The sequence below is a fragment of the Xenopus laevis genome, chromosome 2S (assembly GCF_017654675.1).
Source record: "Xenopus laevis strain J_2021 chromosome 2S, Xenopus_laevis_v10.1, whole genome shotgun sequence".
NCBI lineage: Eukaryota > Metazoa > Chordata > Amphibia > Anura > Pipidae > Xenopus > Xenopus laevis.
The window spans coordinates 152917342-153044841 of record NC_054374.1 but is presented as its reverse complement, the minus strand read 5'-3'; the positions used below and the strand labels follow the sequence as shown (position 1 = coordinate 153044841).

Here is a 127500-nt window from a genome sequence, read left to right as displayed (position 1 = left end):
AAAAAATGTTGACACCAGAGCCCCCCATAAAAGGTTTTTTAAAAACATTGGCGCCAGGGCAACCCCCTTACAAGTTAAAAAGAAACTTTTGAGAATTTTTTTTAAAAACAAGTTGGTGGCAGGGGCCTATAGAGTATTAAAATAATACATTGGTGTCTAAGGGTTTTATAAAATGAACTCGTGGCATCAGGACTTCAACTTCAGCTCCTTAAGTGATTTCAGGTCTTTTTTTTGCAGCATCAGGACTTCAATTTCGGCTCCTTCTGTGGCTATGGTCTTTTCGCAGCTTCGGCTGTTCTGGACTTTGGTGGTTAGGGACTACGGAAGATGCGGCATGGCTTCACCGCTGTCAAGGGGGGCCAGCTATTTCGAAAGGTGCAGCACAGCTGGGCTCCCCTTTAGGCACGGTACCCGCTGTGCCCAACTGATGGCGACCCTGTGTGAGCTTATCAACTTGTACAGGGTGGAGAGTTTGCATTCAGCCTATGTCTATAGTAGACAGCCTTTGTGTAATCCATAGCTTTCTGGATAACGAGTTTCTGGATAACAGATCCCATACCTGTACTGGGAAATGGAGCACCCCTTACAGACGTATTAGACCTACCTGTTATAAAAATCTGAGCCAGACCCCAGCATGAAGAGAGCACTGAGAGTGACAAGGTGCTGAGCATAAGATACTGAAGAGTAACTTGGTTATTTCATAAACGGTACAGAATTTTTAATTGATTCTATCGAGAAAGTGCCTTATTTTAGCGAAATGTAGGCAATATAAAATTTTCACTGTTGCACAAAATTTTTCAGGCCTCCTTGCCTGCCTGCTCCCACCAACTTTCAGAACCAGGGAGGAATGTTTTGGGGGTAAAGAGGACTCTGCAGGACTAACCCGTTGGGAGTGAACCTGGTACTTTTCAAATAAGTTGATTATTTTATAAACGGTATAGAATTTTTAATTGATCATATTTAGAAAGTGTCTTGTATCAGTGAGATGTAACCTATATTACATTTTTAAGTTTTCCATTGAACAAAACTTTTCAAGTCTCCTGCCTGCCTGCCGCCACCAACTTTCAGAAGGGGGATGGAATGTTTTGGAGAAAGGGGGGCTACGCAGAACAGACCCATTGGGAGTGAACCAGCAGGCTTCCCACAAAAGCACTGTGGACCTGGCAGTCCATATGGAGAGTGATCTCCAGGGAAGTCACAACTCCTTGCACACCTGATTGTTGCCAACTACAGTATGTCCATCTGGCAGCCTGTATTGTGGACTTTTAGCCACAAGGGGGAAGCAAGATTTACAAGTTCTTAAGGAAGCAAGGCCAATAGATGCATCAATAAGCTAGTAGTGCAGCAGACTCGTGGCAGCTGCTTAGGAATAATAGTCTAAGACATTTCCCTGAATAATTTTTGAAGAAGCATCGTAGGAAACAAGGGTTAACTTACCTAAATAACGGGGGGGGGGGGTGTTCAGCTTGGGGAGGCAATTAATATGCTTTATATGCAGTAGTAGGCTGGCACAAACCGGACTTCACTCCAATGCTTGATGCAATTAATTGGTCTTCTCTTATGTAAATATAACTATATGTTCAAAAGGTCGTTAGCCTATGACTAATTGGCCACAAGGCACCAAACGCATAAGGCTTTATATTTAGATGTTTTTCTGCTAAAAACTATTTTTTATCTGCATCAAGCATTGGAGTGAAGTCCAGTTTGTGCCAGCCTACTACCAGGGCAGCCATCAGGGGGGGGGAGAGTTGTAGGGGGCCCCGAGGGTAAGGGGGGCCCAATCACGCCACACTTACTTGAATAGCCGGGCCCCCCATCTTTCTGATTGGTGCTGACTTCGGGAAGGCATGGACGTTTAAGGGGCCCTGGCCACCAATTTTCTCATAATGTGGGGGGGGGGCTGGCAACCAATTTTTCTTTTCTCATGTGGGGTCCTAGCCACCAATATTTTTTAATGGGAGGGCCCTGGCCACAAATGTTTTTTTATGGGGGGCCCTTACCACCAATATCTTTTTATTTTTTATTAACATGTGGGAACCCTAGCCACCAATATTTTTTTGTTTTTTTTACTGTGTGGTGGGGGGTGGACCTGTGGGGGTGGGGAGGGCAGACCTGTAGGTGGGGCTTGCGGTGGGTGCAGCCCAGGGGGCCCAGGAAATTTTGTCGTATGGGGCCCTGCGATTTCTGATGGCGGTCCTGCCTACTACTACATATGGGACGTTTCTCTACACAGAGACTTTATACTAACAAAGCCTGTCTGTAGCTAAGGGACTAAACACCATAAACACCCCCCCTCCCCACTATATGAGTTATCCCCAACCAGTGGCTTTTGAGAAACAGTTTAGATATTGCTCCCAGTGGTCTTAAAGTTGGGGCTTCTATTTGAATTCCTGGCTTAAAAGCAAGCGTATTTGCGTAAAATCATGTGTACTGACAAACAGAGCCTTCTATACTCTGCCAGTCCACATAGGGCTACCAAATAGCCAATCACAGACCATATTTGGTACCCCAGGAACTTCTCTCATGCTTATGTTGCTCTCCAACTTTTTGTACATTTGAATGTGGCTCATGGGTAAAAAAGTTTGAGGATTCCTGCACTATACAATTCCGGAACCTCAGTACAAATTATCCCTTTTCTTGCTCTTTAACAGGAGACCAATAAATGCAACCCACTAATTGGATGGAATTGGTTTTTTTGAATTGTCATCCCACAAAACTAGAATTATTCGTATTATCTAATGAAAACCCACATGAAACAGCTTGAAACTTTCGACAATCATGAAGGCAAAAATATGTTCCAATTGTTAAAGTGCCATTGACTTTTACATGACTGATTTTTGGTTTTAGCTGCAGTATTTTGGATTCCAAATTTTAACAGCTTTGAAGCATAATACATCTCAAAATATTAAAGTTTTTTGTCCTCCAAAAATTTGTGGTTTTCCCCTTTAAAAACTCAACCAGAAACATTTGAGGTTTAATAAATAGGTCCCTAAGTTTGCCAAGGTGCAACAACCAATAACAACAAATCATTATTTATTGGTCACCTGTTTAAAAGCAAATATCTTATTGGTTGCCATGGGTTGCTGCACCTGGGAAAACATAGTGGCTTTTGCTACATATGGTCTTTTCCTAGCTAGTCCTTGTTCAAGGGGTCCATTCTTCCCTAACTTCCCCTGAGGTCTGATCTTATACCTGGGTTCATCGAGGGCTTCCCTTCAAACATTCTCCCTCCACCACCATCCACCCTTTTCTGAATGTAGGGTTCAAGGAAGGGAACATGGCTACCCCACATCCATTTACTCCACAAGGGAGAAAACATCTATTTCTGTGTCATGGACACTGGATTCCTTAGCCATATGTACCACCAGAACTGATATAATTTCATTTATAGATGGGTGGCCTGGGTACATCGCCCCGAACCCGTAGCTTGGGTGAGAAGCAAGGAAATTCTGAAATGAGCACGCACTTCGTATCTAGAGATATACGTAATCATAGGCACTGTGCCTATGATTACTGATTACGTATCTCTAGATATGAAACGCGTTAGGACTTTTGTTTTTAATTCATGGAATAAAGATTGAATTTTTATCCAAACTGGTTGTGCCGCAAGAGTGCGTGCACATTTCAGAATTTCCAAATTTCATCAGGTGGTCACCAGAAAACCTTTAATAAGTTGCTTCAACTGAACTATAATTACCCCCTCCTCTTACTGGGCATTCAGTATATTAATTTTCAGTCATCCACAAACTTTATGACCAGAGCTATCTTTGTTGAAGGAGCAGTGTCAGTGTGCTGGTGGACTACAATTCCCACAATGCTCCAAACTATTTTCTGTTTGAGGCTACACTGTTATATTTTTTTATTACTTATATTAATGTTCTCTGTTTATCTTTCACTTATCTTTTAACCCACTGTCTGCTTATTGGGGTAAACAGCCACCTGCAGCCAAAAAATTATCACCTAAAGTTGAGTATAAATGTCCTTCTTTATTGGATTCTTCATTCCTGTAGAGCTTTCTGGGCCACTTACAAGTGTGATTTTCACAGGTACGAAATGAGCAGAATAAGGTTCTAGGAAGTGCCACTGTGCCCCTTTCTAAACTGATTGAAGCCAAGGATATGAATATTGAGGAATGGTTCCCGCTGAAGTCCAAAGGAAAAATGAGTGATATTCTGCTGAAGCTGCAACTAAGAGTAAGTTACATGTTGTTTAGTGGGTTTATTATATGGGTTATAACGCTTCCAATAAAGTTCTAGATGTAAAGGGACATTTTGATAATAGTAAGTTGTATTTGTTACATTCTGCCCTGGATATGTAAAATTGCAGAAACCTACACAGTCCTTATTAGATGGGCTTATACTAGAGTGGGGAGGATGAGATGTAACATAAGATTATATTATCGTACATGAGACAGTGCTTTTTGACTCTGGAATACTGGCATCAATTTTCTTAGCCCCTCGTAATATTAGTGTGAAGCCATAGAACCAGAAAGATATTGGAACCCACATTCCCCAGAAGAGGTCCAGGGTTCCAGTGACCCAAAAACACTGCTCTGCTTTTCATAACCCAAAACAACCAGCACAAACTAAGGAGGATGAATGAGGAGGAAAAGGAGGATTTATATCAATATGGAGGAGCTTTTATATGCCAGATATTTTTGTTCAATGCATATAAATTCAGCCTTTCTCATCATAACTGTGAAGTCTCTGTTGTACATGACCCAGAAATGTTTACCTGCTCCTGACTTGAGGCAAGATAAGGAGCCAGAAGACAACACAACTCCCTTTACCTTGCCTCATGGCAAGTACAGCTGGGGTGAACATTTCTGGGTCATTTCCAGCAAGAAAGGAGGGAAAGGATTGACCCTTACCTTGACTTTTTTCCCTTCACGGAGAAGTCACAGAGAAGTCAATCCTTGGGTGGCTGATCCTGGGGGATAGGGACCTATTAATATATAGTGAATAAAGTACCCCCTCTTGTAAAATATAAGAATATTATAAGTCACCGAGGAGTTTCATGACCATATTTTTATACAGGTCATGGAACTCCGAGGTAACTTCTAATATCCTCATATTTTACAACTGGGGGTTCTTTATTTATTATAATACACAAGTTTCAATGAGTCATGTGACAGAAATAACATCAGAACTCACCGTTTATAACTGATGACATCAGAACTCACTGTTTATAAGGATATAATTTACAGGATATTCATGGCTTTTGTGTATTATACATCAATAAAGCGGAGATTTAATTTGTTCTTCTTGTCATTTGGTGATGGTGCCTCAAAATGTTATATCATACAAAGTATTGAATATAACAGCATGTATACACATTTTGGAAACAAATTCTACATAGTAAAATCTGTTGCATTAAAGCCTTTAAATAATGGTCCCCTGTTACTGTAATGACATATACTAAATAAGGATGAGATTATTGGATTGACTGATGATATTGGACTAAAATCCCTGTATCCAAGTTGTTCAATTACATATGTATGTTATTAGCCCATGGGTTGGTGACCACTTTCTGTTGCAGTGTTGGGAAAGGGTTCACACTTCCTCTTGGCCTCCACTAGAAGAATAAGGCGGGTGTTGTTGTGAGCATCGGACCTAGGGCCCAATAAAGGAAAGCTCCCAAGGGTAGTCAGGCCCTTGGTGAATTTGGGGATACAGGGACCCCAGGAATAAGGTATTATATAGTGGCAGATGAGCTCCTTTTAATAATAGTTTTTGAATATTTTGAAGAAAAATTCGCCAGGCTACGCACAGCAACTTTTTCTCCCTCTTTTAATCTCCAAAAATGTTGGGAGGTATGAAAATGGAGTTGAAGGATGGAGGTGAGCCCTTCCACAAGTCAAATATAAAGTTTTGAGTTGAACCAGTAGTGGGTATTGTGGGGAAGCCTTGTACTCATGTCTTTAAATGGAGAGAGTGAAATCATCCCAAAACATTTAGTAAAAAAAAACACATGTTGGGTTAATCTTAGAAGGTTGGATGGAAGAGGGGCAGAGGTGTAACTATAGAGGAAGTAGACCCTATGGCTGCATGGGGGGGGGGTCTAGGCAGGCCCGGATTTGTGACGAGGCCACAAAGGTATGGGTCTAGGGTGGCAAATTATTATCATGCCATCCAGCTGCTCTATGGGGGCACTGGGGACGCGCAGCTCCCACGGGGGGTAGTGTGGGCAGGTGCTAGGACTGCGCGGGAAATCCAGCTGACACAAGGTCACCCATTCCGATTAGAAGAAAAGAGGTTCCGCCTAAATATTCGGAAGGGGTTTGTTACAGTGAGAGCTGTTATCAGTGGTACAGGCTGATACATTAGATAGCTTTAAGAAGGGGTTGGATGGTGTTTAGCAAGTGAGGGAATACAGGGTTATGGAAGATTGCTCATACAGGTTAATCCAGGGACTAGTCCCATTGCCATTTTGGAGTCAGAAAGGAATTTTTTACCCTTCTGAGGAAAATTGGAGAGGATTCAGATGGTTTTTTTTTGCCTCCCTCTGGATCAACTGTCAGTTAGGCAGATTAAAAAAAACTAAAAGGTTGAACTTGATGGACGTGTGTCTTTTTTCAACCTAACTTACTATGTTACTATGTAGGTTAGTTGGAAGGATATTAATACTGGCCATGGACAGGGACAACTGTGATCTAAATATTTAAAGGTGCACATTGTTCACTATACAAAATAAAAAGAACAATTAGAGCAACAAAAAAATACTGCTAATTAGACATGTCTCATATTCAGCAACAAACCTTCAACAGATCCCGCCTAGGGCCCAATTCAGTTCAGTGGGTAAAAGTGATCTCATGGTTTATCTCAGGAAAACTCATAGAAAAGATTCAATTCAAGGAGAAAAAAAACTTTTCTCCAAATTTAGTTCCAGTTTTTCCCTATAGACTTCCATAGAGTTTTCCCGTGCAATCAGTTTTTCTGAATTTAATTGCATTTCAAATTGAATCTTGTACATGACTTTTCACGTGATAAAACCTTTTTCTCACTGAATTGAATCTGGAACATAGTCTGAAAGCAATGCCGCTTAGAAGAAGGAGCAGATCTCACATTACCCAGCACAACAGCAAAAAGTCACAAGTAAAACATCTAGGAATATTGTGCCTGGCTATAGTCACAGTGACACTTTGGACACTGCCTGTGTTTACTTTGCAGTTATAAAGCATGATGTTTATTCACAGGGTGGATATAAATAGATATAGCTGGAACTCTGAGAAAAGTCAATATAAAAGTTAAACTTCCCATGTGTACAGGCATTCCCAACAGTTATATTGAGGCATTCCCAACAGTTATATTGATTTTAAGGCATACATTTCAATCAGTGTTGATTTTACAAATACAATCTAACATTTTTAACCTGGTCTTTAATATATTCTTCTTGCATTTTCTGAAATAATTTCCACCCTCTTTGAGCAAATAAGTCCAGACAAAAGTCCATAAGGGAGGCAGAATAATATCAAAGTTTAGGTTCAGGGAGGGTCAAAAGTCCATAGTAGTTATGGGTGCCGCCATCTTGGACGCAACAACGTCAGGGAAGGTTGCCCTGACCGGCGCTCCTGACAGCATCTCCCATTTCACTTTTCCGGTTCCTAACCCTGTAATGCAGCAATAGTGTCTAGTCTACAACAATATATAATATAGTATAATCGTGGTCAATCAGATTTGGATATAGTTTATAGTCCGTGGCCCTAGTGTTTATAAGATGTAAACTGCCATTTATAATATTTGTGGAAAATAGTTTGAGACAATATCAAAGATATGCACAAATACTCCAGCCCAGTAACCCATGGCCAGCAATTAACCTTTCCTGGTCCAGTGTAAACATCCGACTCATATGGGTTACTGGTCAATGATAAATTTTGTGCTCGTAGAGAAACCATTCTGTGACATATTTATGTTTTTGTTACCCTCCTGTACTGAAATTCCTGTTTTCTTGGAAGTTCATGTTTCTTTTTCATGTCAAGGTGACATTCTGGTAGATCCTACAATGGCATGCAGCACCATATACACACAGGTCAGATATAATGTTATTTAAAGGGATAGTTCACCTTTAAATCAACTTTTGATATGATGTAGTAATTGATATTCTACAATTTGCAACTGTTACAGTTATTTTTGTTCAGCAGCTCTCCATTTGGTATGTTGCCAGCTGTCTGGACGTTGGGTCTTATTTAGCGAAGCGACCAGGTAGTGGTTTGAACAAGAGATAAAATGATGAATAGTAGAGGGCCTGCATAGAAAGATTAATAATAAAAAGTAACAATAACAGTAGAATTTTAGCCTCACAGAGAAACAGATTTTGGCTACTGGGTTCAGTGACTGTCACGGCCGGCACCCAATACCAGAACAGGTGCCAAGTACCCTGGTCTCGGCTCGGCTTCACCAGTAGTGTGACCACCGTTGAACCTCGGGAGGAGCCCTCAGCTTACTTGGGTGCCACCTGGACTTAACGAGGGGTACAAGGCGAGATGTTCTGGCTAGCAGAGGGGCACGGCAGGTAGCAGAGTCTTTTGGGCCGAAGGTCATAGTACAAATGGAGCAGGCAACAGAATCGTCAGACAGGCTGGGTCGAGGCAGGCAGATAACAAGAAACGTCAAACAGGCAAAAGGGTCAAAACCGGGTGATCAATCAAAGGGTTAAACTGTAAGAGTAGTCGTAAGCAGGCAAGGTTTCAGAATTCAGAATAGTCAAAATAGCCAGGCAGGGGTCAAAACAGGAATCAGACAGGTTCAGAAGGAATCAGACAATAGCACAAGGCTCAGGAGCACCAGGAATACAATCCTATCATGGGCAATGTAAAAAATCCAAACTGTGCCTTTAATACTTTAAATTTCGTGCCACTGAGCGCTGACGTCACACGCCAGCGCGCATGCGCACATAAAGCAGGAAGAAACGCGCCACGCGCGCCCTAAACATTTCCCATTTGAGGCCCAGAAGAGCAGTGTGGCGGGCGTCCCCGCCGAGGGGGCTGCAGGCGTCCCTGCAGACCCCCTCCCGCTAGACCACCAGGTAAGGTTGTTACATTACCCCCCCTCGAGGGGGGGCCACAGATCCCCCAGGTTTCCCAGGAAATTTTAGATGGAATTTCTTCCTAAGTTTGTCAGCCTTGATGTCCCCTACTGAGACCCAAGAGTTCTCCTCAGGGCCATAGCCCTTCCACTTAATAAGGTATTGTAGCTTACCTCGTACGAGGCGGGAATCGAGGAACTCTTTGATCTCAAACTCAGGCTGACCTTCGACCAACACTGGGGGAGGTGCAGACAAAGAACGAATAACAGGAGCAGGTTTTTAAAATTAACAGGTAATTGCAGGCGGACAGAAGATGGGTTAATGATTTCAGAAATGGGATAGGGACCGATAAACCTGGGTCCCAGTTTGAGAGAGGGCACCTTTAACTTGATATTTTTTGTAGACAACCAGACCTGATCCCCCACTTTATACTGGGGTGCCTCTCTACGTGATCTGTCAGCAGCCTTTTTTTGAGCGGAAGTAGCTGCTGACAGGGATTCATGCACTTGTGACCAAACCTTAGAGAATTGTTCGATAGAAGAATTGGCAGAAGGTACAGGGGAACCAGAGCCAGAAAAGGAAAAAGCTTTGGAATGTAACCCATTTACAATAAAGAAAGGAGATTCCCCAGAGGAAGAATGGGTAGCATTATTGTATGCAAATTCTGCCCAGGGTAACAGTTTCGCCCACGCGGACTGGTTGTCAGACACATAACACTTGAGGTACTGTTCTAGGGACTGGTTTACCCTCTCAGTTTGACCGTTGGTTTGGGGGTGATAAGCAGAGGAAAAGGATAACTCAATCCCAACCAATGAACAGAATGCACGCCAAAACTTAGAGACAAATTGAACCCCCCTGTCGGAAACAATATTTTCAGGAAAACCATGAAACTTAAAAATGTGGGTAACAAATAGGTCAGCCAAAGGCTTAGCAGAAGGCAGGTGTGGAAGGGGAACAAAATGGCTCATCTTGCTAAACCTATCCACCACCACCCAAATCACCGTTTTCCCCTGAGAAGGGGGTAAATCAACAATGAAGTCCATTGACAAATCGGACCAAAGTTTTACTGGAATGGGTAAGGGGATTAACAGACCCTGGGAAGAATTTCGAGAAGACTTTGATCTTTGGCAGACTGGGCAGGAATTAACGTAGGCTTTAGCATCCAGTTTGAATGATGGCCACCAAACATGACGGGATAACAGGGACACAGTCTCATAAATGCCTGGATGCCCTGCCATTTTAGAATCATGCACCTCCCTTAATACTTGCTCCCTTAACTCCTGTGGTACAAACCATCTCCCCGAAGGGGTATCTGCAGGAGCAGATGTCTGAAGAGGGAGCAACAAAGAAGAAAGGTCAGATTCAAGGGTTGCTATGATCATTTCTCTGGGAATAATGGGAGTACACTCACTAGAGTCAGAAGAGATGGATTCAAAACTCCTAGAGAATGCATCCGGGAAAAACCTTGTGAAAAATAGAGCCCACCTAGCCTGCCTTGGATTAAGGCGTTTAGCAGACTCTATATACAATAGATTTTTGTGGTCAGTATAGACCGTCACCAGATGTTTTGCACCCTCCAGGAGATGTCGCCATTCCTCAAAAGCCCATTTGACTGCCAACAATTCCCTGTTACCTATATCATAATTCACCTCTGCGGGTGAAAACTTCCTGGAGAAGAAAGCACAGGGATGTAACTTGTTGGTAGTCGGGTGCCTTTGAGAAAGGACTGCCCCAGCTCCCACCTCAGAGGCGTCAACCTCCACAATAAAAGGAAGCGCAGTGTCGGGGTGACGAAGGATTGGGGCAGAACTGAATTCCTTTTTCAGGAATTCAAACGCTTGAACGGCCTCAGGGGGCCACATGCTGGGGTCAGCGCCCTTTTTAGTTAGATTAGTGATGGGGGCCACAATGAGGGAAAAAATTTGGATAAATTGACGGTAATAATTAGCAAAACCAAGAAATCTTTGGTTGCACGTAACGAAAGGGGTTGGGTCCAATCCAGGACTGCTCTCACCTTGCCTGGATCCATTTCTAGACCCTTGCTGGAAATGTTAAACCCCAAAAACTGAACAGAAGAAACCCCAAAAGTACATTTCTCTAGTTTCGCATACAGATTATTTCCCCTTAGCCTTCGTAAGACTTCACGAACATGATTTTGATGTTCCTTCATGTTAGAGGAAAAAATCAGAATATCGTCTAGGTAGACCACTACAAAGATCCCCAGCAGGTCCCGGAAGATGTCATTAACAAACTCCTGAAACACTGCGGGGGTGTTACAGAGGCCAAAAGGCATAACGAGATACTCGTAGTGGCCATCCCTGGTGTTAAATGCAGTCTTCCACTCATCACCCTCCCTAATACAGATCAGGTTATAAACCCCCCTAAGATCAAGCTTGGAAAAGATTTTAGCATCTTTGACCTGATCAAAGAGTTCAGAAATTAAAGGGAGAGGGTAGCGGTTTTTTATGGTGATCTTATTGAGCCCCCTATAATCAATACAGGGGCGAAGACCACCATCTTTTTTCCCAACAAAAAAGAAGACCGCCCCCGCAGGGGAACTAGAAGGTCTGATGAAGCCCCTTTCTAGATTTTCCTTTATATACTCTTTCATTGCCTGGGCTTCGGGCAATGAAAGAGGATAGGTTCTACCACGAGGAGGAGTTGATCCAGGAACCAGATCAATTGGGCAGTCATACTGCCGGTGTGGGGGTAAGGTTTCTGCTGCCTTTTTAGAGAAGACATCAGCGAATTCTGCATATGCAGCAGGTAACCCTTCAAGCGATGTAGTTGCTACTACAGAGGGAAAACATACTCCATCACACATAGTACCCCACTGAACCACCTCCCTTGAGACCCAGTCAATCAGAGGGTTATGCCTCTGGAGCCACGGTAACCCCAAAATAAGAGGAGAGGAAGCACCTTCTATGAGGTAAAAAGCTATCTCCTCACAATGCAAATTATTAATACACATGGAAAGAATCACTGTCTCCCTGGAAATTACACCTGACCCTAAGGGTCTTCTGTCCACTGCCATTATTCTCATGGGGGCACTTAGGGAAACTACAGGGATACAGAATTTAGCTGCAAAAGCAGTATCCAGAAAATTACCCTCCGCCCCAGAGTCCACAAATGCAGACATCCTGACAGAGCCTGTAGGCCAGGTTAGTTTAACTGGTAACAAAACCTTGGAGGCTGACTGGGGAGAGGAAACTCCTGCACCCAAATGGAGCTCCCCTTCTCCATTTAGGCTTCGGAGTTTCCCAGCCTCTTAGAACATTGGATCAGAAAATGCCCTTTTTCCCCATAGTACATGCAAAGACCCAGGGTACGCCTGCGTGCCTTTTCCTCAGGAGTTAGATGGAATATGCCTAATTGCATAGGCTCCTCCTGAGGTAGAAGCACAGAGGGGTTAGGAGATTTTACATGGGTCACCACATTAGATCTTAAATTAGTAACCCCCGAGAAGCTTGTACTCCTCTCACCCCTTCTCTCCCTTTGCCTTCTATCTACCTGGATGGCGAAGGACATGAGGTCGTCCAGATTAGAAGGTAGGGGAAAATTAACCAAACTATCTTTTACAGAATCAGATAACCCCAAACGGAATTGACTCCTTAGAGCCAAATCATTCCACCCAGTTTCCACTGCCCACCGGCGGAATTCGGTGCAATACACCTCCGCATCCCTTTTCCCTTAGCGCAACTTACGAATCGCGGTATCGGCAGACGATGCACAATCCGGGTCATCGTAGAGAATGGCCATGCTGTTAAAGAAAGTGTCTAGGGAATAACGAGCAGGGTCTGAGGAAGGCAGCCCGAGGGCCCAAATTTGGGGGTCACCCAAAAGCAGGGTCATTATGAACCTTAATTTCTCCTCATCAGATTGGAAAGAATGAGGAAAGAAACTAAGGTACAGCATACATGCCTCTTTGAAAACAAAAAATTTAGTGTGATCCCCACTGAACCTTTCGGGGAACACAATTTTTGGTTCATGGGGTTTTGATGAGTTACCCCAATTGGCAGAGGAACCCACAGAAGGTGTTGGAACAGGAACAGATTGCTGCTGCGAAGCTTGCGTACCCTCCAGCTGTCGGCTTAGATTGTGAAAACCCTGCAGGAGGTAATTTTGCTTCTGTTCATGATCCTCCAAGCGCTGTAACAGTGTAGTAAGGAGCACTTCGGTGGTAGTTGGAGGAGCAGCAGCGGCAGCAGCTTCATCGTGACTTTCGTCCTCCATGGCCCGTGATAATGTCACGGCCGGCACCCAATACCAGAACAGGTGCCAAGTACCCTGGTCTCGGCTCAGCTTCACCAGTAGTGTGACCACCGTTGGACTTCGGGAGGAGCCCTCAGCTTACTTGGGTGCCACCTGGACATAACGAGGGGTACAAGGCGAGATGTTCTGGCTAGCAGAGGGGCACGGCAGGTAGCAGAGTCTTTTGGGCCGAAGGTCACAGTACAAATGGAGCAGGCAACAGAATCGTCAGACAGGCTGGGTCGAGGCAGGCAGATAACAAGAAACGTCAAACAGGCAAAAGGGTCAAAACCGGGTGATCAATCAAAGGGTTAAACTGTAGAGTAGCCGTAAGCAGGCAAGGTCAGGATTCAGAATTCAGAATAGTCAAAATAGCCAGGCAGGGGTCAAAACAGGAATCAGACAGGTTCAGAAGGAATCAGACAATAGCACAAGGCTCAGGAGCACCAGGAATACAATCCTATCACGGGCAATGTAAAAAATCCAAACTGTGCCTTTAATACTTTAAATTTCGCGCCACTGCGCACTGACGTCACACGCCAGCGCGCATGCGCACATAAAGCAGGAAGAAACGCGCCGCGCGCGCCCTAAACATTTCCCATTTGCGGCCCAGAAGAGCAGCGTGGCGGGCGTCCCCGCCGAGGGGGCTGCTGGCGTCCCTGCAGACCCCCTCCCGCTAGACCACCAGGTAATGTGTTACAGTGACCCTCATTTGAAAGGCGGAAAGAGGCAGAACGCGGCAAATAATTCAAAAACGATATAAAAAAATAATGGAAACCAATTGCAAAGTTAAATCTAATATAAGTAATTCTAAAACAACTGAACTTGCTGAGTAATCCTTGATGACGTTTCACTACTCATCCGAGCAGCTTCTTCAGTTCGACTGACTGGTGTGGGAAGTCCTCGGCATATAAACTCTTCCACTAATCTAATCACAATGGCACATTGGGTGTGATTCCTTCTGCCTTCTGTCTTCAATGAATACTCAGCAAATCCAGTTGTTTTAGAATTACTTATATTAGATACAGTATACCATGACCTGGATGTATGAAAATCTTCATAGTCAATCGCAAAGTTGCTAGGAATAGGGCAATAGTGTACTAAAAGCTAACTTAAACCATCTCTTTAAGGAGTTGAGACCAAAGGAAAATCTAGTGAAATCTGACCCATAGATTTAGTATGCCTCTATGGCTTTAAATTCCTACACTTCCTTATCTCCCTAGTTGCAAGGCAGATGCCCATGTATCTAGTTACTTTATTTACATGTATCAGTTATTGGCCTACTGGCCTATGACCACTTCCTATAGGTAAAAAATCACTGGCACTCAAAGGGCAGGTGCAAGCAGGGACAAGCCCTTGCGTTTATTCACAAAAAAAGCAACGTTTCGGGGTCAGACCCCTTTATCAAGCATAACATTTTGTTGTGAGAGAAAGCTATTTAACACCCTCCTACGTGACATCATACACTCATCATCAAAATTAGCATAAATAATGCAAAATTTAACCCCATAAATGACAATTAAAAAACAAGTGAATTACACAAAAATTGAACTAAAAATTTACATAGAAAGTTTGCATATTAAACTCCATTTAAGGTGAAATAATCCCATAAAAATTCATTTAATAGGCATAAAAATTACATAGAAAATGCACATAGAAAATAGTAATCTGTGTTTAACCCAAAGTGTAAAAATCCCATAAAACATCATTTATTAACTGGATAAAATCAATTATAGAAAAACTCGATAGAAAATAGTACAAAAATGTACAGAAAAACTGTACAGAAAAACTTTGCCAAAGAAGCTCCACAGAAATGGTGTTTATGGTAATGTCCAAACCAAACATTTACAGAGCAGCCACGATTGTCCAATATACTGCCACAGTGTATCCAAGGTAGCTCGTCTTAGCAACATGTTAACACCTTTGTCAGATTCAGGGGAACAAACTCAAAATTTCTTAACAAGATACACTTATAGTCACATGGCAGAAACCCTAACACAAAATGTAACATTCATAATTCATAGTAGCAATAGGCTAGATACAATGTGTCTAATGATATCTTACCCTACTTGGAGGGAAGGGAAAAAGGAAAGCTGATCCTATCACTGCTGAAAATCGTCGTTCTATCTGAACGAAACATGGGCACATATCCTTGTAGAAACTGCAGTCACTGCAGCGGTATAATCCCGGGGAATAGTGTCTTGCATCCCCAGCAGGGGTCAAAGCATGCTATTACGGGTTATTTTACCTGTGATAGCAAGGAGGTGATTTATTCAATCAAATGCCCGTGTGGGCTTGTGTACGTGGGACAAACCAGTAGAGCCATAAAACTCCGATTGAATGAACATAAATCTATTATACGTAACTACCGGCCGGTAGCTACTGACACAAGGAATGAGCTAAAGGGTACTAATAAAGAGAGATTTAAGAAAGAAACATTACTGGCTAAACATTTTTTTGATCATGGCCATCGGGTCTCCCAACTAAGATGGCAAATTCTTGAGAAGGTAATGCACAAACAGGGATATGAGATTAAAAAACTGCTTTTGCAGCGTGAATGTTACTGGATCTGGTTACTTCAATCTAAACACCCCATGGGGCTAAATGAAGAGTTCAATATGGCATGCTATCTGTGATATAAACCATTTAATAATTTTATCTATTTTTTCAGATAGTAAAGCTGCGGGTGATTTTCAGCAGTGGTAGGATCAGCTTTCCTTTTTCCCTTCCCTCCAAGTAGGGTAAGATATCATTAGACACATTGTATCTAGCCTATTGCTACTATGAATTATGAATGTTACATTTTGTGTTAGGGTTTCTGCCATGTGACTATAAGTGTATCTTGTTAAGAAATTTTGAGTTTGTTCCCCTGAATCTGACAAAGGTGTTAACATGTTGCTAAGACGAGCTACCTTGGATACACTGTGGCAGTATATTGGACAATCGTGGCTGCTCTGTAAATGTTTGGTTTGTACATTACCATAAACACCATTTCTGTGGAGCTTCTTTGGCAAAGTTTTTCTGTACAGTTTTTCGGTACATTTTTGTACTATTTTCTATCGAGTTTTTCTATAATTGATTTTATCCAGTTAATAAATGATGTTTTATGGGATTTTTACACTTTGGGTTAAACACAGATTACTATTTTCTATGCGCATTTTCTATGTAATTTTTTTGCCTATTAAATGAATTTTTATGGGATTATTTCACTTTAAACGGAGTTTAATATGCAAACTTTCTATGTAAATTTTTAGTTCAATTTTTGTGTAATTCACTTGTTTTTTAATTGTCATTTATGGGGTTAAATTTAGCATTATTTATGCTAATTTTGATGATGAGTGTATGATGTCACGTAGGAGGGTGTTAAATAGCTTTCTCTCACAACAAAATGTTATGCTTGATAAAGGGGTCTGACCCCGAAACTATGCTTTTTTTGTGAATAAACGCAAGGGCTTGTCCCTGCTTGCACCTGCCTTTTGAGTGCCAGTGATTTTTTACCTATTTGAAGTTGGAGGGTGCCGACCCCCCGTCACCGTGCACCGGGCAATCAACACGAAGGCCAGGGAGTGCGAGAAGAGCTTTTCTTCTGAATCTATGACCACTTCCTGCCACACTATAAAAGTGTCCATACAAAGAGATCCACTTGTTTGGCGATGTCGTTTGGCGATCTCTCCCCGATATGCCCACCTTGAGGGGTTCATAACAAAGGGTAACTGGGCGGTCGGATCGTGGGACCACATCAAGGAACAGATGCGGTCCACGATCCGACGGGATTTTTAGTCCTGTCCGATCGACTTTCTGCCAGATATCAATTGGGGAAGCCAGTCGGAGGGCCACATACACGGACCAATTTATCGGCCCGTGTATGGCCACCTTTACATAGTGCCTGGTAAGGGGTGGATCTTTATCTTTGGTTGCTGACCCGGCTCAGTAAAGTTGTTCTGCCCTAGATGGACCAGTACCTCTAGTGATAAGTCTAGGCGCAGGGACCCCATGAACCAGTCTTAGTCGGAGACAGATTAACTCTTCAATAGTACTCTCTAGAAAAGTAAGATAGCGAGGTTAATAAGCATGAGCAGAGTCAGAGTTTTTGGTGCAGGGACTACCAGGCCTGCCATCCCAGGGGCTCCCAAACCCCCCCAAGGGGCCCCTGCTGCCCCCCACATGCCCAGACAGGGGGCACTGCCACCTGCCTACCCCCGAGCACACGTAAATTAAACCTACCATCAGCACATATGGGGAGGGAAATCAGCGGCCTGGGAGGGTGGCGCTGGCAATGATACGTTCTGGTCCAATGGGGCCCACTAGGTTTTTCCCCTGTTGCCCCGCTGGCCAGTCCGAGCATGAGCAGCCTGTGCTCCAACAAGGATTGTAGTAGGGAATAGCTCTTCCCTAGACTTTGAGTCCACCTAAAGTGAAGGGACCACATCTGGACAGGAAATCAGGCTTAGATTTATTCTCCCTGATCATTTCCTCTGCATGGGATCCAGACCACAATTAGGCATCCATTTCCCTTAACAACTGTAGGGGAGAAGAGAAATCCTTCCCCTGCTTTTCTGTCTGTGACATCATTCAGCCCAGTAACAGGCTGGAGAGCGACCTGATTGGCTGGACACCGCAGTGCATCCTGGGAGGAGAGGGTGTGCCAGACTGTGAAGCTGTGTGTGTAGGCCCTGCTGGATCTGTGTGTGTAGGCCGCTAAAGCTTCAGAGGAGGAAAGTGCCATTTGAGAAGAGTTTCCACTGTGATCTGCCTCTGAGAGAGATTGCTGAATAAATCCCTTGAAGAGAGGATTTGCCACAGTACTGAGCCTAACAGGAAGACAGGCCTTGTGTGATTTTGCCTGCTACGTGGGAAGCTGCTATTTTCCAAGGGAAAAGGTACTCTGGGGAAAGGTAGCGCTACCAGGGGAATAAGAGCTCTGGGGAAAGGGACATTGCAATTTGAACTGTGTGCTTTTAACCCTTCCAGACAAGTGGGACTGTGATACTATAAGAACTGTGTTTGAACCGATAGTTAAAACCTAATAGGGATTTAGGTGGTGTCCCTTATATTCCCATACAGGCGTGACTTGTGTATTAGTTACTACTTTACAGTTTATATAAAGTTAAATATTGTTATCCGCAAAGTGTGTGTTTATTATTTCCTAGGGGATTCCTCTGAGGTAAGTTCCTCAGTGCTCCCTAGGTGGAGGCACTGCGCTGTGATTCCTAGTTCCCAGTACTTTTCGACTTGCAAAAGGGACTCAGGGCCCCTGAATTGCCAAGGAAGCTATTATTTAAAGGGACAGTAACCAAAATAGCGTTACATTGGAGGCACTGCTGAGATATCGACTGGGAAGCTGGGGATGTTTGATGAAAATATGTCTGCCTTTGAAACTCCACAAAGTGTTCGCCAATGGTGTACTGCATTGGGACTTAACCCCCGAAAGGTTGCCGCTGTTGGGCCCATGGTGCTCAGAGTGAAGGAAGAATTTATTTATCAAGTTCTGGATGGGGAACAGATTTTTTACCGCCCAAGGGTGGCTGCGTCACGGCGGGATTCTGCCGGGGTCCTGTTGAATGTTCTTATAGACAGCCCCAGAGAGATAGATCGTGACCGTGTTCCCCCTGATATTGATGCTGAAAGTGAAGGGCCCTGGAAGATTGTTCTGCCTGATATGTCTGATGACGCAGATGAGTTAACTTCCCAGGGTGATGCCCTTACTACCCAGTATGCAGTGAAGGCACCGGAGAGTGTGCAACTGAACAAGACGTTGTTTGATTCGCCAGCTGAAAAGAGTCACATAAAGAGATGTCCATCCTGTGAGAGCGTGGTCTCCAAGGGGAGTCGCCATAGTTCTGGTGGCCGGCTGGATACCCCAGAGATTGTGAGCGCGCTGGGACAACTTACTGACCAACTGACACAGCTAGCCTGGAATGGTAATTTTAAGAGACTTAAAGTGTTTTCAGGTACCAATCCTGTACCCTCAGGTGAAGAGTCCTTTGAGTGTTGGAGAGACTCCACTGTTGTGTCCGTGAGAGATTGGACTGGGCCCGAGACTACTATGAGAAGGAAGATCCTTGAAAGTCTTCGCAGCCCTGCCGTGGATGTTGTTAAGTCCTATATGGTCGGTCACCCCGATGCTACTTCGGGTGATCTGATTGAAGTCCTGGAGGTGACGTTTGGCCCTGTAGAGAGTGCTACAGAGATGCTCTATCGCTTTCCACTCTACCGTCCAGAAAGAGAAGGAAGATTTGTCTGCTTATCTTGTGCGGCTAGAACAAGGCCTGAGACTGCTAGTGAGCCGTGGTGCAATTACAGACAGTGAAATGGATCCTCTGAGAATTCGCCAATTGAAGAGAGGGACCCTGAATAGTGACCCTGTTGCCATGACAATTAGAGCACACTACCAGGATAAGCTCCCCCCTGGGTACATTGCTCTGATGGAGAGAGTGCGGCGAGAAGAGGCGGATGCCTATGTGAGGGTCAGACGAAGTCCCACTTCAGGGCATACAGAGAAATCCACTGCTGATGCTAAACTGTTGGAGGAAAACAAGAAGCTTCGCAAAGAGTTGGAGGAGTTAAAAGCTCAACTGTCTGAGAGAGCCAAACCCCCAGCTGAAACTAAGAGAGTTCCTACGTGTTACCGGTGTGGAAAGCTTGGCCACATCCAGTCAAACTGCCCAGTTCCTGATGAAGGTGAAACCCAATCTGCACTGTGTAAAGTACGCCGTAGGCGTAGAAGATTCCATGGGAGATGTTACAAGTGCCAAGTGATGGGTCATCAGGCCCGAAGTTGTAAGACTTACAAAATTTCCACCATACAGAAGTCTTATTATGAGCCTTCTGTCTGTGAGAGTGACTCCCCTGAAGAGGATAGGGTGTTGAGTCGAGAGAAGACTACTGTGGAGAACCCTATTGGCATGAAGGTGGCCCCTGAAACCTTTGATACCCCCGATAGATCTAAAGTACTGGGTCTGGGTGAGCGCAGGTCTCCAGGTAAGGCCAATGTTAGGGTCCCAGGTAACAATAGTGATAAAGACATTTTTGACTGTTTTGCTGTCCAGGCATGCCAGGGCATACGGCAAGCGAGGACGTTGCCGATTTGTCCAAGGGGAGAATGTAGGGGAGAAGAGAAATCCTTCCCCTGCTTTTTCTGTCTGTGACATCATTCAGCCCCAGTAACAGGCTGGAGAGCGACCTGATTGGCTGGACACCGCAGTGCATCCTGGGAGGAGAGGGTGTGCCAGACTGTGAAGCTGTGTGTGTAGGCCCTGCTGGATCTGTGTGTGTAGGCCGCTAAAGCTTCAGAGGAGGAAAGTGCCATTTGAGAAGAGTTTCCACTGTGATCTGCCTCTGAGAGAGATTGCTGAATAAATCCCTTGAAGAGAGGATTTGCCACAGTACTGAGCCTAACAGGAAGACAGGCCTTGTGTGATTTTGCCTGCTACGTGGGAAGCTGCTATTTTCCAAGGGAAAAGGTACTCTGGGGAAAGGTAGCGCTACCAGGGGAATAAGAGCTCTGGGGAAAGGGACATTGCAATTTGAACTGTGTGCTTTTAACCCTTCCAGACAAGTGGGACTGTGATACTATAAGAACTGTGTTGAACCGATAGTAAAACCTAATAGGGATTTAGGTGGTGTCCCTTATATTCCCATACAGGCGTGACTTGTGTATTAGTTACTACTTTACAGTTTATATAAAGTTAAATATTGTTATCCGCAAAGTGTGTGTTTATTATTTCCTAGGGGATTCCTCTGAGGTAAGTTCCTCAGTGCTCCCTAGGTGGAGGCACTGCGCTGTGATTCCTAGTTCCCAGTACTTTTCGACTTGCAAAAGGGACTCAGGGCCCCTGAATTGCCAAGGAAGCTATTATTTAAAGGGACAGTAACCAAAATAGCGTTACACAACCCTAACTGCTTCCACATGGTACCACATTTTTCTGTCTCTGCCTAACTGTCCTGGCATTTTAACATCTTGTCTGCCATTGCCTCTGTAGATTGTGAGTATAACCCTGTGTGGATCATTTGTTTTGGACAAGTAAACTTTGTTCTGTTTTGTTGCTGCAAGAACCTCCTGGTGTCCTATATTTTATTTTTATACACAGTAGCCTATGTGAGTTGAACTTTAACTACACCTTTTCCTTCCTACCTTCCACATAGCGAAGGCCCAGCCTTATGTGTTAAAGTCAATTATATCCTACTGTACTCTACTGTATAGCTGGACAGTAACCTTTATTGGTCTAATATAGCTCAAAATAGCATTACACTAGATTTGGAGGAAACTTTATTTTGTACAACTACATTTTGAGATTTGCCTTGAGGTTTAAATACACCACCCACCTACTCTTATGCTGAGCTACCTGCTAATGGACTGAAGCCTCTTGCAGCACAATTACTGACAACAATCACTGACAAGCAATGTAATTACCTGCTAATTCCTGATGACAGTAATAACTTCAGCCCATACTCTTCTCTCTTCAGACAACTTGCCCTCCAAAACTGCAACAAGAATGTTCAGTATCTTTCACTTGAAAGGTGACTGTAGTTAGCAATAGCAATGGGAATTTACTTAAATGAGCTGGAAATACGTATCCTTTATTTAACATGTTTGTCCACCCACCAAGCTACAGTATGTGGAATATTTCATGAATGCCTACTTTTAGACAAAAGCTGAATTATCCTTTTCAAGTAAAAGGCTGCTTATTATTATTATTACTAGCATTGTTAATTTTAATAAGTGGGTCAGACTCAAAAGGATTCCGTAGCTATATAATAGCTAAGGTTGTTTAAAGAACACATCCATTAAGGTCAATCTCTGGCTCAGTCGCCTTCCAGCCACAAACTCAAATGTATTGCAAATCAGGCAGGTAAGAGTTTTTTCTTTTGCCGGAAATTGTGCCTAGTTACTCCATTGTACTACAGCCAGAAGGCAGAGAAAGTTGTCAAAAAAAGAGATTTCGGCTAAAGGAAAAGGCAGATCTGTCCATTTTCATGGAGTGGGATGACTTCAAGTACCAGCATAGTTTATAAGAACAAATCTCACTGCCATTGGAGATCAAACTGAATATCAGTTAGGGTGGGATTTTTGGAAAATGTCTGTTTGCTCTTCTAGATACACCTGTATGCCCAACCTGGAGACAGGGCCGGATTTACATAGTGGGTGCCCCTAGGCCCACTGCTGTTTGTTGCCCCTGTCCCCTCCAAATTTTCATCATCGGGACCTGAGCAATGGGGATTGGCGCATGGGAAATTTAAAAAATGATTGTATCTCCAGTGTATCCCCAGTGTTTTTGAACCAAAGTGGGTGTGGTTGGGCAGCATGCCGCCCCCCTAAAATCCTGATGCCCTAGGCCCGGGCCTAGGTGGCCTTTCCACAAATCCGGGCCTGCCTGGAGATGAGGTAGGGCGAGATTGCGGTTGAAAACATATTTACTACATAATATATTCATAGATTTTTTTTTTCCACCATAACAATCCTGCTACTGTAAAGCAACATGTCTAACTTACCTAATACGTCAGATAGAAGGAAGGGGATCCCCTGGATACCACCCAGCACTGATCTCTTATATGATATGTTTTACAGTGACATCATGCCCTAATGAATGTTATACCAGTACAGATTTTGCCCAGTAAGGTGTGGAATTCTTATCCTGAAGAGGAGCAGTGATTATTTTTCCTAACAAGGGCAAGAGTATCCCTCTACCCACGAGCAAAGGAAATTAATTTCTCTTTTTTTATCCCAGGAATGGGGGTCCTATTTAATGCAGCAGGTGCACACGACTACTGTATTTGTATTTGTTAATATATGTCAGGCAATAAAAGCATCCTGAATAGTTATTTATTGACTAGTGTGGTTTTCAAGCGCAAGTCTGAAATACATTATCTGCATCGGTGAGGCACACCCACAGCTACAGGTGGGACACATTCCATTGCACAGCAGCTATGCAAAATATGCTCCTTCTGAATTCATTACTAGGAGAATAAACTAGAACCAGATTATTTTTGTTGTTTGCACTGAAAAACAATTATGCCCTCAAGTCTTCGGCAGAAGTCCCAACCTTCCAACCTTTGTTTTTAATATGGTCTGAGAACCTGCCTGGAGCAAGTGAAACCTAAGTAACCTTTCCTCATGCTTCACTCATGTCAACCTTCTATAGTGCTCACCTGCTGGAATTCAGGCAAAGTTAGCTATTCCCTGCTATACTGCGGGCAGAGACTGGGAGCTCATCCTGTAGTGTCATTGTATTGCATTAGTGCCAGGAGAATAGGATAGAACCACATGCAATAAAATAAGTCTTTATCATGTCATTCGACATATGACTATTAAATTAATCCTCAGTGTTTTATAGGTAAACCTCTACATAACCCTTTATTATTCTTCATACCTATCATGGTAGGTAACATTGTATTCATATTTTTTGTGTGCCTGTGCATTTATGTAATAATAGAAATGTGCATAATTAAGTTAAGACAGATGGTGCCTCCTATTGGCCTTTGTACATGTACAGAGAGATACCAAGTGCTGCATGGGAAAGTGCTACTGTATGTGTGTCCCTTGTGTAACTCCAGGGCTTATCATCTAACCCAACACACACAATGTCTTATTTATCCACTGAAACCTCCCATTTATTAAACAAAACACCAGTACCAGATAGGAAGCATTACCTCCTCACAGAACACATACTCCTCCAATACTTTTTAGTATGATGTTGACCGATTATGTATGCAAGACAGAAACCACTTTTCAAATTTATACTTTCGTAACCATTTAAGAGCATATGTGCTGGCGTGTCCCTATGCCACCTACTTTTTATATGATGGGTAACGTGTGCCAAAGAAATGACTTGATGATTCAGTATACCATAAGTCAGTGCTGTCCAACCTTTGTGGTACCGTAGGCCAGAATTTTTCTGGCCTACTTGGTGGAGGGCCAATAATGGAAGCCAGTGTTGACCACTCCCCCTTTTAAAGGAAAACTATACCCCCAAAATGAACACTTAAGCAACAGATAGTTCATATCATATTAAGTGGCATATTAAAGAATCTTACCAAACTGGAATATATATTTAAGTAAATCTTGCCCTTTTACATCTCTTGCCTTGAGCCACCATTTCGTGATGGTCTGTGTGCTGCCTCAGAGATCACCTGACCAGAAATACTACAACTCTAACTGTAACAGGAAGAAGTGTGGAAGCAAAAGACACAACTCTGTCTGTTAATTGGCTCATGTGACCTAACATGTATGGTTTGTTGGTATGTTTGAGAGTACAGTGAATCCTACGATCCCGGGGGGCGGCCCTTATTTTTTAAAATGGCAATTTTCTATTTATGATTACCCAATGGCACATACTACTAGAAAAGTATATTATTATGAAAATGGTTTATTTACATGAAGCAGGGTTTTACATATGAGCTGTTTGGGGTGGTATAGTTTTCCTTTAAATAACACCCATTTAAACCACACCCGTGTTATCAAAAACACTTTTAAGGCCATGTCCACATAAATGGTGGTAGCACATCAAAACACCAAATGATTTGTGCTCACTTCAGGGATATCACTCGTGTGAAAAATGTAAGTGATACCCTTAAATACATATAACATAAACATACCCTTAAATACATATGCCGCCTCCTCCACTGTGGATAACAGAGCACCCCCAGCACATGATTAGACACCTTAGGGGCCTCTAACAAATTTCCAAATGCCAACCAACCCCCAGAACAAACCCTACAAGGTTCATGTCCCACAGGGTACAGAGTAGGGCAGACAGAGTATGGCACGCATAGGGCACACAGAGTATGGCACACACAGGGAGCAGAGTATGGCACACACAGGGAGCATAGGGCACACAGAGTATGGCACATACAGGGAGCATAGGACAGGCAGAGTATGGCACACACAGGGAGCATAGGGCAGGCAGAGTATGGCACACACAGGGGGCATAGGACAAGCAGAGTATGGCACACACAGGGAGCATAGGGCAGGCAGAGTATGGCACACACAGGGAGCATAGGGCACACAGAGTATGGCACACACAGGGAGCATAGGACAAGCAGAGTATGGCACACACAGGGAGCATAGGATAAGCAGAGTATGGCACATACAGGGAGCATAGGGCAGGCAGAGTATGGCACATACAGGGAGCATAGGGCAGGCAGAGTATGGCACATACAGGGAGCATAGGACAAGCAGAGTATGGCACACACACGGAGCATAGGACAGGCAGAGTATGGCACACACAGGGAGCATAAGGCAGGCAGAATAGAGCAGGAGGGAAACCTATCAGGACTTTAAGATGGACAGTTCATAATGTGCTACATACAGTGACACGATGCTAGTGCCCCTCCAGCAGTTTGTGAACAGGTGAACAATGTGGGCACTAAGAGTTTGGGACTGAGATGTGAACAGTAAAGGGATTTAGGAGTGTGAACAATAGAGGTGTTACAGGTGTGAACATTGATTTACAGCACTGCCATAAGTCATTAAAGTATACACCCCTGTGGCTATATATCAAGCAACAGAAGTGTTTGATTTTGTCACAGAAACGACAAACACAAACTTATAAACTACAAAGTGCTTTGAACAAGCGTGAATTATCGTCATGCTTGAGTCCATCAACAGCATTATTGACCAAGCCATTTTATCATTAATCCACCCCACTCCTACCAATGACTGGGAGAGCAATATGATATTGTACCAAAATATAAAGAAGAGACGCACTGGCAGTTACAGTTTGCCTTGGACATAATAAGTGTTAGCACTTGTTTCCATCAATATACTTCCTTTAAATTGTTAATGACTTTGACCTTTGCAGTTAATTAATGTTGTCCAGTTTACACAGCAGAATACTTCAAGTGACACATTAATTCAGCTAATTGTGCAGTACACACGCCCAGCTCATAGGAACATACACTAAACACATCCTGTGACATTCTAGAGAAAATAATTAAGCTAAAATGGAGTTGGAACGAGGAACTAGACTAATGCAAGGGAAGGGAATGGTAATAATGCTGAACTCCTGTCAGTGGGTATCCAGTACTCGTTTTCCAAAGCCGGCCCCTTATCATGATTGGTAATTAAGGTCATACATGAACAACATCCTCAATCTCAGAACCAATTACAGCTAAATTAGAAATTTGTTCTGCTCCTATTGCAAGTTGGATTAATGTACTTTTTAATTAAAGCGTCTTTTTAATTTAAAAGTTTGTCTTAAAGGGGAACTATCGTGAAAATGAAAATTTTGTATGAACATCATACTGAAATGAGAAACTTTGTAAATACAATCAGTTAAATTTTTGCCATGGTTTCTGAAATAATCAAGTTTATGTTCACTATTCCTCTCTCAGCATCTGTTTCTCTTCATTCTGTCTTCATGCAGCAGTTGGGTGTCAGATATTCATTGACAGATCCAATACATCTTATAGGGGGCTTCCTTTCCTAGCAGATGTATTGTAGCAGTGAGTGGATGTACAAGTGGAACACATCTCTTTTCATTGAAAAGGTTCACCTCTACAATCTGCACCATAACACTGGAGAAAGTGAAGTTTGACTTATTTAAGTGCAATAAGCTTTAAAACCTTTTTAAAATTAAAGGAAAATTACACTATGGGCGCTTTTAAATGATTTTACAGAAAAAGAAATACCCTGGAGTTGATACTGTTATGCTGTTTTTAAATCAGGAATCTTGAAATAGTTAATCCCACCAAAGAGTGGAGAAGTGTGTGACTTCTAGGGGCACATTTACTTAGCTCGAGTGAAGGATTAGAATAAAAAATATTTCGAATTTCAAAGTATTTTTTTGGCTACTTCGACCATCGAATTGGCTACTTCGACCTTCAACTTCGAATCCAACGATTCTAATTAAACATCGTTGAACTATTCGACCATTCGATAGTCGAAGTACTGTCTCTTTAAAAAAAAAAAAACTTCGACCGCCTACTTCGCCACCTAAAACCTACCGAGCATCAATGTTAGCCTATGGGGAAGGTCCCCATAGGCTTTCTAGGCAATTTGGAATCGAAGGAAAATAGTTCAATCAATGGATTAAAATCCTTCAAACCATTCGATTAAACGAATTGCGCTAAAGGATTTAACTTTGAGGGTCGAATATCGAGGGTTAATTATCTCTTGATATTCGACCAACAGTAAGGGGCCTATTCACTAACTTCGAGTGAAGGATTCGAAGTAAAAAAATTTCGAATTTCGAAGTGTTTTGTGGGCTACTTCGACCATCGAATGGGCTACTTCGACCTTCAACTACGACTTCGACTTCGAATCGAAGGATTCGAACTAAAAATCATTCGACTATTCGACTATTCGATAATCGAAGTACTGTCTCTTTAAGAAAAAACTTCGACCCCCTAGTTCGTCATCTAAAAGCTACCGAACTCAATGCTAGCCTATGGGTATGGTCCCCATAGGCTTTCCTAAGTTTTTTTGATCGAAGGATATTCCTTCGATCGTTGGATTAAAATCCTTCGAATCGAAGGATTTAATCGTTCGATCGAAGGAATAATCCTTCGATCGTTCGATCACACTATCTGCGCTAAATCCTTCGACTTCGATATTCGAAGTCGAAGGATTTTAATTCCCAGTCGAATATCGAGGGTTAATTAACCCTCGATATTCGACCCTTTGTGAATCGGCCCCTAAATGTGCCCCTCATTGTTTGGCGAAAACACCACTACACCTTGCTTTAATTCATTCTACCTTTTGAAGAAAGCACTTTAAGTACTTTGTTTACTTTACATAGTAGTCAAACAAAAGCTTACAGGCAAGAAATGGAAATAGACCCAAATGAAGCTTACAATCGGATTTGGAGGTCCCTATTAGATTCAGATGGATCAGTTTCATCAGAAGCCAATTGACTTGCCTGGAATTTTTATTTTTATTTTGGAAAGTGGAGTTGCCCCATGTAGACCCAAGTAGAACATACAAATGTTTTGCAGAGATCTGAATCAAACTCAAGAATCCAGTACAGGTATTGGGACTTGCTATCCAGAATGCTCCATACCTGGGGTTTTCTGGATAAAGGATCTTTCTGTATTTTGGATCTTCATACCTTTAGGGGCAGATTTATCAAGGGTCAAATTTCAAATTCAAATTTTACATTTTTTTAATGGCCAAAACTGTCAAATTCAACTAGGGAGTTATCGAAATTCTATTCAAGTTTTTGAAAAAATTTGATTTTCGAGATTTATCATACTCGACTATTCACCACCTAAAACCTGCTGAATTTCTGTATAAGTCAATCAGAAAGCTCCACGGTTCTATTTGGTGGTGTTTGCAGCCTTCCTGACATTTGTAGAGTTTGTAAAACTCAAATCCAATTTGATTTGAATTCGATTCAAGTTTTCGGTTAGAAAAAAATTCGATTTTTATAATAAATTTCGATTGTTTGAATTCAGAGTTTATCAGAGTTTCAAAAAACTCACATGAATTTGAAATTCGATCCTTGATAAATGTGCCTCTAGGACTAGGTCTACTAGAAAATAATTAAAACTTTAAATAAACCCAACAGACTGTTTTTTCTTCCAGTAAGGATTAATTATTATCTTAGTTGGGATCAAGTACAAAGTACTGTTTTATTATTACAGAGAAAAAGGAAATCATTTTTAAAAATATGGATTATTTGGATAAAATAGAGTCTATGGGAGGCCATTCCATAAATCGTAACTTTCTGGATAACGGGTTTCCGGATAATGGATCCCATACCTGTACTTGAAGGCTGTAGGGTGAATGCACCATGAGTCCAACATAAAATACAGTGGAAACGCAATTTTGCATTCACATTGTTGTTTAGTGGCCCCAACTATATATTATACCTAATACCTTTCCCTGATTTTATATTTTCCTGGGTTTTACACCATTTTTTCTGCTCCCCTGAAAACCATAGAATGGGGGTTCTACTGTATGCCTTTAATGCCTTGGCTTACAACACACAGCAGCAATATAATGTATGTGGGTAGTGATGGGCGAATTTATCCGGCAGGCACAAATTTGCGGAGAATTCCTGCGATTCGCCGCCGGCAAATAAATTCATGAAACCGCTGCGAAAATTTGCCAGTCAAAATTCGTCCAAAAAAAACAGACACCGGCGTCAAAGACTAGACCTGCAAATTTTTCACCGTTTCGCTAATTTTGCGGGAAATTCGCAAATTTTTCGGCGAAACGCCTCAAATTTGCCCATCACTTTATGTGGGTAACCGTGGCCAAGAAATCTTTTGTTGTTTTTCTGGCTGTACAACACCAGACCACAGACAGGTAAATCCAGCAGTCCCTCCCCTACAGAGGTATGTGCAGCTCATCTGTGGTTTTATGAATAAACCAGAATAAATACCTGTCGTACTGTGTGGGTGCTGCCAGCTCATCTCGTTCATTCAAATAGGTTTATTTTTACAAGCAAAATACACAGTAGTTTATTGCTATAAAACCAGTCAGGTAATGTCACAGTAAGTTATGATAACATATAGCCACAAATAGGCTGTGAGCCAAGCTCATCCATAGGAGGAAACAGAAACAAAATAGTGAGGTGTGTCAGAGACAAAAGCAATAATAAAGGTTTGGCACACGCAGATTTAATACACCTGACAAAACCAAAATTAGTAGCTCCTCTTATAGATACAGCTGCCGTTATTCCAAAAGGAATTCAGGTTATTCTTGGCAACCTGACTACACCTAATAATACTACGTTCCGCTGGCTGCAGATAGAACTCTATGTCATAACCTGAGATACCACTGTAGGGAACCCCTGGCTACATGTCTATGCAGGGAATTATCTATATACAATAGAACCCCGATTTTATGTTTTTCAGGGGACCAGGAAAAAATGATGTACAATCCGGAAAAATGTAAAATCAGGGAAATGTGTTAAAATAACTTTTTCTTCAAGTACTGAAAGGACATTCATAGAGAGAAAAAAAAGAATATCTCAATAATTGCCAAAAGAATAATTGTAACCATGCATGGCTGTACCTAATTACAGTTCTATAAAAAAAAAAAGTAAAATAGCTGCATTTCTTTAAAAGGTTTATTCATATTTGAGTTCACTTTTAGTATGATGTAGAGAGTGATATTTTGAGACAATTTGCAATTGGTTTTAATTTTTTATTATTTGTGTTTTTTGAGTTATTCAGCTTTTTATTGAGCAGCTCTCCGATTTGCAATTTCAGCAGCCTGGTTGCTAGGGTCCAAATTAACTAGCAATGATGCATTGATTTGAACAAGAGATTGGGATATGAAAAAGGGAAGGTCTGAATAGAAATATGAGCAATAAGAAGCAGCAATAACAATAAGGGCCATGTTTATCAAAGGTCGAAGTTAAAAAAACTTCGAAATTCGAATTCAAAAAGACCAATCGAATGGAGGTCGAAGTTTTTTTTGGGTCGAAGTGGGCCAAATTCGGCCTACTTCGAATTGTACGATCGTACTTCAAATCGTATGATCGTACTTCGAATCGTATGATCGTACTTCGATTTGAAGTTTTTTTAACTTTGACCTTCGATCTCCCAAACTCCCCCAATTGCCTCCATACAGGTCGTAGGAGGTCCCCCATAGGCTAAAACAGCACTTCGGCATCTTTTAGGTGGCGAATGGTCGAAGTCGAAGTTTTAAAGAGACAGTAATTCAAAAAAAAATTGAATCGAAGTATGATTATTCCCTAGTCGAAGTACACAAAAAAAAATAGCTCGAAATTCGAAGTTTTTCACTTCGAAACTTCACCTCGACCTTTGATAAATCTGCCCCTAAATGTGTAGCCTTACAGAGTAGTTGTTTTTAGATGGAGTCAGTGACCCCCATTTGAAAACTAGAAGAAAGAAGAGGAAAGTGAATAATTTAACTATAAAAAAAATAAACAATGAAGACCAATTGAAAAGCTGCTTAGAATTGGTCATTCTAGAACATACTAAAAGTTAACTACCCCTTTTAACCACAGCAACTAGTGATTTGGGGGTTGATCTGAAACCCACGTTGACTAACGGGTTGACCACAGGTTGGGTGGTTTTGGGTTAAAATTTGGCCAACCATTGGGGGTTAGGGCTGGGTGTGGGTCAGACAGGGAAGTACACTCCTCTACTGCTTCCAAAGATTTCATGTCTTTCAATCAGCCCGCCACTGGACATTTTTGGCTAAATTTCGGACTGGAGCTGGGGGGGGGGGCTGTATTTCGCATGCACTGATTGGCGAAGGATGGTGGTGGTCAAATATCCAGTTTTTTCTCTGGGCAGCACTGGAAGTGCACTTCTCTGCGGTAGAAAGAAGAGCCTTATTTCTAGTATGAAAAATGGAAATTCGGATCCCTGGAGGTGTAATACATGTACGCTGTGCACCTACCAAGCAGGCTTTAGAAAATTAAAGGAGGTGATTCGCCTTTAAATTAACTTTTAATATGTAATAGAATGCAACTTTTCAATTGGCCTTCATTTTTCTTTTTCTTTTTTTGAGGTTTTTTTTTTATTATTTGCCTTCTTCTTCTGATTCTTTCCAGCTTTCAAATGGGGGTCATTGACCCCATATAAAAACAAATGCTCTGTAAGGCTACAAATATATTGTAATTGCAACTTTTACTTACTCATCTTTCTATTCAGTGCATGGTTGCTAGATTGATTTTGCTGAAAATGCAAACTGGAGAGCTGCTGAATAAAAAGCTATATAAGTAAAAAAAACACAAATTAATAAAGAATGAAAACCAACTGCAAATGGTCTCAGAATATCCCTCTCTACATCATACTAATTAAAAAAAGGTGAACAACCCACACCCTTATGCGCTGAAAGGGGTCAAGGGTTGGTCCACAACATTGGCGGAGGGGTACCGGAGGCAAGTGCAGAGATTGCAATTACGCTCTCTGTGCTAGACGAGCCTAATTTCTGGTTCAAAAAACCGAAATTTAAGTAACAGGAGCGGCATTTTGCTGCCCCTGGTAACCAGGGGTAATCCTGGCCCCTCTGCCCTCTGAGGCAGCCTGCAGTCGCTGCCGCCCCCTCCCCGTGCGCTCACCATTTTGCACCGGAAGGGGTCTGGGGGGGTCCACGAGGGCAGCAGAGAGGGCCGGGATGCTAACGCAGAGAGCATAATTGCGCTCTCTGCGTTAGAAGAGGTGAAATTCCGGGTTGAAAACTGGAAATTCAGCTCTTAAAGTACCAGGAGCTGCATTTTTTGTCGCTCCTGGTACCTAGAGGGGAGCTGCCGCCTGAGGCGAAATTCTCAGTTCGCCTCATTGGCGAAGCGCCGCTGCTGGTAACTAGTGGGATGTGGCTGCCTGAGATGAGTGTTTCAGCTCGCCTCATTAGTGCAGTGCCACTGGAGGTGTAATACAAGCAGTGTTGGACTGGCCCATCGGGATACCAGGAAAAATCCTGGTGGGCCCAGGTGTCAGTGGGCCCCTCATGCTGCTAAACATTTGGCCTATTTCATGGTCATTCCCTATTTTTATGTGAACAAAGTGGCTAAATAGATGGAATAACAGATTATAGTATTATAGTATGTAAAAAAAAGAGACGAGGAGAATAGAGGCTGAGTGAGGAGAGGAAGAATAATAGTAATAATAGCGGGCCGACTCCCGCACCAAATATTCAGGTTGCGAGCGGGTATGGGTCAAGCTCTTCTCCTGTTCTCCCCCACGACCTAGCGCTTCTGGCGGCTAAATTTATAGACTTGAGGCCGGCCCCAACCCACCCCTTTTGTGACATCGCTGCGGGTCAGGTCGGGCGCGGGTCTATAAATAGGGGGCAATAGCGGGCCGGCCGGGTGCAGATTGAGAGGGGAGGTAAGGGTTGGGTAAAGGGGGAGAGGTTCACCTTTAAGTTAACTTTTAGTATGTTAAAGAATGCAACTTTTCAATTGGCCTTCATTATTATTATTATTATTATTATTTTTTATTATTTAAAAATGGGGGTCAGTGAACCCATATAAAAACAAATGCTCTGTAAGGCTACAAATATATTGTTATTGCAACGTTTTTACTTACTCATCTTTCTGTACAGTGCAAGGTTGCTAGGGTCATTTTGCAGAAATTACAAACTGGAGAGCTGCAGAATAAAAAGCTAAATAACTCAAAAACCACAAATAATAAAAAATGAAAACCAATCGCAAATTGTCTCAGAATATCCCTCTCTACGTCATACTGAAAGTTCATTTAAAGGTGTACAACCCCTTTAAACCTGCGTTAGTTCAGTCCAATGTGGAGCAGCTCTCACTCAGGAGTAACATTTTAGCAAACAACATTGGGGTGCCGGGATTTGACTCTGCTTCTCCTCTTGTAACACAGGGAAGTTTAAGGAGCGCTGCTGTTGTGTTAGAAATAACAATGTATATCACTCCGCGCTCACGAGATACAAAGGGTTGGAGAAGCAATTTCTCGCTGTCTGTGATGGTTTCGGGACCTTCATTAAACTTTACCCATAAGTGGAACTGTCAGTGAGGTGCTAGGCACGCCCTTCCCCCCATTGGCTGTTCTGACAACCGGGAGAAGCTCTGCTTTGTGCTCATTGGTTGGGCAGCACATCAATCAGGGAGAAGGCGGTGCAGCAATAGTTTTGTGCACACTGAGAGAATGTTACACGAAGTGGCGCTGCTGCTGCTCCGGGATCCTAGCACCGGACCTACGACTAATGACAACGCATTAATAATTGTACGAGTGGGTTAATGTTCTTTCGTTCCCTGGAGGAAAATGGCTGAATCTGAGGAGGAAAACCTGGACCTGAGCTTCCTGGAAAGTGAGGAAATTGACAAGATCCTGCGAGTGCTGGAGAGGGACGAGCAACTCCGTAACACCGAGAAGAAACGAGTCCGGTAAGTGAGTGACTCTCAGCAACAGGCAGGAAGTGACCCAGACATGTCGCCCAGTACAGCTATAAATATAGTCCCATTCCCATAGACCAATCACACTCTAGTACATTATCTGTGTCAGGAAGGGGTGTTTGGTAATTCTGTATGTTAATCCAGGGGAATTAGAGGCTGTGTCTATGGGGGAGGCTGCAGGGGAACTGGAGGCTGTGTCTGTGGGGGAGGCTGCAGGGGAATTAGAGGCTGTGTTTGTGGGGGAGGCTGCTGGGGAATTAGAGGCTGTGTCTCTGGGGGAGGCTGCAGGGGAACTGGAGTGGAGGCTGTGTCTGTTTGGGAGGCTGCTGGGCAATTAGATGCTGTGTCTCTGGGGGAGGCTGCTGGGGAATTAGAAGCTGTGTCTATGGGGGAGTCTGCAGGGAATTAGAGCCTGTTTCTGTGGGGGAGGCTGCAGGGGAATTGGAGACTGTGTCTCTGTCTCTGGGGGAGGCTGCTGGGAATTAGAGGCTGTGTCTGTGGGGGAGGCTGCAGGGGAATTGGAGACTGTGTCTGTGGGGGAGGCTGCAGGGGAATAACTGGAGGCTGTGTCTGTTTGGGAGGCTGCTGGGCAATTAGATGCTGTGTCTCTGGGGGAGGCTGCAGGGAAATTAGAGGCTGTGTCTCTGGGGGAGGCTGCTGGGGAATTAGATGCTGTGTCTCTGGGGGAGGCTGCAGGGGAATTAGAGGCTGTGTCGATGGGGGAGGCTGCAGAGGAATTAGAGCCTGTTTCTGTGGGGGGGGAGGCTGCAGGGGAATTGGAGACTGTGTCTCTGGGGGAGGCAGTAAGGCAAGAGGAGGCTGTGCCTGTGGGTAAAGCTGAGGCCCTTGGTAATGGGTAAACTTAGTAGAATGGGTCCCTAGCAGGGGCGTAACTACAGAGGAAGCAGACCCTGCAGCTGCAGGGGGGCCCGGGAGGTACAGGGGGCCCCATGAGGCTCTCATTGATAAGCAATTTGAACATATATTGGTAAAACAGGACAAATACTGGATATGTTGGGGGCCCTAAAATTAATTTGTTGTGGGGCCCAGCAACATCTAGTTACGCCACTGGTCCCTAGTAACAAAAAAAAGAAGCCTACATTCTACCTTTGTCTTGCCCCTAACCCAGCAAGCCAAGAGCCGGTATACCCAGAGCACACAGAGAATATGCCCCAGGCAAAATCCCATTTCCCTGACTGAACTCCCCAGATGGTGCCCCCGGTTGAGACAGAAGGGTATGAAGACAGAAAGTGGAAGGCTGGAATAGAATTGGATATGGGAGGTTGTGACTGGGGCAGTGGGGAAAGTCATACTGATAGTCACATGGGATATTAGGGAATGTAAGAGGCCATGACCACAGTGGGGAAGTTGAGGCAGTAACAGTTTGGCTAGTGGAGAGAGAAGAGAGACAGAAACAGAAGAAAATAAAGAGGCTGTGATTACATGTAATGGAATAGAATGGGCTCTACCAGAAGTGAACCACTATGGTTCTCCACTTCAGTTACTCGTAGCAACCAATCCCATGTTCCCTTTCATTTTTGACTTGTAGTGGACTGATGAAAAACAATTGCTGATCAGTTGCTATGGGTAAATGCACTGGTGGTATTTAGGATTTGTTTTTTCATTGGGTGTCTATAAATGTCATAACAGGTTTTGGGGCAACACAGAGGGAAGATTAGTTATTACAGAATAAAGAGCTTGGAGGGAGGATTTAAAAAAGCGGTTAAGGGTTTAGAGGGGTCTGTTAGGAGCAACAAGAGGTAGTTAGATGGAGCAGTGTGTGGAGTAACAGGGCAGGGACAACAGGTGAAACTTAGAGCAGTAAGCGGTAACCATGGCAACAGGAGCAATGACTGATTAGTAGAGATAAGTACATGGGGCATGGGTAAAATGTATTTTTCAGGCCCCCAAAAGGTCTAGAAGTTGATCTGTTTCACCAATATTTATTGAAATTGCATATGAATTATGGCCTCATGGGGCCCCTATACCTACTGGGCCCCCCTGCAGCCGCACGGTCTGCTTTCTCTGTAGTTCAGCCCCTCACTAAGGTGACTTCGAATTAAAGAAAACAAAGCATACGTGCAATAGGAAAGTATCACTTTAAAGAAGGCTGTGAGCAGATAAATAAATAGAAGCAGGCAAGGGGATTGGAAAGATAGAGTTGAAGCCAAGGCAGCCCCAGGCTGGTTAGATAACTTGAAGTGTATAGGCACTGACTGGCAGCAATATGACTGCTAGGCAGAGAATGATGAATATGATCGTAATTCTCTGTTCAAGTACTTGACTTACTCTCACTGTGGCGGAAACTGGAAAGATGCAGCTTTGTGTACCTTGTCTAATTGGTTTATTGCATTACTGATATTAATGAGGCAGGCACAAGTATGATAATCATCAACAGAAAGCGAGCTCATGGGGCACAGACATCATCATTCTCCCATATTCCCATAGACATAATAATTCTCCTATATCCCCTAATCACAAATGAGAAATAATGCAGGGGTAATGCAGCCCACTTTCCTCTGTTTCCTTCCTTCTCTTATTTAACCTATTTCAGGTAAAGCAGCGACTAGGTAATGTCTTTTTACACCAGGCTGCATTCTTCTCTGACATAGGTGTTTTCTTCTATTTAAGTTTCTAGTTAGTTATCCGTGCTTGCTCCACTTTTGAACTTGAAGCTCTCACTGGCTTTCTGGTTACTAGGACCAGTGGCCCTAGCAACCAGGTAGAAAAAAAAAACCTAATCATATCTTCATCTTTGTGCATATTTTAAAGGTATTCTGTCATGATTTCATACCTGCAGAAAGAATCCCAAGGCACACAGGATAATTGCAAGCAAGCTGCCTTGCGTGTTTATTGTGAAATGCAACGTTTCGGGGTCACGCCCCTTTCTCAAGCAAGGCAGCTTGCTTGCAATTATCCTGTGTGCCTTGGGATTCTTTCTGCTGGACTGTTTGGGAAGAGGCCGATCCTCTACCTTCGTGCACCAGGTGTCGTTAGTCTAATTTACTAAGGGTGTGCGTGAGCCATAGTTGAACTACCACTATGATTTCATACCTCCCATACCTTTTTTGAGCGGGACAGTCATGCTTTTGACTGCTTCAAACGCAGTCCCTGATTGTTACAAATGTAAATTGTTAAATGTCCCGACTTTCTCTTTCATGTCCTCCACTGAACAGCAAGAAAAAAGATACAACGTTTCTAACTTAATTAGCTTTTGGCAGAAAGCTCAGAACTGCCACCAGGTGCACAAAGATACATTTGTAACATTTTTGGTTGGTGAAGATTCTCAATCATCCAGGTCATGGTATATCTATAGAAATAAGTCAAATTAACTGCAACATTCCAGAGGATATATATTCTTGAAGGAAGATCTACAAGTTATTCTGAATTGAGAAAGCCAGTTGGATGACTGGTGAAACGTCTTCAAGGAAAAAAACACAGCAAGTCCAGTTGATTTGACTTATTTCTATAGATAAGCAAAAAATTTATTGTAACAATTAAGATTAACAGGTCTCTTGGGAGAAGTTAGACTCACAACTTAAAGGGCAATTCACCTTCATTAGCAAAACTGTAATAACTGGAAAAAAAAAAAGAGAAATGTGTTCAAACTTTCATATAGATAGTTAAGGGAGAACAAGGTGCTCCAGAATTAAATGTAGAGTAACTCACCAAACAGTGAAAGTGGTCCGGGTGCACCAGCCCCAGACCCCCAGCTTTAGGGAGAGGTACAGCAGAGAAAAATGAAACAGAGCTGACCGGCACTCGAACAAATCCACAGGACCAGAGATGTTAATTTTATTGGTAGAAAAGTAAAAAATATAGCTGCATCTCCATCCACCCTACGCGTTTCACACCCCTTTAGGGCGCTTAGTCATGGGCTCTAATGACACAGATATGAGAATTTATACACAAAACAACCAATCAAGAAATGGAAAGAAAAAACAGAACAAAAAATCATTAAAGAGACAGTACCTCTAGATTTGTTCAAGAGGTTAAGTTTACAAAAAAGAATTTAAAATCATTTGTTTTTATATAGAAAATACATAAAAATATATATGGTGGAAAAAGTAGCAGAAACATATTAAAGTGAAGCAACGTATTGACATACATTATAATCTCAGGGATTGCACCAGACAGGAAAGTACATATGATATATCTATCTATCTATATATATGTATATAATACACAAAAGACATGAATATCTTGTAAATTATATCCTTTTTAAAATTCACAAACCAGAAAGACCCCCAAAAGGCAGACCAATAGTGGCCGGGATAGGTTCTTTAGGTGAGCCTCTTTCTGAACTCATCGACCACTACCTTCAACTGCAAATAATTCACTCTACCAAATAAAATTTAATTCCTGAACCAGCAAGTGTATTTTTTTTAAAGTTGTAATATTGGTGTGTAGGTGCATCTCAGGTCATTTTGCCTGGTCATGTGCTTTCAGAAAGATCCAGCTCTTTAGGATGGAACTGCTTTCTGGCAGGCTGTTGTTTCCCCTACTCAATGTAATTGAATGTGTCTCAGTGGGACCTGGATTTTACTATAGAGTGTTGTTCTTATATCTACCAGGCAGCTGTTATCTTGTGTTAGGTAGCTGCTATCTGGTTACCTTCCCATTGTTCTGTTGTTAGGCTGGGGGAGGTGGGAGTGGGTGATATGACTCCAACTTTTAGTACAGCAGCAAAGAGTGACTGAAGTTTATCAGAGCACAAGTCACATGACTGGGGGCAGCTGGGAAACTGACAGATTTCAAAATTAAATATAAACATTTTTTTTTTTTTTTTTGAGAAATGGATTTCAGTGCAGAATTCTGCTGGAGCAGAACTATGAACTGATGTGTTTTGAAAAAAAAAACCATGTTTTCCCATGACAGTATCCCTTTAAAGTGAGCTTTCCCTGTAAACACACCAGAGTCTTTGGAGAAGGAGAATGTAATGTATTAGTATGGGAGGGAGTCATGCAAGTGGATGTTTAGATGGTGGCCAGTGGACCATCATGGCACTACTTCATCTCTTCTACTGCCTGGATGCTGCCATTAATTAAAACAAAGTGACTTGGGAGGAGGGGATCTTGCTAATTTAAATACAATATTTCTGTTCTCTCTCAGCATTTTGTAATATTGACTGCTCTGTGTCACCATAACCGGGCTCTTGCAGATGGAGACGTCAGTATGGCAGCGTCACCTTAAATTACAATACCCAGCACAGCCCAAGTGCCAAAGGCTGCCCATCCCTATCTCTAACAAGGATGTGCATATTAACCATGTCTGAGAAGCACTTCTGCACCATTAACCTTTGCCCGTCTGTATACATCCATGTACTTTGTAACATTCCTGTGTACGTGTGATACTCTGTTAAGTGCACCTCAAGTTTAAGAGGCAGATTTATCAAGGGTCGAATTGAAAATTAGAATTAAAAATTTCTAATTTTTCATGGTCAAAATGGTCAAATTCGACTAGGGAGTTATTCAAATTCGATTCAAGCTTTTAAAAAAAAAATTTGAATTTCATTTTGGAGATTTATCATACTCTGGAACTTTAAGAACACAAATTAGACTGTTTGCCACCTAAAACCTGTCGAATTGCTGTTTAAAGGAGAATTCAACTCTTAACTAAAAAAACCCTACCCCCTACCCTACATAGACCCTCCTCCCCCCAGCTACCCCAGACTCAAACGCCCCTAACTTTTTACTTACCCCTCGGTGCAGATTCAGGGATCACAGTTCACGGCAGCCATCTTCCAGGTCTTCGGTAATCTGAGACCAGCAAACGGTGCATGCGTAGTTGGAGCAATTTCCCGAAATAGATGGAAATTGCTGAAGCGCCAGAAGAAGACACAAAGATGGCTGCCGTGAACTGCGATCCCTGAATCTGCACCAAGGGGTAAGTAAAAAGTTAGGGCTATTTCCCCTGGGGGTGGGACAGCTAGGCTGGGGAGGAGGAGGGGGGTCTAAGTAGGGTAGGGGGTAGGGTTTTTTTTTAGTTAAGGGTTGAATTTGCCTTTAAGTCAATGGGAGAGGTCCAGGGATCAATTTGGAGTTGTTTGCAGCTTTCCTGACATTCGAGTTTTTTTGGAGAAAAAACTCGAATAATTTTTTTTTTAATTCGATTCGAATTCAAGTTTTTGGGATGATTTAAAAATGACCTTTTTTTAATAAATTTTGAATTTATAGGAGTTTAGGGGAGTTTTTAAAAACTCACCTAAATTTGAAATTCGATCTTTGATAAATGTGCCTCCTACTTTGTCATCTGTACAGGGATTGGCTGCTCTGACCTGGACTCATTGTGTCAATGGGAGCTTGCACTAATACTCTTCTTCATTTTTAAAGTCTGTACCAGGCAGATTTAGCAATTCGGCTGATCATCTGTGTAAAGAAATCTGATTGTTTGTAGTAGGTTACAGGTGCAGATGCAAATACTATTATTTTTTTTTATTTACCCCCAAAACTTCTCTCTGTGGATAGGGCTGACACCTTTCCTATGAAATCGGACCCAGTGATGTAGGGAGGGGGCTTTGGTTGGTAAGGTAGGGTGATACATGGCAGGGGGAGTTATTGAGCAGGGAGAAAAGATTTTTTTGGGGGGGTAGAGTTGTACAGGTATGGGATCCATTATCCAGAAAGCTCTGAATTATGGAAAGGCCATCTCCCATAGACTCCATTATACTCAAATAATACAATTTTTTTTTCAAAGTATTTCTTTTTCCTCTGTAATAATAAAACAGTAGCTTGTACTTGATCCCAACTAATATATAATTAATCCTTATTGGAAGAAAAACCAGCCTATTGGGTTTATTTAATGTTTACATGATTTTCTAGTAGACTTATGGTATGAAGATCCAAATTACAGAAAGATTCGTTATCCTGAAAACCCCAGGTCCCAAGCATTCTGGATAACAGGTCCCATACCTGTAGTATTACATTCAGGGTAAATTTGTAATACTGGCTGGTATTTGCCAAAACATGGACAAATGGATAGGGAGATGCCAATAGGAGGTGTGGTGATTACATTGGGGAGCAGCGACATAGCACCAGGGGGTGAAGCAGTGACATTCGGGGTGAAGATGTAACATTAGGGGGCACATTTACTTAGCTCAAGTGAAGGAATAGAATAAAAAATACTTTGAAATTCGAAGTATTTTTTATGTTTTGGCTACTTCGACTACGACTTTGACTTCGAATAGAACGATTCGAACTAAAAATCGTTCGACTATTCGACCATTCGATAGTCGAAGTACTGTCTCTTTAAAAAAAACTTCGACCACCTACATTGCCACCTAAAACCTACCGAACCTCAATGTTAGCCTATGGGGAAGGTCCCCATAGGCTTTCTAGCCAATTTGGGATTGAAGGAAAATCGTTCGATCGATGGATTAACTTCAACAGTCGAATATCGAGGGTTAATTAATTAACCCTCGATATTCGACCCTAAGTAAATGTGCCCCTAGGTGCTGTTTATGGGCTGAAGTTTTTCTGAGTTTCATAACTTTTAACCTAGACTAGTAGTTTTGATTGAGACAGCCTCATGAAATACCAGGCTGTCTGGTTCAAAACCGGATAGGGACCAACCTTAGGCTAGGCTGCTAAAATATTGCCAGTTGGCAACCCTACCTCTGGACGGTGGTGTTTATTGTGATTTAACAATTGAGCCAGAACCAATGCTTTTTTTTTTTCTTAATTACTCAAAAGAGTAGATAGGCTGTCTATTTGCTATTTCTAAATAATAGTCTGATTAAAGGGGTGGTTCACTGTTAATAGTAACTTTTAGAATGCTATAGAATGACTAATTCTAAGTGACTTTTCAAATTGCCTTTAATTTTTCTTCTTCTGACTCTTTCCAGTTTTCAAATGGAGTTCACTAACCCCATCCAAAATCTAAAACTCTGTTAGGCTACAAATGTATTGTTATTGCTTCATTGTATTACTCCTCTTTCTATTCAGGTCATTTCCTATTCATGTGCCAGTCTATTATTCAAATCAGTTTATGGTTGCTAGAGTACTTTGGACCCTAGCAACCAGATTGCTGAAATTGCAAACTGGAGAGCTGCTGAATATAAAGGTAAACAACTCAAAAACACAAATAATGTTGCAGTAAACAAATGATAAAAATGAAAACTAATTGCAAATTGCCTCTGAATACCCTCTGAGTCTACACCATACTAAATAACCCCTTTAAGCTTGCCACATACTGCTATCAGCCAGAATAGTCATTTTCAGTCAGATTGGGTGAATGTGCAAAGTATTTACTGTGTTTGAGAATACAATTGCCATTCCTAGTGTACAAGTGACAGAATTCAGACATTCCAACCATTCCAGGCATAGGTCTGTCCTGAGGATGAAATACTTTTAAAATGGCTAGACAAGCTGACCTGCATCATTGTTCGGTAGGAACCGGAGCTGCACACAGTTTTATTCGGTTGCTTTGCTTATTTATTAACCAGCCATGGAGTGTGTCGGAATGGAAAATCGCCCTTTATGAAATGAAATGAGGTTTTACCCCCTAGAAATGATACTTTTGTGTCACACACTGTGGCTGCTATGTAATAGGGCAGGTATGGGATCCGTTATCCGGAAACCCGTTATCCAGAAAGCTTCGAATAGCAGGAAGACTGTCTCCCATAGACTCACTCCATTTTAATCAAAAAATGTAAATGATTTCTTTTTTCTCTTTAATAATAAAACAGTAGCTTTTACTTGATCCGAACTAAGATATAATTAATCTTTATTGGAGGCAAAACAATGCTATTGAGTTTATTTACTGTATTTTTTAGTCGAGATACTAAAACTCCAGGTCCCGAGCATTCTGGATAACAGGTTCCATACCTGTACTGATATTTTGTACGTTCCTCCTGTTTCTGCATGTGCTTTGGTACATAGTGATGTATATACAGACACAAAGTATATCACTTTGCTCTGTGGGAACTCACTGTTTACTTCTGCGTCATTTTTACCCATCTTCTGCTTTAACACTCACTGCCAGCCAATTTGGCAGATTTATTACTTTTATCGCTTTTTCAGTTTTGGGGCCTTTCCTGCAAGGGTCTTTTAGTTTACCCAGGAAAACAATATATTCAGTGGCGTAACTAGATGTTACTGGGCCCCACAGCAAATTAATTTTAGGGCCCCAAACATATCCAGAGGTTGTCCTGTTTTACCAAAATGTATTGAAATTGTATATGAATTTGAGCCTCATGGGGCCCCCTATACCTCCTGGGCCCCCTGCAGCCGCAGGGTCTGCTTCCTCTATAGTTACGCCCCTGAATATATTGTTTTATTCAGAATGTTGGTGTAATTCCACTTCTGTAAAAAGATATAGGCTTCTAAGTGTCTAAAAACTGAAAAAAGAAACATAATTTATTTTATGTATGAGAACACAGCAGATTTGGAAAGTTATACATCTCCTGAAAACACCAGTTATGCCTTTAAGAATGGCTTGGATGATTTTTTGGACAGACATAATATCAAAGGCTATTGTGATACTAAGCTCTATAGTTAGTATAGATATGGGTATATAGAATTTATGTGAGAGTAGGGAGGGGTGTGTGTATGGATACTGGGTTTTCATTTGGAGGGGTTGAACTTGATGGACTTTGTCTTTTTTCAACCCAATTTAACAATGTAACTATGTAAATATGTAACCAATACCAAATATATATAGTTTAATGGAGAATTCTCACTTGTATAGATCAAAAACTCCAAGCAGTACACTACCAAATTTACAAAGCACTGCTCCACAAAAGTGCATACTTCCGATTTCAAGGCCAGTAGGTTTACGCTATAAAACTATGCATTAGTAAAAAGAACAGGTTCTGGCAATTCCAAAATGGGTAAATATATATATATATATATATATATATATATATATATATATATATATATATATATATATATATATATATATATATATATATATACAATAACAAGGGAAGCCGGCATTCTCAAATAGAAAGTTCATATGCTTGGTTGCAGTATCCATAATTTTATCCACAAGAAATCCAAGAAGATCCGCACTCACAGGTCTTACTACTTAAATAAAAATGTTTTTATTGCAGAGCTTACAGCCTAACGTTTCGCCTCATCCTTTGAGAAAGGCCTCGGATGAGGCCGAAACTAGTTGCTGCTACATGTCAAGGCTATGTAAAATCAGTCACTGGTGAATATTAAATTGTGCATTTTCGTTAAGCGAAGGTTTAGCGTTAGCACCTGCTCTGGAGTTCTTTAAATATTCTGGCGCAAAAAAAGGTTTTGGAAATGCAAAATTTTATTACATCCATCGCAATGGATCTAATAAGTCAATCAGTCAAAAAGGACGCAAATATGGTCGCTAACGTTCGCAAGCGTCTTTGCGTAGGTTACCGAAACATATTACATTCCCCCTACATGTGTTTTATCAGGGGCAATTATCAGTATTGTCTATAGCAGGGTATTTTGTAGCCACAACAAGAATCTGCTACTAGTAGCTCTGTGGGTGTAGCTCACCCTTAAAGGAACAGTAACACCAAAAAAGTAAGGTGTATTAAAGTAATTAAAATATAATGTTCTGTTTTCCTGCACTGGTAAATCTGGCATGTTTGCTTCAGAAACACTACTATAGTTTATACAAAAAAAGCTTCTGTTTAGCCATGGGGGCAGCCATTCACGGATCACCTTTCATCATCATTTATTTATATAGCGCTGTCAAGATACGCAGTGCTTTACTGCAGTTATAGCAAACAGGAAATAAATGGTGGATAACAGACAAGGATTACAGAGTACAATAGGGTTTACAAACTAAAAGGTTAGGGTACAATTGAGACATTAGGATTGTATAAACACTTTGTCATTTTTGATACAGATTAATTAAGGTACATCGAATAGGCCTCTTTAAACAGATGGGTCTTTAAGGAGCGCTTGAAAGTTTGGAAGGAAGGAGAAAGTCTGACAGCTTGTGGCAGAGAGTTCCAGAGAAAAGCAGAAGCCCGAGAGAAGTCTTGTAGAAGAGAATGGGCAGAAGTGATCAGAGGAGAAGTGAGGCGAAGATCAGAAGCAGAGCGTAGGTTTCGTGAAGGAGAGTATTTGGAGATTAGGGATGAAATATAGGGAGGGGTTTCATTATTAAGGGCCTTGAATGTAAGTGTAAGTAATTTGAATTTGATTCTAGAAGAGATTGGGAGCCAGTGAAGGGACATACATATGGGAGCAGCTGATGTTGAGCGGCGAGCTAGATGAATGAGTCTAGCGGCCGCGTTTAGAACAGATTGGAGTTGTGAAAGAAGACTTGTTGGAATACCTGTGAGGAGTAAGTTGCAGTAATCAAGGTGGGAGATGATGAGAGACTGAATCAGTGTTTTAGTTGATTCTGAACTGAGATAGGGTCGTATTCGAGCAATGTTGCGCAGTTGAATACGACAAGATTTTGCAAGTGTTTGAATGTGTGGTGAAAAAGACAGATGAGAGTCTAAGATAACTCAAAGGCAGCGTGCCTGTGTGGTGGAATGAAAGGTGGTGTTGTTTACGGTGAGTGATATCTGAGGGACAGGGGAAGATCTTGGAGGAAATATAATGAGTTCTGTTTTAGAAAGGTTCAGTTTCAGGTGGCGCTGTGACATCCAGGAGGAGACAGCAGAGAGACAGTCTGTGACTTGGGAAAGGACAGAATTAGAAAGATCAGGAGTAGACAAGTAGAGTTGGGTGTCATCAGCATAAAGGTGATACTGAAGTCCAAATGACTGAATGAGTTTCCCTAGTGAAGTTGTATAGAGCGAGAACAGCAGGGGGCCAAGAACAGAGCCCTGAGGAACTCCAACAGAGAGTGGGAAAGTAGTAGAAGTAGAGTTAAGGTCCCCATAGACGCGACGATTCTTCTTGCCGACCGACCGATTTTAGGGAAGCCCGACCAATCCTTCAAAATTATCGTGCGGTTAGTGGTATTCGAACGATCGTACATCTTACGATTTTTCGGCCGACATCTGTCGGGAAATTGATCGGCCAGGTCAAAAAATCTTTGTCGGTCCCAGTGCAATGTATCTATGTTTGCAGGGCCAAGCAGGCAGCTCCCCTTTGTTTTCCTGGTAAATTGGTCTTTCTAGCTGATGGTAGATTCGTACGATCGTACGATCGTTCTGAGAAGATCGTGGTCTCACGATCAGGATCTGATCTTTTAAAAATCTCAACATCTATGGCCAGCTTAAGAGAAGGAAACTTTAAGGCTAAGGCCACACTAGGCGATAGCGCCGCGATTTGACTCGCGGCGACTTTTTGCCGCGACTTTTAAGCCGCAATCGCTGGGGAAACTTTTGCGCTGGCGTCTATGGGGAATCCAGCGTAAAAACACACGCGGCGATCTTTTTTCTATTGTCGCTCGAAATCGACTAGCGAGGCAATTTCGAGCGACAGTAGAGAAAAGATCGCCGCGTGTGTTTTTACGCTGGCGATTTTTCGCGATTCCCCATAGACGCCAGCGCAAAAGTTTCCCCAGCGATTGCGGCTTAAAAGTCACGGCGAAAAGTCGCCGCGAGTCAAATCGCGGCGCTATCGCTTAGTGTGGCCTTAGCCTAAAGGAACGGTCAGACAGATAAGATGTAAACCATGAAAGAGCAGTGTCCCGAATGCCAGCTGAGTGTAGAATGTCAAGGAGGAGTGTGTGGTCACCTTTTAGACAATTCATTTGCTTAACGAAAATACACAATGTAATATTCGCCAGCGACTGATTTGACATAGCCTTGACAAGTAGCTGCAACTAGTAGCTGTTCCTTAAGGGCAGAGACACAAGGTCAGATTCGGGGAGATTGGCGACTAATCTCCTTGAATCAGATAATTCTTTCCGTTCAGTTATTTTCATATTGTTATTTTTTTACCATTTTTTTTTTAAATGTTCTCATTCAATATATTAGTTGATTATTCTTCATTGTGGCCCTTCTAAGCATAAGCCCCTGAATTTCAAACGATTTATCCTCTGTCATTATAAATTAGCTAACATTGTCTGAGTTGCACTGGGATTACTGAGCTGCCAAACTGAAGCACAACAGATCGGCATATGCATGTTTTACCTAATTTCAGAAATATGGTCAAAAATAAATAATAGAAAATGGGAAAAAAAACTTTTTTATTTATGGTGTGCTATGCTGTATGCTAAAATGGCATATAAATGTTTGGAAGTTGATTGTTTCTTTTAATAGTTGAACATTTTTACTATGTTTTTCATTTAAATATATTTTGTTCTTGATGAAAAGACAGGTAGTGACCTTTTGAATGGATTATAAGTAGGGAAGCATCGAATTCGGGATTCGGCTAGGATTCAAAAACAAGAAAACAAAACAAGAAAGTAAAATATTTTCTCCCCACTTTTTCCTTTTCCTCGTTATTCGCACAAATCTTTCATGAAGGATTTGGCTGAATCCCAAAGAGTGAATTCCGTACATCCTAATAATAAGAAGCAACTGCCCTTATTTAAAGGAAATATTTAATTTCAAATGTAAAGCTTTATGCAGCGCCCTTAAGGAAACAAAGGGCAGGTTTGTATTGTGTGAATTTTTGTCTTGGCTGATTAATAAATGACTCGGGCTGATTTGTGTTCCAGCAGCCTATAGTTCAGAAATAGTCTTTTCATCATTTAATCTAAAATAGTTAATGATGCCTTGAGAAGCTGATGATCAAAATGATAATGATAAATGATTACTGGGGCAAATAAAAGCAGAAAATCAAGTAAAATTATTTTATCTATTGAGGAAATTCATATGGAAACTGAATGTGGATTTTTTTTATACAAAATTGGTAGAGAAGCTAAATTTATGTTGTGTTCAGGTTCAATGTTGATAAATGCAAAGTTATACACTTTACACAATAATAATATAAATGCAATTTATACACTAGATGGCAGTGTGTTGGGAATTTCCTTAAATGAGAAGGATCTAGGGTTTTTTGTAGATAACAAGTTGTCTAAATCTGGGCAGTATCATACTGTCGCTACTAAAGCAAATAAAGTTCTGTCTTGCATAAAAAAGGGCATTAACTCAAGGGATGAAAACATAATTATGCCTCTTTATAGGTCCCTGGTGAGGCCTCATCTGGAGTATGTAGTGCAGTTTTGGACTCCAGTCCTTAAGAGGGATATAAATGAGCTGGAGAGAGTGCAGAGACTAAGTGCAACTAAACTGGTTAGAGGGAGGGAAGACTTAAATTATGAGGGGAGACTGCCAAAGTTGGGGTTGTTTTCTCTGGAAAAAAGGCGCTTGTGAGGGGACGTGATTACACTTTACAAGTACATTAGAGGACATTATAGACAAATAGCAGGGGACCTTTTTACCCATAAAGTGGATCACCGTACCAGAGGCCTCCCCTTCAGACTAGAAGAAAAGAACTTTCATTTGAAGCAACGTAGGGGGTTCTTCACAGTCAGGACAGTGAGGTTGTGGAATGCACTGCCGGGTGATGTTGTGATGCTGATTCAGTTAATGACTATAAGAGGGACTTGGATGATTTCTTGGACAGACATAATATCAAAGGCTATTGTGATACTAAACTCTATAGTTAGTATAGATATGGGTATATAGAATTTATGTGAGAGTAGGGAGGGGTGTGTGTATGGATGCTGGGTTTTCATTTGGAGGGGTTGAACATGATGGACTTTGTCTTTTTTCAACCCGTTTTATCTATGTAACTCTATAACCTAAAATAATTTTGTAATCAAGGGATTTCAGTGAAGGAATGAAAAGCCGGAATTTTGCCAGTTGTTGCAGTGGTTACCATTGTTGTCTGGCAGAATTGAGGGTCCTAGGTTTGATTCCAGGGCATTACATGCAAGCAGTTTGTATGTTCTCCCATGTCTGCATGAGTTTCCCCCTGGAAAATGATTTTCCAGATGATTGTAATCAATGGTGGGATAGAGTCTAATATACATACCTCCCAACTGTCCCGTTTTCTGCGGGACAGTTCAAAATTTAATTTTGATCATCTGCACTGACGTCAGAAAAAGGTACAACATTTCTGAAACGTAATTAAAATAAGAGGCTTTTTGGCAGAGCCCAGCATTGGGGGTGGGATGCATGAGCATGGGGTGCTTCAGCCTGAAGGTTAGTTTTGGGGATAAGGCTTATTTGCTCTCTTTGATACTTTTGAAAGCCCAGCTAATAGATCAGTGAGGGTGAGATTTGGGGTAAAACATTATTTTTTTAATCTTGGAATTGTGGATTAATGGCTGATACAGCACTATTTTTCCCATATCTGTAACCTTGTTATGAACCAAGGAACCCTAACACATAAGTTGAACTACTAAGGGAGGCTTTACCCAACCATTATGATTAAGTGAGTGACATTCAGTAAGATCTCTTGATGATTTCTCATAGTTACTGAGTACTTTGTTCACGTTACACCTCATCCCTCTTCTCTTAGGTTTGTCAGAATATTTGTTGAAGAGGAGAATATATTTAAAGGAGAAGGAAAGGCTAAAATTAAGTAAGCTTTATCTGAAAGGTCTATATAAATACACCAGTAAACCCTCAAAGTAATGCTGCTCTGAGTCCTCTGTCAAAAGAAATACAGAATTTCTTTCCTTTTATTGTGTACACATGGACTTCTGTATCAGACTTCCTGTTTTCAGCATAAACCTCCAGGGCAGGGCTTGAGCATGCTCAGTTTGCTCCCTCCCCCTCCCTCCTCCCATCCCTACTGTAATCTGAGCTCAGAGCTGTAATTGAGCAGGGAGAGACTCAGGCAGGAAGTGATGTCACACCAAGCTTATATGGCAGCTTCTATCCTAAACAAACAGAGACAGTGTCTAGAGCTGTTTACTCAGGTATGGTAAAGCATTCTGCAGAATAAATGTAGCATTCTAGCTTGCACTATTTTGGCTAATCTGTTGGCAATACACTGTATTGGAGGTTTCCTTCTCCTTTAACTAGATTCTTTACTCCCAGTGACATAGCTCATTTATAGGACATAAAATATAAGACATTACAGGGGTTTTACTTCAATAAAAAGAATAATTAATTATATTAATGAATTAATTAATGATTAATTAACATTACAGTCCATATGTATTTGGCTCATGTTGAAAACATAATATAAAACTGTCATGCTGTATTTTCTGTCCTCATAGGACAGTGTGGGGCTTGCCCCCCTTTGTTGGGGATGGAGTGCCCAGTCTGAAGGTTAGTGTTGGGAATAAGACTTATTTGGTTTCCTTGAAAGCTTAAGAATCTATTAGGAGGAGAATTGGTGTTAATGATTATTTGCATCCTATATATTCTTGGAACTGTGCATTAATTGTTGATACAGCAATTTTTCCCTCTATCTGAGCCAAGGAGCGCTAACCCAAACGTTGAACCTCTAGAGGGGGGGGCTTTAACCAACCATTATTATAAAGTGAATGAAATTCAATAAGATCTCTTGATGGTTTCTCATAGTTGATGCTTGATGCCAAAAAAATCCAGTAGCACACTGATTATGATGTGTTTATAAACACATTCTGCACCTCTAATCGTTGTGCTACTGGATTTTTTGGCATTGACTGACCACTTTGTCATTCTGCACTTTTGCAACTCTGCACACTTTGTGGGAGATCAGTCCTCTGGATCAGCACACGGCATGCACATCCGAGTGTGATATTGCTTGGGGTTTGAGCTCTCCATTTGTGTATATATAGTTGAGGGAAGGCGAGCAGCTAGCTGTCGCAGGACTAAAAGCTCTGTTCAAAAGGGTTCACATGCAGAACTGGTGCATTACTTTTGACCTAATTGGCTGACCACATTGCACGTAAGTGCAATAAACCTAAGGGCCTTGCTTGTGACTGTTTTTATTCAAACTAAAGGTGCAGTGCCTGTGACTGACATAGAGTGCCTTTGTGTTAGAAAGTGTGGGCGGACAGGCATGGATCAGCCACAATATGAAGGTAAAAGGGTTCCCCTGTTACTCACCTGACTCAGTGTGACTCACTTTTTGCTATTTCCCAAGAAAAGTACTCTAACCATATTTATAAATGGTCTTTTTTTGTAAAAAATGTTTTATTGAGCAGTTTTTAAATTATACATGAATGGCTGATACATTAGATATCTTTTAGAAGGGGTTGGATGGTGTTTAGCAAGTGAGTGAATACAGGGTTATGAAAGATAACTCATAGTACAAGTTGATCCAGGGACTGGTCCCATTGCCATTTTGGAGTCAGGAAGGAATTTTTCCCCCTCTGAGGCAAATTGGAGAGGCTTCTGATGGTTTTTTTGCCTTCCTCTGAATCAACTGTCAGTTAGGCAGGTTAAAATAGAGTTAAAAGGTTGAACTTGATGGACGTGTGATCATTTTTCAACCTAACTTAATATGTTTCTATGTTACTATAAGACATACTATAAGACATACGATAACACAGTGAAGTAGTATAGCCCATACTGAGCAATAACATGTTAGTGCATAGTAAAAACTGTAATTAAGCTGTATTAAATATAAAAACAGTAAATAATAAAAAGCATTGCACGACTGTATGTTCTAGATTGAGAGGTGGTGACTGATAACAAGGCATAAGGTTAATAAGATTTTGGATTGAGTCAGTTTGAGAGTGGCCAACCAACTGGAAGACATCATGTCGGTCAGATGTCACCGCCCGAGATACATCCCAGCTGTTCCATGTTTTATGGAAGTGTTCAATGGCAACATTAGATTCAATCTAGAAATTCCTGTTCCATTGGTGGATTTGTTGGTTCCTAGTGTGAATCACAAGACAAATAAGACTATGGGGGTTCTTTACAACTAGGGATGCACCAAATCCAGGATTCTGCCCTGCCAAACTGAATCCGAGTCCTAATTTGCATATGTAAATGATGGGCGGGGAGGGAAATAGCGTGACTTTTTGTCACAAAACAAGGGAAGTAAAAAATGTTTTCCCTTTCCCACCACTAATTTGCATACGCAAATTAGGATTCGGTTCTGTATTCGGCCGAATCTTTCGTGAAGGATTCGCGGGTTCGTCCGAATCCAAAATAGTGGATTTGTTGCATCCCTATTCACAAACACTGTGTGCAAAGTGCATTTCCAAACGCAATTGCAATTTTTTTTAACATATAATGCAGTGCTTTTCCCAGAATTCCAGCATAATTGTAGTCTGTTTTAATTACTTTCCCACTCTTGTGATTCTCCCTGGATATGGTTCAGTGGCAGTAATGGGCTGACACTGTAAATCTGATCTGATATCAGAAGACAACAAGTTGTATAAGAATTGTGGGGTGCCTGTGTAGCTTTGTTCTAAATGTTTCCTTTTAATAACCAGAGAGGTTTTATAACTCATGTTGTTTTTGGAAATGACAATGGATTGTTTATTTGGAAAAAAATTAATTTATTTGATTAGTCATTAGGGCTATCTAGAAATATCCCCAAGCCTCTTTTTTTCCATTTTGGATGCAAATGCAGAATGGGCCCTCAAGAACCAATGCCAGAGAGTCATGGTGCTGATATTGTATGTAGAAGGAAAACTTGAACATAGTTGGCCACGAAAGGCATCCGAAATGTTTTGGTGCAAAAAATACATACAAAAATAAGTTATATTCCTTACATGGTGAAATTCTTGTTTTTGGATACAATTGAAACACAAAAGAACATTAGCATGTAGGTAAACTGGGTACTAGTAGTTTGGGGACATTGAATTTATATTTAGATTATGATTTGACCTCTGAGTATATTAATAACTCATTGTTTATGAATGAGAATTTAGGCTGAAAACAGTGTATGATTAAGGAAATTGCTGGTTATGTAGGGTAGAAACTTGTGGAACAAGCCTAGTTGGGAATAAAAGCCTGGACATTTGCAAGAGAGCTTTCGAAAGTCTGGGACGCAGACACATATCTTTTGTGTTTTGCAGCACCGTGGGCAGAACACTTACAATGTCCTTCCCTCCGCCTCAAGAAATCACTGATGCATAAAGATTTTTAGCTTTTTTATTTTACTCAAATATGTTATTAGTCATTTATTTGTTATATATTTTAGTGTTGTAGGCCTCTTCATTGTAGAGAAGTGAGGGATAGGTTAGACTAATCCCATTAACTCGTATCTCAGTCACACTCGTCTGGTTTGCTCTACTCACTAACACTCGGCTGTTTTGCAATATCCTGATTGCTTTCAAACCGCAGATTGGTTTCTATTTGTTACTGCTCTGGTGCAGATTTGCTCATTGTTAGTAAATATGCCTCAGATCCTTATTTTAGCATTGGTCTTTGGTAAAAAAAAAACATTTTTTTTACCCCCCCCCCCCTTCACCAGAATTCTAGCTGGTGACTGCTAAATACATCCAATGCCACTCAATTTGGTTAATTGCATGCAAGTTGTTTTTGCAGTGGGAATTGTGTTACCTTGGGGGGGTTTCCTTGCATGCAGCTTTAGAATACAATTCACTTTGGATGCAGCTATTGGCAGGTATGCTAAGGGAACCCTAAAAATTACTGTGAGGTCCAGGCTGCTGGTAATTCTAGGCCAGGGGTCCCCTAAGTTTTCAACCCTTGATCCACATTCAAATATAAAAAAAAGTTGGAGAGCAACATGAGTGTACAAAAAGTTCCTGGAGTGCCAAATATGAGCTATGATTTGCTATTGGTAGCCAGGGCCACCATTAGAAATAACAGGCCCCACCAACCCCAGCCCCCAAGCCCCACCCAGATCCCACCCACACCACAGTTAAAAGAGTACACAGACATCCGTGTTAAAATGGTTTAAATCCCATAAAAACAAGATATAAAAAGCTATTGATGGTAGGAGCCCCCTTATAAGTAAAAAAAACCTGTGGCGCTAGGGCCCCCCTTAAAAGTTTTTTTTTAAAAGAAATTGGTGCCCCCCTACAAGTTAAAAAAAAAATTGGTGACCCGAAGTGAGTGGGTGATTTGGGTACACTGGGTTTACCATTTGGCTTAGCTGCAACTCCAAACCCTTGGAAATGAACTTGATGAAATGATGGCTTACCGATATCTTTTATGTTTTGTAAACAGGGCTGAAAATATCACATGTTGCACACAGTTACTGAGCAGTAAATGTATTTATGTATTTATAGTGTAAATGTATTTCTAGTGTTATTGCCTCTTGCAGTGCAAGGAGTGAGACAGATCATGATGCAGAAGGAGCAAGAGCATAGGCCTTAAGATTACCATCTATTGAGAACTCTGTAAAGACATTCGGTACTGCTTGAAATTGTTTTACATTTGATTTTTGCCTTCATAGACTCCAATCTCCATTTGTCATACAATGACAGTGTGTGACCTTCAAGCATTTTAAGTAATATTGTTATAGGATTAATGTGATTAATGCCAAACATGGCCAGACTGCATTATTAGCTTCACTGACATTTGTCCAGACGTGCATATATTTTATACTTATTTTTGATTTTGCCCAGTCTAACACCTTGTGTCTCATTCCCTTCCCCTTTAGATTGTAAGCTGTTTTGCACAGGGCCTTCCTCACCTTTTGGTTATGTATTTATCTCTGTATGTTCTATATATGTAACTCATGTGATTTCTTTGTATAAGCACAATCATTTTACAGCGCTGCTCAATATGTTGGCCCTAAAAATACAGGTACATGTTAATAATAATAATAATAATGATAATAATAATTACATTCTTTTTTTTCTTTTTTTTTTTAAATGTCCCACTGGTTTTGACAACATAAAAATACATAAAATACTCAGCTGTATTTTATGTCGTTGCTCACTTGAGAACGACAACTGCAGTCACATCTGTTCTCTTTTTTTTTAGACTATGAACATTGTGCAAAATTAAAGGGAACATGTAAATACTGTATATGCTTATTTTCTGCCAATTGTTTATGATTTATGCACATGACCCTAGAACAGTGGTCCCCAACCAGTGGCTCATGAGCTCTCCAACCCCTTGGATGTTGCTTGTTGCTCCCAGAGGCCTCCAAGCAGGTGCTTATTATTGAATTCCTGGCTTGGCGGCAGGTTTTAATTGTATAAAATTCAGCTGTACTGTCAAACAGAGCTGAACAGCGACGTCCTGAAGAGCCGAAGTGGGTTATTATATGATGTATGGAAGAGAAATGAACCACATCCATTAGTTCAGGGTACAGATAAGTAACAATGTATTCAAAAGATGATTTCCAAAGAAGTTATATTTTTTACGATGATCCCTAAATTTATCCTGGGATTCGGCAAGATGATGTTAAAATTGGATTGTTCATTGCCATTACTATGGTCATGGGATCATCCATCCCAAATAGCTGGTACCCTTTTATTTGAGGGGGCTCAAATACACACAAAGAGGTTATGGAACATTTACATTCCTTTGTATTTTTGCCCATATGACTTCTTGTGCTCTCCTTCTTCTGCTTTGCATGAGTGAGGGTGCTGTTTCCTTTAAAAAGAATGGGAAATGCTCTGAGACAATAGCAAATGCTTTTGGTTGTCCCTTAATTACTTAGGCTCATTAGAGTTATAGCTGGGACTTGAAACTGACATTTTTGGAAACTTGGGAATCAGAAATGCTTATATGGCCATATGTATTATGACAAAGTATCTCCGAGGAACCTTTTTCTGGGAATTGGTCTATATAAGTGCTCATGGTCATACTTCTCATTGTTTTTTTTTTTGCTGTTTCTGTTTGAATGTTGCAGCTTGTGTCCCTGCCATGGACTTAACCAAATAAAAATGATTATAACCTTCAGTGAGGGCTTGCTCTTTTTGACTTTCAGTTATGGAAAGGGCTGCACTGGAGAGCCTGTGGTGCTTGCTGTACATCTTTAATTTGGATGTTGGCAGTTACTAGCTGGCAGTTAGCTAGCCAAATTTGATAAGGCCAAGCTGGAGAACCTAGTCCTGAATTTTTGATTGTATAGGTTAACCTAAACAGAACTTAATTTAAGATTTGGCAAAACATAAAATACATTGCTGCACTGTTAAAAAGGATATCCAGAAGAGCAAATACTGTAATCTCTAACTTTAAATTTCACCTTACTTTACCTTAATTACTCCCCTCCACCCGCATCCCCTACCCTTCCACTGCCTTAAGGTACGCAATTGCAGGATCAGTATGCGAGGAATTGTTTTCCTTATTGTCATCATTTTCATTCCAAGCAAAGAGCAGGCGGAAGAATCACAAAATAATATATTCAGAGACGAGTTAGAATGGAGCGATCTATTTAGCGGTGGCATTCAGTGACCCATTCCTTGTGCATTTAATGATTAATCACTTCTCCAAGCTCTCTTAGGTCTTTCCAGTTCCATAAATAAAGCGTGTGCATTCGTCCCGCACCTTATTTCTGTATTCAATACTGCCCCCTTTTGTATTGAATGGGAATATTTTATTCTTTTCAGTCCTCGCTGCTCAAATAAATATTAGGGGTCATTTACCACTTAGAACGCAGTGTGCAAATTGCAGTAAAAAAATGGCTGCAGTCGTGCATGTATTTGAACTCCTTTTAATTATTGCTCATTTTCAGGGCACAAAGACATGCAGATCCCCCCTAATACAGGCCTGTCGCCTGCTATCCAGAATGCTCAGGAGCTGGGGTTTTCTGCATAAGGGAACTTTCCATTTGGATCTCCATTCCTTATTGCAAAAGAGGAGAATGGAGTTTCCGCACACCGGGAGTAGTTAAAATCCTAAATCTTTATTAGTCGATAGGCACACACAGCATCACACTTGATGCGTTTCGGGTGGAAATGCCCTTAATCATAACCATTCCTTATGTTTGCTAAAAAATCAAACATTCAGTAAACCTAATAGGATCATTTTCCTTCCAGTAAGGATTGATTATATCTTCGTTGGGATTAAGTACAAGATTCCGTTTTATTAGTACAGAGAAAAAGAAAACCATTTTTAAGATGAAAATGATTAGGAGATTAAAATGGAGCCTATGGGAGATGGCCATCCCGTAATTCGAAGCTTTTCAGATAACTGGTTTCAGGAGAACGGATCCCATAGGGCAGATAGGGGGCGCCAAGCACATCTTGCCATTCATCAATAAAGATGGGACTGTATTTAAAGGGATACTGTCATGGGGAAAAAACATTTTTTTCAAAATGTATCAGTTAATAGTGCTGCTCCAGCAGAACTCTGCACTGAAATCCATTTCTCAAAAGAGCAAACAGATTTTTTTAATATTCATTTTTGAAATCTGACATGGGGCTAGACATATTGTCAATTTCCCAGCTGCCCCAAGTCATGTGACTTGTGCTCTGATAAACTTCAATCACTCTTTACTGCTGTACTGCAAGTTGGAGTGATATCACCCCCCACCCTTCCCCCCCCCAGCAGCCAAACAAAAGAACAATGGGAGGGTAACCAGATAGCAGCTCCCTAACACAAGATAACAGCTGCCTGGTAAATTTAAGAACACTACTCAATAGTAAAAACCCATGTCCCACTGAGACACATTCAGTTACATTGAGAAGGAAAAACAGCAGCCTGCCAGAAAGCATTTCTCTCCTAAAGTGCAGGCACAAGTCACATGACCAGGGGCAGCTGGGAAATTGACAAAATGTCTAGCCCCATGTCAGATTTCAAAATTGAATATAAAAAAATCTGTTTGCTCTTTTGAGAAATGGATTTCAGTGCAGAATTCTGCTGGAGTAGCACTATTAACTGATGCGTGTTGAAAAAAACATGTTTTCCGATGACAGGATCCCTTTAAGTCTATGACAGGCAACCAATTCGGTGGCAGGTTTTTCTTCACCTGCAGCAACAACCTGGTGTGCAATGAGCCTGAATGTGTAATGTACCCATCTATGAAACACTATATTACCAAAGGAACAAAATCTGTCTGGCATCTTATCACTGCTCTAATAGAATTATCTGTTTCTCTTGGGCTTGAATAGCACTTTCTATGGTACAAGTAGTTGTCTCTCTGATAATATATAACAATGAAATAAAGTCTCCAAACCATATCTTTATTTAAAGGGTCTGTTCACCTTCAAAAGAGTAAATGAAAAATCAAAATAGGAAGAGACCCACTACTAGTAAAGCAGTAGCCCAAGTATTTATAACCTTAAAAAAATCTTTATTAGGAAATGCATTAGCCTAATGCATTCGTGCCAAGATGGGCTCTTACTCATAGGCTAGTAGTGGGTCTCTTCCTATTTTGATTTTTCATTGTTCTCAGACCCCATTGGACTGGGGGTTCTCTGGGATGAGACCACTTTACATTTTCTTATATAAATTGGATTTATGTTTTTTTTTAAAGAGCAGAGCTACATACCATAGTATAACTATATAACTTTGTTCACCTTCAGTTCAGTTGGTTTCAGACAGTTCACCACAAAGAAAGACTTTTTCCAATTACTTTCTATTTTCTATTTGTGGCAGTTTTTCTAATTTTGAAGTGTAAAGTTTCATTTTTCACCTTTTAAAACAGCTCTGGAGGGGGGGGGTCGCCAACTCTTTAACTGTCCCAAATTGATACATTTAGTTGCTACATTTGTTATCTTTGTCCCTGCTGAGTAGAATCTCTGGTTTCATTAAAGGCAGCTGTTAGAATTGATACAATAGTTGCTGATACTCCAGAGATGCTGCTGAGAAATGTATCAACTAATTGTATCAATTAAATGTAGTTAATTGTAACTGTTCAGAATCTGCTTCTGGATCACTAAGCTGCCAGACTGAAACACCAGAGACACGAACATTAAGGGGCACATTTACTAAGCTTGAGTGACGGATTCGAATATAAAAAACTTTGAATTTCGAAGTATTTTTTTGGGCACTTCAACCATCGAATAGGCTACAACGACCTTCGACTTAGATTCGAACGATTCGAACTAAAAATCATTCGACTATTCGACCATTCGATAGTCGAAGTACTGTCTCTTTAAAAAAAACTTTGACTACATACTTTGGTAGTTTAAACCTACAGAGGGGACCTTCCCCATCACTTTTCTAAGCTTTTTTTGATCAAAAAAAATCCTTCAATTGATCGATTAAAATCACTAGAATCGTTTGATTTGAAGGATTTTTTCGTTCGTTCGAACGATTTATACTTCGATCGATCGATCAAAGTTTTTGCGCTAAATCCTTCGAATTCGAAGGATTTAACTTCAAGGGTCGAATTCGAGGGTTAATTAACCCTCAATATTCGACCCTTGATAAATGTGCCCCTAAACTTTAACCTTACATTTTAATAAAGGGAATGCCCATCCCCTTTATCTATCTATTTTCCCTCTTTTTTCTTTCCCCTCTTTCTTCATGTTCATAAAATCAAGATACTGTTTAGGAAAACACTAACAAAATAAAAGATGTAAAGCAATTGAAAAAAAGTCTTTGTTTATAGTGAACAATCTGAAATCATCTGAACTGAAAAAAAGTATTTGTAAGGTGAACAACCCGTTTAATGGGCTCCACTGGAATTTATTTTTGTTATAAAAGTGTTTCATAAAACATTCCTATAACTGAAAGATTGCGCCAGCGCTGACATTTTGGACATGTCTGAAATCAAAGTACAAGCCATGGCATATGCTTCTGTTTGGGTTATGTCCAAATTTTTCACATCGGTTTATATGAATAGTAATATAGTAACTAAGGTTAAAATAAAAGACATGCATCCTTTGAGTTCAACCTTTTACAGCTATGTATAACCTGCTTAAAGGGATCCTGTCATCGGAAAACATGTTTTTTTCAAAACACATCAGTTAATAGTGCTACTCCAGCAGAATTCTGCACTGAAATCCATTTCTCAAAAGAGCAAACAGATTTTTTTATATTCAATTTTGAAATCTGACATGGGGCTAGACATTTTGTCAATTTCCCAGCTGCCCCTGGTCATGTGACTTGTGCCTGCACTTTAGAAGAGAAATGCTTTCTGGCAGGCTGCTGTTTTTCCTTCTCAATTATTTTACTATTGAGTGTTGTTCTTAGATCTACCAGGCAGTTGTTATCTTGTGTTAGGGAGCTGCTATCTGGTTACCTTCCCATTGTTCTTTTGTTTTGCTGCTGGGGGGGGAAAGGGAGGGACGTGATATCACTCCAACTTGCAGTACAGCAGTAAAGAGTGATTGAAGTTTATCAGAGCACAAGTCACATGACTTGGGGCAGCTGGGAAATTGACAATATGTCTAGCCCCATGTCAGATTTCAAAATTGAATATAAAAAAATCTGTTTGCTCTAGTACATAACATATTAATTTGCTAACACTAGTCCATTGCCAAATTCTTATTACCACCCGCACACACTGCCCCTTACTGGCCTTTCACAGTTGTTAATTGTACAGTAAAATTGTACAGCTTTTTTAAAACTCTTAAAACATTAGATTTTACTCACAATTCGAATGGTATCTTATTTATGAAAAAATTAAAACGTCTGAAATTGATTGAATAGTCCCGACCCAATCGAATTCTAAACAAGCTTTCCTCCAAAAAAAAAACCCTGAGACCATTGCAAGTCAAAAATTTTTTTGACGCGTGACATTTTTTTCCTCTCTTTTAATTTTTTTTAATTATTTGCCTTCTTCTTAGGACTTTCCAGACTTCAAATGGGGGCCACTGATCTCATTTAAAAAAATGCTCTGTAAGGCTAAAACGTTTATTGTTATTGCTACTTTTTATTACTCATTTTTATTCAGGCCTCTCCTATTCCAGTCTCTTATTCAAATCAGTGAATGGTTGCTAGTGTAAACTGGACCTTAGCAACCATATTGCTGAAATTGCAAACTGGAGAGCTGCTGAATAAAAAGCTAAATAACAAAAAAAAAATAGTAAAACCAATTGCAAATTGTGGCAGAATATCACTCCCTACATCATATTAAAAGTTAATGCAAAGGTAAATAACCCCATCCTAGTGTCACTATATAAATAAAGTTGTACTGTTCCTTTTATTTTCTTCTCCATCCCCAGTGTATGGTTTCCTTCACGTTCCCAAGTTAAAACCTAATCCTCAGTCACAGAACACTCCTGCATTTTGCTGATTAACCATATACAGCTCATTATATTCACTCCGTCTATATCTGTACTGTTATTGTTACATCAATTGGAGACGCCAATTCACGCCATTCACCTTTCTGCATATATTGGATACAGCCAGGTATGGGACTGGTAATCCAGAATGCTTGGGAGCTGGGGTTTTCTGGATACTGGATCTTTCCGTAGCTTGGATCTTCATACCTCGGGCAGATTTATCAAGGGTCGAATTTCGAAGTGAAAAAGACTTCGAAATTCGACCATCAAATAGGGTCGTCCGACATTCGAAGTCAAAGGATTTTTAAGGTAGTACGATCGTACTTCAAATCGTACGGTCGTACAATTTAATCATACGATCGAACAATTTTACAAAAAAATCCTTTGACTTCTCAAAACTTAGCCAAATACTGGCTATAGATTCTAGGAGGTCCCCATAGGCTAACATAGCAATTCGGCAGGTTCAAGGTGGTGAAGTGTCGAAGTCGAAGTCTTTTAAAGAGACAGTACTTCGATTTTCGAATGGTCGCATTTGTGAAACATTTTCACTTCGAATCAAAGTCAATTTTGGCTTATTGGATGGTCGAAGTATCCAAAAATTACTTCGAAATTCAAAGTTTTTTAATATGTGAAGTTCACTTCCACCTTTGATAAATCTGCCCCCTCATGTCTACTAGAAAATCATGTGAACATTAAATAAACCCAATAGGCTGGTTTTGCTTCCAATAAGGATTAATTATATCTCAGTTTGGATGAAGTACAAGCTACTGTTTTATTATTACAGAGAAAACTGAAATCATTTTTTAAAAATTTTGATTATTTGGTTTAAATGGAGTCTATGGGAGACGGCCATTCCGTAATTCAGAGCATTCTGAATAACTGGTTTCCGGAACGCGGATCCCATACCTTTACCAGTTTTTGGGGGCTGCTAATTTTTTTCTGGCGTCTGAAACTTCTGCATCCCAGATTGTGTTACTGCGTTTTTTATTTTTATTTTTTAATTCTTTTTTTCCCATATAAAGCTTGGCAAAAAACTGGAAAGACCTGCTCCTTGCCTGTAATTATGTAGTGTAAGATGTGAAGTGCAGATAACTGGGAGATGAAAGGCAAATAATCATTAAAAGTCGAGTTTTCTCTCTTTGCCTGCAAAAAAAGTGCTTTGGTACAAAGACCTTGGGGGCTTATTTATTTGAAAGAGATTCATTTAAAGGAATGGAACACATACAAAGAAAGTAAAGAAAAAGCAAGCTATAAGCAATTATTAGCTATAAAGCAGAATATATCCTAGTTCCCAGGGTTTCTAAACTGTGAGACTGCCCTCTCCCCGTGGGGCAACATTTAGGGGCTGATTCACTATGGGTCGAATATCGAGGGTTAATTAACCCTCGATATTCGACTAGGAATTGAAATCTTTCGACTTCAAATATCGAAGTCGAAGGATTTAGCGCAAATTCTGCGATCGTAGGATCGAAGGATTATTCCTTCGATCGAACGATTAAATCCTTCGAATCGAACGATTCGAAGGATTTAAATCCATTGATCGAAGGGGGACCTTCCCCATAGGCTAACATTGACTTCGGTAGCTTTTATCTGCCGAACTAGGGGGTCGAAGTTTTTTTTAAAGAGACAGTACTTCGACTATCGAATGGTCGAATGGTGGAATAGTCGAACGATTTTTACTTCGAATCCTTCGATTCGAAGTCGTAGTCGAAGGTCGAAGTAGCCCATTCGATGGTCGAAGTAGCCCAAAAAATACTTCGAAATTCAAAGTTTTTTTACTTCGAATCCTTCACTCGAATTAAGTGAATCGGCCCCTTAGGGTATCGGATTTGGCCGAATCCTTGTTCCTGGCCAAACCGAATCTGAATCCTAATTTGCATAATTAAGGCCGGGAAGGGAAATCACATGACTTTTTGTCACAAAACAAGGAAGTAAAAAGAATGTTACTTTCCCTCCCTTTAATTTGCATATACAAATTAGGATTTGGTTTGATATTCGGTTGAATCTTTAACAAAGAATTCGGGGATTCAGCCCAATCCCAAATAGTGGATTCTGTGCATTTCTAATATACATAGATTCGTCTATTTCTTCCATTGATAACTAGGGTTGCCACCTATTCTGGAAAAAACACCGACCTTCCTATATATTAACTTTTTTCCCTATTAATAACATTGGGATCAGCCATCATTTTTACTGCCAGGTGGCAACCCTACTGATAACACATCTGTTTACAGCATTATTTTATTCTTGGCTTCTGTATTTATTATACCATAAGGGGGCTTTATAAATAATCGGGATTTTACGCCATTATTAAAGGTGAATTGCCCCTTTAATGTTTGTTAGCAGCTGGCCTGTTACTATCTAGACTTGCTGCTATTTCACCCATACTAAGCACCTTGTCCTTTAGCTGTAGTGTTCTCTTTAAGCACACCTTTTATACTTGTAAAACCACAAACGATAGTCATTTTCCCCCAGAATACTAGTGTTTATATATCATATTGGGTGTGATGGATTTCTTGTTTTGTGCTGAAAGTGCTTGATGTAACCTTCCTTCCCCTGCACATATCTGTCACAGGCTAAGCTCCATTTCCCTCACCACCTTAGCCAACATGCCCCACAGTTTGCAGAAATCAACATTAGGATGTACAAAATTTTCTATTTTTATCTGAAAAAACATGCATGCTATTGAGCAAAGTTTTATGGCATTGCCAAAAATTATTTCCTTTTAAAGGAGAACTAAACCCTAAAAAAATGAATATGGCTAAAAATGCCATATTTTATATATTGAACTTATTGCACAAGGCTAAAGTTTCAGCTTGTCAATAGCAGCAATGATCCAGGACTTCAAACTTGTCACAGGGGGTCACCATCTTGGAAAGTGTCTGTGACACTCACATGCTCAGTGGGCTCTGGCTGTTGAGAAGCTAAGCTTAGGGGTCGTCACTAATTATCCAGCAGAAAATGAGGTTGGTCTGTAATATTAGCTGATGCTACAGGGCTGATTATTAAATTCTGATGCTAATTGCACTGGTTTCTGTGCTGCCATGTAGTAATTATCTGTATTAATTACTAATCAGCCTTATATTGTGACATTTCTATTCTATGTGTACTGTATATTCTGAGTGGGTCCCTAAGCTCAGTAAGTGACAGCAGCACAGAGCATGTGCAGTGAATCAGCAGAAAAGAAGATGGGGAGCTACTGGGGCATCTTTGGAGACACAGATCTTTACTGCTAAAGGGCTGTGGTTGCCTTGGGCTGGTACAGAAGCACAAAACATAATGTACAACATTTCTAGCTACTTCTTTAGTTAGGCTTTAGTTCTCCTTCAATGTTAGATATACTTCTGCAGGAATCGTCCTCTAGGTGAACTGGAACTCTCAGCCCCAGTTCCACACCTAGCCTATAACGATTCCTATGGCTCGTGCCTGTTTGGCTACAGGCATATTAGGAGAAAATGTTCAAGACCTTTCCTTCATCGTAGGAAACATAACAAGGTAGTCACATGAATCACATGGACTGCCAGTGCTGAGGACTGGGTTGGGAGAGAACCACATCCAGGATTTGACAGCCCAATTGATATCTGGTTGGAAAGGCGTTGGTTTTGGCCCCATACAGGGACAAGTGTAGTGGCCATTCAGACAAGAATGGGCAAGTGAGCAGGTAGTATTGGCCCTTGTACAGCAATTAAGCAGCACAAAGATGCGATCGATACTGATACATTTAAATCATACCTCCCAAACGTGAATATATATGAGTGGGATAATTAAGGTTACACATCCCATTCTAAACAGACACCCCAGCCTGCAAGACCTTTCTCACCTGGTAATGCTGTTCTTTTTGGGGTTTATGATTCTGGTCTGTTCTGCATGGAATATATGTTAATACAGGTATGGGTCCGTTATCCAGAAAGCTCCGAACTACGGGAAGGCCATCTCGCATAAGTAAATAATTCTAATTTTTCAAAGTAATTTTCCTTTTCTCTGTTATAATAACAGTACCTTGTACTGGATCCAAACAAAGATATAAGTAACCCTTATTGGAGGCAAAACAATCCTTAAGGTTTCATGTTTAAATGTTTTTTTTAGTAGACTCAGGGGCAGATTTATCAAAATGAGCGTAATAAATAAAAACATATTTATAAAAGACATATTTACCTGTTTTAAATTCATCAGAATGTGTACTTTCAGGAAATATATGGTTTTCTAGGGTCGCCTTACTATAGGGGGTCTCATGGCACATAATACACATACCAGGTGCTTATATTGTAGTAGCCAGAGTGGCATACGTGAAAATTCATATGCACTGTTTGGTTTTGGGCGTCTCTGTATGCTACATAGTTTGGTAAATCTATGCATATTGGGCATCAAACTGTTCAGTAGACCCCCTGGCGTTCATATTTAGGATGCTTTATGCTGGTAGGCTACGAAATTTGGGGTATATAATGGGATATAATGGGGTAAAATGCAAGCTTTGTCAAGATATTCAGAAATTCCATAAAAATCGTTATGTTTAGCATAGCTTTGCAGTTTGGTAGTTTGCATTATAAAGATGTAATTACCTGCCTTTTGGGTATCAAACTGTTTGGAGGACCCCTGGCAATCATATTTTCTTGGTACGTAATGATACATGGTTGATATGATGCTGGAAATTTGAAGCTTTGAGGCAATTTTCAGGTATTTCACCAAAACTGCCAATTTTGGGAAAAACTTGTGACTCAGCAGTTTCGAGCAGAAAGGCATGGGTAACATAACATAGAAACAAGGTTTTCATAGTAACATTGTATTCATAATTCCATCCGGGATGTGGCATCCTTGCAACACGATATTGACAAACTGGCAATCTGGGCAGCTAAGTGGCAAATGAGATTCAATGTCGATAAATGTAAAGTCATGCACCTGGGATGTAAAATATCCACTTATACCCTTAATGGGACTGCACTAGGCAAATCCATTATGGAAAAGGACCTTGGAGTCCTTGTAGATGATAAACTTGTCTGTAGCAAGCAATGCCAGTCAGCAGCATCAAGGGCAAATAAGGTCTTGAGCTGTATTAAAAGGGGCATAGAGTCACAGGAGGAGGGGGTCATTCTTCCACTGTATAGAGCACTTGTAAGGCCCCATCTAGAATATGCCGTACAGTTTTGGTCTCCATCACTCAAACAGGACATTATTGTATTAGAGAGGGTACAGAGAAGGGCAACTAAGCTGGTAAAAGGTATTGAAAATCTTAGCTATGAGGAAAGACTGGCCAAATTGGGGATGTTCACGCTGGAGAAAAGGCGCTTAAGGGGAGATATGATAACTATGTATAAATATATAAGGGGATCATATAATAATCTCTCTAATGATTTATTTACCAGTAGGTCTTTCCAGCTGACACAATGTCACCCATTCCGATTAGAAGAAAGGAGGTTCCGCCTAAATATTGGGAAGGGATTTGTTACAGTGAGAGCTGTGAAGATGTGGAATTGTCTCCCTGAATCAGTGGTACAGGCTGATACATTAGATAGCTTTAAGAAGGGGTTGGATGGTGTTTAGCAAGTGAGGGAATACAGGGATATGGGAGATAGCTCATAGTACAAGTTGATCCAGGGACTGGTCCCATTGTCATTTTGGAGTCAGGAAGGAATTTTTCCCCTCTGAGGCAAATTGGAGAGACTTCAGATGGGTTTTTTTGCCTTCCTCTGGATCAACTGGCAGTTAGGCAAATTAAAAAAACTAAAACGTTGAACTTGATGGACGTGTGTCTTTTTTCAACCTTACTTACTATGTACTACTATGGTAGTGAAAGTTCATCATTTGATAAATACACCTTTAAAAATCCAATAGAAATGAATGGAGAGAGGCGGTAAAAAATAGCAATTTTTCTTTTTTTTGGTATTTAGCGCCATAAATCTTTTTGCAGAGGTGGAAATAAATGAAAACTCAGGCAGATTTAGAAAGCTCAGGTTCTCCCGAAAAAAACAATGTATCGTTTTTCTTGGTAAACTAAAGGTTTCCCCTCAGAAAATGCCCCTAAAGTGAAATTTTTCAAAAACCTCTAGCACTGAGTGCAAATGAAATGCGAAATTCTGCTGGCACTTAAATTGGGCAAATTGGAGGACTGATTTAATAACTGGGCATTTTGCCCCAGAGAGTAATTACCCCTGAATTTGGGGCTCCTGTACGTAGCACTGATTGACTAGGGGCTCATGTCCCATAGCAGCGAATGTATCCTATACGGACATGTAGAAGTTAATAGTTAGGTGTTATTGCCCATGGAAGAAGGAGGAAAGCATGTGTTTGTAATCAGGCCAACACACACACACAAATCAGCTTTGTAAAGTGCTCAATAGACAAGGCGCAGCTCCGTGCCAGAGTTGAGCGAACAAAGGGATATAAATCCTCCTGTTCCAAGAAAAAGATTAACAGCGCTCCCACGACACGATAACCTGATAATAAGATATAAAAAACCAAGCTGGGTCGGTGATGGCAGGTATTGAAACCCGCAAGCTTATTTGTTGCTATAAATCTCTGCTGGTCATGGTAAGAACACCTTATATAAAGTCAGAAGGTAACATGAAATGGGAATAAATGTTCTGTTTTAATTAAGATAATGACTGTGGCCATGGTGGGAGCATCATGCCAAAATGCTTGTTCCTGCCTGTTTCTATTCATATAAAACAGGGGAAACAAGGTGCCTATAGCAGACACTGGCAGAGTAAGGAAGAGATTACTAGAATGGAGGTGAGTGGTCCTGGGTGATGCCTACTTGACACTAGCTGATAGGGTTTGCTCTTCAAATGAATGGGAAGTGGTCCAGAGACATAGTTACCCATTTCACCATCAACTCAACCCCATTTTTGAGGGGTCTCCCTGATTCAACTGACTCTCTCCTGGGCACCCAAAGTAGCAGCTCAGACCCCCACTGTCCATACCTTACACATGAATCTCAATTTACCCCCCTAAACTGAAGTGCAAGTGTTACTTGAAGCTCCTCAGAAGCAGACCCATTGCATTCAAAACACCTTAAAGGAGAACGATCGCGAACATTAACATTTTATATAAGCTTGATCATACTGAAATAAGAAACTTTCTTAATACAATCAATTAAATATTCTGCACCGTTTCTGAAATAATCAAGTTTATGTTCATCCCTCTATCAACATTTTTTTCTCTTCATTCTGTCTTCATGCAGCAGTTGGGTGTCAGATATTCATTGACAGTTAGATCCAATATATCTTATAGGGGGGCTCCTTTTGCCTAGAAGATGTATTAGAGCTCACTCTATTAAACTCACCAGACATCATGTCTCTCTACATGCAGGATTTGTGCAAAAGGCAGTTATTTTCTTTGTACTGGAATCAGTTATTTGAACAAGCTCTAATACATCTGCTAGGAAAGGAAGCCCCTATAAGATATATTGTATCTGTCAATGAATATCTGACACCCAACTGCTGCATGAAGACAGAATGAAGAGAAACAGATGCTGAGAGAGGAATAGTGAAGATAGAGGAGATTTGTGCAACTGGAGCTGCAGAGAAATTGTACAATATTCAGTATAAATAGTCATAAACATAAAAGCTTACAGAACACAACTAAGAGGTAGTTCACCTTGAAATTAAATTTCAGTATGTTATAGAATGGACGAGTCTAGCAACTTTTCAATTGGTCTTCATTATTATATAGTTTTTCAATTATTTACCTTTTTCTTCTGACTATTTCCAGCTTGCAAATTCAGGACTGTGACCCTATATAAGAACAAATGCTCTACAAACCTACGAATATATTGTTATTGCTATTTTTTATTGCTCATCTTTCTATTCAGACTCTCTCCTATTCATATTCCTGTCTCTTAAGGTGGCCATAGACTCCAAGATCCGCTCGTTTGGCGACATCGCCAAACGAGCGGATCTTTCCCCGATATGCCACTAAACTGCGTGGCTATATCGGGGGTAATTCGAACGTTCGGCCGTATGGCCGAACGATCGCATTACGATGCGCCAATCGGCTCCGACGGGTCGGTCGGGTAAAACTCCAACCTTCCCGATCGATATCGTGGCCAGATATCGATCGGGAAGACCCGTCGGAAGCCCCCATACACGGGCAGATAAGCTGTCAAATCGGTCCAAACTTACCGATATCGGCAGCTTTATCTGCCCGTGTATGGCCACCTTTATTCAAATCAATGCATGGTTGCCAGGGTATTGGATCCTAGCAACCAGAAATGGCAACCTAGAGATCTTTTGAATAAAAAGGTAAATAACTCTTTAAATGACTAAATCATACTAAAAGTTAACTCAAAGTGAACAACCCATTTAAACCTACTGTATGGTTTAATGTCTATTTGCACATTTTATCATCGTAGTAGTGCCCCTTAACTGAACTTGGGGAGCATGGGAGCCCCATTTAGTGACTGAAACGGATTAAAGTAATTATCAGAGTCTTCTTGTTTTTTGGATTTTTTTGAACGTCGCCACTAGGGATTGCTAATGGGTTGGAAACCAGCAGCTCAAGAGTAAACACGGAAGAGATTGAGTGTCAACAGTTGGGGTGTGAGTTTTACCTTTACTTTTATGGATTATCAGCTGCCCCTTATCTCCCTTATCTGTGACTACATGGGTGTACGTAATAAAGTCAATATGCAATCATATGACTCTGTGTCTATCAGTAGACAGGAGCCAGAATTGGTTCTAATAACAAATCCAGTGTGTTTCTTTTGGTAAGTGGGCTGTCTGTCCAGCTGTCAAAGTAGGATTTTGGGAGTTGTAGTCTCAGAAGGAGACTGTGGATACTGCTAATCCTTGCAGGCCAATGTTTTTTTCATACTTTGCTTCCAATGTAAAAATAAATATATATATATATATATATATATATATATATATATATATATATATATACACACACACACACACACAGGTATGGGACCTGTTATCTAGAATGCTCGGGACCTGGGGTTTTCCAGATAATGGATCTTTCTATTTGGGATCTTCATACCTTAGGTCTACAAGAAAATCATATAAACATTAAATAAAACCAATAGGCTGGTTCTGCTGCCAATGAGGATTAATTATATCTTAGATTGGATCAAGTACAAGATACTGCTCTATAGGAAAAGGAGATAATTTTAAAAAATTTGGATTATTTAAATAAAATGGAGTCGGCCTTTCCGTAATTTGGATCTTTCTGGATAACGGGTTTCCAGATAACAGATCTCATTCTTATGTGTGTGTTTGTGTATGTATGTGTGTGTATTTATATAATTATATGTTTGTATATATATATATATATATATTTTTTATACAGGTACGGGACAGCCCAACAGCCTGGTTTGATTCCAGTAAGGATTAATTATATCTTAGTTAGATAGTTAAATCAAGTTGAAAAAAGACAAAGTTCATCAAGTTCAACCCCTCCCTACTTTCACATAAATTCTATATACCCATATCTATACTAACTATAGAGTTTAGTATCACAATAGCCTTTGATATTATGTCTGTCCAAAAAAAAAAAATCTTCATTTGGATCAAGTACAAGATCCTTTAGAGAAGGAGGAAATGATTTTCAAAAATTTGGATAAAATGGAGTTTATGGGACAGGGCCTTTCTGTAATTCTGAGCTTTCTGGATAACGGGTATAATTACATATAATCAACATTTTTTATTTTGTTTGGTATTTGCCTACATATTCTTTTAACTGCTGGGTGAGTAAAAGGGCTGGGGAGGTGACACTGCATTACAAGGATATTGGGGATGGTGCTGTAGAATCCTATCAGTGCACTTTAATGGAAATAATCAACCTGCAGAGAATTAAAACTCATTATAAATAGTATAAATGGACCCCTGAATCCTTCTTATTTCCTGTTTCTGCTGTGATTCTGTTGCCAAAATGTTCAGCCCACAGTGGGTGACACATCTGCACTTCTCCACCTTGCCCAGGTGTGTCCTCACCAAGCCGAGTCTCCTCCGTGACAAAACATCTGGTCCAACAGGTTTCCCTTCCGCGTCTGTAGCATGCCTCATTACCATAGTAAACACGTAGCTTCCCGGACCATGGTGAAAAATCCTTTCTCTCTCGTTTAATTGCAGTAAGCTCCAGAGCAAGAAGAAAGACGGCAAATGGTTACACGCCGCGTCCGGGGAATGGTTTGAGGAAATCCAGAAAGAGAAATTTAAGAAGGAGCGAGATGTGAGGAACCTGGTGAAGCGGCCCCTTGCCTGTCGGCTGCAGGAGACAAGTCATCCAAACGGTGAGTCAGTGTCTGTATCGTTTCAGCTTTCACTCGTTCCCACTTCAGACTGGATCACAGAGGCTGCACTCATGACTTTGCTGAGATCTTATCTGCCAGTGACCAGGGGCTGCATTTAGAAAACACACAAGACAGGAAAGCAAATATTAGCAAAGCTAATTCTTGGCCCCAGGGTGCTCAAACTGTACTTTTACCTTAACGGAGAATTCAACCCTTAATTAAAAAAAACCCTACTCTACATATAACTCCTCCCTGCTCCCCCCAGCCTAGCTGCTACCCCTGGTAAATGCCCCTAAATGCCCCTAACTCTTTACTTACCCCTCGGTGCAGATTCAGGGCATCAGAGTTCACGGCCGCCATCGTCTACTTTTCGGAATGAGGGCGGTGTGTCGGTGCATGCGCAGTTGGAGCAATCTTCCGTTTTGCGACAACTGTGCATGTGCCGAAAGTCCCGGAAATTGCCGACGTGAAGGAAGAAAACCCGAAGATTACTGAAGTGCCGGAAGATGGCGCCCATGAACTCCGATGCCCTCAATCTGCACTGAGGGGTAAGGGTAAGTAAAGAGTTAGGGGCATTTGCTAGGCTGGGGGGGGAGCAGGGAGGGGGTCTATGTAGGGTAGGGATTTTTTTCATTAAGGGTTTAGTTCTCCTTTAAACAAATGGTTACTTGGTGTGATCTCTTTTAAAATATAAAATTAGTGCTTTAAGGGCAGAGACACACGGTCAGATTCGGGGAGATTAGTCGCCCGGCGACAAATCTCCTCTTCTTTGGGGCAAATAATCTCCCCAAACCGCCTTCCTCTGCCTTCCCACCTGCTAGAATGAAAATTGCCGGCGGGATGGCACTCGGATCACTTAGTTTTCCGAAGTCGCCTGAAGTTGCCTCACGAGGAACTAAGCACTCCGAGTGCCATCCTGCTGGCGATTTTTTATCCAGCCGACAGGGGAGGCAGAATGTGAGCGTGTGTCTCTGCCCAAAGGGGTTGTTCACCTTCAAACACTTTTCAATTCATTTGGTTTCAGATAGTTCAACAGAAAAAAATACCTTTTCCAATTACTTTCTATTTGTGATAGTTTTTGTAATATTGAAGAGTCGCCTTCTAAATCAACTCTGGGAGGGAGGGGGGTCGCAGACTCTTTAAACGTTCAAAATTGATACAATTATTTGTTACATTTGTTATCTTTGTCCCTGCTGAGCAGAATCCCTGAGTGCCATTAAAGGCAGCTGTTAGAATTGATACAATAGTTGCTAATATTCCACAGATACTGATGAAATATGTATCAACTAATTGTATCAACTTAGGGGCAGATTTAACAAGGGTCGAATTGAAAATTCGAAATTCGAATTTTCTTATGGTCAAAACTGTCAAATTCTACTAGGGAGTTATTCAAATTCGATTCGAGTTTTTAAAAAAATTCAAATTAGATTTTTGAGATTTATCATACTCTGGCCCTTTAAGAACTCGAATTCGACTATTCGCCATCTAAAACCTGCTTAATTGCTGTAGGTCCAGGGATCAATTTTGAGTTGTTTGCAGCCTTCCCGACATTCTACTTTTTTTGAGGTTTTTAAAATTGAATCGAATTTGATTTGAACTTTTGGGTTGATTCTATTAATCCGACCTTTTAAAAATAAAATTTTATGAACAAATTTCAATTGGTCGAATTTCGAGTTCAGGGAGTTTTAAAAAAAAACTTGCATGATTTCGAAATTCGACCGTTGATAAATCTGCCTCCTCATTTCTTCTTAATGGATACATTTAGTTGATACATTACTTATCTTTGTCCCTGCTGAGCAGAATCCCTGAGTTTCATTACAGGCAGCTGTTAGACTGGATACAATAGTTGCTGATATTCCACAGATACTGCTGAGAAATGTATCAACTAAGGGGTAGATTTATCAAAGGTCGAGGTGAATTTTTGGATTAAAAAAATTTGAATTTCAAGCTATTTTTGTGTACCTCGACCAGGGACTATTTATCGGAATTTATCATGTACTGTGTCTTTAAAAATTCGACTTCGACCATTCACCATCTTAAACCTGCCGAATTGCTGTTTTAGCCTATGGGGGGCCTCCTAGAACCTATTTGGTGTCAATTGGTGGACTTTGAAAAAGCTACGTTTTTTTCGGGGAAAACTTTGATTACTTCGATTGGTACGTTTCCAATTCGGCTGAATACGGACCTATTCCATGGAAAACTGACCTATTCAGCTGAAAAAAAACCTTTGACTTAATTTCAGGTTGGTCTTTTTAAATTTCGAAGTTTTTCAAATTCGAAATTCGACCCTTGATAAATATGCCCCTAAATGTAGCAAATTATAACAGTTCAGAATCTGCTCCTGGATCACTGAGCTGCCAGACTCAAACACTAGAGACACGAACATTCAACTTTAAACTTCAGTTTTGGGGAACAGTAAAAAAAATTGGAAAGCAACTGAAAAAAACTCAACTGAAAAAAGTGTTTAGAAGGTGAACAACCACTAAACAAGAGACTAACCAATTGGATGTTTCAATTTGCCTTTTTATTATGTTTTACCTGAGCCAATATTATTATGAATAATTGCCCTGGCTAGTTATAGTTCATTATTTTGTGTTTGTTTTTGCAATAAAGAGGCGTGAAAGGGGCTTGTAGTACATGTTTATCAGGCATCCACTAATTATAAACAGAGATCTACAGAGCAAAATCTCACAACTATCCAATAAATTGAAACAGTGCCAATAAACATTCGAGTTTTTAATCCGAAAAAAACTTAAATGTCAGGAAGGCTATTAACATCTTCAAATAAGTCACAGGACCTCTCCCATTGACTTCTACTTGAACTTGTTCCCAGGGTAAAGGTTTGATAAATCTCGAATTTCAAATTCGAATCGAGTTTGGATTATTCCCAATTCTAATTTGTGAGTTTTGACCAAAAATACAATTCGTAAATTCGAATTTACTAATCGACCTTTAATAAATCTGCCCCTTATGTGATGCAGAGAGTGATATTCTAAGACAATTTGCATTTGGTTTTCATTTTTATTGTTTTGTCCTTTAGCTTTTGATTCAGCAGCTTTCCAGTTTGCAATTTCAGCAGTCTGGTTGCTAGGGTCCAAATTACCCTAGCAACCATGCACTGATTTGAATGTGAGACTGGAATATGAATAGGAGAGGCCTGAATAGAAAGATGAATGATAAAAAGTAACTTTATTAAACTTACTAATTCAAGTAAACTTACTAACTAATTAAAGTAAATTAGTAGACTTACAGAGTACTTGTCAGTGACCCCTTTGAAAGCCGAGACGGCCCAGAAGAAGAAGGCAAATTACTTTGAAATAGGCTATTTTCATTCGAATCGTACGCATCAAATTAACATCGTATTCGATCAAATTTGATTAAAAGTTGTTTTTTTTAAAAAAGTCCACCAATTGACTCCAAATAGGTCCCCCATAGGCTAAAACATCAATTTGGCAGGTTTTAGATGGTGAATGGTTGAATTCTGGTGAATGGTTGAATTCTAATTTTTAAAGAGACAGTACATGATGAATTTGGATATTCGGATTTTCGATTTTTTTTTCCAAAGTTGAATGGAACTTGGATTTTTGTTCCACATTTACATATTCTAATCGGAAATAATCCAAACTCGAGATTTATCAAACCTTGACCCTGGGAACAATTCAATATTCGACTATTCACCAACTGAAACTGTCCGAGTTCATGTAGAAGTCAATGGCAGAGGTCTAGTGACCCATTTGAAGAAGTTAATAGCCTTCCTGACATTCGGAGAAAAAAACTATTTGAGTTTGATCGAATACTAATCAGATATTCGGATTCGATTGTTTCGAATTCGAACAAAATTTTTCTTAAATAACCTCCCATTCGATTTTCTAGTATATTCGAATTTATTCAAGTAAAAAAGAAATTAAATGAATTCGACCTTTAATAAATCTGCCCCTAAAAGTTAACTTAAAGGTCAACTACCCCTTTAATGTTGGGGTGCCTTATGAATGCAGCTTTCAGCATGTTGGTGATTCTGCTTGGTTGCCTTGTGAATGCAGCACATTGTAGTTGCCAGTTTGCAGGGCATTGTTTTGGGTTTGAGTTTGCATATTTGACCCATTGCTGGGGCTACTTTGTCAGTGCAGATTTCGGCCCATTAGTTTAATGCAGAGCTAGAGGGACAGTCCCTCTTTTGTACTGGAAAGTCCCGTTTTTCTCTGCACTGAACAGCCAGAAAAAGATACAAAGTTTCTGACTTAATTGGCTTTTGACAGAGAGCCCAGACTAAGGGCTCTTACACACGGCCGTTCCGACCTGCGCTCCCCTGCGTTCCGTTTTTTGGCGTTCAGCCGCAGGGGAGCGCAGGAATAGACGCAAGTAATGATTTGAAATGGGGCTGTACTCACGAAGGCGCGTGTAGGCGCCGAACGCAGGTTCAGACGCAACATGCTGCATTTTTCCTGCGTTCGGCGCCTACACGCGCCTTCGTGAGTACAGCCCCATTTCAAATCATTACTTGCGTCTATTCCTGCGCTCCCCTGCGGCTGAACGCCAAAAAACGGAACGCAGGGGAGCGCAGGTCGGAACGGCCGTGTGTAAGAGCCCTTAGAGCCACAGCAGCAAATAAGATACTTTGTAACAATTTTAAGGTAAGAAAATAAGTAATTGTAACAATTTAGATAAGGATTCAGGTTTTATAGTAAATAGTTTCTTGCATTCGGACTTTAATAAATGTCCATGTTTATAAGAGTTTAAATATGCTCTGGGTTAAGTAACCCATTGCAACTAATCTGATATATTCATTTCAACAGAAACGCCTACTTTTTTAACCCCTTGTTTAAAAATAAATTACATATATACACGCACAGGTATGGGATCCATTATTACAGAAACCCGTTATCCAGAAAGCTCCAAATTAAGGCCGTCTCTCATGGACTCCATTATAATCAAATAATTAACATTTTTAAAAATGACGTTGCCTTTTCTCTATAATAATAAAACAGTAGCTTGTACTTGATCCCAACTAAGATATAATTAATCCTTATTGGAAGCAAAACCAGCCTGTTGGGTTTAATTAATGTTTACATGATTTTCTAGTAGTCTTACAGGGATATTATAGTAATCTTACAGGGATTCTGTCATGATTTTTATGGTGTTGTTTTTATTTTACTGTTTACACTGCAACTAATTCACACTACCATATAAAATTTAATTTCTAACCCAACAAGTGTATTTTTTTTAGTTGTAATATTGGTGTGTAGGTGCATCTCATGTCATTGTGCCTGGTCATGTGCTTTCAGAATGAGCCTGCACTTTACAACAGAACTGCTTTTAGGCAGGCTGTTGTCTACTACTCAGTGTAACTGAAGGAGTCTTAGTGGTACTTGGATTTTTACTAGGGAGCTGTTATCTGGTTACCTTCCCATTGCTCTGCTGATGGCCTGCTGATGGCCTGCTGAGGGGGCGGGGGTGATATCACTCCAAATTGCAGTGCAGCAGTAAAGAGTGACTGAAGTTTATCAAAGCACAAGTCACATGACTGGGGGCAGCTGGGAAACTGACAATATGTCTAGCTCCATGTCAGATTTCAAAATTAAATATAAAAATATCAGTTGGCAATTTTGAAAAATGGGATTTCAGTGCAGCAGTCTGCTGGAGCAGCACTATTAACTGATGCATTTTGGAAATAATGTTTTAGGGATGTGTTAAGGAATGAAGATCCAAATTAAAGAAAGATTCATTATCTGGAAACCCCCAAGTCAGAGCATTCTGGGTAACGGATCCCATTACAAAGGTCCGAGGTGACTTCTAATTAGAGATGCACCAAATCCACTATTTTGGATTCAGCCAAACCCTCGAATCCTTTGCGAAAGATTCAGCCAAATACCGAACCCGAATCTTAATTTGTATATGCAAATTAGGGGTGGGAAGGGAAAAACATTTTTTACTTCCTCATTTTGTGACAAAAAGTCATGTGATTTCCCTCCCCATCCCTAATTTGCATATGCAAATTCAGATTCAGTTTGGCCGGGGAGAAATCCGAATCCTGCTTAAAAAGGCCGAATCCCGAACTGAATCCTGGATTCGGTGCATCCCTACTTCTAATATCCTTATATTTTACAAGAGGGGGTACTTTATTGTCGGAAAATAACCACTGACATCAATAAGCACCGTTTATATGATATTCATAGCTTTTGTGTGTATATATATATATATATATATATATATATATATATATATATATATATATATATATATATATATATATATATTCTGTTTATAATGGCTTATTGTGTTTTTTTCTAGACTCGGTCAATTCTAAAATGTCAAAACTGGAAAACCTTCCGTCCTCCAAGAATGTTAATTCCGGTTCTTCATTTCTTGGTATCCGATCTCCATTCTCCTTCTTTGGAAAATTTGCAAAACAAAATTCTAAGCTACAGGAGAGGTAATATCTGTCATGCCAACACCGTCCTTTTTTGTTTTTTCACAATACAGGGCAGAGACTAGGAGTCATCATTTAATTTTGTGCACTATTGTATAAAGAACCACCCCCTGTTTATGTGCTATATCTGTTTTTTTTTGGCCAACAGAGTTTTCTATATTAAATATTCAATATTGAGTTAATATAGTGGTAAAGTATAGTAAGTTTCCAGCATTTGATGAGGAGGGGCCCTTGGCTTTGGTTTCTCTGATGGGCTCCATATATCCCAGTGTGACACTGCATGTATCCTGTTGTCAAGCGCCTGCCTTGGTGTGATGACTATGCACAATAGTGATGTGCAGCTCAAGTTTTCCATGACCCGACCCAGACCCGACCTCCCTCAATCCACGCCCGACTTCCCCCTTCCTTTTTTAGACCCACGTCCACCGCCGATGATGTCACAACAAGGGTGGGGCGAGCAGGAGCGCGTCTATAAAACTGGAAGTCGGAAGCCGGCTATGTAAGGTCACGGGTGGAGAGAGTAGGCAGAAGAGCTCAACCCGTACCCGCCTGCGACCCACAAATGGGGGAGCCAGGTCAGCCCGTGGGTATCAGGCTGGCCCACACATCACTAATGCACATTACCATAATGGCTTCCCTTATGCCAAATGCATTATCAGGACAAGAACAAAATGAACTATGCATTGTTTTTTTTATTAGCCATCTGTCAGTAACACCAAAAAATGAAACGGTTTTAGGTAAGGGACACACTGGACGATTTGTCGCCAACATTTTTAAAAAGCAAATCACGGCGACATATCGCTCGTTTTGTCTCTGAACAAAACCAAATGAAAGACGCCAGCTCCTGTGCCCACAGCGCGTTTGTGAATCGCCTGTAGCTCCAAAACGCACTGAGACCCTTTTCCGAACGATTTATCAGAAATAGCATGTACTTAGAAAAGCACTGAAATCTCCTAGACACGCACACACATACAGATAAGTAGCAGCAATTGTATTCAAATTACAATGCGAACGCAATGACGCAAGAACGCAAGCACGTAAAGACGCCAGGTTACAGCGGGAAGCACAAACCGTTTCCGGTTTGGGTGGAGCACGTACCGCACAGAGTAATGGGATACAAATCGCTCTGTGCCAATAGTCGCTGTGAATCGTCTGTTCAAAAAAGATGATCGTCTTGTCGCCGCGATTTACTTTTTTAAAACGTTGGCGACAAATCGTCCAGTGTGTCCTTACCCTTAAAAGAATGGCAATATAATGTAACGTTGCCGTGCACTAGTACAGACGACTTTGGAAATCCGAAGCTATTCGTCTGCTATCCCGCCGGCAATTTGTATTCTTGCCGACGGGAAGGCATTTCTGGGAGATTAGTAGCTCGAAGTAGAGAAGATTTGTCGCTGGGCTACTAATCTCCCCCTCTGCCACCACCCTAAGGGTCAGGGCACACAGGCAGATTCAGGGAGATTAGTTGCCCAGCAACAAAGAATCTGCCTGTATGCACTGACCCTAAAACTGGTTTGTAGCCATGAGGGCAACCATTCAAGCACAAGATACAAAGTAGATAACAGATAAGTTCTGAAGAATCCCATTGTATACTACAGAGCTTATCTGTGTATTTACTGTGTATCCTGTGCTTGAATGACTGCCCCATGGCTACACAGCAGCTTGTTTATATAAACTATAGTAGTACTTATCTGTTATCTACTGTGTATCCTGTGCTTGAATGGCTGCCCCCATGGCTACACAGCAGCTTGTTTATATAAACTATAGTAGTACTTATCTGTTATCTACTGTGTATCCTGTGCTTGAATGGCTGCCCCCATGGCTACACAGCAGCTTGTTTATATAAACTATAGTAGTTATTATCTGTTATCTACTGTGTATCCTGTGCTTGAATGGCTGCCCCCATGGCTACACAGCAGCTTGTTTATATAAACTATAGTAGAGTTTCTGAAGAAAACCAGTTTTACCAGTGCAACACATTATATTTTCATTAGTTTAAAAGACTTTAATTTTTTTGGTGTTACTGTTCCTTTAAGCAGTCGCAGTGAACATGGCCAGAGAATGAAGCCTGTACCACCACTATTGGTCGACTCACTAACTTGGTCAGGAAAGGGACAACGATTGTTACTTAAGCCATTGAATTGATGCTGTGTAAAAAAAGATTTCTTAAACGTTTCTGAGTTATAATAATATATTATTAAATTATAGGCACTGACAGATAGTGTAAGCAATAATGATAAATGGCTACTCCATACAAAAAGAATTTCTGTGAAAAACTGGCACATTTATAGCTGTAGGTTCTATTTGAGCTGAGTGCCACAGATCCTGCTGAGGCTTGCACTGCCATAGAACGTTCTGTACTCCTGTTAGGCACATGGAACTGCACTGTGGGACCCTTCAAGCGACCCCAGGCTCATTTGTGATGCCAGTCACCTCTCACTCACAGTAAGGACCTTTACACACTTTAAAAGCACACTTTTATTGATCTGTAGCATTTTTTATCGTTCCAAGCCCTGTTGTTCAGCTCACAGGACAGGTGTGTTCTGTGGCATCAACAAAAACTTCAAATTGTTTTACTACACACATCCGTATGGCAAAATATTGTGTGCAATGCTGTTTACCAGTTGCTGTTGAACTACAATATCATGCAGTTCTGGTTCGGTGGAAAACTACAGTAGAACCCCCATTTTACATTATTCAGGGGACCAGGAAAAAATTATGTAAAATAGGATATAAGCATAGGTTTTACTTTGAGATACACTATTTAGGGGCACATTTACTATGGGTCGAATATCGAGGGTTAATTAACCCTCGATATTCGACCATCGAAGTTAAATCCTTCGACTTCGAATATCGAAGTCGAAGGATATACCGCAATTCGTCCGATCGAACGATCAAAGGACGATTCGAAGGATTTTAATCCATCGATCGAACGATTTTCCTTCGATCACAAATTGCCTAGAAAGCCTATGGGGACCTTCCCCATAGGCTAATATTGGTGCTCGGTAGGTTTTAGGTGGCGAAGGAGGTGGTTGAAGTTTTTTTTAAATAAACAGTTCTTCGATTATCGAATAGTTGAACGATTTTTAGTATGAATCGTTCGATTCGTAGTCGAAGGTCGAAGTAGCCAATTCGATGGTCGAAGTAGCCAAAAAAATACTTCGAAATTCAAAGTATTTTTCCTTCTAATCCTTCACACGAGCTAAATAAATGTGCCCCCAAGTGTGTTAATAACAAGGGTTAAACATTGCAGTGTTAATGTTACACTATGGGGGGAATGTGCAAGTCTCTATTCCTCACATACACAACCTAAAGCAATAAGTGATTGGTGCAGGACTGTATAAGGGGCAGACTCATTGGAATTGACCATTTACAGGCAGAACCATGGCAAAATATACATCTGCTTAGTATTTAAACCTCTTTATTTCACAAATAATAACATTCATAGAGAAAAAAAGCAGTTTTTGGGAACATCATGACAAAATTTTGATGTAAAATCAGAGAAATGCAACCATTGAAATGTATTATAAATTGTTCGGACCACAAATAAAAAATTTAAAATGCGGGGATACTTGAAATCAGGGTACTTAAAATCGAGGTTTCACTGTATACACAAATTACGTTTTCTCTTTGCTCTCAGCATAACCTTAAAAGAGAAATAAACCCTTAAAAAAAAACCTACACCCCTACCCTACATAAACCCCCATCCCTCCTCCTCCCCAGCCTAGCTGCCCCCCCCAGGCAAATGCCCCTAACTCTTTACTTGCCCCTCTGTGCAGATTCTGTCCAGCGGAGTTCACAGACGCCATCTTCAGCCGCTTCGGTAATCTTCTAAATGAGACCGGCACTTCGTGAAATTTGGCTCACGTGCAGTTGTCGCAAAACAAAAAATAACTCCTACTGCGAATGCGCCCCTCCCCCGGTCTTATTCCGAAAATTACCTAAGAGAGGAAGATGGCAGCCGTGAACTTCGCTGGACAGAATCTGCACGGAGAGGTAAGTGAAGAGTTAGGGGTATTTGCCTGGGGGGGAGGAGGGTCTATGTAGGGCAGGGAGGTAGGGTTTTTTTTATTAAGGGTTTGTTTTTCCTTTAATGTTGAATTGCTCAATAGGGGACCAGTTATCATACAATTCTTCCTGGAAATCGAAGTGCATAAAAAACGTGAGTTTTCATCCTAAACTCCAATAACATACAGGCAGGGTAGTCGGCTCCTGATAAATTTGACTCTACAAAGTGTGTATGTGATGCTTAAGACCAGTGAACCCCAACCAGTAGCTTGCGAGTAACATGTTGCTCTCCAACCCCTTGGATGTTGCTCCCAGTGGCATCAAAGCAGGTGCTTATTTTTGAATTTCAGGCTTGGAGGCAAGTTTTAGTTGCATAAAAACCAGTTGTACTGCAAAACAGAGCCTCAATGTTGGTTGACAATCCACATAGGGGCTACTAAATGACCAATCACAGCATTTATTTGGCACCCCAAGAACATTTTTCAGGCTAGTGTTGCTCCCCAACTCCTTTTACTTCTGAATGTTGCTCACGGGTTCTAAAGGTTGGGGATCCCTGCTTAAGACCATAGTAGTGTGTGCAAGGTACCACAATTAGGGGCAGATTTATCAATGGTCCAATGTTAGAGTTTATTTTACCTCGAATGACCTCGAAACTTGAAGAGTATCTTATTTAAGAATATACTGGAATGTCTCAAACTGGAACGTCTCAAACTCGAACAAATATTACTGACCCGAAAACTCAACCGAATTTGAATCTAATTTGACTAAACTCGAATTTGACTAAACTCGAATTTGACTAAACTCGAATTTGACTAAACTCGAATTTGACTAAACTCGAATTCGACTAAACTCGAAGGCTATTAGGAAGGCTATGAACATCTTGAGATAGATCACCAGACCTCTGCCATTGACTTCTACATGAACTCAGCAGGTTTTAGGTGGTGAATAGTTGAATTTGAGTTGTTCCCAGGGTCAAGGTCTGATAAATCTTGGATTATTCCCAACTCGAATTTGTGATTTTTGATTCAACTCGGAAATTCGAATTTGAATTTACAATTCGAACCTTAATAAATCTGCCCCTTAGTGATGCCATGGAGATTTCTGTATATACTGAATGGAAGATCTTGCAAGCTTTGGTACAGGTTTTGGTACATGTATGATCCTGAAGCAGTGTTGGACTGGGATGCCAGGGGCCCACCAGAAAACCTTAGGCTGAGGGCCCACTTTCCAAACTACTATACCTCCTCTCCTTACTCCACCTGTTTATTCTCCTAGTTTCTTTTCTCTACATACTATACTATATTCTTCTATTATTAAGCCTCTTTGTTCTCATAAAGAAATAGGGAATGACCATGAAATAGGCCAAATGGTTAGAAGCAAGAGGCCCACTGACCCCTGGGCCCATCGGGAGTTTTCCTGGGATCCCGGTGGGCCAGTCTGACACTGTCCTGAAGCTCTCTAGATGCCAGGTCACTTATTCCATCATACAATATTTCAATGTACCCTGTTGATTGTGTTGGAAATGTGTTGGAAGACGAGGACATGAAACTGCTGTTCTGATACCGTATGGGATTGGCCATTGTAAGGAGGGGTGCTCTCTTCTTTATATGAGGCAGAGGCAGCTTTTAATGGCAGACACATAGACATACCCTTTAGTGATGACGGATACAGGAAATCTCTATGGTACCGAGTGATGCTACTTGATGGGGCTCTGTACTTTTCAGCCACAGGTTGTTTGCTAGGAGTGCTCCCTTGTAGGCTTATGAGCATTATAAGTAGCCCATGTTGAGCTCGGGTTGTTTTGTGATGTGCAGCTCTGTAATGTTTCCTTCTGTTGCTCAGTGACGAGAAACAACTGTTCTGTTAGTTGGACATGTACCCGAGACTGGGATCTGGTGCAGCATGTTTCAACTCGATCACTGGCACGGCTGACTGGCCACGTCACTGCTTTTCCCTTTCACGTTTACTCTCTCATGAACGAGACTCCTGTGTGCTTGCGTGTGGGCACGGAAGGAGGGACAGTGAAGACTTTACATTTTTCCCTGTGGGTTTTGCCTCTACTTTCTATAGAAGGTGGCTTGAAGGAACAGTTCAGTGTCAAAATAAAAACTGGGTAACTAGACAGGCTGTGCAAAATAAAACATGTTTCTAATATAGTTAGTTAGCCAAAAATGTAATGTATAAAGGCTGAAGTGACTGGATGTCTAACATAATAGCCAGAACACTACTTCATATTGTAAAAATATGTTGCATAAGAGCAGAGTCAAATGAGAAAAGCACAGTGAACTGACCGACTAAAGTGTAAAAGAGTATATAAACCCTGACGGGCATATTTTCTTGCTTTTGCAGTTCTTTTGAGACTCAGATTTTTCATCTCTGAATTACAAGACTTATTTTTTTCCTTAATGGGATACTGTCACAGGATAACATGTTTTTTTTTCATGCATCAGTTAATAGTTCTGCTCCAGCAGACTTATGCACTGAAATCCAATTCTCAAAAGAGCAAACAGATTTTTTTATATTCAATTTTGAAATCTGACATGGGGCTAGACATATTGTCAGTTTCCCAGCTGCCCCCAGTCATGTGACTTGTGCCTGCACTTTAGGATGGAACTATTTTCTGGCAGGCTGTTATTTCTCCTACTTAAAGGGATACTGTCATGGGGAAAAAAAATTCTCAAAATGAATCAGTTAATAGTGCTGCTCCAGCAGAATTCTGCACTGAAATCCATTTCTCAAAAGAGCAAACTGATTTTTTTATATTCAATTTTGAATATAGCCCACATAGAGGCCCAAACAGCCCCCACCAGTCCACTAAATACGGACTTTCTATGGGACCTTATAGCAGCCCCTCTGGCATTTGCCATGACAGTATCCCTTTAATGTAACTGAATCAGTCAGTGGGACTTGGCTTTTACTATTGAGTGTTGTTCTTAGATCTACCAGGGAGCTATTATCTTGTGTTAGGGAGCTGTTATCTGGTTACCTTCCCATTGTTCTGTTGCTGCTGCTGGGAGGGAGGGGGGTGATATCACTCCAACTTGCAGTACAGCAGTAAAGAGTGAAGTTTATCAGAGCACAAGTCACATAACCGGTGGCAGCTGGGAAACTGACAATATGTCTAGCCCCATGTTCGATTTCAAAATTGAATATAAAAAAATCTGTTTGCTTTTTTGAAAAATGGATTTCAGTACAGAATTCTGCTGGAGCAGCACTATTATGCGTTTTGAAAAAACACAAGTTTTCCCATGACAGTATCCCTTTAATATAGTCAGACTTATAAGCAGCTTCTCATTTTCCATAAATTTTGTAATTTTTATAGTTTTTGAATTATTTGTTGCCTTCTTCTGACTTTCCAGCTTTCAAATGGGGGTCACTGTCCCCATCTAAAAAAACAAATGCTCTGTGAGTCTTCAAATTTATTGTTATTGTTACTTTTTACTACTCATCTCTCTATTCAGGCCTCCCCTATCTGTATTCTAGTATCTTATTCAAATCAATGCCTGGGTTACTAGGGTAATTAGGACCGTAGCAACCAGACTGATGAAATTGCAAACTGGAGAGCTACTGAATAAAAAGCTAAATAACAAGCCACACATAATAAAAAATGAAAAACAATTGCAAATGGTCTCACAATTGCATTGCCCGGAAGATATGGAGCATAGCCATAGAATATTCTTGTTCAGCAAGTGACCAATCCATTTGTTGTTGGACCAACTATATTAAAGGTTGTCCCATGTTTTGTATCTTACATGACCACCTGCCCTGATACCCTTCGCATACTTGGTTGGTATTCTTCTCTTCTCTCACCATTTGCATTCATAAAAGGAACGACCCTGTCAACATCTTCCAGCCTCAATGCATGAAATGTAAACACGTGTACAGGTCTGCTCACACACCCACTGTGATTTCCCAATACTCAATGGCATGACACCAAGGTATTCGGTTTGGCTGGTTTATATAGAACATTAAAGGTTAATTAAACTGATTATAGACAACTTCATCTTGACAGTTGCTGCAGAACTACACCTTAAGGCGTCTTGGCAGGGAAAAATTGTGGTTCTGCAGCAGCTGGAATTATATATATATATATATATATAATATATATGATAAAGACCCCGTCGAAACGTTGGAGACACTGTGAGTTTTGAATAAACCAGTTTGACTTTCTTGGAATACGGAGTGCTGGTCCTTTTTTGCCATTTCTATATATATATATATATATTTATATATAAATATAAAAGTCACTATTTGTCCCTTTTTAAATAAACCTTAATCCTTCCCTTTTGGTTTCTCTCAGAGATTACATATTTTCTCCGGCCACGCCAACATGCAATGAAGAAAAGAAAAAGGTATGTAAAACTATATTTGGGTTTGTATATGTTCCAAAATGTCCAGACATGCAGCAGAGTCTACAATATCTTACACACTTTCTCCCCTTCCTGATAATCCATATTGTTGTTCAGACACATACGGTGGGAGCAGGTGAGGCTGTAGAGAAATGAGTTGCTGGTTGGGCGAGGGCTACAGGTATGAGTAGGCAGTTATGCAAGTTGCATGCAATCCACTGTGTGACGCTGCAAACAGCAGCCCCACATATAAATATACAGGACACAGAACAGACTCAATGAATAAAATGTAAATATATTGATATACAGGTATGGGACATATTATCCACAATGCTCTGGACCTGGGGTATTCCGGATGTAGGGGTCTTTAAAGAGATAATGACACCAAAAATTAAACCTTTTTTACCTTAAAATTGACTTTGCATGCTACTTAGAATTTTGCCATAAAGTATTTGCCCAATGCTTTAACATTACCAATACGATTCCGTGTGATAGTCTATGAGGGGGCTGCCAGATTTGTGCAGCAGGAGTCTGTTAGCATTAGAATCTATAACTGACAGGCTGAGATGGGACAGTCAGGTTGGCAAAACAGGCAGGTTTAGGAACTTAAACTAACAAAAACAAACCTCTCAGCAAAAAACTCAGCATGAGTTTTTTAGTGTCAATATCACTTTAAGGGCAGAGACACACGTGCCCAGCAACAAATCGCGGGCGACTAATCTCCCCGAACTGCCTTCCCACCAGCTAGAATCTAAATCGGCCACGGGATGGCACTCAGAGCCCTTTGTTTTCCAAAGTCGCCTGAAGTTTCCTTGTGAGGTGACTTCGGAAACTAAGCGTTCCAAGTGCCATCCCGCCAGCGCTTTAGATTCTAGCCGGCGGAAAGGCAGTCGCTGGGCGACTTATCTCCATGAATCTCCACATGTGTCTCTCCCCAAAGTAATTTGGATCTCCTACCTTCAGTCTACTAAAAAGTGTAATCAAACATTATTTTCAGTTCAGTTGGTTTCAGACAGTTCACCAAAAATAAAGACTTTTCCCAAATACTTTAGTTTAATTTTTCACCTTCTAAAGCAGCTCTGGGGGGGTTTGCCAACTCTTTAACTGTTCTAAATTGATTGATTTACTTGATACATTTGTTATCTTTGTCCCTGCTGAGCAGAATCCCTGAGTTTCATGAAAGGCAGCTGTTAGAATTGATACAAATGTTACTACTATTCCACAGATACTGCTAACATGTATGGTTTGTTTGTGTGCACCTTGAATCATAGGATCCCAGGGGGCGGCCCTTATTTTTTAAAATGGCGATTTTCTATTTAGGATTACCCAATGGCACATACTACTAGAAAAGTATATTATTATGAAAATGGTTTATTTACATGAAGCAGGGTTTAACATATGAGCTGTTTTATGCAATATATTTTTATAGAGACCTACATTGTTTAGGAGGTATAGTTTCCCTTTAAACATTGTGCATTTGGGACAAAACCAAGTGACTTCATCAGTGCTAACCTTAAAAAACTGCCTGTAGGGGGGATATTTCTATAAATCTGCTCCCTTAAGCTGGCCATAGATGTTGAGATTTTTAAAAGATCAGATCCTGATCGTGAGACCACGATCTTCTCAGAACGATCGTACGAATTTACCATCAACTAGAAAGACCAATTTACCAGGAAAACAAAGAGGAGCTGCCTGCTTGGCCCTGCAAACATAGAGAGATTGCACTGGGACCGACAAAGATTTTTTGACCTGGCCGATCAATTTCCCGACAGATGTCGGACGGAAAATCGTAAGATGTACGATCGTTCGAATACCACTAACCGCACGATAATTTCGAAGGATCGGTCGGGCTTCCCTAAAATCGGTCGTTCGGCAAGAAGAATCGTCGCGTCTATGGGGACCTTTACTTATACAGTGTCTCTTGTTTTGGATTCCAGGCTGAATTCCTCCATTCTAGCAAGAGTGTGAGACAGACAATTAAATTCTTTGAATCGATTGGAAAGAAAACCAGGGAACACAGAGTACCACCAACCAATGCTGAAATTGAAAAAGAAGCTTTTGAGGGTAAGTTATTTTGTAGCAGACTGGGGAAACCATTGTAACATTAGGCTTTGCCGTGGTAATAGGTAATCTAGTATTTGCTGGCGTCCCTATTTCATAACAAATGTCTGTATAAGTAGGAGTGTTAGTGTTAAATAGTTGGTAAATATAGAGCAACAACAGTGCTGTCAGAGTGAGGCACACATTCCTATGTATAAAGATAACTGTAGGAGGGAACGTCCATGGAGGATTTCAGTCAAGAGGTAAATATAATAAGTATTTAGCAATGCTTTTTTTTATAGCCCAGGAAGATATAAGATTTGTATTGCTTGGATACGTTAATCAGTACAATTGCATACAATAACTTGGCTGGTTCTGGGACAGTTGCCATCAGTAGGTGCCCCTGACCTGAAGTAATGACCCCTTTTTGTATTTTTTGCCTAATTAAGCAATTGATATTAACCTCACAACATCCATCCAGTTTTTTTATACACAGCACTGCTTGTTCCAGCAACTACATACACAGCACTGCTTGTTCCAGCAACGGAGAGCAAAAACCGGAAGGTCTCAGTTGTGAAAGGGATAATTATAGACTAAAAATGCACGCACCTGGCTTTCCGCAATGCTGTTTAGTCACACCTTTTTTTCCCCAATGCTGTCGTATCACTTCTGGGTTCTCCAGTGCTGGGGAATCATTTCTTAGGACCCCAGTCCTGTAGAGTTTCTCCAATGCAGTTCCATCACCCCTGACTTTCCCAAAGCTGTAGGGTCACCTCCCCTCCACTTCCCCAAAGCTGTAGGGTCACATACCCCCTTCACTTCCCAAAAGCTGTAGGGTCACACCCCCTCTGCATCCCCAAAGCTGTAAGGTCACATCCCCCTCCGCTTCCCCAAAGCTGTAGGGTCACACCCCCCTCTGCATCCCCGAAGCTGTAGGGTCACATTCCCTTTGCTTCCCCAAAGCTGTAGGGTCATATCCCCTTTTCTTCCCCAAAGCTGTAGGGTCAAATCCCCTTTTCTTCCCCAAAGCTGTAGGGTCACATCCCCTTTTCTTCCCCAAAGCTGTAGGGTCATATCCCCTTTTCTTCCCCAAAGCTGTAGGGTCATATCCCCTTTTCTTCCCCAAAGCTGTAGGGTCACATCCCCTTTTCTTCCCCAAAGCTGTAGGGTCACATCCCCTTTTCTTCCCCAAAGCTGTAGGGTCATATCCCCTTTTCTTCCCCAAAGCTGTAGGGTCACATCCCCTTTTCTTCCCCAAAGCTGTAGGGTCACATCCCATTTGCTTCCCCAAAGCTGTAGGGTCACATCCCCTTTGCTTCCTTAAAGCTGTAGGGTCACATCCCCTTTGCTTCCCCAAAGCTGTAGGGTTACATTCCCTTTGCTTCCCCAAAGCTGTAGGGTTACATTCCCTTTGCTTCCCCAAAGCTGTAGGGTCACATCCCCTATGCTTCCCTGAAGTTGTAGGGTGTCACACCCCTCTCCCTTTGCTTTTCCAAAGCTGTAGGGTCACACCCCCCTTCACTTCCCCAAAACTGTAGGGTTACACCACCCCCTTCGCTTCCACAAAGCTGTAGGGTCACATCCCCTTTGCTTCCCTAAAGTTGTAGGGTCACATCCCCTATGCTTCCCTAAAGTTGTAGGGTGTCACACCCCTCTCCCTTCGCTTTTCCAAAGCTGTAGAGTCACATCCCCCTTCACTTCCCCAAAACTGTAAGATTAAACCACCCCCTTTCGCTTGCCCAAAGATTTAGGGTCACACACATCTACCCTTCTCCAGAGCTATAGGGTCACACTCACACCCCCCTCTTCACTTCCTCAAAGCTGTAGGGTCACACCCCTCTCTGCTTCCCCAAAGCTGTAGTGCTGTCACACTTCACTTCCACAGTACAGTATAGTCACACCTGGCTTCTTCTCTGTTGTTCAGTCTTTCTGAATAGTAGATAGCACTCTGAAACACATGGGAACTTCTGAAAACAAAAACATTGTATTTAATTACTAACACAATACTCCTTTGTCACTTTTGTACACTTTTGATGAAACATTATTGTGATGCTGTAAACAACAAATGTTAAAAAAAATGTTTTTTCTGAAGCTCTAATGTGCCTCAGCCTGCCAACAGCTATTTGGAATTTGCTGGGATTGGCAGTACCTGTCCCTGTTATTGCCTTAAAGGAAAACTATACCCACAAAATGAATACTTAAGCAACAGTTTATATAACACAAATGGGGGCCCATTTACTAAGGGTCGAAGTGAATTTTCGAATTAAAAAACTTTGAATTTCAAGTAATTTGTGGTACTTCGACCATCGAATAGGCCAAATCCGACTTCGATTCTAATTGCAAATACTTCACAAATTCGACCATTCGAAAATCGAAGTACTGTCTCTTTAAAAAAGTTCGATTTCGACACTTCGCCACCTTAAACCTGCTGAATTGCTATGTTAGTCTATGGGGACCTCCTAGAACCCATAGCGAGTATATGGCTACGTTTTGAGAAGTCGAAGGTTTTTTCTGTAAAATCGTACGATCGTACAATTAAATCGCACGTTTCAAAGTACGATCGAAGTACGATCCTTCGGCTTCGAATGTCGGACTACCCTATTCGGTGGTCGAATTTCGAAGTTTTTTTCACTTTGAAATTCGACCCTTGATAAATCTGCCCCTATGTGGCAAATACATTTTTTTTACCAGACTGGTATGTATCATTAAGTAAATATTACCCTTTAACATATTTTTCATTGAGCCCCCATTTTGTGATGGTCTGTGTGCTGCCTCAGAGATCATCTGGCCAGAAATACTGCAGCTCTAACTGTAACAGGAAGAAGTGTGGGAGACAAAACTATGTCTATGAATTGGCTGGTGTGACTTAACATGTTTGGTTTGTTTGTGTGCACCATGAATGCTAGGATCCCAGGGGGTCGCTCTTTATTTTTAAGGGTCAGGCCACACAGGCGAGGCGACCAATCTCCCCAAACGCCTTCCCTGACTCTGCGCCGGCTAAGACAATTAGTCGCAATTAGTCGCCAGTAGGCAATTAGTCGACAGGCAATCAAATCTCCCCAAAAGGCCCAGTGTGGACTTACCCTAAAATGGCAATTTACTAGGATTACCCAATGGCACATATTACTAAACAGGTATATTATTATTTTCCTTTAACCCTTTTCTTCTTGATATTGTGGATGAGAGCTTGCTTAGTGCATGATGTTTTAAATACATTTATCTTTTCAGTTTTAGGAGAGTTGGATAAGAAGCTAGCGCAAGAGAAGGGCCAACAAGCTAAGAACAACAGAAGTGCAACAAACCACAGGCCAGACAATCACGATAAGAATGGTGGTTCTCTTCACAACATGCCACAGTCCAGGACTGAATATAGCACTTTATATGTCCAAGAAAGGCCTCGAACTGTATCGATTGGAGAAAGGCATAGAACACATGCCACTTACCTGCCTAATAGGTTTGATGACACTTATCCCAACCATGCACCTCCAAGGCATGAACTTTCACAAAACAATAAACTGGAAAAGAGTCCTTCCCTATTTTCAGCTTTGTCATGTAAAACACCCAGTTCTAATCCCAATGCTGGTACGTTTTCAGCAAAAAGCCTGCCACCTCCATTGGTTGAGAAGAAAAGTCCTGAGCTACAAGAGAATAGACTTCATAAACCTAGGAGGCCGCTTATCTCCTCTGTCAACTGGGACATGGTTCAAACTCTTAATCAGAGCAAAAAGCATCACAGTGTCTCTAGGACTCAGTCTGAAATGGACCTTAGTAATCTTTCTCAATCCTCTAACCAAAACCGAATGTACGAACTTTACAGAAACAGAAACTATCACAGAGAACCTGGATTTACTAATGGCAATACGGCAAATGTAAAAATGCAAGTGTCCCACAATAGAAATATTTTATCCGGGGTGCAAAAAAACCACAATAGACTTTTCAGGACTCAGTCTGACTTGGATCTTACTAGTCACAATAACTCTTGTAAACAAAACCGTATGTATGAACTTTACAAATTCAGAAATGATCTTAGAGAGCTTAGGTTAAAAAGCAATGACCTTAATACAGCAAATGCTGTAAAAACGTGTATTCTTACAAATAGTTCCCAAATGAGCCCCACCTACAAAACAAACTCTAGTGTCCCGATTTCAGCAAAACATATCCAGGAAGACAACAACAGTGTCTGGGAGGAGGAAAACAAAGAAAATGTGTGTAAATCAACTGAAATGGAGCCTAAGCATTTTCACAGAGATGTGAAACCAATGGAAACTGAATGTGAGACTAAAGATGCAGAAAATTCAACAACATACAACGTGCAGAGCAGTTTATCTATAAACATTGAGGCTGCATTGGTCACCAATGACGCCAAAAAACACAAGATCCAGCGTGGCAAGCAAGATAACACCACAAACCTGATAAAAAAAGATATTACATTGGATATTGGGAAGGATAAAGCAAGTCAAGAGTCATCACAACTAAACATGCCACAAAGTGATAAGTGTGACATCATGGGAGAAGTTGTAGAGCATAAACTCATAGTACCCAAAAGACGTCCTTTGCCTGAGGTGTTGAATGCTGTTCCCCAGTCGCGCGTGCAAGATAATACCCTTCATTCTGGTGCAACAGACACAAACAAAGGGGCAAACCCTTTCATAAATCAGAATATAGCTACAGATGTCACAGAGCTTGTTGGCAAAAAAAATACTCCTGCACATGCAATAAAGGTTTTTAATAATGGTGCTTCCCAAGTTTACAGACATGAAGAGCAAATGCATGGGGGACATGTCAACGAATTCCATTCTGATGCCCTAAAAACACAAAGCAGGAACTCATCCTCTCTTCCCGATTTAACTGACTGGAGTGATAGAGGAGCTATACAAACCCATCTGAAGTCCAGTGATTTTAATCTTGGAGATGTCCATTTCAGTGTTAATCCGGGCACAGTTTTAATTAACACATATCAAAAACCCAAAGAACATTCATCAAACACCAACGTTCTAGAGACAACATCCAAGTCTGTAACATCACAAAAGTTAGCGCAACCTGCTGTACCTTCCTGCGATAGCACAATAGAACCAAACATGGGAATGAGAACTGTGCTGCACACAAGAGATCCACAAGAAATAAATAGACTCATCTATCAAACTGAATTCAGCAATATACTAGAGAAAGGGCAGGGTCATTCTGAATCTTCCGTTGAGGGAATAATTATGGATAACAGACAGAAGAAAGCTGATAACAATAACAACAGCCAATCGAGAATAATGGAATCATCACATGAACTGAGTATACAGGATAGAACAGCAAACCACATGACAGATAGAAGGCAGTTTCAAGTGAGCCTTGGAAAAGGTGTCTCGGAGCAAGCAAACAAGATTCATAGTGCTCTAGTTTCAAACGATAACCAGATATTTAATAGCCGGTATAACAATGGCAAGAAGAAAGAAAGCCATCGTAGTATTGGCATTGTGCAGAGCCAAAAAGGAACTCCTTCAGCTTATGGGGTGCCTCTGAGTTTTCATACTATAACACGTGGACAAAGCTTTGATACAGAAAATCTTGCAAAACAGGAAATGAAAACAAAACGTAACGTCAACCAAACCCTTATTAATGAAGTTTGTAGTAAATATGCAATAGCTGAAGATGTACGCCTAGCAAAGCAATCGGAGTCCTCAGTCGTGTCCCCTTTTCCCAGCCACAGTGAAGATTTCCTAGATGATGTTTGTAACATGTCAATAAGTCCACCTCATGTCCAGAACATTAATTTGGTAAAACATTCTTTGAATCCATCTTCAGAACCTATGATATCTCCGTCCATTACCTCTGAGACTTCTGAAGGAATCCATTCTGTGACCACTTGTGGCACTAACAATCCACCTTTAAAAGCTTGTACGGCATTTTCCTTTACTACAGTGGTAGAGAACACAAGGATTTACAGGAACAGAGATTATGTTCTGTCAGATATTGAAAAAACCGAGTACCATGAACTGGTTACAATTTACGACAGTCTTTCCCATCAAGATGATGTAGATTTCCTTCCTGATGCTATAACAAAAAAGGTTTGGGCACTAGAATTCAATAAAGCTTCCTCTGATCCGTTGGAAAATATGATACCGAGTTATGATGGAGTTGAAGGAAAAAGTCATTCTAAACAACAGGACACATTGAAACCATCACCCTTCTACAACATAGAACACATACCACTCAATCAAGGACTAATGTCCTTTTCAGATGAAGGATCTCTGGCTTATGATGTTGAGGACAAACTACCTAATTTGCCCTTATCTCAGAGGCATTTGCACAAAACAAGAGAGGAATATGCTTTAGACAGCACCCAGGTTCAACAAAATAACATCAATGATCACTTCCATTCTGAGTCTCCTAGCAAGCACAAGTGGGACTTCTATTATACATTGCCAAGCAGGAGAAGTCATCAAAAGGATTCTGGAAAGCATCTTCAAAAACATCACTTGCATGGTGAAAATGATATTTATTTGTCTACAGAAAAGGCTGACCCTCCAAAGCAAACATCTCCAGATCATTCCTTTGATCCCAACTTCTGGAAGGATGACCTTGATTATCCACATACATGTCTTTGCAGTTATGAAAAAGATGATATAAATAATCTTAAAAACAGTGATACTCTGATAAGTAATCAGAACGCTTCCCAGTATGAAGGTGTGCCTCAAGATGAAACACTTTCGCCTCATTACCACTCAAAAAATTTAAAAGGTTTAAATTCACACAAGCTCCATTTCACGAAGATCTCCAGCTCGCCAAGCATTGAACCACTCATGCAAAACCAAGCAAATTTCAGCAAAGTGAGCGAAATGTTACATCGAAACAAACCTCCATACTGTCCCGAATATCTCCAAAATAAAATGAAGGCTCTTACCAATACTAGGAGGTTTATTCATTCCGTTGACAACACCGAGCAACGAGAAAATTATTTTAGCAGTCTGCCATACATGGAACATTTTGGAAGTAGGACTAGGATGAGCGATGGGACAAACTCTCCGTATGTGTTCTGTTCCATGAATGACGAGTACCAGGATCCTTTGGACCCACAGCTACATGGATGGGGTGACCAAACAACCAACCAGCAGTCAAACTTGCACCGATCAAAAAGTTTAAAAGGGTTGAACGTAGAAGAGGAACATGAGCTGAAGAATAGGAAAAGAAAGACTGATGGTCAGTATTCATCGAAGAGCACTGGTGGAACGCTCAATAACATCAGTCCCTCTGTCTTCAAAAATGTCAATGAAACCAAGTGTAATGGACAACTTTCACATGACCTACTTAGGGATGAAAATGACAACTGTCCTACTTTTAGGACAAGCTACATCCCCAAACCTGTATATACCTCCAAGTCTCTTGACTATGGTATATTTGGGGAGGAGCAGCAAAAAGCTTTTTTGAACAATGTAAAGAGAGCGCTCACTGAGGGCAGGCTCTGGAGACCTTGTTTTCTGAAAAATCCTGGCTTTCTGAGAAGTGAAGCGCACCAGTACGGCGATTCTCAAGGCTCGCGATATCATTCTGATGGAGATGCACCCCACCTGCTGTGTCCCCAAGGTTTTCTCAATATATACGAAGATGAGGTTATTAATCGCTCCGACCCTGAAACTGATTCAACTACCGACGATGAGTATTGCCTGGATGACTTTGACAGAGAGACAGAACTCTAAGTCTATAGACAAGGTTGTCCAAATGCTTCTAATTGCATCTCCAGAGATTGCATCCAAAGGATGCCTTAATGCTTATTTGTCTATATGTATATATGCTTGTTTATTCTGTATGTGCAATACTGAAAATTAAAGGAGAAGGAAAGGTTAAAACTAAGTAAGCCTTATCAGAAAGGTCCATCTAAATATACCAGTAAACCCTCAAAGTAATGTTGCTCTGAGTCCCCTGTCAAAAGAAACAGCACATTTCTTTCCTTCTGTTGTGCACTCATGGGCTTCTGTATCAGACTTCCTGCCTTCAGCTTAAACCTCATTGCCCTGGGCAAGAGCATGCTCAGTTTGCTCCTCTCCCCCCCTCCCTTCTCTACTGTAATCTGAGCCCAGAGCAGGGAGAGACTCAGGCAGGAAGTGATGTCACACCACATTAAAACTGCAGCTCCTATTCTAAACAAACAGAGAGTTTCTAGAGCTTATTATTTAGGTATGGTAAAACATTCTACAGAATAAATAAATTGTTATAGCTTGCACTATTGCAGCTCATCTATTGGCAATAAAATGCCTCTGTATCTTTCCTTCTCCTTTATGAAATTGAGTCCAGCTTTGTAAAGTGGATATCATTGAGGTATAGCCGCTAGTCTAGGGACCATATTCAGCTTATCCAGAGGAAAAGAATAACTTCACTTATAATAAAGACCCAGATGATGGTGAGAAAACCCATGTAGCATGGAGACATACTATAGCCAAAGCAATTCTTAAGGAAAGGCATATTTACTTGGGGTACCGCACCCCCAAGTGATTGTATATACTTACCTGACACCCCAGGCCAGTGCTCTTATCAGGAGAAAACTGCACCGGTCTTCCTTCTTCTTTCTTAAATTTCCCGGGGCAGATGCATGCGCAGTAGAATGACATAGACAACTTCTTCGATGTTTGGCTTTTCATTCTACTGCGCATGTGCACCCGCGTGAAGAAGGAAGACGTAGGAAGCCGATTGCTCCGTGGTGCTCGCTGGAAGAACCCAGGACTGGTGCAGTTTTCTCCTTATAGGAGCCCTGCCCCTTTTGGCACCTGCAATTAAATACCGGCTTTCCTTCTCCTTTAAAAGGTTCCTATATTAAGTGACTGTATGGTATCAGATGTGAATTTTTCTATAACCTACATTAGCTGCGTTTGAATGACTTTGTTTACCCGTATATAGCCATTTTATCATTTCTCTTTGAGTCCATCATGCATAGCTGTCTTTTTATCTCGATAGATAGATATGTATTCAAGGTCCAACACTTTTGAAGCACGCAAAATTGGGACACCATATTGGCCTGAAGATGGTTTGACTTTATTTGATTCATAGTTGATCTTACCCAGGCTAAAAAACTGTAGATATACACCCATATATTATAATTATTCCTTTGTGCAGTCTTTCTGTAGGTATTGTTATGGAAGTCAAGCTATTTTTACAGAAACATCAGATATATACAGTAATTACCATCTTTTAAAGTATTCGGCACAGTAAGATCTCATGATCCAAATTGCTGGAGTGACCCCCTCCCAAATTTTGCTGGAAAAAAAAACGAGGGAATTACTAAAAGAATTAGCATTATTAGATAAACTGACCAACTGCTGAGTGATATAGTAACTGGATTAATATTATTAAATCGACTCAGAAGTGCTGCTCTCCCGCAGAGCAGAAAAACTGATTTTCAGTAATGTAAACCCTCCAAACAAATGAAACAATTGTGTACGCAAGGTAATTGATTCAATGGGTTCTGTTGCAAGACGTTGCTTTTGACAATCTTCCTGCTGGGTTTTACACGTAGAAGAATTTGGTCTCTGATTATAGACTTAAATGTAAACCAACAAAACCAATGAACATAAACATTGCTCAGAAATCTCTTCGGAGTTCTTTTAGGATTTACATACATTCTTTTTTTTTTTTTTCTAATTCTCAAGAAATTAACCCTTGTTACACTACTAATAGAATGCACTTGAAACAACAGCGCCACCTGCTGTTCATTTCAATGGACCAGCTACAGTGTGCAGTAGTGATGTGCGGGCTGGGCCAATACTCACATGACCCACACCTCCAGTTGTGCACCACAGATGTGCGCCGCCCCTTTTGTGACGCGCGGGTCTATAAAAGGAACCTGGAAGTTGTGGGTGGAGGGAGGGAGGGCTGGTTAGGTGTGGGTCGGGCTAAAACCCGACCTGCACATCACTAGTGTTAAGTTAAGTTAACTTAAAGGAAAACTATACCCCCGAAATGAATACTGAAGCAACAGATTTTATATCAAATTAAGTGGCATATTAAAGAATCTTACCAAACTGGTATATATATTTAAGTAAATTTGTTTTACCTCTCTTCCCTTGAAGCACCATTGATGTGATGGTCTGTGTGCTGCCTCAGAGATCACCTGACCAGAAATACTGCAGCTCTAACTGAAACAGGAAGAAGTGTGGAAGCAAAAGGCAGAACTCTGTCTATTAATTGGCTCATGTGACCTTACATGTATGGTTTGTTTGTGTGCACCTAGGATCTCAGGGGGCAGCCCTTTTTTTTTTTAAAATGGCAATTTTCTATTTAGGATTACCCAATGGCACATACTACTAAAAAAGTATATTATAATAAAAATGGTTTATTTACATGAAGCAGGGTTTTATATACAGTATGAGCTGGTTTATGCAATATTTTTTTATAGAGACCTACATTGTTTGGGGGTATAGTTTTCCTTTAAGGTGACCAAACACAGTCAGATTAAAGAGGATATCAGTCCTTTAGACCGATTTATCTGCCTGTGTGGGGGGGCTTCCAACGGGTTTTCACAATCAATATCGGGCAGGTTTGATTTTTTGAAGACAGGATAAGATAGTTGATTCGACCCGTCGGCGCCCATTTCTTTAGTTGTAATGCGATTGTTTGGCCCTAGGGCTGAACATTTGGATTAGTCAGATATCGCCCTGCCTTTGGTAGGCATATCGAGTTAAGATCCGCTCATTTGGCGATCTCACCAAACGAGTGGATCTTAACGTGTATGGCCGCCTTTAGTGAGAAAAGTCTTGAGATGTTGCTCTGCTTATTACACAAAGTTAGTGAGCAAAGAAGTGTCCGTTCTAAGCAGAAACAACATCACAAGACTTTCCTTTTCGCGATAATTGAATTTTCTGCCAACTATGAAAAGCAGGTGGCAAAGTTGTTCCAAAATCATTATAGTATCAGTGTAAAAAACAGATTATCTTGGAAACTAGGGGGGAAATTGCAATGTAAAAGATGTAAATGCAAAAGTGAAATTTTACATGAATTATATAAGGAAATCATTGGATTCCATAATAACAGACCAAATGCATCTACAGTATGTAGTAGGAAAAGTCCCAGAAGCTACTTGTTAAAACACAACTCATGTAACCAAATAGTTTATGTATTTCATGGTATACAACACACACATACATAGATGTAGCCCTTTTGCAGTTAAGTTGGCATATAGTTACCCTTTGTACTGGAGCTATTTCTATGATGTCACTATTATGCTGTAACATACAAAAGCCTACGGCAGCTGATCCGTAATCAACAAAATGAGCACCACGGCTGCAGTGGATGGGGATTATCCCCCAACTCTCCTCCTTATGGCGCATGTATAAATATGTACAGTATATATAAATATGTCGATTTGTCTGTGTCCAGTCACAAGTGGTTTTATTTATGTTGGATTTGTAGAATCTGAACTGTGCAATATGTTGAGAGAAAAAAAAGATATATATTTTTTTGTTGTTTTTGGTTAATAAATTAAATGAATCACTTAATGGTTTTATATGGTTGTTATGTATTTAATAAATTGCACTTTATAATGGGCCCTCCAGCTTTGATTGCACAACCTCCCCATCTCCCATAGCAGTAACATCCCTATTAGAATCTTGTCCTAATACCTGCTGCCTGCACAGTATAAGGGCAGAGACGCACTCAGATTCGGGAAGATTAAACCGGCCGGTGATTAATCGCCTCTTCTTCGGGCGACTAATCTCCCTGAACTGCCTTCTCGCCGGCTAGAATGTAAATCGCCGGCAGGATGGCACTCAGAGCACTTTGTTTACTGAAGTCACCTGACGTTTCCTTGTGAGGCAACTTCGGAAAATGAAGCATTTCGTCGATTTACATTCTAGCCGGCGGGAAGGAAGTTCGGGGAGATTAGTCGCCCGAAAAAGAGATTTGTCTCTAGGTGACTAATCTCCCTGAATCTGAGCGTCTCTACATTAGTAGGATATTATTGCTCTTATATGTGTACATACCTCCCAACATTTTTGAAATAAAAGAGGGACAAAAAAAAGTTGGGGCATGTAGTGCGGCGGAAATCTTTTCACCACGCTCATTTGTGTGGCCACATCTGCTAATTACCATGGTAATTTTACAAAATTTGGCAGGTTATGAAAGTTTGAACACATTTCTGTTTTTTTTTTCAATTACAGTTTTGCTAATGAATGTCAATACATTTAATTACCTTGGAACAGGAGCATAGTAAAGATTATTTCAGCACGCTGGGATCCTCTAGTGGCCAAGCAGATGTATAACTATAGCAATTGAAAAAATATTCCCAAAAAAAATCAAACAATCCCCTTATGGCGCCTAACGCGTTTCATGCTTTCCTAGCACTTATTAGGCAATCTCTAGCTATTGAATGTGAATTGCCCTTTTAGCTGTGAGTCTAACTTTTCCCAAGGCACCTGTTATCTTATATTGTTACAATTACTTATTTGCTTATCTCGAAATTGTTACAAAAGTATGTTATCTGCTGCGGTGGCTGTTCTGGGCTCTCTGCCAAAAGCCAATTAAGTTAGAAAACTTTGTTGTTCAGTGCAGAGAAAAACGGGACTTTCCAGTACAAACGAGGGACTGTTGGTTGAGCTGTCAAAAGAGGGACTGTCCCTCTAAAAACGGGACAGTTGGGAGGTATATGTGTATCCTACAGATGCTGCTACTCCATTAGGCCCCAGTGTATGTGGTTGAGGGGAGACACCATTATACAAACACCCCATGAAGCAGCTTCCTAGACATTCCCGCAGATCCCCAGGGGGCAGGAACCTCTGGCTGTAATTATCCACTCATGTTATGGGACAAGACTGAAGAGCAGTGTCTTCTTTGAGCATCATTTAGGGATGCACGAAATGCCAGATCTGGTGTAGGATTTGGCCAAATCTGAGCCTTTTTCAACAGAATCAGGATTCAGCTGAACCAAATCCAAACCCTTGAAATCATGTGTCTCGCACGATTAAGAAAATAGCTAAATATTTCCCCCCATTTCCATATTTATATTAGGGTTTGACTTCAGTTTGGGATTTTGCCAAATCCCAAAAAAGTGGATTGGGTGCATCCCTGGCAACATTAACTCACCACTACAGTTTGTATGTAAAGGGGTAAGACAAATGTATGACAGTTGGGGCTCATTTATCAACACTGTTAACACTGGGATGTTACCAATAGCAACCAATCAGTGATTAGCTTTTTAAAGCCAGCAGCAAGGAGACTGACAAATGAGACAATTTGATTGGTTGCCTTGGGTTACTGCCCAGTGTCGATAAATGAGCCCAGTGTGTTACTTATAGTGACTGTAACTGAATAATGTTTGTGTCAGGCTATTGTGCAGGATAATACAATGGGTGGCTGATGTTTTGTTCAGCTTTCTCTTTGTATGTAGGTAATACAAATATGGGACCTGTTATCCAGAATGCACAGGACCTTGGGCTTTCCAGGTAACGGATCTTTCCTTAATTTGGATCTTCATACATTGTCTTCTAGAAAATCATGTAAATATTAAATACACCCAATACGCTGATTTTGCCTCCAATAAGGATTAATTATATCTTAGTTGGGATCAAGTACAAGCAAATTATGCTGTGATTATATTTATTCAAGGCTACTAGTGTAGTAGCCTTGAATAAATTTAATCACAGCATAATTTGCTACTATTGAGTGCTCTCCTCATTCTTGGAACTTGTTATGTATATATCGGGATAGCGGTGTACAAGTGGAGGATTTGATGCATTCTACTATACAGCTGAGGCAGTGCGGGGAACGTTCCTATTACCTCCCAACTGTCCCTTTTTCGGAGGGACAGTCCCTCTTTTGACAGCTCAACCCGCAGTCCCTCATTTGTACTGGAAAGTCCCTCTTTTCTCTGCACTGAACAGCCAGAAAAAGAAACAAAGTTTCTCACTTAATTGGCTTTTAGCAGAGAGCCCAGAACAGCTAACAGGTGCAAATAAGATACTTTGTAACAATTTTGAGACACAAAAACACAGTTTAGATGAGGAGAAATATTTTCAAACTTTCATAACCTGCCAAATTTTGTAAAACAAACATGGTAACAGAAAGGGGTGTGGTCAAAAAATTGCTGCGCTACATGCAGGAAAAATTATTATTTATTTTACCTTACCCCTTGTTTCTCCCCTCCGATGCCCACTGCATGTGACCAGTAGCGTTCGTTGAGGGGGACGGGCCCTGGTGTGTGATGCGCAGCCGGGCCCCGCCCCCCTCCGTACGGCCGCATTAGCCCGCATTTCTCAGTGGCGCACAGACTGCCGGGGGGCCCTGAGGGGGTGTGGGCCCTGGCCCGCTCGCACCCCCTGCTCCCCCGGTAGTTCCGCCACTGCATGACTATGAAATTGCATCTGCTGCTGTTGCCCTGTGACCCCCTGTCGCCTCCCTCCTTCTTCACGTCTGTCCTCCTCTCTCCCGTTAGTAGCGTGTCTGGTCAGCACCATTTGTTAGCAGCAACTAGAGATAACATTGACAGCTAGAGATGGCAGCTAAATCCTTCTTCCCTCTCTCTGCCTTCCTTCCTGCACGGTGTCACAGGAGCTCATGGTAGCTGAAGTTTTCATAGAGATGTAGCAATTTTACAAAGAGAAAGTTATTGGATTTTTAGATTTGACCAGCTGCAGTATATGAAATTAGGTTTTAATGATTCATCAGAGTGGCATTTCTTCCTACAGTGTGGGTAAATACACAGGGTTGGAGGATAATCTATTCTATATTGGCAGGAATATTTGTCTATAAATAAATTCAAAGAAACTGCTGTCTCTTGATCACAGTACTTATGTTCATTTCACATTTACAATTCCCTACTCTCTATTTTCCCTTAAATATTTAGGATAAGACAAGTTCATACCTCCCAACATTTTGGAAGTAAAAAGAGGGACAAAAAAATTTTTCCCGCACATAGTGCAGCAATTTTCCCCTTTCTGTGGCCACACCCCCTAATTACCATGTTTGTTTTACAAAATTTGGCAGGTTATGAAAGTTTGAAAATATTTCTCCTTATCTAAACTGTGTTTTTGTGTCTCAAAATTGTTACAAAGTATCTTATTTGCACCTGTTAGCTGTTCTGGGCTCTCTGCTAAAAGACAATTAAGTGAGAAACTTTGTTTCTTTTTCTGGCTGTTCAGTGCAGAGAAAAGAGGGACTTTCCAGTACAAATGAGGGACTGCGGGTTGAGCTGTTAAAAGAGGGACTGTCCCTCCAAAAAAGGGACAGTTGGGAGGTATGCACGTTTCACCATACATACTAGTTTATGCATGTACTGGCAGCTACTTCCTTCCTTAAAGGGGCAAAACCTAATATACAAGTTTCCACTCCATCTGTGGGTTTCGCTTTGCTCAATGGAATCTTCTTTTGTTGTTGCTGGGAATGTGGTTGTGTTGGGTGACCAACCATGATGCGGATTGGGAAGGGAAAATGTAGAAAATGGGCTGTCGGCTGATGGTTATCATCTGGTCATGTGCTTTCAGAAAGAGCCAGTGCCGCACTATGAAACTGCTATTTTAATTTAATATTGTTATGGCCATTCCAGTTTTTTTTTTTTTTAAATAAAAATATTAATTTTGATATTAGTGGACACTATTTTGTACCGGGGGTGGGCCCTTGAGATGAGGTTTCCTGGTGGGCCCCAGGCACTCCAGTATGATCCTACTTTGCTATTATGTACACTCCACAGAGGATTGTAATTGCTCAATAAATATGTTCATTGGTTAAGTTATAAGAACCACTGGCGCCCAATTCTTGCACCCTGCATCTGGTTACAGTTACACTACACCCTGCCTCCACACCGTTTGCGAGGGCTTACTCCCTAAGATTTAAGGTCTCATCCGGAGTACAGAAAGAGAACGGTGCACTCATTTTACTATAGTGCTACAAGTATACTGTATATAGCAGGTTTCGATGGCACCTCCTACTCATTCGTTTGTTTCATCCCAAGGTCATCTCCAGCCCATCCTTGCATTTCTGGTTCTTCTGGAAGAGTACAGCTTCTCAGCTCCTCGGATCGTTCTCCTGATCTACCAAGTAATATTGCAATTTAACTACAGAATCTCATCTTGGTTCTATTTGTCTCTGAAAAGGTGAGGCGTCTAAAACTTTCATTTATAAGTACTGCACCTTGGTGCAAATCAACTGGTTTCCACTAAAGGATAAAAAGGGCTTGTAAAGCTTGGCTCTGAGCCATTACAGGGGTCCGACTGCAATCATAAAGGTCTACTAGAAACCAACATAGAGGAGTGAATGTGAATTAAAATGATGAGTATCATTAACATTCCAAGGCAGTGAACGTCAGCCTAATTAACTGCTCTAGCTGTGATCCAGTCGAGGAGAAATAAGGCTGTCTGTTTTATCCCACTAAACATACCATTTTGAAATTCGTGCTAGTCATTAGAATTGCTGGGGATGACAGATCCGAGACAGATGTAGTAATTAGTTCATATCTCCTGCTCCTGGTCCAATTACAGGGTAACAAAATAGCAGCTTTCATAAAATGAAATGGTAAAAGACAGTGGTAAATCTTTCATCCCACTTCATATAGCAAATCATATAATTAGCTTTTCCATGGGAAACCTTCAGCTTTGAGGGCGGCTCTATTACGTGCCAGGGAACATGTTGGCTCTGCTAATTGAGAGAGAGAATGATGATGTACAGATAGTAATATAGTCACATCCGACTGTTACCGTCAATGTCTTATTCATAATATATATATATTAATATTCTATTCATTAAAGAAGATATAAACCTAAAAATTGATTGATGAAAATGAACTCAGGATACTTCTCACTTTTGTAATTAACATTCCTATTTCAGTGGTTTCTGAGATATTAGCAGTTTTACACTGCTAATACAAGGCTTTTGGCTAACAGGCTCATCTTTAAATCCAATGATTTAAAATGTTGTTTTTGTTTTTTTGAAGGAGAGAGAATGGTGTTAGGCACCCCCAGGATTCTAGTTATAACATCACAAGATTTTCGCTTGTACTAGCAGTATAAAAATGTTTAATATCTTGAAAACTAGGAAAAAATGTCAATTGTGAAGAATGCTCTGAGCAGCTATACATTAATCTAAGTCTCTATAACATGCAGGCACACTAGGGTAATTTTAATCAGCCTGTGGCTGAATGTGTATTTTTTTCAGTTAATAGTGCTGTTCATGCAGAATTCTGCACTGAAATCTTTTTTTTAATTTTTTTTCAAAAGAGCAAACAGATTTTTTAAAAATTTTATTTTTAATTTTGAAATCTGACATGAAAGATAGACATGTTGTCAGTTTCCCAGGTGCCTTCAGTCTTGTGACTCTGATAAACTTTAGTCACTCTTTACTGCTGCACTGCAAGTTGTGATATCAACCACCTCCTTTTACCCCTCAGCAGTCTATAAACAGAACAATAGGAAGTAACAGGATAACAGTTCCCTGACACCTGCATTGCTAGGTGTAGATATGAGACTAGTACTCATTGGTAAAAATTCAAGTCCCAAGTCCAGTTACATTGAGAAGGTTACATTGAGAAGCTTACCTGAAAGCAGTTCCATTGTGCAGTGCTGGCAGGATCATGCACAAAGACCTGAGATGGCTTCCTACATGTCAATATTTCAACTAAAAAATAAAAATACATTTGTTGGTTCAGGAATAACATTTTATTTTCTAGAGTGAACTATTTGTTATGTATACAGTTCAGTTTAGAAATAAAAATGACACCATAAAATCATGACAGAATCCCTTTAATATTCACATAAGGGGTGTCAAACCTGTGACGCTTTGGGCATAACCCTTGATTAATTTCTCAAAAGACATTTTGCATGTCGATTTTATTAATGTCTAGTAGTTGCAAAGGGGTGTATAGTGGTGGGGGATGGAAAACCCTCTCTGTGGGTCCCTTAATAAACAAGACATCAGCACCCATTACAGTTTTACCCTATGAACGCTAGTAAAGACCACCTTAGCAGGACCAGCAATAGAGATCAAGGGGCCCCCATATGGAAAATGTAATAAAGCTCAGGGCTGTTCTATCTGCTGCCTTTTTACAGGTCTGGACTGAGATACAAAATTGGCCCTGGCGTTTCAGGTACACAGAGACCCAAACAGCCCCCCACTAAATAGTGACTATAGCATCTTACAATTGCCCCTCTGGCATTTGCCAGCCAGGGCTTTCCACTTGTTGCTGTTGTTGAACTAGAAATTGAAGCACTTAATCCCTAGCAGCACATGGAGTCATGTAGTTGACAGCCAAAGGGCCACACACATGCTATCCAACCCTGAGCTAAATATTATATAAAAACCTATTTCTTCTCAGCACCCCTATCATCTTCTCACCTACCCCTGGAGCACTGGCGGACCTCCCTGGTGTATACACGTAACATATATATAACCTTCTACCTTTCACCAAGGGTTCCCTTGAGGTACTGGTAGGGTTGCCACCTTTTCTGGAAAAAAATACTGGCCTTCCTATATATTTATCTTTTTTCCCTATGAATAACATTGGGATCAGCCATCATTTTTACTGGCCAGTAGAATACTGGCCATGTGGCAACCCTAGGCACAGGAGTCTCTGGGATATTAAATGTAAATAGTGTTTGGATTTAGCCTTGGATTTTCAGCCTGTAAGGGTCAGGGCACACGCTCAGACTCGGGGAGATTAGTCACTTGACGACTAATCTCCCTGAACTTCCTTCCTGCCGGCTAGAATGTAAATCGCTGGCGGGATGGCACTCGGAGAGCTTCATTTTCCGTTCTTCATTCTAGCTGGTGGAAGGCAGTTGCAATTCGGGGAGATTAGTCGCCCTGAAGAAGAGGAGATTTGTCGCCGGGCGACTAATCTCCCCGAATCTGAGCTTGTGCCCTGACCCTAACTCTTAGGAGCTTACAAGGCAACTGTCTGACAAGCAGGGGCTGCTTTGTTATAGTGAAGAGTGTGTTCATATCTGCTTCAGGCCTGGAGCTACATGGACACCCCAAAATGTGCTCCAGAACTCATCATGAGGAGCAGTTACACAAACTGGAGCCGCTACATCTCTGTGACCCTTCTTGCTTCCTACTGGTGTCAAACATGGTTGGCAGATGGCTGTGTAAAAAGAAATGGGCTGTATGTTGAGTGTCCCCCTCACCAAAGAACTTAGAACATGATGAGGACAGTAAAGGATGTGATGTGGGCAGTTACCTTAAAGGGGCTCTTCATACTTTTAGTATGTTATAGAATTGTTAGTTCTAAGCAACTTTTCAATTGGTCTTCATTATTTATTTTTATAGTTTTTTAAATTATTTGCCTTTTTCTTCTGACTTTCCAGCTTTCGAATGGGGGTCACTGACCCCATCTGAAAAATAAATGCTCTTCAAGGCTTCAATCAAATGTTTCGTTATTGCTACTTTTTTTTTTAACAATTTCTTCTATTCAGACCCTCTTCTATTCAATATTCCCTCTAATTCTTTTTCAGCTATGTGAGCAAAAAAGTTTCTTTGTGCGCAACTTGTGCGTGCAGTTTTTAAAAATGGTGTTCTCAGGTCAGAATTGATACAAAATTGTGTGTTTTCACACCATAATTTGTTTTGTGCGCTGGCCCCAAAATTTGTGCACACACACCTACATTTCTCCTATTCATATTCCAGTCTCCTATACAAATTTATGCATGGTTGCTAGGGTAAGTTGGACCCTAGCAACCAGATTGTTGAAATTGCAAACTGTAGAGCTTCTGAATAAAAAGCTAAATAACTCAAAAACCACAAATAATAAAACATTAAAACAAACTGTAAATTGTCTCAGAATATCACTCTCTACATCATACTAAAGGTTAACTCAAATGTGAACAACCCATTTAATACTGTGAAGTTGCACATGGGATGTTTTCACTGCTGCTGTCTGCTGTGGTCACTATGTCCTTGTATTGTCATATTGTTATAATACACATAGATGCCTAGCTCTTCAGACCAGTATTAAGCAATTGGTAAAACCCTATATGATGTTATGGTAAAATCACTGTGGTGTCTATGTACTGTATTGTGCATCATATATCAGGCCATAGTTACTTCATTGTTATTGTTTATGTATTTAGGCAGTAAATAGAGAAGTGGGAGAAATGAGCGAGTCAGAGAAAAGCTTTCTGGACATGTGCAGTTGTGCACTGCTGAACAGGACCAGGCTGTGAGAGGGATCCAGAGGGCATTCCGTCGGATTTTGGTTAGTGCCACCCACAACCAAAACCAAACAGTGTATTGAACTGGGTGGCAGGAGAATACAGGGAGATAGAATAAATGGTTTAGAAAAAGATGTGTATAAGTCAAGTGAGAAAAGGCAACGCTCCTGTTATAAATGTTTATACTACAGTCAGTCTTCCTTTGGGGCGCAGGCGAGTGTCCTCTCAGGGACTTGATCACAGTGGGTGGCTTAGAAAAATGAGATAATTCAGAACCATGGACAGCAAAAGAGACTGGTCTTACTGGAAAAGGGCAGGGTTTACTCAGGTCAGCAGTGTGGTTGGTGTAACAGTGTGTGACCTAGTGTGTCCTCTGCTAATTTCATGTAGTGGGCCAATTATTTTTCACACCGCATGTTTGAGGGGCAAATTAAATTAAAATGATGATGTCATACAGTGAAGTCTGAGGAGCCTTCGAGAAGGTTGGTGGCCATAAAAATCTTTTGAAGATCCACATCTGTCCCATGGGCCTCCAGTTGGACAGTCCTGATCCTAGAGGATGTAGGGCAATTGCAGTTGGGTAACTACCAATAGAGAAGGGCTGATGTGTCATATTCCCCCTCCCTGACCCATCTTTTACTTTTAAAGAAGCAGTGAGGTGCGGGCCCAGGAGGTGCGGCGTAAACAGTTCAGGAAGGGGAGCAGGGGAGGAGAGACTGGTCGCGCCGGGCCCCCTCAGTAGATATGTTGTGGGGGGGCCCGACATTTGCAAGTTACGCCACTGGTCAGTCATGGATTTTTAAAATGAGCTGCAATAATACACATACTCCACATGGGAGGCAGCAGGGTATATTCTTGGTGGTACCTGACAACCTAGGAAAAGCGATTGGAGACCTTGGATGTACTTTTGCATCTGCTGCTAATGTAGCGATAAGTAAATAGGTTATTGAGGAAGGATATACTATAAAGCATTTTCTTGTGGGTATCGTTGTTTGGAATGTTACTTTAAATCATCTGCAGTTTTACATTTCAATACTACCACATTGACCAGAAGGCTAGTCCATGTATAAAAAAAAAATAATGAAGAATAAAGTAGTTAGATCAAGTTGTACCTAGAATATAATACTTTGCAACACAGTCAACCCCAGTTGCCAATTATGTAATGTAGTGTCATTTCAGCTCCATAAGAATATCTGGAATGGGGCATTATGTACAGTACATGTACTGAAATCAGTTTTTCAAAAAAGCAAACTGATTTTTTTATATTTAATTTTGAAAGCTGGCTAGACATATTTTCCTTTTCCCAGGTGCCCCCCAGCCATGTGACTTGTGCTCTGATAAACTTCAGTCACTCTTTACTGCTGTACTGCAAGTTGGAGTGATATCACCCCTACTTTTTTCCCCCAGCAGCCAAACAACAGAACAATAGGAAGGTAACCAGACAGCAGCTCCCTGACACAAGATAACAGCTCCTTGGCACATATGAGAATAGCACTCAATAGTAAAAATCCAGGTCCCACTGCGACACATTCAGTTACATTGAGTAGGAAAAACAACAGCCTGCCAGAAAGCAGTTCCATCCTAAAGTGCTGGCTCTTTCTGAAAGCACATGACCAGGGAAAATGACCTGAGATGGCGCCTACACAACGATATTACTAAAAAAATATACTTCAGGAAAGATAATAATTTTTAATAACATTTTATATGGTATGGAGTGTTTGCAGTGTTTACAATGTAATTTAGAAATTAAAACTACACCATAAAAATCATGACAGTATCCCTTTAAGCTGACCATACAAAGAGAAATACACTAATTTGGCAAAAAAATGCCAAACAAAAGGAACATTGCCTGATTTGGACATAAACGTGGTGGGCCACTTTGGCCTGTTCCAAATGTTTGGCACTTAGGTCATTGGAAGAGAACTGTATCAACATGCCAAGGCACTTTTTGCCTGACTTGATTGTCAAACCAGCTAGGTAGCTTATTCTACCAATAAAAGCTAAGGAATTGTAATATTAATGTAATATTATATCAATATTTACGTTATATATTATTCAACATTAACATATGGCAGTGCTCAATGACAACACCCTGAGACCACAGCAATTTAAATGTTCTAAAAGCAATAACAAAAGTCAGCACTAGTAGTTCTGGTATCAGGGTGGTTACAAAGTATTGTCCACATTTCCACATTTTTGTCTGGTTTATGTAGAGGATAATGTAAACCCTATTGTAGAATATAAGGATATTAAAATATAAGGATAGTATAAGTCACCAAGGAGTTTTATACAGGTCATGGAACTTCTAATACAGGTATGGGATCTGTTATCTAGAATGCTCGGGACCTAGGGTTTTCTGGATAAGAGATCTTTCCATAATTTGGATTCTAAATTAAGTCTACTAAAAAAACACTTAGGGGCAGATTTATCAAGGGTCGAATTTCGAGGTGATGGGAGTTTTTTTTAAACTTCCATCAACTTGAAATTCGAATAAAAAAAGACCAGTTGAAATCTATTTAAAAAAATTTATTGTTTTAAATTCGGGTGAATAGGCTGTATTTGATCGATTTGAATTGAATTCGGATCATATTCGATCTAATTTGATTCAAAGTATTTTCAAAAAAAATATTGATTTTTCAGTCCACCAAATGACTTCAAATAGGTTCTAGGAGGTCCCCCATAAGCTAAAACAGCAATTCGGCAGGTTTATGATGGCGAATAGTTTTATAATTTTCAAATTTTTCTTCAAATTTGGACTATTCCCTAGTCGAAGTACACTAAAATTAGCTCGAAATTTGAATTTAAAAATTACAATTTTCAGTTCGACCCTTGATAAATCTGCCCCTTAAATGTGAAATAAATCCAATAGGATTGTTTTGCATTCAATAAGGATTAATTACATATTTGTGTATATTAAGTACAAGGTACTGTTTTATTGTTACAGAGAAAAAGGAAATATTTATATAATATGGTCTTCTTGTAATTCGGAACTTTCTGGATAGCGGGTTTCCGGATCATGGATCCTATACCTGTATCCTAACATTTTACAAAAGGAGGTACATTATTTATTTTAATACACTAATTTGAGTCATCACTAAGCACTGGTTATAACTGATGACATCATCAAGCACCATTTATAAGGATATTATTTACAGGATATTTATGGCTCTTCAGAATTCTGTCACCTTTTCTTGATGGGACTGGGCTACTGAACAATAACGACTGTAATATTCCTGTTTAGAAATACAAAATTCATGTACTCATGCATAAAAATAAATTAAATTTATAGGATCCTAATAGCCATTCAGTGGTGGTGTTATACACTAATCACATACTGGGGTATAATAATAATAATAGTGGTTTAAAATATTTTTCTGCATTGGCAATTGAACAGGTAAAACTAAATATTTGGGGAGGTGATATGTTGACTCTTCTATACAGACGTCTATTGGATTTTTTTATCTGCAGACGACGCCTAGCTTTAGAGATGAATTTTACTTTTGATGTAACATGTTTTATATAATGGTTTTATATGGATTTAAGATAACTTAACAGTTTTGATTTAAAAACAGTGTAAGTGTGATTATACGTGATACTGAGATGGATTGATTTATTATACCCCAGAATGTGATTAGTGTATGGGCAGGACTTCACGGGTGATTTCGCAGCGATCCGACGTGCTGCGCAAAATTGCAGGCGTTACGTTGGATGCGACGGAAACAAGGTAAGTAATTCAATTGTCGCATCGTGTCGCATTGTTGATGCGACACGACACGACTGTCTGATGCAGACGTCGCATCAACAATGCGACACTGCCATTACTTACCTTGTTTCCGTCGCATCCGTTGTGACACCTGCACGTCGGATCGCTGCGAAATCACCCGTGAAGTCCTGCCCTAAAACACCACCGCTGAGTGGCTATTAGGATGCTGTGTATAGGAGCCATTTATGTAACAGATGAGCAGTGTTATTCTGATTGGTTTAATGGGGAAGGGTTTATTGAGAGTGTATAAATATGTGAATTTTACACTTGCTCCTGAGGTGCCTATGATTAAGTGCTGAGTAAGCATGAAACGCGTTTGGCTTTTTCGTGAGGTCTAATGGATTAGAATAAATTCATTTTTTTATTTAAATGCATGATTTTTGTTTTTCTATATTTACCACTTTTGGCCACTAGAGGTCACTGAAGCACTGATTTATATATACAATAGGTGTGCTGATCGGCTAAACTTTGTTGACTATTCCTGTTTGACTAGGACGATTATGAAGGAAGCTTTCATGCCGAGACCACAGACCCAGAAATCGCTCTGTTGCTCCAACAGGCCACAGAAGGGGTGATCCAAACAGCAGAAGAGCACGGTGCAAATTCGCTCTGGCGAATGGACAAAACTACGTAAATTCACTAAGATGCGGATTTTACTGAACGTTACCTCTTGCGCCAGACTTGCGTTCGCCACCTCAGACCCGGCGAAGTGCAATAGAGTAGATAAGACTTCCTTCCTAGTCCCAAAAAACGCTGGTGACTTTTCAGTTTTTCAGGGTGACAGGCTGCAAAAGATCGTACATTTTTTTAGGGTACCCGGCTCCCCCCTACATTTCCTTATGGCACATAAACTATACACTGGGCTCATGTGTAGGGCAATATAACAACTCTATTTTATTTTATTAAGGTTCCCTGGGCTTGTGTAATGTAATGTATTTGCTGCAACATATACGTCCAATAAACTTTAACTTCTCGCCGTATGCAAACGCTAGCGTAACTTCGCTTGCTGAATTAACGCTAGTGAAACTTCGCCATCATTTGGCGCCCTGAACGCAACTTTGCATTTTAGTGAATTAGCGTTGTCCTGGCGAATTTTCGCCTGGGGAAGTGAGACGATGTGAGCGAAGCCATTGCTGGCGAATTTCCGCAGGTTAGTGAATTTGCCCCCATGTGTCTAGAATGGGATATGAATTCTCCCTGCCCAGATAATGTAGCAATTCATTTTACTTGCTCACAAAAACCGCAGCGCAGGACAGCGTGCCAGAAGGACTCAAATCATTGTAGTCAATGGAGCCAGCATGGTGGCAATAAAGAAAATATACAACCTATAAAAGCTTGTTAGCAGAGGAGAATTCTACAAGGACATCTGTGTTTATATAGTGTGAGACATTGTCGAGTTATGACTCTCAGAACAAATTCTTTTTATGGGGGGAACATCAGGGCTGGAAGAATCTGGCAGAATATTTCAGTCCCGACTCGCTGGTTAGGCAATAAGTTTGTTATGGCAATCATCTCTCTCTAGAAGGGTTAGGTCAAGAACCCCAGGGACCCCATATGTATGTTGACTCTAGCACGGGGTTCATTCAACAGAACAATAAATTCTTTGGTCCAAATAATCATTTATTGATTTTATCAAACAGCATGGAACCCATATTTACAGTCAATTTTGGTATGAACTCCAAAACCCCCAGATCACTTCTACAGTACGTCAATTCTATGTATTACAGGCTTGTTTTAGCCAGACACAGCTTTGTATTGTAACTTCAGTTGAGTTATAGCAAGGAATCAAGTACAATCAATTAAAGAGACAAATATATGCATTAGCTTAAAGGAGACGTAAAGCTTAACTAAAAATGTAGCTAGACATGTTGTACATTATGTTTTGTGCTTCTGTACCAGCCCAAGGCAACCACAGCCCTTTAGCAGTAAAGATCTGAGTCTCCAAAGATGCCCCAGTAGCTCCCCATCTTCTTTTCTGCTAATTCACTGCACATGCTCTGTGCTGCTGTCACTTACTGAGCTTAGAGACCCACTCACAATATAAAGTACACATAGAATAGAAATGTCACAATATAAGGCTGATTAGTAATTAATACAGATAATTACTACATGGCAGCACAGAAACCAGTGCAATTAGTGTCAGAATTTAATAATCAGCCCGTGTAGCCATGGGGGCAGCCATTCAAGCACAGGATACACAGTAGATAATAGATAAGTTATGAAGAATCCCATTGTATACTGCAGAGCTTATTTGTTATCTGTTAAGTATCCTGTGCCTTTTCTACTTTTTCAGCTTTGAATGGCTGCCCCCATGGTTGCACGGCTGCTTGTTAATATAGTAGTGTTTCTGAAGCAAACAGATCAATTTTACCAGTGCAGCACAACAGGATATTATATTTTCATTACTTTAAAAAACTTTCATTTTTGGTCTCACTGTTCCTTTGACAAATTCAGATTCTCTTTAACTGACTTGTAAAACTCCTTGAGAGAGGTATAATTTAACAAGATGTGTGGGAATGAGGAGAGACTGTACCCAGGAACCTTCATTCAAAGCCACTCAAGGATCAGATCTAAATGGGAAGCTGTGAAGTCCTTACCACTTCTGTATCCCAGAGCAGCAGAAACCCTGCCTAGTTCCTAGAATGGAAAAAAGAATGTAAATAATAGTATAAACATCACATTTAAAGTGGGCCTGTCACCCACACATAAATAGGTGTATAATTAAAGTCTTTTGCAAATTTTTAATATAAAAAATCTGAGGTGTTTAAATATCTGAGCTGTCAATTGTATATTGCCTGCCCCGTCTCTATGCCTGAGGCATAGAGGTGAGGTAGTTAATTACTAGGGATGCACCGAATCCAGGATTCGGTTCGGGATTCGGCCTTTTTCAGCAGGATTCGGATTCGGCTGAATCCTTCTGCCTGGCCGAAACGAATCGGAATCCTAATTTGCATATGGGAGGGAAATCGCATGACTTTTTGTCACAAAACAAGGAAGTAATAAAAATTTCCCTTCACACCCCTAATTTGCATATGCAAATTAGGGTTCGGATTTCACAAAGGATTCGGGGGTTCAGCCGAATCCAAAATAGTGGATTCGGTGCATCCCTATTAATTACTGTCACTCCTAACATTCCCTTTCCTTTCTTACCCACTACAATCTGTAGGGCACTGCGCATGAACATTAGGATCCCCATTTTGGGGTGAAAAACCTCTTGCTTTATTAACATGTCCACAAAATGGTGCCTGCCTGATTGATGTGATGTGACTTCCAAGACTGAAGGAAACAAAATATAAATTATATATATATATATATATATATATATATATATATATATATATATATATATATATATATATATATATAAAATCCTAAAATCCTCCCCGGAAGAAGCTGCACTTCTCAGGACTTATGAAAAAAATAAATGTTTTTATTAGAAAACGAACGTTTCGGCTGCAACAAAGGCTGATGTTGCAGCCGAAACGTTCGTTTTCTAATAAAAACATTTATTTTCTTGATAAGTCCTGAGAAGTGCGGCTTCTTCCGGGGAGGATTGTATGCAGTATTGTGAACGTGCACCCAGGCAGCGTGAGTTCATTTATCGAGAGTGCTGGGATTTTGGGGAACTATATATATATATATTGTATGTAAAGTTTATTTTGCTCAATACCATGATAGAAATGGATTTGAAATTAGGGTGACAGGTGCCCTTTAACTCTGTATATTTTTTCTCTGGCAGGCACAGTTGTTACTTCATTGCACAGCAAAAAGCACAACAAGATGATCTGTGGTAGGTCAGTTGCTGCTCTGACAAGACCCTAAGAATAAGTGGCCCACTAGCCAAGCACTACTGCCTCCAGACTCCATTGCTGGATCATTTGTATTTAGATGGGCCAATTAACTTAATACAGTCATTAAAGAAATAGAAAAAAGGTATACACGGAATGTGCAATAGGAGAATGTGCAATAAGGAGCCTTTGAGGGCAGGGTTGTTATTAAGGGCTCTTACTCACGCGTGTTTTTACCTGCGCTCCCCTGCGTTCTGTTTTTCGGTGTTCAGCCGCAGGGGAGCGCAGGAATAGACGCATTTCATTATTTCAAATGGGGCTGTACTCACACAGGCGCATGTAGGCGCCGAACGCAGGTTGAGATGCAACATGCTGCATTTTTCCTGCTTTCGGCGCCTACATGCGCCTGTGTGAGTACAGCCCCATTTGAAATAATGAAATGCGTCTATTCCTGCGCTCCCCTGCGGCTGAACGCCGAAAAACGGAACGCAGGGGAGCGCAGGTAAAAACGCGCGTGAGTAAGAGCCCTTAGAGAGAACATCTAGGTTTACTTCCAAATGCCCTGTCAAGCTTACCAGTATAATCCAGTCGTAGAAGGAGCTGGAGCCGTAGATAGTGAACCCACACAACCGCTACCCACCTGGAGTGGAACAGGAAGCAGGGTTGTGGAGAGTAGCCAATGAGACGATCAGCGAAGTACAAAGGGATTAGGCAAAGTCGTGGTCAGGAGGTCCGAGGTCGAAAGGCAGGCAGCGAGATTCGTAAACGATGAGACAGGCCGAAGAGTCGAGACAGGCAGCAGAAATCGTAGTCCGGGTACAGGCAAGGGTCGACAACAGGAATTCAAAAGAGTATAGAGACGCTAGGGTTTCAGTTAGACAACCTAATAACCAGGCAATGCATCTCAGTCTGAACCAGGTTTAAATATTGTTAGTTTGGCGCCAACTGGCGTCTTTTCGCCGGCGTCGCAGTACTGACGTCAGCACGTCCGTCTTAGGCGTTTTCGCCCGCGTCCTTGCGCTAGCGACCACCGCCGGCGCCTTCGCGCCCGTCGCCGGCGTCCAGCGCCGGCACGCATTATCGCGCCCGCGCCGAACAGAACACGGACCCGAATCCTCACATGCCCTGTGCCAAACAGGACAGGGTCATATCACACTTTAGTAACGAATAGATGAAAAGATGGACTGACTGTAATACCAACACCCCCCAAAAAACACTCTTTTGGAGAAGTAAATTGAGATTTCTCTAGGGATTGGACTGTCTAGAGAGGAACAGCACTGTAAACATGGGCAGATTTGTACCAGGAGACTTGCCTTTCTGATAAGCTGAAGGTCCAAACCCATTCTCTTTCACAAACTGACAGATGCCAAACAGAGTCTGCATCTCACACACTGGACTGCAGCACAGAATCACCCACATCAACATCAGCAATATAGACCTTCAATTCCAGGTCTCATCCGGGAGCTCATCTGGGTCAGAGCTGCTGTAAGACTGAACAAAAAACAATGGAGTCTTTAGCTACTCTAAAGTGCACTAAGCTTGGCTTGCAGATATTTTGCTAAGACTGCTGTTATTGGCTCATTACATAACAGAACTCTCTGGATTCATAAGCCCTACAGATTCATCAAGCACCTTTTCACCATGTCACAAGTGTCATGTCAAGAGTAAGCAATGGCTAATTAAAATCCATTAAGCATGCAGAATAACGCAGGTTGAATGTGAGCCTGTCAGGGAGCCGGGAGCTCCCTCCAGGGAGGTAGTCAGGATCAAGGAGGAAGCCCTCTTGAGGGTGCAAGGTCGTGGTATCCAAAGGGTTAAGCAAAATACAAGGTCAAAGTCCAGGCAAGAGTTCAATGGCAGGCAGATCAGGATCAAATAACAAGAGTCCAGGCAAGGGGTCAAAACCAAGGCAGGAGCAGGAATCAGGATAGCAGGATAACAGAAACCCAGGTTCAAGGTAGCAGAACCTATTCTTGGGCGCCCTTCTGGTGTCCTGGGCGCCCTTTTATAGTTGAATTTGGCGCCATAGTGACGTCACTGGCGTCCTTATGCCGGCGTGTTTGCGCATGCGTGTTTGCGCATGCGTCGGCGTTGCGGCGCTGGCGTCCCAGTGCCCACGTGGGCCGACTGGGCGCCGCCATCTTGGATTCTTCGCCGCCGGGAGCGGACGCATCCCTTCATGCTCCCGGCAGCCTTGACAGAGCCATACAGTTAAGAGGAGACATTTGAAACGTTCTAATTTGTCTGAAAGGCCATTTCCCAATATTCAAATATCTTTCCTCTTGATTTAGAGATCTCAGTGTGTTCTGCATGAGTAAATCAAGAGCTGACAATTAAGCTGCACTTATGCACAACCTCTTTCTAATAAACCATTGTAATAATTTATAATCAGTGTTTGACAAAATGATACTGCCAAGGGAAAAGTGGTACATTATGCTGACAGCAATAGTTGACTGTACATGCTTGTGCAACACCTCCATTAAAGGGGAAGATATTACTGTTAATTGTTAAGGACCTACTTATGAATGGCTAGGTGCTACTGCCCAAACCTGGTCCAAGAGCCTCATCCATGAAACAGTTGTGCTTATTCTTTCAATGTTGCTGCTGTGCTCTAGATTTTAAATCCAGCTCCAGGTGTTGCCTCACGAGCAGATTCCATGCCCAGAAAGCCCATCACTGGTAAGAGCTAAAACAAAGTTGCTCATAAAAGAAATATAATAACAATACACGTTTTTCCTGTGTTTACAGAGATATAAGGCATGCATGAAACAAAAAGGTAGAAGTGCATCAGGGATACATGTGCTACAGTGCGGGTGGGCCCTGAGCCAAATATGGAAACTAATAAGAAAATAACTGCACATTACCAGATAGTAAATTCCTTCTTGAACCTTCAGGTAGATGTTATCAAATGACTTCTGCTGAAACTGTAGAGGAAGGGCCGGTGCTTTTACATCCTGGAACAATCTAAAGGCCAAGAAAACACTGTGATGTGTGTATCTACTTACAAGATGTGTTTTCCTCTGTAGTCCTGTCTTTGCACCAGTTAAATTGCCTGTTTCCCAGGATAAGGTCGTCTGCACTTCTTGGCAGAGTTTCCCCACAAAGTGTAGCTAGGATTTTTACTCCTTTATCAACCTTTATTCTTAAAGGACAGTGGTTCCCAAACTGTGGGGCTGCTAATGATGGGGGGTACTTAAAACAGTTGTAGACGGACTCAGCCTTGTGGTCCAACCCATTTAGAATGCATTTCCCTGATTTCAAATTTTCCCGGATTTTACGCCATTCAGGGGGTGCCACCAGCCACTAAACCCTTGGCAAAGCAATGACAAGCTGAGAGGCCTAATTGGCTTCCCATTAGTGCCAAACCATTAGCTGAACAATGATAAATTGATTGACTTCACTGCTGTTAACTCTAAACTGGATGTCATGTTCGCTGCCCATTACTGCCATATCATTAAGTTGAGCATTAAATGTTGGATAGTCTTGTCGACTGCCTACATACACATTTAACTGAGCATTTAAATTACCTTATTACCTACCCAATGGCCATACCGAACAATGAAAGCAAGGTTCCATAGCTTTTTGGGAAGGCATCAAACACATTTTCAAAGACCGGTTAAGTAAGGACTAGAGATATACAAGAAAATCACATACCACAATGACTGGATAACATTCAGGAGTTGCCCCTGAGCATCTTATGTTTCATTTGTGGCCACTAGGTCCTGTCCCCAACAGCCCAACACAGGGAGCAGTTTCTTTAATATAGCTGCACAGACATTCTGGTCTCGGCGGTAGGAAGAACATACTTCTGCAAGGGAAAACAGTCATAGTCATGAATTACATAGGGAGGCAATGGCCAGAGCACACAAGCAAGGGTTAGACACTGCGATCAGTTACAAAAGTGACTTCAGCAAAGTAATCATTTCACCAGCAGGCAGTGGAGAATCGGCTTTGGGCAGTTCATTTAAGAGCAGTAAGTACTACAATGCAAGAAAGAGAATATAATTTTTTAAAAAAATGATGTACATTCTGCTATAGTGCGTATAAGTACAGCAGAATAAATCACAATATCTGTGTAAATCAGTACAAGATGGTCATTCCTTACCCCCATGACCAGGTCTGAGGGGCTTTCTGATCTTGATGATTGAAGAGGAGTTATAATTGTATATACACATATATTAATATATATATGACTTGTTCAGCTAATTATATACAACTAAACACACATACCAACTATGCCGCTAGTTAGACTATAGGATAGATTATGATTTTTATTAAGCTGTTGATATGATGGATAACTGTTCAACAAACGAATGCTAGATACTGGCTTCTCCTCAGACCACAGACCATGCTCATATGCCCAATTATTAAATGGCTCAGCCTACCACATGGAGGTGCAGGGGCTTGCTTATGTCCAGGGAATTATTATAAATAAGGGCTAACAGCTTTGTGTGTGTATCAGAGGTTGGAAGTGTGATTCTGAGCAGAGACAAAGGAACTCCAGGGTCTGCAGCAGGACAGCTTCTTGCTTGGTGAGATGTTCCTCAGACAGGGGGCTCACTGCACCTGTAAAATAAATAAACTCTTCATGCCTAAAAGGGGCCATAGAAGCACTGATTTTTTTTTTAAAAAAAAAGCTCATTATTGAAATCTTACCTTTTTAAACTTTAATTGAATCTCGGATCCAGAGAAATTTAATGGAATTGTAGCGCTATTAGCGCAGCATTCATTCCTTTTATTCTCTTTTATCTCTACGGCACTGAGGATTTGTTGGTTTTATAGCAAAGTTAGCTCTCCTTACAAGACAGTTAAACGTAGTAACGAGACCACAGTCCTCAGTGTTCTGCCTTTCTCCCACGTGTGGTGTCCCAGGGCTTAGAACAACGCAGCTAGTTTCTTCGGGACAACTCCACCTCTATACTATTTTCTAATTTCTAACTTTTATTCATGAATTGCTGACGCTTTATTTTTAATTGTTTGATACCATGAAATCACTTTAAAATTATAACTACAGCACTAGCACCTTATTTAATTCATTTAAGAACCATGAACTTTTAGATTGTTCATCAGTTGTGTGTAGATACATTTTGTTGGAGGTCACAGCACCTGATTTGTGGCACTTAGGCACTTTGGTTATAATTGTTTGTATTGACACAATCGATTGAAATGCCATTGATTGTATGTTGGTGCTAAATTGATTGAGAACTAGGCATATGTGTAAGGCCAAAGGCCTCAGAGGTAGTGAGGACCAAGGGAGGAGGTAGCAAGAGTCCAAGTTCGCAGTACAGATAGGGATGAGACAAAAGAATGGTCAAACAGGCAACGATATCAGTCCAGGCAGAAGAGGTTCAAAGTCGAGGAATCCAGGCAAGAGGTCGGTACACAATAAGCAAGAATATCAGAAGAACACACCCAGGAATAGCAAGCTAAGACCTATAATTGGGCACTGATGACTTCCCAGAGTTCCTTCTTATAGGCCCAGGTTTGGCGCCAATTTTGGACACATCGGCGCCATAACGTGTGCGCGGACGCGCTGACGTCAGCGACCGACGCGCTGACGTGTGCGACCGACGCCGGCGCCGATTATTGACGCCGACGCCCATTCCGTCGCCGGCGACCAATCAGAGTGCAGGAAGAGGTGGGCGTCATCCGGCTGCGTCCGCGAGGAACCAGGAAGCCACCATCTTGGACGCCATCTTGGTCACCATTTTGGAATCCTGACTCAGACTCCATTACAGTACCCCCCTCCCTAGGGGGGGGCTCAGGACCACCTGGGTTAGAAGGAAACTGCCGATGAAATTTTTGGACCAGGAGAGGAGCATGGACATCTGCACTTCTTACCCAGGAGCACTCCTCAGGGCCGAACCCCTTCCATTCAATGAGGTATTGTAGGGTGCCCCTTGAAATTCGGGAGTCCAGGATTCTCTTTACCTCGAATTCTTGATGACCGTCCACCATGACAGGAGCTGAGGAGGAAGAAGAAGAAGAAGAAGTACCTGCAGGTTTGAGCAAGGAGACATGGAAGGCGTTTGGAATCCGCATTTCCGAGGGAAGTTGTAAACGGACAGCCACCGGATTGATGATCTCAGAGATGGAGAAGGGACCAATAAACTTGGGACCAAGTTTCGGAGAGGGGATTTTGAGACGAATGTTCCGGGTGGATAGCCAAACCTTGTCACCAGGTGCATACAGAGGGGAAGGGATTCTTCTTTGATCCGCGAATCTTTTCTGGACCAAGGAACTTTTCTCCAGATTGACAACCGTGGCGTGCCAGATGGCCGACATGTGAGCAGCTTGGTCATTGGCGGCAGGGACATTGGTGAGTAATAAGTCCTGAGGAAAAGCCAAAGGGTTAAGACCATACATACAGAAGAAAGGGGATTTTTCAGAAGACACGTGTAAGGCATTGTTATGTGCAAATTCAGCCCACGGAAGCAGATCCGCCCAGTCGTCTTGGCACAAAGATACATGGCATCGAAGAAACTGTTCAAGGGCCTGGTTAACCCTCTCTGCTGCTCCATTAGACTGTGGGTGGTATGAAGAAGAAAATTGAAGAGAAACACCAAGGGCTTTACACAGGGACCTCCAAAACTTGGAAACAAATTGAGAACCACGGTCAGAGACAATTTCGGCAGGGAAACCATGGAGGCGGAAAATGTGTTTAATAAATAATGAAGAAAGTTCAGGAGCCGAGGGGAGTTTCCGAAGAGGAGTGAAATGTGCGACTTTACTGAATCTGTCAATTACTACCCAAATAACAGTGTAACCAGAGGAGTTAGGGAGGTCCACGATCAAGTCCATAGATAGGTGAGTCCATGGGCGAGAAGGAATGGGTAGTGGTAAGAGTAACCCCTTGGGAGGGGAACGTCCAGACTTGGATATGGCACATACAGAGCAAGAAGAAACAAAGTCTTTGACATCCTTTCTTAGGGAAGGCCACCATACAAGGCGAGACAGAAGTTCAGTGGTTTTTCTGATCCCAGGATGCCCGGCCTGCTTGGAGCTGTGGGACTGAACCAGAAGGGAATGACGGAGTTCAGGAGGGACAAAGGCAACACCAGGAGGGGTTCCTACAGGAGCAGAAGATTGAACTGATAATAACTGGGAGGCCAAGGATGGAAATAGAGCAGCGATGATCTTTGTGGGAGGTACAATGGATTCTGGTTCAACGGAAGAGAGATCTTCAAGAAGAAAGCTTCTGGAAAGGGCGTCTGCCTTCTTGTTTCTAGCACCAGGCCGAAAAGTTAGAATGAAATTAAAACGAGAGAAGAATAGTGCCCACCTGGCCTGACGAGGGTTGAGGCGTTTGAGTGACTGGATATATTCAAGATTTTTATGGTCTGTATAGATGGTCACAGGGACGGAAGAGCCTTCCAACAAATGTCTCCATTCTTCTAAGGCAAGTTTTACAGCCAGTAACTCACGATTTCCAACATCATAATTTTGTTCAGAAGAGGTGAATTTCTTAGAAAAGAAAGCGCAAGGATGTAGTTTTCCATCAGTAGACGCTCTTTGGGACAAAATTGCTCCTGCACCGACATCTGAGGCATCAACTTCAATGAAGAATGGCTGGAATGGTTCAGGGTGTCTGAGAATGGGGGCAGAAGAAAAAGAAGTTTTAAGATCCTTGAATGCTTCCAAAGCTGAAGGTGGCCAATGCTGAGGCTTACCCCCTTTTCGGATAAGCGAGAGAATGGGAGCAACTTTTGAAGAAAACCCCTTGATAAATTGTCTATAATAGTTAGCAAAGCCAATAAATCTTTGGATAGCTTTGATACTGGTGGGGAGAGGCCAGTCCTGGATAGCGGAGATCTTGGCAGGATCCATTCTGAAACCCTGTTGAGAAATGATGTAACCAAGGAAAGAGATGGACGATACTTCAAAAGAACACTTCTCCAACTTGGCAAATAGGTTATTTCTCCGCAGACGGGAAAGGACCTCTTGGACTTGAAGACGATGCTCAGCAAGGTTCCTGGAAAAAATAAGGATATCGTCCAAGTACACCACCACATATTGGCCCAGTAAATCCCTGAAAATGTCATTTACAAATTCTTGGAAGACCGCGGGGGCGTTACAGAGACCGAATGGCATTACTAGATATTCATAATGCCCGTCACGGGTGTTGAATGCGGTCTTCCATTCATCTCCCTCTCTGACCCGGATTAAATTATAAGCCCCACGAAGATCCAACTTGGTGAAAAGACAAGCCCCTTTGAGTTGGTCGAACAGTTCGGAGATGAGAGGAAGGGGATAACGGTTTTTAATTGTGATTTTATTTAAACCTCTATAATCAATGCAGGGCCGCAAACTTCCATCTTTTTTCTCTACAAAGAAGAAGCCGGCTCCAGCCGGGGAAGAGGAAGGACGAATAAAGCCCCTTTGCAGATTCTCTTGAATGTATTCCTTCATGGCACAGGTTTCAGAAGGAGAAAGCGGATAGGTGCGGCCCCTGGGGGGCATGGTTCCAGGAAGAAGTTCGATGGGGCAATCATAGGGACGATGGGGAGGCAGGACTTCGGCAGACTTTTTATTGAAGACATCAGAGAAGGCTTGATAAACAAAGGGCAAAGAAGAATTAGAAGACACAGATGAAACTTTAATGATGGATTTGGTGGGTAAACAATTTTTTTGGCAGAAGGAACTCCATCGGGAGATCTGAGACGAAGCCCAGTCTATTACTGGGTTATGAATATTCAACCAGGGCAAACAAGTACAATGGGAGTAGAAGGACAATCAATCAAAAGAAAGGACAGTCTTTCAAGGTGCATGGATCCCACAATAACGGAAAGTTCATCGGTGGAGTGGGAAATTGTAGCAGAGGATAATGGACGATCATCAATCGCCAAAGCACGAAGAGGAACAGCCAGAGATCGCAGGGGAATGGAGTGGTTTTCAGCGAAGACTTTATCCATGAAATTCCCAGCTGCACCGGAATCAAGGAAAGCTTCAGAAGAAATCGTCTGGGTTCCAAAACGAATCTGCACAGGGAGGAGTAAGCGTTGAGCAGAAGAATGGGGAGAGGGACCAATTCCACCCAGGTAAGTCTCCCCAGTCTTACCTAGGTGTTGGCGTTTCCTGGCTTCCCTGGGCACTCATAGGCGAAGTGGGATTTTCCACCACAATAGAGGCAAAGTCCAGCAGCCCTTCTCCGAAGCTTTTCCTGTTCGGTCAGACGAGCCCGTCCGATCTGCATCGGTTCTTCCGAAGGCAGGGAAGAAGAAGCAGGAGCCGCAGGATTTGGAGAAGACAAGGTGGAAGCCGGATTGGGAAGGAAGGGTCTTTGGAAACGAGGAGCCAGAGTAGGTTGGAACCTGTGGAATCTCTTGGTTGGGGAGCGCTCTCTGTCGAGTTCAGCTTGAAACTCCCTCTGCCGAGTATCTACCTTTATGGCCAGGGCGACTAGATCTTCCCAACGGGATGGAATTTCCCTGGACACCAGATCAGTCTTTATGCGTATCGCCAGGCCGTTGTAAAAGGCAGCGTGATACCCGTCATTATTCCACGAAGTCTCTGCAACCAGGGTGCGGAATTCAATGGCGTACTCCGAGACCGAGCGAGTTCCCTGTTGAAGATGGAACAGGCGTGCGGAGGAAGCAGTGGCACGACCCGGAGCATCAAAGACCACTTGAAGTTCACGAACGAAGGCTCTGGCATTATCGATAATGTGATCCTCCTTCTCCCATAGAGGTGAAGCCCACTCCAATGCCTTTCCTTGCAGACGGGAGAATATGAAGCCCACCTTGGCACGTTCAGAAACGAATTGGCTGGGTGAGAGTGCAAAGTGGACCTCGCACTGGTTGATAAACCCCACGGCAAGCTGCAGGGTCACCACTGTAGAGTGGGGGAGCCGGAATGCGGGGCTCGGAGACGTGAAGCGGAGTCACAGGTACAGGTGCAGGAACAGGATCAGCGGGGGTTAGAGCCGACAACTTAGCAAGTATTGTTTCCAGAGCCTGACCAAAATGAGACTGCTGTACCTCATAGGACTGCATCCGGGAAGCCAGACCACGAAGCGCTCCACCGACATCAGGCGGCGCTGGATTCTCCTCCGAAGGGTCCATGGCCCAATTATAATGTAAGGCCAAAGGCCTCAGAGGTAGTGAGGACCAAGGGAGGAGGTAGCAAGAGTCCAAGTTCGCAGTACAGATAGGGATGAGACAAAAGAATGGTCAAACAGGCAACGATATCAGTCCAGGCAGAAGAGGTTCAAAGTCGAGGAATCCAGGCAAGAGGTCGGTACACAATAAGCAAGAATATCAGAAGAACACACCCAGGAATAGCAAGCTAAGACCTATAATTGGGCACTGATGACTTCCCAGAGTTCCTTCTTATAGGCCCAGGTTTGGCGCCAATTTTGGACGCATCGGCGTCATAATGTGTGCGCGGACGCGCTGACGTCAGCGACCGACGCGCTGACGTGTGCGACCGACGCCGGCGCCGATTATTGACGCCGACGCCCATTCCGTCGCCGGCGACCAATCAGAGTGCGGGAAGAGGTGGGCGTCATCCGGCTGCGTCCGCGAGGAACCAGGAAGCCACCATCTTGGACGCCATCTTGGTCACCATTTTGGAATCCTGACTCAGACTCCATTACAATATGTTTATAGTAGCACTAGGCACTTATATAATTAGATCTCAATTAATTTTAGTAGGGTAGTGTGGGGTTTTACTGCTTTCTCTTGTTTTTAGTATCCCTATTCTGGTTTATATACCTCTACACAGCCTGAAATTGGGTAATACAAGTGAGTGAACTTTAATTACAAGTGAACTATATTTTTGTTTGTGATTCTGTGAGTGTATGGCATACCTCCAAACTTTTTGAAAATACAAAAATATATGCTGTACATTTTTGTGACCACACCCCCTAATTACCAAAATTTGGCAGGTTATAAAAGTTTGAACACATTTCTGTGTCTTTTATGTGTTATTACAGTTTTGCTAATGAAGGTGAACTGCTGCAAATCATAGTTTCCCTAAGAGTCCTGCTTATTTTAAATTGTTACAATAGTTTCTTTGCTTATCTTAAATTGTTACAAATGTATCTAAGTGCACCTGCCACTTATTCTGGGCTCTCCAAAAGCCAATTAGGTTTCAGAAATCTTTTTTGGCTGTTCAGAGCAGGAGATCAAAGAGAAAGTTGGAACATTTCAGTAACAATCTTGAACTGCAGGTTGAGCTGTCCAAATCGGGATTATTCCATGAAAATCAGGATAGTTGGGAGGTATGGCTGTGGTGGGAGACGAGCTGACAGGTATCAGCAGAACCCTTGGATATCGGGCTGGCCACAAAATTTTGATCGGACACCTTTGAAGGCATCCGAACATTGGACATTGTTAGTGCTGAATCGTCAGATACAAGTAGAATTCTATTGTTTCTATCTGTATATCTGACGATTCAGACTCTACACGTGTGTTGTGAAGCTAACGATCTTTCCTGGAAAGATCGTAATTGTAACATCTATGGTCACCTTTAGCAAACAGTAGACTATGGTCTCAAATGCCATATCTAAACTAGATCATCCGCTATACCACACTCACATTAACTCACCAATCATACCTTATGGGTGCAACTAGCGCTTAAAGGAGAATTCAACCCCCCACGGCCCCCCTCCCTTCCTCCCCCCTACTATGTGTTACCCCAGAATTGTGTCCCCTGTAGGATTACTTGGCGCACATGCGGAGCTAATGGGCGCCATCTTCCAGTGCTTTGGTAATCTTCGTGTCTTCTTTCTTTCCTTTGGCAGTTTCTGTAATTTCCGGTGCATATGCAGTTGTCGCGAACTGGAAGATTGCGCCAATACGTCACTCACTTTATGAAGATTACCGAAGCACGGAAGATGGCACTGGGGAGCTCCTCTGCACTCACTCTGCATGCGCAGCCACTA

The 127500-nt window shown here is 41.2% G+C and overlaps 1 protein-coding gene across 1 annotated transcript; it reads left to right on the top strand.

The window, feature by feature from the left end:
- Nucleotides 1-33575: 33575 nt before the first annotated feature.
- exph5.S (exophilin 5 S homeolog) lies at nt 33576-95859 on the top strand. Its single transcript, XM_018250331.2, has 6 exons — nt 33576-34052; nt 70973-71133; nt 77422-77563; nt 85869-85920; nt 87855-87981; nt 91186-95859. The coding sequence occupies exons 1-6, from the start codon at nt 33931-33933 to the stop codon at nt 95640-95642; spliced, it is 5061 nt and encodes a 1686-aa protein (XP_018105820.1). The 5' UTR covers nt 33576-33930; the 3' UTR covers nt 95643-95859.
- The last annotated feature ends 31641 nt before the right edge of the window (nt 95860-127500 follow it).

What these genes read in the sequence shown, in the direction of transcription:
- exph5.S (XM_018250331.2), top strand. Translation starts at nt 33,931, where the DNA reads ATGGCTGAATCTGAGGAGGAAAACCTGGACCTGAGCTTCCTGGAAAGT. An exon ending in AATTCTAAGCTACAGGAGAG is followed by an intron (nt 77,564 to 85,868) that starts GTAATATCTGTC and finishes GGTTTCTCTCAG; the next exon opens with AGATTACATATTTTCTCCGG. An exon ending in GCAATGAAGAAAAGAAAAAG is followed by an intron (nt 85,921 to 87,854) that starts GTATGTAAAACT and finishes TTTGGATTCCAG; the next exon opens with GCTGAATTCCTCCATTCTAG.